This window comes from Equus asinus, chromosome 1 (assembly GCF_041296235.1).
Source record: "Equus asinus isolate D_3611 breed Donkey chromosome 1, EquAss-T2T_v2, whole genome shotgun sequence".
Lineage (NCBI taxonomy): Eukaryota > Metazoa > Chordata > Mammalia > Perissodactyla > Equidae > Equus > Equus asinus.
This window is the reverse complement of record NC_091790.1, coordinates 156,429,764-156,573,942: the sequence shown is the minus strand read 5'-3', so window position 1 is coordinate 156,573,942 and position 144,179 is coordinate 156,429,764. Positions and strand designations below refer to the sequence as shown.

The 144,179-nt window shown below is 42.8% G+C and overlaps 1 long non-coding RNA gene across 4 annotated transcripts; it reads left to right on the top strand.

Moving 5' to 3' along the window:
• The first annotated feature begins 25,407 nt into the window (after positions 1 to 25,407).
• On the top strand, positions 25,408 to 91,299 carry LOC106829739 (uncharacterized). Of its 4 annotated transcripts, XR_011503535.1 has the most exons (7): positions 25,408 to 25,658; positions 40,365 to 40,413; positions 41,188 to 41,292; positions 41,630 to 41,742; positions 64,133 to 64,355; positions 64,969 to 65,088; positions 83,707 to 91,299. It is a non-coding gene; the product is annotated as an uncharacterized lncRNA (long non-coding RNA). The 4 variants fall into 4 exon arrangements; XR_011503536.1 differs by lacking the exon at positions 64,133 to 64,355; XR_006523855.2 differs by lacking the exon at positions 83,707 to 91,299 and having other exon boundaries at positions 64,969 to 69,766.
• The last annotated feature ends 52,880 nt before the right edge of the window (positions 91,300 to 144,179 follow it).

Here is a 144,179-nt window from a genome sequence, read left to right as displayed (position 1 = left end):
AGGTCATGTGCTCAAACTACTAACTCTGTATCATTTGGCCATGCCAGAAAGACGCAAGAAAGGGTCATGAGTACACAACATGACCTCAGAATCAGTTGCTTCCCAGGGGAAGTATTTTGTTTTGTTCTGTCTCTCTTTTTCTCTCATAACTGGCCCCAGTTTTATAGCATGGTATTTTGGAAATATTGCAAATAGGGAGCTAGTTATTACTAAAAAGCAGTACATGCTTCTGGCCGCTTCTACTGAACCTCTAAATGCCATGGAAATGCCTGTTCTGGGTAAAGCCTCATATTGAGCACAGAGCATTAACATCACATCTGGGCTGGGACAGGTTTTCCTGAGGCCCCAGGGACACCTTTGCCCATGGGAACTGGAATATGATAGGGGAGGTGCTTGGTTAGTTACTCGGTCCATTGCAACATCTCCTCAAAGATAGCAAACTCTGCTAAATAACAAAAAGCAAACAGCCTCTGAATTAATAATGAGAAACTCATGATACCACATGGTTATAAGAACAGTGGAAGATTCATAATTAATCCTTCTTCGAGTGCAAAATTGGAAATTCAAATAGAAATGATGACTGTGCCAACATTGATGGAGTGCCCATTCTGAGTCAGATACTGTTCTAAACCCTGTAGGGCAGAGCCAGCTCATTGCATTCTTACAGCAACTCTGTAAAGTGGATGCTATTGTACAATTTATTTGTGCTCATATCTTATTGGCTGGAATGTGTCACATGGCACAACTAGCTGTAAGAGAGGCCCAAGCTGAGTGCCCAGTGCCCAGATGAAACTCTGGGCATTATGTTGTCAAAATAAATAGAAAGGAAGATTTACCCTGAGCTAATGTCTGTTGCCAATCTTCCTCTTTTTGTATGTGAGTCGCCACCACAGCGTGGCCACTGACAGATGAGTGGTGTAAGTCCAGGTCCACATCCGGGAATTAAATGCAGGCCACTGAAGTGGAGTGCACTGAACTTAACCACTAGGCCACTGGGGCTGGCCCAAAAAACCCTTTCTTATCCTCTCCTCCAACTAGATTTCTAGACAATGAATATAGAGTAACCTGATTTTCCAGAGGTTCTTAATGTCACTGAGGTGCTGGCGTTCTGCATGCCTAAAAGATAGGAAAGGGTGAGTGAGGGAAACGAACAAGCTTCAGAATTGCTTCTTCTGTAAACCTTCCTTTGGGCAAAACCAGTATTTTTGTCCATGAAGCTCTCACAGCTCTTTACCTGATTCTAGAAGCTATAGAATTTGTTCACTTGTTTATTTACCAAGCATTTATTGATAGCACATGATGAACCAGTCCCTGGGTCTGCCACGACACACTAGACAAACAAGGTGCTTGCTGTCATGGAATTCATATTCTGTTTGGAGGAGACAGTGGTAAACAAGTGAACCAGGGAATTTTAGACGTTGATGATACTATGAAGAAAGAATAGAAATGAAACTATGCAAACCTCAGTTGCTTCTAATAACAAGCATTTGTTTTTCTTGATTACCAGCTATATAATTTGGAGGCCCAGTACAAAATGAAAATGTGGGGGCCTTTGTTAAAAAATATATTAAGAATTTCAAAATAATAACAGAAGAGTCATTAAACCCAGCATGGGGCCTTTCTAAGCAAGGAGCCCTGCATGACTGCAAAGGTCGAGCGCTCACAGAGCTGGCTCTGTTTGCAGGAGTGTGGGTTGGTGGGGTTTTGCTCCAGGCTTCAGGTGGGTTTCAGATCTACTCCACATGTCTCCACACACATTTTCCTTGGATCAGGAAATCCTGAGGCATGGTATCTTATGGTGGGTCATAGGAAGATAGGGACATGCCAAACCGTGCAAGCACATTTCCAGACTCTGCTTGCAAAATGGCTGCTAACATCCCATTGGCCAAAGGAGTTATATGGTCAATTTCAAGATCAAGGGGTGGGGGAGTACACTCTTCTCAGCAAGAAGACATGGCAAGTGTATGGAAGTACAATTCTATTAAGGGAAGGGGTGATGTACTGAGAGCAATGATCATGGTAGGTATGGTAAGAGTGTGATGGGAGTAACTGATTTTAAGAATGCAAGTACTATGTTCTTGTTTAAATTGCTAAAAGATCATTCAGGCTGTAATGGGAAGAATGAATTATAAAGGACAAGAGTGGAAGCAGGGAGACCAATGAGGCAAAGAGAAAGATGCTGGCTTGGATTATAGTGGTAAAAATGGAGATGGATGTGAAGATGAAGGCCGAAAGATAAAGGATATTGTGATTTAGAGGTAGATTCAATGGGACCTTCTGCTGGGTTGGATGAGGTGGGTGAGTGAAAGAGATAAATGAATAAAGAATCCTATTTTTTCATTTGAGCAACACGGTGAATGGTGATGCCATTTATTGAGGAGGGGATTAATTAGTGGGTCTATGTTCTCAGCCAGACTATAAGCTTCATAAAGAAGAGACTAAGTCTTATTCATCACTAAATTCCTAGAGACTTGTACAGTGATTGGCACATAGTTGGTACTTGATAGATGAACCAAAGAAGGAAGAAAGCAGACATTTAGTATAGTGAGTGACATCCACATTGATTCATTCATTCAATTAACTCATCAACTATATATTGTTTATAGTCCTAATACTTATTCATCCCATTAACATTTATTGATCATCTACTATGTGCAAACCAGTGTGCTAGGTGCTGGTAAATAGAAATGATTACAGCACCTGACCTCTGGGAGCTGACAGTCTCATGGAAGAATCTGATAAGAATACTCAAGATTATAACACAGAATGAGAAGGGTGTGCACAAGGGGCTGTGGAAGCAGAGAGGAAAACCCCAAACTCAGCCTGCTGGCAAGAGTTCCAGGAAGTCTTTCCTGGAGGAAGTGATGCTTGAACTAAGTCTTCAAGGAAAGTCGGAGTCAGCCCATAGAAGACAATGGGAATAGTGTTGTAGGTAAAGGAACAGCATGTGAGAAGTCTCAGAGGCTTGACTGAGCACGGCATGTTTAGGGAAGCGCAAGAAGCTGAAGCCTGGGAAGTGCTGGGTGAGTTTGGGGAAGCAGGCCAAGGCTAGATCACAAAGGGCTTTTCGTTTCATACTCTTTGCTCTAGGCAAAGGTTGCTGGTAGGATTTTAAGTAGGTGAGGGACATGATTCATGCTTTGAGAAGATATTTCTTGGAGCAAGGTGGTGGGTGGATTGGTGTTGAAAGGGACTGGAGGTAGAGAGACTGTTAGGAGCTTTCAGAGTAACTTGGATGGAAGACCATGGAAGCCCAGCCTAAGGCAATGGCAGTGGGAATGGAGACAGGTGTATGAGTGACATCCAGAACAGTGAATGGACAGGGCAGACTGCATATAGGGATCAAGGGAGAGCAAGGCACTGAGGATGATTCCCAGGTTTCTGGCTTGGGGGACTGCATGGAGGGGGATGCGGCCTCTCACAGCAATGCAGACTATGGCAGCGAGAGAGTTTGACCTGCAGAAGCCTTTTGAGGCAGAACCCACATCCTGTAAGTCTATGAATATCATCAGGGAGAATTCAGCAAAGCAGCTCTTCCAGGCACATGGTGTGGTGTCAATATTGCTTTCACGGGCTCCTCTGAGTCCAGCATTTGTAAAGCCTGAAGTTAATCCGGTGAATCTAGTTATTATCTCCTCCTTTTCTCTGAGCAACATGTGGAAAGTCTGCTCGGAGGTATTTCTGCTCTAAGGGTGATTACACAGCAGTCTGGGATGTGATGCCCTGTGGCAATATCTAGACTTGCAGTAGTCAACCTTGGCACTATGGACGTTTGGGGCTGCATAGTTTTTTGTTTTGGGGGCTGAACTGTACATTGTAGGAGGTTTAGCAGCATCCCTGGCCTTTACTCACTGGATACCAGTAGTAACCCCCCAACTATGACAACTGAAAATGACTCTAGACATTGCCAATATCCCCTGGAGGGCTGGAATCTGAGAACGACTCTTTTTTTTTTTTTTTTTCATTAATGTTATGGTAGATTACAACCTTGTGAGATTTCAGTTGTACATTATTGTTAGTCATGTTGTGGGTACACCACTTCCCCCTTTGTGCCCTCCCCCCACCCCCCCTTTTCCCTGGTAACCACCGATGAGATCTCCTTGTCAATATGTTAACTTCCACCTGTGAGTGGAGTCATATAGAGTTCATCTTTCTCTGACTGGCTTATTTCGCTTAACATAATACCCTCGAGGTCCATCCACGTTGCTGCGAATGGGCCAATTTTGTCTTTTTTTATGGCTGAGTAGTATTCCATTGTGTATATATACCATATCTTCTTTATCCAATCATCAGTTTCTGGGCATGTAGGTTGGTTCCACGTCTTGGCTATTGTAAATAATGCTGCGATGAACATAGGGGTGCAAGGGACTCTTGGGATTTCTGATTTCAGGTCCTTAGGATAGATACCCAGTAATGGGATGGCTGGGTCATAGGGTATTTCTATTTTTAACTTTTTGAGAAATCTCCATACTGTTTTCCATAGTGGCTGTACCAGTTTGCATTCCCACCAACAGTGTATGAGGGTTCCTTTTTCTCCACAACCTCTCCAACATTTGTCGCTCTTGGTTTTGGATGTTTTTGCCAATCTAACGGGTGTAAGGTGATATCTTAGTGTAGTTTTGATTTGCATTTCCCTGATTATTAGCGATGATGAACATCTTTTCATGTGTCTATTGGCCATATTTATATCTTCTTTTGAGAAATGTCTGTTCATGTCCTCTGCCCATTTTTTGATCGGGTTGTTTGTTTTTTTGTTGTTAAGCCATGTGAGTTCTTTGTATATTATGGAGATTAACCGTTTGTCAGATAAGTGGCTTGTAATTATTTTTTCCCAATTAGTGAGCTGTTTTTTTGTTTCAATCCTGTTTTCCCTTGCCTTGAAGAAGCTCTTTAGTCTGATGAAGTCCCATTTGTTTATTCTTTCTATTGTTTCCCTCAACTGAGGAGTTATAGTGTCCGAAAAGATTCTTTTGAAACTGATGTCAAAGAGTGTACTGCCTATATTCTCTTCTAGAAGACTTATTGTTTCAGGCCTAATCTTTAGGTCTTTGATCCATTTTGAGTTTATTTTGGTGTGTGGTGAAAAAGAATGGTCAATTTTCAATCTTTTGCATGTGGCTGTCCAGTTTTCCCAGCACCATTTGTTGAAGAGACTTTCTTTTCTCCATTGTAGGCCCTCTGCTCCTTTGTCAAAGATTAGCTGTCCATAGATGTGTGGTTTTATCTCTGGGCTTTCAATTCTGTTCCATTGATCTGTGGACCTGTTTTTGTACCAGTACCATGCTGTTTTGATCACTGTAGCTTTGCAGTATGTTTTGAAAGCGGGGATTGTGATTCCTCCAGCTTTGTTTTTCTTGCTCAGGATTGCTTTAGCAATTCGCTGTCTTTTGTTGCCCCATATGTGAGAACGACTCTTATCCTTCCTTGGCTCATCTCAGCTGCAGTAATAACAATATTTAATAAGTATAGCTAAACATAAATTGAAATTTTTTTCCAGGAATTCTGCTGAGGACATTATTTGGGTTATTTTGTTTAATTAAAAAAAATCCTATGTGTATTCTATTTGTTTCACACTTTACAGTAGAAGAAACCAAGGCATACAGCTGTCTCTCTCTAGTGTTGAGGGTGTCAAGTGTATTTTTTTATTTTGCCACTATATTCTAGGTGAATTTCAACCCCACCATCTAGAAAGTTCAGAGCATCTGCCCAATAATTACCCCTATATCCTATGGAAAAATTGATATTGGGCCCCTGATATTTATTATATTTTAGAAACACTTACTGTATGCCAGGTGCTGATACAAGCGCTTTGCAGATGTTAACTCATTTGATTCTCATAACAACCCAATGGGGTATGTCCTATTATTACCTCCATTCTACAGATGAGGAAACAGAAGCCCAGAGAGCTTGAGTAACTTGCTTGAGGCCACACAGCTAATCAGCAGCAGAGCCAGTGTTCAAACCCATGCAGGCCAGCTCCAGAATCCAGCTCATTTCTAGTACACCATACTAGTGGTGTAGTGTCTGGTAGTGGCAGAGGCCAGTTGTGCTGTTGGGTTTGGGGGAATATCTAATAGCCATGAGCAAGCCAGGAAGGGGGGTGGTAGCTGGGTCTTTGGACATCAAGATGCACTATAGTGTATGGACAAAAGACTCCTCACAGGTGTATTAGAGTTCATCATGCGGGCATTTGAATCCCTTCCCAGCTGCTCTCCCCACTCTCCAGGCCCCCGTGGGGCCTATGGCTCCCAATGATGTTGGAGAGTTGAATCATGTTTATGGGGAGCTCCTGTAGCCAGAGTGGGCTGTGGTTCTAATTCCAGCCCTCTGCGCTTTCATCCAGATGGAGACAAGGCTGCCCCATTGCCAGGCAGCTCTTCATGACTAGAGAGGCAACACTTTTTCCATTATCACCTCTATTGAAGGGAAACAAAGAACAGCTCAGAAAAGCCCTGCTGGGCATTGTTCTCAGAACCACAGAGCAGCTAAACCTGCTGTGAGCACAGAGATGAACCAGGAAGCAGGCAGGGGGACACATGGGTACTGGGTTGGGCAGACTGAACAGAAAGACAGATATGGCAGGCAGGAGGCCATAACGGGCCAGTGACTGGGGGCTTAACTAACGTCAGGAGAAGCAAAACATTCATAGCACAGCCTCTGAAGGGGCAGGACAGGGTGATGACAAGGAGACTAGCAATGGCTGTTTCAAAGTAGACCCAAAGGGCCGCCTTCCCAGCTGGAGGTGACCCAGGAGGGGGAACTTCAACACTGACCTGAACTTTGACCCAAACCTAAGCCAAACTTTCAGCAGGCCTGAAAAGAAGACATTTTCAGATCATCATGGCCATTCTGCCCAGATTTCTACACCCTGCCCAGTCCTGTAAGAGTTCAGTTGTCTTAGAGTAAAACTCAGAAGTGTCATCTGTGAGCCTGCTGGAGCGGGCCCCAGAAGAAGCAGGGAATATAAACAACCCACGCGGTATCTTCTCTCCAGAGGTTCTCATTGTGGTTTCTCAACTGGAAAGGTTTGGAAAGGCAAAGAGCCGGGCATCGAGGGCTTGCTCACTGTGTCCCCTGGGCCTCCCAGGGCTGGGGTCAGGGGACGGTTATACACACAATACTGAGCCTGGCTCGCCAGGAGGCCCAAACAATTTTTTTAAAAAATAAAAAGAGAAATCATTCATCCAACAAATGTGTATCAAGAAAGGCTCTGTTTAAGACAGGAAGCTTGGGGTGGAGGGAAGGCTGGTAGATAAGGAATACAAGGATGACGAAGATATCGGCCCCTGCCCAGGGGTCTGAGGGTCTGACCACCAACCCCTTATGTGAGAAGAGGTTCTACTCTGATGTCAGCTATGCACAGAAATCCAGCTGCCCATGGCATGGAACTTCTCTGAAATTAGAATTATTCACTCCCATAATTGCCCCACGTGACAGCTGTTGCCCTTAACGGGTGCCCCAACTTAGTGGATGTTCCAGCGGGCCTTTCCTTGAGTCCAGAAAGAAGATGAAGGCACAGAGGCAGCGTGCCCCTGCTTAGAAGACCGGCCGTTGTCTCTGTGGTGCTTCACAGCCTGAGTCGGACTTTCATGTGTGTAGGCGATCTCACTGGATCATTATAACACCCTTCTGCTGAGATAGAGCAGAGTCTGCAACATTACCCATATGAGGAAGACGGTGACAATAATACAACCTACTGTCTATTGAATACTTGCAGTGTGTAGGGCACTGGGCCAAGTAGTCTACACATGTTCGCTGCTTACTCCTCATAGCGACCCTATGAAAAAGTTACCTTTTCCACCACTTTGTTGGTTAGGAAAATGAAGCTCAGGGAGGTCAAGTGATTTACTCAAGGTCACACAACTAGTTAGTGCCAGAGCTGGGATCTGAACCCAGGTCTGGCTGACTCTAAGCCCTTGTTCATAGGCACTGAAATCTGTCTGCAAGGCATTTGTGATTGCTGAAGGTACACAGGTATGGAGCAGCACCCTGAGCTCCTGCATCCTGCTCCAGGATACTTCCCCCTGCCTCTAGTCGACTCTGTTGAGTCCCTCAGAGTGGGTGGCTTCCAGCTTTTCTTGTCCTACCCACCCGCTCTTCTAGTCTGCTCTGCCTAGACAGAGGCAGCTTCCTTTGTACACTAACGAGCTCTCTAAGCCCAGGCTGGGGCCTGGGGTGCCAGATCCTGGCCGAGGTGGGGGTTAGCCGGGACCATCGGCATCTTCTGCTTGTTTTGGGAAGTCACCAGCTGTGGACCACCCAAACTGCTCCTGTGTCAGGACTCCACTTGGGAACTCTGACACAGAGCTGGCAGCTTTCCTGCTTCTTCCCTACCTCCTGATAACTCCCCTGGGCCATAAGCCTCTCAAAGCTCCAAGACTAGCCCACGGCTGGGGCTGACGACACAACCGTCAGCTGCGGATGTGCAGTTTCCCCTCATTCAGTCAGGAGACCCACCCTCGCTCTGGCAGTCTGATTTGGAGCAGTGGGGCCAGCTCCTTCCGGCCTGGTCCACCTGGCCTCGGTCCCAGCCTGAGCAGGTTTTCCTGCGTCCACAGTGAGGCCAGCAGTGAGCTTCTATCCAGGAGCATCTCCACTCATTGTCATTGTTGGTGTTACTGTTGTGTGCAGAGAGGATGGAGAAGGTGAGGTTCATTGTGTGATTTTAGAATCAGATAGCTCTGGCTCTGCATCCCACCTCTGCCACTTAGGAGCTGCGAGACCTTAGGAAAAGCCACATTCCTCTCCACGTTGGAGTATCTTTATCTGTACAATGGGGCCAATACCACCTACCTCTCAGGGTCGTCATGTGGATTAAAGATGATGCGGTGTGCAAGGTGCCTCCATGCCCTCCATGGATGAGAATCCCTGCCCTCCACTGCTGCACACTCACACTCACACCTCTTCCTGCTGCTTCTGGCCCCTCCCCTGCCAGAGGAGAGCCTCAGCGGGGGTGTGCAGGCCCATTCCCCAGCCCTGGCCACGCCGTGTCCACATGAGGAGGGAAGAAAGGGAACATTTACATCCATGGCTCCTGGTGGCTTGGGAGACAGAGGACAACAGGGCAACTTCTCTACCCAGAAAGAGCAAGTACCAATCCCTCTGCTTAGCCCTGGCCACTTCCCTACGAGACCTCTAACCACATTTTCAGGCTCCTTGTGGATTTCTCCCATTCACGGCCCCCACTAAATGCTGCCTGCTTTCCCACCTCCCTGCCTTGGCATTCTGTTCTCTTTAGTCTGTTTATCTGGAACATCCTCCCTTCCCATCTTTATCTAAAACTCAGCCCATTAAAATGCCTTCTCAGTGAAGAGCTTTCTTAGCCTCTCTGTTTGGAAGTTAGTGTTGTAAATAAGCAACAATAAAATGGCTCCTCCTTTGAACCCCAGCAACTAGAAGGAGTTCACCATTCTTCCTTGAGAGCACTGACTATGAGAAGTGCCAGGAGATAGGGCCAGGGTGCCTTGTAGGATAGCCGTTTGTCTTCTTGTCCTATTCTCTTTGGAAGACTATAAACACTATGAAGGCAGGGACTATATTTTATCTACCTACTAACTCTATCCTAAGAGGATATAGTCTAGGGCAGGGTTTCTCAGTCTTGGCACTGTTGACATTTGGGGCTGGGTAATTCTTTGTTGTGGGGGGCTGTCCTATTCATTGTAGGATGTTTAGCAGCATCTCTGGCCTCTACCCACTAGATGTCAACACCACTCCACCCTCCAACTGAGACAACCGAAAATGTCTCCAGACTTTACCAAAAGAATCCAGGAGGAGTGGAAGAGCAAAATCACTCTTGGGGGGAACCACTGCTCTACACTCTTAATCAATATATTTAAAAATATTTTATTATAAAAAATTGTAAGCATACGTTAAAGTAGAAAGAAAGAAGGGGTAATAAACCATATGTAGCCACCACTCCATTCAGTAACTATTAGTATTTTGACAAATCTTGCTTCATCTATCACTACCTGCTATTTTTCTGGGGTTTTTCAAAGCAAATCTCAGGCAACATGTCGTTTCACTCATAAATGCTTAAGTATGTGTCTCTAAAAGAGAAAAACTTTATCACAATGCCATCACTAACAAGATTAGTGATTGTTCCCTAATATTATCTAAAACTCAGCCATGTTCAGATTTCCATGATTGCTTCAAATCATGGACTTTTTTACAACTGGTTTGTTCAAATCAGTATTAAATAAGGCCATGAAATGCATTTAAATTTCTTTTTATCTACCTTTTTCATGTCATTTATTTTTATGAATAATTAATGTATTTTTAATTACTGAAAGTGAAAAGTGCTGAACCAAATTTTGAGGCAAAGGAAGAAGGTTTTTAGAAGTTCGTATGAAATTTTCTTCCCCGAAGGCAGTAAAGGTAAACACTCTTGTGGCCACTGGTGTTGGTTCAGTTCTGCTTGGAGTCACCATCGACACATTTGTTACCAAAAATACCATTTACTTCATGCATTTTAAAATAAATATCTTCATTTTATTTATTTATTTATTTTTGAGGAAAATTAGCCCTGAGCTAGCATCTGCCGCCAATCCTCCTCTTTTTGCTGAGGAAGACCTTCCCTGAGCTAGCATCCATGCCCATCTTTCTCCACTTTATATGTGGGATGCCTACCACAGCATGGCTTGCCAAGCAGTGCCGTGTCCGCACCCGGGATCGAACCGGGGGAACCTAGGGCCGCCGAAGCGGAACGTGCGAACTTAGCCACTGCACCACCGGGCCGGCCACTCTTCATTTTATTTTTAAGTGTATTTGTGGTACTCAAAAATCAAATTCAATGCACTCCCTTATTGAAAATGGTGCTATGTATAACTCAGAGAAGAAACACGGTCTTGCACTGTTGCTTTCTCTCTTCGGTCTTCTAGTCCAAAGTCACGTGGAAGGGGAAAGCCTTCTCCTACTGATATTGCTTGCTTCTCTAATGACCAGGAAGTTCAGATATTTAAGGCAATTGCTTGGTCAATAGAACCTTTGATTAGTGGTGGATTCGTGTTTAAGCAAATGATTGCAGACTTCAGATAATGACTTTCTCTTTGTGTTTACAATGCTATTTTTCCAGCAAAATAAGAATACGATTTATTTTTCTATGCAAAAGTAACCTCAGGGTGATAGGAAAAATTATATATCTATCATGCTGCATTGTTGTTTGCTTGTAGAAGCTGCAATTTGTTTTCCTCTCTTGAAATGTTTGCTTTCCTTCTGACACAGAGAATATTTGGAGATGTATTATGTATGCATTGCTCTATGTGTATATTCTTGCCCTTGGGCAGAAATCTAGTGTCCATGGAAAAATGTGGCATTTGATTGAAAGCCAGCCAGCCTGGTAGTTTTCCAACAGTTACAGTTCACGGTTCTGCTTGAAGCAAATACCTCCAACTGTGGATAATGGACCTTCCTTGAGAACCTGAGACAAGTTGCTGGTTAATGTCTCTGAAACAGCCTGTTAAGACTGTTACTACAAATTAGAGTCTGGATCATTCCGAAACCCAAATAGACTTCTTTCATCTTCCAGATGGCCGTCTGATTGGGAGCTGGGCAGGATCACGTTTCAGGTTGTGACTTAATGATTCAGGACAATATTTATGGTTATTACTTGACAGAGGGCAGTGAGGAAAATTAAAGCACAGCCCCATGCTTCATTTATGCCAAAAAACAAATTCATGGCAGGGTTGTAGATTAGAGATGGCATCTCCCAGCTCCAGGCAGAGCTCAGGCACAGTTCTGAGATGACCCGCTTGACCAGGTACAGCTTGGCTAGGCTGGCAAGTCCCAACTTCAGAACTTCAGTCAGCACATTATCTCTAGAAATAATCAAGTAAATCTCTAAATAGAAATCTTGGGCAAGGTATAGCTGTGAGTGAGAGATTTCAGAGGAGACAAATAATGTAATTATGTTCTTTGGTATGGTATGACGACTACATGCAGCTGAAATATTATGTTTTGAGGCACATTTTTAACTTTATTATAGTTGGTAATATGAATAGGAGAAAAAATAATTGTGCCTGCCAGTTATGGGCATTCTGTTTATGTAGTGTGTAATTTGTGCATTAATTTTTCCTTCTAAGACATGCTCTACGTGATATATTTATCTCTTACATGACAGAATTTTAGGAATTCTGTAATTGGGTGCTATGGGGAAGAGAAAGACAAGATGGGGACGATGAGACATAGAAAGGGGATAAATAAAGCTTGAGTCAGTTAATGAAAGTGTAGATTGTCTAGAATAAAAGCCAGGAGAAAGTTTATCTTGCTCCATTAATCCTCTACTCACTCTGTGAAATGAGAATGCACATATTGTTCTGGGGGAAAAAGAGAGAGAAAACTAAACCATATGCCATTAATACATTTGACCAACTGTGACATTTTTTAAATAAGGTTTTAACTGGTTTTATTACACCAACTGTGTAATTTCAAAATGACTCCATCATCTATTATATCTATTATAAACAAGTACTTTGTTTAACCAAGCCAATAATAACCTTCACGGACAGAAAAGGTTGGGATCTGAGAGAACCAAATCCTCTGATTGTTTAGATAAAGGGAAAGAGATTCTTTGGCTAGAAATAGAAAAAGGAACGTTATCTTGAAGACGAAATTTTAAATTTATCACGCTACTCCGAATAATTTGATATTTCCTTTTGTGATGTGCGGTGCCTGCAGCCCACCCCCAAGTGCGTGCCATCTCGGAGCCACACTCACAGTCTAGCTTCCAAAGGGACAGCAAAGCAGGGCCGTGTGAATTCCACCGGGGGTGTCCTGCTGAGGGGAGAGTTTGCGAGAACCTGTGGTCAGCCTGACTGACAGGCGTCTACCTCCTCCCTAGGCCTCCGCCTGCCCAAACTGCGAATGGCTCCTAATGCCAGATGAACTGGAGGACAGAACAGGGAGAAGTCTCCTTGCCTCTTTACTTTCTGTAAGGTGCACTCAACACTCTTCTGGGTTCAAAGAAATGGCTTCAGCACCCCAAATATTTTTTAGCTTGTGGTTTTTCTTCCTTTGGAAGGAATAGTCTTTAAACTCCCTGCTATGCGCATCATTTTTATTTCTTTCCAAGCATTTGGCTTGGTTCCTGCCTCTGGAGAAGCTCGGGTTCTCATTTGCAGGAAGATAGATTGGATGCTCCTTCTGGGAGCTGTGCGTACCTTTTGTTTTCCTCAGTGGGTGGTCTTCAGGGCGAGTGAGGCCACAATGGCCTCCTTTACTGTAGGAGTCAAACGCTGGTGTAACGGTGCTCACTCTTTGGTGAACACTGGGGGCCTGCACCAGGGCTCAGGTGGAAGAGCGTGGGCTTTAGGACGGACAAAGCTAGGTTTCCATCCTGCTTCTGTCCTCTATATGACCAGAGGAAATGAACCCTCTGAGCCTCCAACTGCGTCTGTAAAATGGGAACAATAATTCTAGTTTCACAGGGTTTTGGTAAAGGTGACATGAAATCACATGCTCAAGATGTAGAAAAAACACTCCCTAAATTGAAAGGTTGACTCTTGATTGCTGCAAAAGAAAAACCATCCCACCGGGAATATTGCACCTTCTGACTTCATACCACACAGCTGCAGCAGGAACCATAAACTCAAGGCCATAGGACCAGTGTTTCAGGGTCATTTATGCTCTGTACTATAGCCTCCGTCCCAGCACCAGCACCCCGCAACATCCCCCTCCTCTGAATCGACCTTGCATTTGCAACTTCGTCACTTTCAGTTTTAAGACACCCCTTGCGTTATTGTTTTTATATTGTTGGAGTCATAAAATGTTATCAAGCTGAAATTTACCTAATGTACCTTCTGGGCCAACGCTTCCACTTTACTGGGGAAGTCCTCGAGGCCCAGGACGTTGTGTGATTTAGTAAGGACCCCAGAGCTATCTCATGGCAGACCAAGGTCTCCAGGTACACAGGCCAGCAGAGTTTTTACCCCCCAAGTCTTATATTGCTATTTAACTTTTGTGTGTTCATGTATGATTCAGACCCATGCCTCCACCCCTAACACGTCCACACCCACATCCACCCCTCAGATTTAAAGTTCCTTGCAGGCATGTCTGCTTGCATGTTGTCCTGCATTTGAGGCGGGTAATCGATGAATACTTGCTGAACTGAGCCCGTTGAGGGAAGGAGGAATTTCTGGGCATGTCAGCAAACAAACATTCTATCAATCAGCCTTCCCTTCAATTTTACAGACATATTGATCTGAAAAGCAATATGAATAAAATTTTCATGTAGGAAGAGGAGTTTTATCCCGAACCATGGTCACCACTTTCCTTCCCCTGGGAGCTCATTTGTCCTTGTGAAGGTGGGAACGGGGATGTCTGAGTGGCTACACACTGTGAGAGGCTCCTCAGGGTAGAAAGGACAGGTGATAGTCAGTGTCTTTTCTGTACCTTGTGATGAATGGGACATGTCTTCAAACTCAACCGAGCAGCAGCTCCTAACTTGGTTAACTTTCAGACATGTTTGTCTGAAAGGTACAGAACCAAATGGAAGGCATCGCATAAATTTGGTGAGAGAGGTGGATGCAGGCAGTGTGGAGGCCAATCTGCCAATTAGAGAAGAAGCAAAACAGATGACACCTGACATCGGACGGAGAAGGCAGGAGGGTTTCAAATACGTATTGGATTCCATTTTCACCAAGAGGTCAGCTTTAATCAGGTTCCTAATGTAAATATTACCAATATAAACCAAATAATGGAGGTTAAATGGCTGCTCTTGAGGTCAGTGACTCTTGGTCAAGCTGGAAGATTTCACATCAAATGGTCTGGTTGGAATTTACCTGGAGGGCCTCAGCGCCCCGCCGTGAAACCTGAGCTTGCACCGACTCTTCTAGCTGTTGGACAGAGTGCAGAGCGATGAGAGCAGGGCAGGGGTGTCTCTGCTTTCAGCTCAGTCGTTGAAAACCAGATGCCCTAGGGCCCCGGGGTCCGGGGTTTTCATAAACACAGAGGGCTGCAGTTTCTCTGTGACTGAGAATCAAAGAGAATGTCTGATGCACAAGCTGATGCATCTTGCTTACTGACGTCACCAGGGAAGGACACCTGGTGGTCCTGGGAGGGGACGCTTCTCCTTCTTGGTTCTGGAGGCTGTGGGCCCTGATGACGTGCTCCAAGATCTTAGGCAACCCCCTTACAAGATCTTGCTATAGAGATAGGACCACTATACCAAACTAGAGGCAAGCCTGGCCTCTAAGTCAGATGGACATAATCCTGACCATCTGGGCATTTTGAGTATGTTCTCCCCTCCTACTGTCCTTTTGCTTTTGTCTGGCCATGTGGGGTCACACATGCAGCATCATTTGTCTCTGTCTCTTGTGGTGCCTGCTGCCCAGTTCCCCAAATCACTGTCCTCATCCGTCTATCTACAAGTTTCCCTGCCTTCGTGGCATTTACAGTCTTCCAAAGAGAACAGTATAAGAAGGCAAATGGCTACCGTACAAGGCACCCTGTCCTCTTCTCCTGGCACTTCCTACAGTCAGTGTGCTCCAGGAGGAAAGGAAGAAAGATGAACTCCTTCTAGTTGCTGGGGTTCAAAGAGGTACTTTTTATTGTTACTTATTTATAACACTAACCTCCAAACAAAGAGGCTAAAAAAGGGCCTTAACTGAAGAGATATTTTAATGGGCTGAGTTTTAGACAAAGATGGGAAGAGTGGGTGTTCCAGATAAAGAGACTAAAGAGAACAGAATGCCAAGGCATGGAGGTGGGAAAACAGGCAGCATTTAGTGGGGGCCATGAACGGGAGAAATCCACGAGGAGCCTGAAAATGTGGTTAGAGGTCTCGTAGGGAAGTCTCTAGGGCTAAGCAGAGGGGTTGGTACTTGCTCTTTCTGTGTAGAGAAGTTGCTCTGTTGTCCTCTGTCTCCCAAGCCACCAGGAGCCATGGATGTAAATGTTCCCTTTGTTCCCTCCTCACGTGGACATGGCGTGGCCGGGGCTGGGGCTGAGGAATGGGCCTGCACACCCCCGCTGAGGTCTCCATGCTGGGGAGAGAAGACACAGCCTGAAATTCTCTGCTGCCTGAGCCTTCTGCTCTATTTTTTAAAACAAAATATATCAGATATCTTTCTTTCACTGTACTGTATGAAAAATGAAATCATTGCTAAAGTTTCTTTGGGTCTTTCAACGTGTCAATCATTATGCTAAGGGACCTACATGCCTCATTGCATTTAATCCTCATAGTCATCCCATGAGGCAGATCCTGTAACCATTCCCAGTTTACAGATGTGGAAACTGAGGCAGACAGAGGTTAAGTAACTTGCCCAAGGTCATACAGAGGTAGAGACAGGGCTTGAACTCAAATCTATCCAACGTCAGTCTGTGCTCTTAACCGTAACTCATATTGCCTCCTTAAATGAAATCATCTAGCTGGTATCTTCTTGGTATTTGTAGTTTTGAGTTCTCATTCATTTCTAACCAGTTTCTGAGAAAATACACAGTTTGCCATCTGTATGTCTTAGCCCTTCCTCCAAAAGTGGGCTTCTAATTAGGGATGTGGAAAGATTCCCATGTATTTTACCCTCAGAGATAAATCTAAGAGCATAACACAGTGTGAAGAAGTGTGTGTGTGTTAGGCTAACTTCTACGGATGCTGAAGCGTATTCAGTGGATATTTCCCCATCAGATGCTCAGCAGGATCCGGGAGCTGTGTGACTATCCAGGTTGGTGCCTCGCTCATCACAGGACTGTACATCCAGGAGGAAAACATGTGACCCATCCCAGTGAGTGAGCTTTGTGCTTTGTCTAGTTCAACACAAAACAGCAAAGGGAGCGGAAGGCTGCTGCCTGTGAAATGCACCTCTTGTCATCTTTATGGGCATGCCAGATCATAAAACCTGAGAAATATGACTGGAATAACCACATTATCTCTTTCAAGGTAAAAGGAAAGGAGGGTGAATATGAGATTGATGTACAAAAGCACTAGTCTAAATAAACAATCTACATAAATTTGCATTTGCATGGGAGCATTGTTATATAATGTGGGCTTCATTAAAGGGAGAGGCTGGGGATGTACCTTAGGAGGGCCTGACACACAGGATTTCTGATCATCTGGCTCCCTTGTCTCTTTGAAGTCAAATCCGGTAGATGGAATATTTGCCTTGTCTAAATGATGTAACAAAATCACCTGAAATGAAAGTGGCTGATATCTATTATAGGTGAAACTATACATATTGTAACATTAACAGGGATTATAGATGTATATTCACATGCGATTTCCAGGGGGCTTAGAACAAATGTGTCCTGGTGAGATGTTTTGGAAAAACAATTTCAAGGGGATATCCTGGTTAAAAACTAATTGTAACTCACTGATCCCAAAGGAAAATGGAACAAAGAATAATCAAGAGAGACCTAAAAGAACTTCCTTGATAGAAAGAAGAGAGGGAACAGTTGTTCTTTCTCTCTTGGCCCATGACTGAATAAATAGAAAAAGAAAATGGCTTTAAACAACGGCAGGAGAGATTTAGTTTAAGAAAATGACAAGCCTTGCTTTCAGAGTATTCTTTTGTACAGGCTGTCATTTGTGCTGGTGTAAATGGAGGGAAAAAAGAGTAGGACGGTTTGGCACTCTTTCAGTAGAAGAAATAAGAAGAAGAACGCCCAGCCATGCTAATGATATTTGAAAAGAGAACCATATCGTAGAATGGTCAGTGGAGTTAAAATTAACAAACTGGCATTCCACACTCCTGTTTTCAATTACTAATTGCGTGACTTTGGGAAGTTACTGCTCAGGACTTTATTTTCCTCATCTGTAAACCTGAAGCATTGAACTAGAAAATATCAAAGGTTATTTCCAGTTCTGATAATTTTTTGGTTTGAGTTCTATGGCAAGGGGTCAAAATGTTTGCCTGGGCTGGTCCTGATTTATGCTGATTGTCCTGGCATAAGTATTAATAGTGCACATTTTCACTCTCCAAGTGTCCTGGTTTGGACCATAAATTATGTGATCACTCTAGCTATAGCAGCTAATATAATAATTTTCACTTGATATCAGCTTAGATTGTTTTCTATAATACTGACATTAACCAAAAATGAAACAGAAATATTTGGCTGAACAACTAGCTCTTTTTCGTCCCAGAAATGAATAATAGTAATAACCATAGCTCTCATTTATTAAGTTGACCACTTGCCTGGCCTTCTTGCCCAGGGCTTTCCAAGCATTAGTTAATGTAATTCTCATTACAACTCTAGAAGTTGGATGCTACTCATTTCTCTTTTACATTTGGGAGCATTGAGGCACGAGAGGTTAAGATCCCAAGCCAGGATTTGAACTTAAGTCTCTCTGACTCGCAGGAACCAGCTTTTAAGCTTTCTGCCATGCTGCTTGCAGTGCAATGCATTTTGCTAATATCCTCAGTACTCTTGCTCCCCAGCTGCCTTGACTAGTTTTAGCTGCCAATCTTCTTGGCTGTGAAAGCAAAGCCTTTGCAGGCTCCAAACCATCCCAGATGACATTTAGACTTACAGATGAAAATCTTCCAAAATCATTCTGATTTCATATGAGCAACATTTTTTGCTTTCCAACAAAGACACTCAGAGCCCTGGGTCATTGTGAAAGAGTCTCTGGAGCTCTACACTTTTTGCTATTTACTAAACAAGGTGTGCCCAGAGATTATTGGGGAATTGTGATGTTGATTAAACCATGATGTTCCGTTACCCAGCAAAGCAAACGGTTGAGTGATAAAAGCAGTCCGGTGTTCTAAAATCATTTTCAAAGTAAAAAAGGGTTTGAACAAAATAAATGATTTGAATGCAAGACATAAACAACCAACAGGCCTGCACACGAGACCAGTAATGAGGCATCTGGGACCCCAGTTCTGCTCCTGATGACTTTCAGGGCGAATCTTGATGCCTTTCAGATTTTCAAAGAAAAATAAACTGGTGACAAAAGAACAGCAGCTGTGGGCACAATAAGGAAATTAGTTGGAGCAGATTTGTAATTAAGCGTTGAAAGCGGATCAGTACGATCCCTCTCTGTGCCCAAGCACCTTTCGCTTTTGCCTCTTTTCAAAATCCCCTTTGTTTTGAAATAAACACACACTTCAGCTTCAGTCATGCATGTCCCAACCTGGCATATTAGCTAAAGATATTACTTTTTCTGAGAGAAACAAGAAATTAGCTCACAAGAAGCACAGAACCCCATGAAGTAAAATAACATTGACTTTGGGTTCCCATTTCATTTTTATTTTTGTTGTTTTATAACTTTGGAAAGATAGAAGAGTTGTCTCAGCTCAAGAGATGGTATATTTATGTATAACGAAGGAAGGGTGGAGGATCCTGGGGCGTTGTGAGGACAATTAATGTTCGTTTCCCAATACAAGATGGAGATGAAAATTTTAGTCTTCACGATTGTCTTCACATCATTTAACAGTGGCATCACAGATAAATAAAGCTTAGGTTGTAAAGATATTGTTATACACTGAAGGTTTTTAAAAAAAATAGCAGTATCTTTGCATGAGATGAACTTTAGTGTTAAACATATTGGTTATGCCTTCTAGGCCAGAGATGGCCCTCCCCATCCCATGCCCATGGCTTAGCTCCCCCCACCTCCATGTCCCTGAGTCAGATTGACCCTGGAGGTGTCATGGCTGAGATTCCCGGGCATGCTATTACAGGGGGACAGACATAGACCCTTCTTGAACTGGAAATTAGTGCATTTCTCAAAGGAGCCAATTCCGACTTCCTGGTCCACCCTGGAGAGGAGACCTTCCTCCCGCCTCCTGGATCCTTTCCCCTCTTCCTGTAAATCACTTTGAGCCCAGAGAAAGCAGGCGGAGTGGGTCAGACCCAGGTGTCCTGAATCATTAAGCACACTGGCTCCTCTGGGGGGCCGACCAGACTCTCTGAGCTTTGACAGCAGTGAAATGTGACAAGAAAGTAAATATCCTAGTGCCCCACTTATCCAGAGGTCAGGCGTCCCTCAACCTCCGCCTTCTGGAACTCAGTTGAGAAACAGGAAGGAAGCAAAACAGGCTCGAAGCAGCGGAAACACCAGTCACAAAGCAATGCACTTTAACTATGTCTAATTGACTCTTAATTAGCACACGCTCCTAACAAGCCCATTTATGTAGTCTCCCAGCCCACAACAAATTAAAAGCAGAAAATTAGAGGGGACGAGGAAGGAGGGAAGAGCGATTAGTAGTGATCACACTGAAGGCAGGAAGAAATGATGGCAAACAGCCTCACATGAAAGAAAGAGAGAAAAACAAGCCCCTGAAAAGCAGGCCCAGAATTAGCAAAATCAGCAATCCACAGCCAACTGGGTCAAACAGCGCGGCACGTATGTTACTGAACACCGTAGTTCCTGCTCTACAAGCCGAGACAACCTGCCTGAAGGGGAGAGCCTAGCACTGGGAACACAGAGACCTTGGCCAAGTCTCCATCTCCCAACTCGTGTGGTTCTCCACCCGCAGAGTGCTTGGAGCCTCCTGGGGAGCTTGTTGTAAATACGGAGCCTAGAGCCGGGGCTGGGGCCCTGGAGATCCTGATCAAAAATGTCCACATCCTCAGCCCAGGATTCTCCATTTTCACGAGGCCCCTCCCACTGTAATGGTGACTCAGAATCACACTTTCAAAAACATGGCTAACTCCTTCACCAAATTGGGAAATGGCTTAGGCAAGTCACTTATTGCTCTGGGTCTTGCTATTTTTGTGAAAGAAAAGGTCTAGTATATCATTTCTAAACTCCCTTACAGCCACCCGCTAAGAGCATATACTAATTTTACGATTAACTCTCAGGCAGCTGGTGAATAGCCAGGGAAGTGTTCATGAGGACAACAGACTGACTCCTTTTCAAAAAAGGAGGCCTAGTGAAGTGTGTTTCTAACCTCTTTTAGTTGCACACCTCATCAGTTAACAATTTGGGGGGTACTCACTTTCAACAGATGTGTGTTTTTATTTATTTATAATTTATGCACGTGCTGCTGAACTAATTTATTGTTTACATCATAAAACATACACAAGATAAAAATTAAATTAGAAGTTCTAATATTTTCCCTGCACACACCGCTTTTAAGACCATTGGGATAAACTTTAGGACAAATTCTAGGCAACATCCAGTAGAAGGTGAGCTATTTTGAGGGCACATTTTGCTGTATTTGTCCTTGTGTTCTCAAAGCCCGGCACAATCCCTGGCTCGTGGTACAAGAATATTTTTGAGTGAATGAATGAATGAAAGTATGACTTGGGATTTGAAGTGGCTAAGCTTCAGTTCTCAGGAGTATCCATCTTTATGGAATATCTTTTTCTTCCGTGGTAGTCAACAATGTGACTGAATGTAGAAAATAAAGAGCGAAGTTGAGAAGCATCATTCATATTTGAGGACACTGTCTGTTAGAATTTGGGGAGTATGATCAATATTTATGAAGCTCAGAAAGTACTCTCTGGGGCAAGAGAATGACTCACAGTTCATGCAAAGGTAAAAGCATTGGTTGTTCCATAACAGGTATGCATTAAATACCATATGTATTCACGAAAGGTTTCGTGTGTGTGTGTTGAAGACATTCTTTAGGAAGTAGTAGAGATTTCCTTTTCCAGAGATATGCTCTGTCAGATGCAATTTATTTAACTGATTTTTTTTGGTTTGGAGAAACCAGGTACTATTTTTAAAACGTACTTTAAAAATTCATATCTACTGGACCCTTCCTTATGCAAAGACATTTAAAACCCTCTTGTTCATACAAAAGGTAGTTTGTGGCTTATGTCATCTGAAGAGTCACTTCTCAAAGTGCTACAAGTGTATATCTTTAGTATTCTGTTTGCCAAAATGAGGAAGGCTGAATTATAGCTATCTGCCCATTTGTCATTGGCATGGTAACCTCCTTAGTGAGTTATAAGGACACTGGTAACTGCTGGGACCATGACGAAGAATTCTCTTGGGAAGGAAAAGGTGATGAATACCTACTTCACTTAGTCCAGCTCTCCTCAAACTTTCTGGTCTTAGGACCCCTTTACATTCTTAAAAATTATTGATGGGGCCAACCTGGAGGAATAGTGGTTAAGTTCAGGGTGCCCCGCTTTGGTGACTGGGGTTCATATGTTTGGATCCCGGGCATGGACCTATGCCACTCGTCAGGATGTGCTATGGCAGCAATCCACATACAAAGTGGAGGAAAATTGGCACAGATGTTGGCTCAGGGCCGATCTTCCTCAAGCAAAAGGAGGATTGGTAACAGATGTTAGCTCAGGGCCAATCTTTCTCACCAAAACAACAAACAAACAACCACAGCAAAATCATTGATGCCCCAAGAGAGCTTATGTTTATCTGGGTTATACCTATAAATAATAACCATATTGGAAATTAAAATGGAGAAATCTTTAAAACACAAGAATATTCATCCGATTCATTAGCCACCAGAGCAATGAGCCCATCACATCAGATAGCCTCTAGAAAACTACACTGTAAACTCAAGAGAGAATGAAAGTGAAAAAGGCAAATAACATTTCAGCATTATTACAAAAATAATTTTAACTGGATGAACCCACTGGAAGGGTCTCAGGAACCCCCAGGGCCCCTGGACTACACTTTATGAACCATTGACTTCGTTGACTCCAGAGGCAAAAACCTGACCCGTGTCCATTTCTGGAAGAAGCTGTCAACCAAGATGTAGGAGTGACATCTGGATGGTGAAGACTGAGGAATTTCATTTGGTTGGAAGCTCCACTGGTGACAGCTGGTGGCCCACCAAATTATGACAAAGCACGTACCATGGTGTGCTGAATGTGGAGGATACGGTATTTATAAGAATGACCTTTTCACCTCTGAAATATTTGGAACTGGTGACCTTCTCTTCTTGACATGATCCTTGACACAGTGACCCATGTTCCTGTGAATTCTTTACTGTGGCCATCTCTGGAAATCATTAGCTTCTGGGTGTGGGTGAAGAATTCTGAAGGGTGGTTGATCCAGAGCTCAGCCCTCGAGTTTCAATAGCAGTATTCTTTTGAACTGAGATCTTTCCATTTCAGCAAGAATTTTTGGCTGTGTCAGAAACAGTGAAAGAGTTATCTACTCTCTTGGGCAAATATTTCACATTTTATTATTTAAATTTTAACTATATAAATATGCAAATGTTTGTTGAATGAATGAAATGTGAAGCACGAAATCAACTGAATGCTTTAACCACGGTCGTGGAAGGACAGATCTTTCGTTAGGGCAAAACAGAGGAAGAATCTTCTCTCTTCCTTCCACTGAAAGAAGGAAGTGGGGTGGTCTCACTCTTGATAGAGATGGGTTGGTCATTTGGAGATGGGTCAGGGGACCAGGGCAGAGATGGTTACAGTGTGAAATAACCATGCAAAGCCCCTTGTTCAAAAATCAAGAAAAAAGGGCATTAAAGGTATTAAAATACAAAACATTTTCCTTTCTTCCACAGTCTCTCTCTCAACTTCTCGCGGTGTTTCCTATTTGTTATCTAATGTCATTTTAAGTCAATAAAAATTACAATTTTAAATTACTAACATGAATTATACCATTCATCCTTATATTGTGGAATGCCAGTTTTGAAAGGAAATATAAAGCATTTAACTTGTATGCAGAATCACTGAAATTATGCAATTTGTTTTTCGTAGCACACACATGCATGTGAATTTAATTCTTTCCAGAACAGTGGAAACACTTCACAAAACTAACTCAGTGGTTTTCATTTCACTTCTTGAAACGTGCACATTCTACCACACTCTGGAAGCAGATGGCTTTCATAACACGCTTACTTTGTACTCACTTTGAGTCTCACTAAACTCCCACACAAGGTGGGGCCACCAGAATGCTGTGCTCGTGAAGCACTGCCAAAGCTATACATGAGTGGTGCAGCGAGGAATAGGGGACACGCATATTGTGCACATCTCCTCTGCTCTCACAAGTGCTCCATTGTCCCATTGGACCTCACAAGTTCAAGGATAAGGTTTTCAAGAATGTTAAGATGGGGATGGCTGCAATTTGACCAAGCATGGGTCCTGTTCAACTGCTCAGGTCACACACTCATGAAGCTCACCTTGACACAGAGTGATGCTACTGTGCTGAGAATGGAGGCTCATTCTGACCAGTGGACCTGACCTTGGTTTGTAGTGTGTGCATCTCACAAAGGTGGGATGTCCAGGATCCCATAGGAAAATACTCTTCCCACAGGACCAGGGAGTTGGATAGCCCAAGATGATCTGTTGGGATGCATGAAGAAAATGATGGAATTCCTTTTTCCACTTACTTTATCTCATTCTTTTAAAATTTCTGTGTAGTGTGTGTGCATTTTCAGAATACACAATTCATATAAGCAGAGCACAATATGATTTATAAATATATAAACATTTACTGGTGTCTGCACTCAGAAATGTTTTACTGAAAGGAGTGCCTGAAAGACAAATTGGAGGGCACCACTCCAGAAGATAGCGTAAGAAATGAGTCAAGGAAGAGCATCTAGGCACTGAGGATAGGTCTATTTTGTTGACTTAGCAATGGCTTCCTGAGAGAGGAAGCAGAGTAGAAAGTGGAAACAGAATACAGCACCCTGACTGGGGTCAGTCCATACCCCGACCCCACCTTCCTCTGGTGTGCGATGATCAAGCCCATGTGAGCTTCAGCCAGACAGGTAGGACTTGAGTTGGTGGGAGCCCCTTGACCTACAAGGGAGAGAAGTTAAGTTGTGTCCATGGAAGAGAGCTAAGGATAAAGCCAGGGACATCACTGGCTCCTGTCAGATTCCCATGAACACAAGAGAGACTAAAAGTGTGAGGCAATGCAAGATGAGCCAAGTCAGTAATAATAGCTTATTGAGTTGTGTGCCATTGAACTCACTAAGAGGTAGGTCTTATTCTTCCCATTTTATAGATGAGGAAATGGAGAGCCAAAGAGTTAAGTGACTTGCTAAGGATCACAGAGCTAATTGTGGCCAAGTGTGTCCATTACCTTACTCACTGGAGGTTGCAGGAGGCTGAGCAGAAATATCTCCTTGAGGCAAGAACTAATATTGTTATCATCACCACTTTACAGATGGAAAATCTGAGGTTCAGAAGAAGGCTGTGGTGACCAGAGCTTGTCCTGGGCAGAATTTGGGCCTGTGGTCCATGAGTGGGTCGCGCAAGTCAAAGTCTGAAGGCCAATTGCCGAGGCTGAGATGATGGCAAGCATCCTGCTCAGAGCAAGCCCAATTTTCCAAAGGGTTGGAGGGATCTAAGAGATTAGATGGTAATCCTTGGTTTTAGAAATGGGTGGACAAAATCCTTAGCTGCTGGACTGGAAATTATAAATGCAATTTATTTCGTCTTTCAAAACAAGCTCAAGGGCATTAAGAATCACTTTATGATGATCTCTTTGGTATTTACAATATCCCTAAAAGGTAACAAAGCTGCTTCATCTCATATTTATATCTACGCAGAGCTGAGGAGCTGGGACAAGGCCTTCTCGCTGGTGATTGAGGGAGATGCTGTCCAATTCCAAAAGCCTGCACTGGCTCGGACACAGCACTGCTAATAAAGCCGCTTCTTACTGTTCGCCCATTCCTTACTTTACCTCATTTGGTTAAACCACAAGCTCAGTGCTTGGAACTTCCGTTTTCTTATCTTGAACATCGCGTGCTGTTCCAGCTCACAGCCAGCCACCCAGGAAGGAAGCGTTTTGTTCCTTTTAGACAGAGGCCCTGGCCGGCCACATGGCCACGCTGTTGAAAAGCTCTGTAAGTAATGTTATCTCTATTGCGGTAAAAGGATCTGTCAGAACTGGAAAGTGCACAGCATGAGAGTTTAATAGCTATCTCTGGTCTGCTTACCTCACAATCGAGTACGAGATGAGAAACTGCAGAGGCAAGAGAGGGCGGGTAAGGATGAGAAAGAGAGACAGAGAGACAGACAGACAGAGACAGAGGAAAGAAAGAAACAATGAAGAATGAGCCTCTTTTCATATCCATTTTGAGTTTTCCTAAATCCAATTTTAACTTAACAAATCAATATATCAGACCTCAATCTATTTGATACTTGTTGGGAATCTAAATTAAGGTTAATCCTTTCTTGTAGTCAACTCCTTATTCAAACTGGTATTATATGCTTGTTGTTTTTAATATGACTTGAAATATGTTTTTATTCTTCTTTCTCTTTTCTTTTTTAACTTGGTTAAGTATTTCATAAAATATGTGGTTGTGGCAGTAAATGCATCCTTTGGGCTGGAAAAAAAAGGAAATTTGCACAGCAAGTTCTCAATCTTGAGTTTTTATTTTCCGGAGGCTTCTGGTTTCTCGGAACCTATGCTTTACATAAGCTATTTACTGTTGATTTACACTGCAGAGAATTTTGAGAAGTCCTAAATTAAATGGGTAAAAAATGTTTCAAGTGGCACAAAAATGTAAAGAAATGTGACACGGAAAGATGTCTGAATCTATTCTACCTGAAAAGTTATGTCAGGAATTAAATCATAAATTAGGCAACACGAAAACCTCCATGCCCATTTCTTTCTATTGTAGGAAATTTAAAAATACGCATTCAATTCCAGACTATTAGGAGTCATGGAAAGCTCATGGATGATCTAAAAAAGCCTTCGTGCCTCCTCCTCTTTGGCATGTATATCTGATGAGAAAATATAGAATGTTTCAAATAATCGTTTTACTCTGAAAACTTGATTCTGTGCTACTGGAAAGCTGTCTCGTTTAACTCTTCCTCAGCTTGTTCAGCTCTGATCCTCTCCCCCACCTGGAGACGGGTTTATTCTTGTATTGACATACAGCACAGGCCTGGTTGGGACTCCTCTATCTTCCTCTCCTTTGTCATCTCTCTTGTTCTGCTGTGTTTGTACGTTCTTGGTCTTCCCAGGACAGTCTCTGGGAGTGGAGGGAAGTGTTCCAGCAATAATAACAGCTGGGGCTTCCTGAGGGCTTACCATTTACCCTGATCTTTCTATGCACTATGGCATGTAATCTTCACCATGACCTCGTGAGGTAGGTTCTATTAATATCCCCATTTTAATGTTGAGAAAACTGAGGCACAGAGAAGTTACGAGGATGTACAGTTTGTAAAAGGTATAGCAGGATTTCAACCCAGGCAGTCTGCTTCCAAAGCTAACGTGCTCATAACCGAAGATTCCACCCCCAGCACCGCAAGAAAAGGGGAAAGAAGTATAAAGGTTGGGGGCATGGGAGAGTAATGACTTGAAGGAGGGCACAAGGGAGGCTTGTGGGCTGGAAATGATCTGTTTCTTGATCCAGATGCTGGTTCCACGCACCCTGTGAAAACTCGTGGAGCTGAATGTTTATGCACTTTTATGTGTGTATATTACATTTCAATTGTATTAAAACAGAGAAAAGGAAATGAACAAAAATAAAGAATTAAGGTATATGTATTTAACCTATGGTAAATTGAATAATAATTTGCCTTAAGTAATCATCTTGTGCAAACGTCTCTGACAGGGAATTTGTCTCACATGTGGGTGGCCCGGTGGGTGGTCTGGATTTGAGTGTAGGTCTTGCCACTAGGCGACTTTGGGATAATGACTTGATCTCTGTCCATGTCTCAGTTTACTCATCTGCAAAAGTGGGGAGAGATTATTCTTACTTTACAGTGTAAGATTAAGTGGTCTGCTGTACATAAAGACGTGGAAGTAAGGTGAAGATGGTCTCTTCTCTGATCCCATAGCAGTTAGGGTATTCCAGCTGGTGCAGGGAAGGGAGCACCCAGCTTCACAGATGGTAACCACGATCCTTCTTCCTAAATGAGATGTAGGTGTTTAAAGGCATTTTGTTGGCTGGATCAAGGTGTGTTCCTTCTCCAGGTAAAAAGCTCTTCTTTTCATAACAAATTGTATGACCAGATCCAAGGTTAGCCAACCTGACAATAATAAATCCACTAGCTTCCCCTTGTTCAGAAGGTCCAGACATTGGAAAGAGCACATTTTCCCGTCTGTGGTGTAAATCTCGTGTTCCAGAAGTAAAATGCTGAAGTGAAAATGAATAGGTCTATGTTATTTCCTATCGTTTCTGACAAAGGCCAAATTCCAGGGAGAAGCAAATGAGGAAAGGAAGAAGTTAAATTTCTTGGACAATATGACTGTTACTGTGTCTGCCCATTGGCTTGATGTATTTTAAACCTGTAACGTCTGAAATCTTTGTTCCCTTCTTCTGTATCCTCCATCACACGGAGCTAGCCCACGAACATTTATCAGATGCCTACTGCAGGTACCCCTTCACTGTGCCCTTCCAGGCCTGATATCTTGCCCTTCTTCACAAAGGCCCATTCTAATTTCACCGACAGTCAGCTCCGCTTGCCACAATTCTGTCAAAGCAGACAAATTAAACATGTCAGGTGACATATGGAAGAAAAAGCCGTCTGATTTATTATGGAACTTTTTATGGATAAGAGTTATTTCCCTTGGCCTGGTACCTGCTCTTGAGGCTTGATCGCATTTCAAGGCACTGCAGCCATTTACTCAAATATTCTAGATCCTCAGTTTGTGTGCACATGTCTGTCTGTGTGTGTCCACGTCTGAATATGGTCGAAAGCTAAAGCAGGGCTGTTGATAGCAAAGTGAAAATGAAGGGGAAAATTTAAATCTTCCTCCAATCCTCACTTATGATGATTTTAAACTTCGCTACAGCTATCCCAGTTCAGAAATGGACTTAGGGTTACATGGCAATGAAAAAAAATCTTTCGTGTAGACAAATTTGAAAACATTGCACTATTTATTTGGAGAAGTATACAGATAGCTCTATTTTTCCTCCTATTTTTGTCTGCAGATAGAATGCTATTGTGTCTATTTCTTGTGGTATAGTTCCTTGTAAAAAAAAGACCTCGTGGTATGGGAAGGTCAGATTTGGGGGTGATCATTCTCCCTCTAGCTTTTCACTTGTCACAACCAGATGAAGGATAATTTAAGAAGCACAGGGCTGGGTGATGGGTCTGGCAGAGCTGCCTGTCTGTGGGACCTGGAGGAAAGCTTAGTCCCAGCAAGGTAATTTACGGCGGAAGACGAGCTCAGCTCCCTGCAGGCAGCACAACCTAAGTTCTCCGAAGAAGTCCTGCTTTATTGGCGAGAGCTGGAAGGCCGGGGACAGGATAAGTTATGGCTTTCCAGTGGCTTTCCCTTTCTCCTCTTCCTTGTTGTGATGGTTATTTATTATTTGTGGGTAGGAATGAGAGGGTTCACTTTGCCAACTTTTGAACCCTCTCTAAATTCATGGCTCTGAGTTTTGAACCGTCCCTGAACCCTCCTGCATTTGTGTTTCTGTTCTCTTAGCATTCTGCAGCTTCCTGTTGTGAATGGAGAAAGACTCTAAAAGGTTTATTTTAAAAGGTAGGAATAATTCCTTAAACTTCAAATAGCTCTTCTAAGAAAAAAAAAAAAAAGCAACCTATTTTGATGAGTCAAATGTAAATGAATTGAAAACATATGCTCCAAACCTCTCCCAGTTTACGCAACAAGTTCATGGCTGAATTACTATAGGGCTTTACTGGATTCAAACTTGATAGGAAATAATGGGGCGAGGGATGAGCCCAGACACATTAGTGCTTTTGCTTTCTACTGCTTTGTTCCTTTTTCAATATGAAATGGGCTTTGGTTGAGCTCTGAAAGCTGGAGAGAAGAGGAAAGAGCCGGAGACATTTATAAGCAGCATTTTGCCAAGTAAGAACTCTGTATTAGGAAATAGAGCATTTTGGCTAAAGGTTTAAATTCTTGATTTAATGGCTGTAACATTAGGAGGTAGAAATCACTTTGAAATCTGGGCTGCCTAGCTCTCCACCATGGCGGAGCTCTTCTCATCACCTGCATGCCCGGCAGCTCATTTGGCGCTTCCTTCCCAAGCTTCAAGTCCTGTCCTTAAGAACCCTAGGACGTTATTTGGGTCTAGTACTTTCTATGGCCAAGTGCCTTAAAATATGTCCTCTTGAAAGTGAGCCATGTGGGTACACAGACAGCTCAGCAAAAGCAGCCTGGGATGAAATAGAGGAAATCCTAAGAAATTCTGCTCTTCCTCGTGATCCCTGTGTTCAGGGGTGTCCAGTGCTGCTTCAACCTCAGGAGACCTACGTGGGAGCATAGCTGGCTTTTGGGAGTCAGGGTGCATGGTATGTGGCAGCCGTTCAAGAAATGTCTGCCGAATGCATGTCTTGGCAGCTTGACAACAAATGCACATCTGATGCCTACAGGATGGCACTCTGTCACGTGTGTTTGGGAAAGAGTAGCCATGAGGCCACAAACCAGAGTCAGGCAAAGAATATTCGCTTTTGCTGCTGACATTCTCCATACACCCTTGAGAAAACCACTTGCCATGTTAGATGGGTCTGCCCTGTTTCCCCACCTGACAAAGATGGGCTCACCGTTTGCCACCCACCTTGTGGGGTGGATGAGGGGTGAACGTGAGAAATCCCACAGAGAGCCTAGGGATGCCTGGTCTAAAGTCAAGTACCCACATAAAGAGCAAGCACCAGTGAAACGGGTTTTTAGCCTTAAAGCCAGACACTCAGGGGGAGAAGGAGGGACGTTTTGCATGTAGTTAGCAACCAGCTCAAAACACACTTTCTACTCTTTTGTGGGGAGGAAAACACAGTTGTTAAAAGTTACTTTGTGATGACAGAATGTGCTGAAAAGAAAGTGCCAAGAAAACCCCTCGGCCCAGCCCTGGCCCTGGAGTCCCGTTGCCAGCTGGGATTACTAAAGTGGGCGTCCTTAGAGAAGGCAGGAATGCTCCTCCACCACAGACTGTTGAAAACCTCCCCATTCAACTGTTTTAAAAGCTGCAGAAAATTAAAAATAGAAGCTTTTTGGAGGGAGGAGAGGGTCCTTTGGGGGCACGTTGTTTGCTTTGGTTTCTATCTCCCTTTCTGGAATGCAGTAAAAACCTGGAGAAGTCAGCTCTCCAAGAGGAGGCCTTGCAGAGAGACGAAACCCCCTCACGCCAAAGGGTGAGGAGCTCTTTCTGGTTCTGGTTTTACAATCATTTCTGTTTATAGTAGGGAAGAAAGAGCCCCCTTCTTGAATTCAGCACATGTAGCCTTTTCTTAACTGCTCCTGCCTTATGCAAACATTATAGGTCCTAGTCCTTCAATAGGTTACTATTGAGCAGCTAATGTTAAATGCAGACGAAGTCTGCCAGTTGAAGGGGATGACTGTCACCCAGGTGGTCAAAGTGCTATTCATGCATAGGAAGTGACGAGCTGCAAATGGCAGAGTCAAAATAGTTGATTGGATGGGTGGGGAGCAGAATGAATTGCATGCTCCTTTGAAAGTTCAAGAGAGGGCATAAGGGGAGTGGGAGGGATTGTAAGGCAATCCATAGGCCACTGGTCTCTGGGGCACTGAGTTTAGTCCCTGTGGTCCTAAGAAAATGAGGAGTGAGGGAAAGGTCTTGGGTCTCTGTGCAGCCTTTGGCTGTTCTCTCTCTCTTACACAGATACATAGACACACACACAGACGCGCACACACACACATACACAGCCCTATGGCTTATTCTCCCAACGCAGATTATATAAAACACCAGAACTGTACTAGGAAAGGAAGAATTCCAAGTGTTCCTCCAGAACCACCTGAAATAAAGTTTTTTTATCAGGAATCCCAGTGGGTTGTCAGACTCTGGGACTTTCATCTGGTTCTCAGAAATCCCTGTGGGGAGAAGGGCCAGTAAAGAGCAGTACATAAATACCAAGATTATGAACTTGCTAGTTCAAAGGAGGAGGTTCCCGGCACCATCCTTGCTCTGACTCAGCTTCTAGTCTCTCTTCCTCATCATCCACCTGGCACTGATGATGTTGTGCTGCAACCTAGCAGGATGCTATGGCGGCCATGCTGTGGAGAGGGGCCTTTCTCCCTTCTAGAAGCAGAACTCTGAATTGGATCCATTTGGGCCTAGACAATATACAAAACGCTGAGGTGGATATATACCTTAGTTACTCCCTTGCTTGGAAGAAAAATGTCTCTTGTCTTTCCGCAGTGAATGAGGGATTATGAGAAATCTCCCTCCTCTCTTTACATCACAAGGGGGACATGAAAATGAAAAAGTTAATGTTTTTGACGGGTGCTGTCACACTCAGGTGACAGGCAAAGCAATATTATGTTTATTATTATGGTTATTGCCATGTCCCTGTGCTCTCATCGCTCGCTCTCTCACCTCACAGGGGTAAGTCTGGTCTCCCTGGGAAAAGACAGCAGTACAGACTGCTAATGAGAAAATTCACAGGGCCACACTACACAACTGTTCCAAATGATAGTTTCCTTGGGCATTGATCATGCCTCATTACAAAACGAAGAAGTCTGGGAACCTGGCTGGCTACCTTGAAAACAATGGTATGGGCACAGAGACAGACCTAAATGTTTTAATTAATACTCCAAAAAATGCAAAGCTTAGCGGGCTCATGAATGTTTGATTTATATAGACCTGTGCTGTCTCGTAGCCACTGGCCACATGTGGCTAGTAAAGCATTTGAAATGTGGCTAGTCCAAATTAGTTTGTGCTGTAAGTGTCAAACATATGCTAGCTTTTGAAGACTTAGGACAAAAAAAGAATGTAAAATAGCTTATTATTAATTCTTTCATATGTTACATGTTGAAATGATATTTTGCATATATTTATTTAAATATTTTACTAAAATTAATTGTAATGGTTTCATTTTATTTTTTTAAATGTGGTATAGGGTGGCCCTCTCCTGCAGTGGCTACCAGCAAATTTAAAATGACATATGTGGCTGCATTTGTGGCTTGCATTATATTTCTGTCGGACAGCCCTGGTATAGACTTGATTAATAGAGTGGGAGTATTGCTATCTGGAATTCGGTATTTTCTCCCCAATTCACAATATCAGGGATATGATTGACTTGAAAGGACTCTGTTGTTATACATATTGTCAGGAAAAATTGTGAAACACTTTGAAATGATGAAATTGAAGTTGCTGAGTATCCTGTCTGATGCATCCTTGTGGTTCTTTCTACCTTTCATTGTTTTCAAGCTTTTTATAATTCTGCAAGTTGTAGAAAACTGAAAATAATGAAAATGACTCATTTATAGAAATGCAAATTCATTGTGTCCGGTGGAATGTAACTGATCCTTGCCCTATGGATAGATCCCTTTGCATGTCTGTGTAAATTCATCTCAGCATTCCTTATTGCCCGTAAGTGTGTGGTTTATTGAATTCTTTGATGCTATGGTAACACCTTACTTGTTCCTCCGTTAATTAATGAGTTAAAAAAAGTCTTTAACACGAGTTCATTTTATAGTTGTGCGAGTCATGATTTTATCTTTTTTAACAATACTGGAGAATTTAGGAGTTCATGGTCCTCAAGATTAACCACCCTGTCCTTCCACGTCCCTTCAATCCCCAGCCACTCCGATGGCCCCAGTGGTGGAAGTACTTCTGAAACCCTGAAATGGGATATAGAACGCATTTTTCTATAGAAAGTGTTTTACCTGATTGCTGCTTAAACACTGCTCATATAGAGAGCGAGCTAAATTGTGGGTTATTTTGAATTTTGTGAGCTAGCCAGGGAATCCTCCCACCCAGTGGAATATTTGATTCTAAGAGAAGATGAGCTGAGTTCCGAATAACAAAAGAGAAACTCAGCGTATAACTCATTCTTAAAGTGTACGCCGTGGATACCGATCAAACACCCAGTTGCATAAAGCCCCTAAGTTTAGTGGCAAAATATTGAAAAGAAAGTGAATTGTTATGGGTTTTGTTTCTTCTCCTCGTTTTTTTTTTATTAACTTTATAAACATTAGCAAACCAGCCTCATTCTTATTTTACATTATTGTCATTTTCCAACAAGAACTGGCTTCCTTTAAAGCAAGGTACAAGAAGATGGGCCGGGCACACAGCATTATTTCACATTTCCAGTTATTCCTGTGAATAGAATTGATTTTAACAAACATGAGCAAATTAAAAATATAAAATAAATGATTTCACACACTCTCCTTTAAAAAAATTTGGAACTGCTACACTTAAGATGTGTATATTCTTTTCTTTTCCTTATTTTTTTTTAAAAACAAGTTGGCTTTTATTAGGAGAAAGATCATTAAATTTTGTGAGTATTGGCCTCCAGCATTTCAGTCTTTACAGAACGCGTGAAAGTTTACTGGTCTTTCAGCAGCAGGGATGTATAATTTTTATACATCTGTAATTCTGACAACGAAACATTCACTCTACAAGTGCAGAACAGTCCACTTAGAGATTTTATGTTTGGTGGGCTATTTTCTTATGTAAAGCAGGCGCCTTAGAGGCCCCACTTAAAGCACAATTAAACAATATTCTCACCTCTATAACCTGCCCATATAGAATTATTTTCCTTTTTTAGTTCTTTGGGAAATAACATGAGGAGGATTTGTGTCATGAGTAAATCCTTTGACCTAGGTGTTTTTAATACTGTAACTTACTTAGTGATAAAATCAAGAAAACCAAAACATGCTTGTCTATAATTTTCAGTTGTTTGAAATTAATTTTTTAGAGTTTAACTTGGCTATAAGATGCTTTTGATTTTTTACATTGAGAATTACTTTTAAAAATTGCTGACAGAGTATGAATTTACACAATGATTTATTTCAGAATAAAAACATTATCTTTTAAAGTTGATTTAATTAAATGAAAACTTCTGATAAAATTTGAAAGGTCTTTATGTGCTTTTAAAGTATATTATAAAAGAGTTTTAGTGTGTCTTAATTCCCAATAAAATGGGGAAGAAACACTGGCATATAAAATCTTCCATCATTATTCAAAAGTAACAGACTACTGTACCTTAAAAATAAAACCAAGGTTTCATTTGCATGGAAAATTCTTTTCTTATGGAAGAACTTTAGTCCTGACCCATTTCCCACAAAAAGGAGTTACTATATTCTTTAGTTTTTTCTTTATCTAGAATTTCTCTAATTGGGATTGCTCTCCCAAGTTGATTTTACTTGTTCCTTCTCTTAGAAACAGTTTGTTGCAGTGACGATTGACAGACAAACAGAAAGACAGATGCAAAGAAATAGATTCTTTCTGGAAAGCAAAGAATTGAGGAATCTTTTCCAGACAATAGTTTTATTTTTAATTAACCCAACAATATTTAAAAGATAAAAGGATGATGTCTTTGTCATCCACTGTCTACTCAGGACTAAAAATGTTTAGAAACAAAAAGTTATTATCACATATGACTATACTATTTATCAATACTATTGATCACATATCACATACTATTTATGACATATGGCTTCCTATGTCAGGAAATTCTCCATGGTTAGCAAGTCCATTATTCATGTGAAAAATAGCTAAATAAGAGGCAAATTCAGGAGGTACAGAAGTACTTCAGATATTTGTAATATGGCGTCCAACCAGCCCATGAAATGACTGTAATTGTCGAGCAAAGCTTTGTCTTTGTTTTTGTCTTGGAAGAAGGATCTTCATCAGAATTTTGGAAGCATCCCTCACCCTCTCCCTTCAGAAAAGTTTCAGAATGCTTAACTAGCAGGATTGCTAAAGCTAGTTGCTTGTCTGTATAATATCTGGATGAAAATGAAGATTTTTAAGAACATGTAATTGTTATGTCCATATGATGCCCAACTCAATCCAAAGACTATATTTTCATACAGATTTTTGGCAGTATATAACTTTAAGGAGACAGAGTTCTTTAAATAACATGTCATCTCAGGTCCCTTTTCTCCAAATCCAGGGTCCCCTTTCTGTTGAGCATCAGACTTTCTTGTCTTCTGTCCCCGAGTCTTTCCCACCTTCTCCCTGTGAATTAGCCAAAGAAAACCTCATGGCCCTCCTGCCTTACGGAGGAGGGAGAATTCTGATTCTACGGCTAGAAATCCAGTACTGTGATCCATTTAAGAATGTGATCAATACAGGTTCATACAAGGGGTCTGTGTCAGGAATAAGTTATTAAGGGAATATTGTGCTGTCGGTAAGGGAGTTTATTAATTTAGAAACTCAGGACTCCAGTATTTTTAACAACAATGTAAGTGAGAAAGTTATGAATCACTTACAATCAACCGTGATGGAGATGATATTGTCAAAGCTTATATCTGCTGGTACCATTCCAGAAGTTTATCTACAGTTGACTCCAGTTTCTCATCCTTCAAAGTTTTCCCTGTATCCTGAAATAAAGGCATAGTTTAACCTGGAGGCGAGCTGAAGTCGAAGGAAATTGCAAAGTAATGTCTGAATAATGAGCATCTTGCCAGGAGAAAGTGTCTGATCTCCTAGGGAAGAGTGTTCAAGAGATATGAGACGGCAGGGGGATTTTCTCTGACACAGTTTTGAGTTCTTTGACAGCGGTATCTCCCAGTTTGAGAAGCATATAGAAATACACTCAAAAAGCAAAGAAGTTTTGGAGACATAATCGGAAAAAGAGAAATGCAGACAAGGAAGTTGTTCAAACCAGCTCACTCCTCATCTTGATATTTTCAGAATTTTCCTCTGCATCCCACACTAATGACAACCCTGTACAAAAGATAAATCTTTTCCAGATGCTTTGGTGAATTTGCTGGGAGTTTTTTTCCCCCATAGATAATAATAACTAACTTTGAATTAGGGCTTCACAATTGAAAAAGCATGTAACATTTTATTTTCACAATAATCCTTGAAAGTTGCTATTATAGTAATAATTGTTGTTGTTATGCTGATTTTTATAAATAAGAATACTGAAACTCAGACTTTTTAATCATGCAAGTAATAAGTGGTGAGGCAGGAATTTTGAAATAGAAACCATCAAATCGCAAATTACCTGCTTTTCTCCCTCCTTTTGGAATGACAGTAAGATAGAATAAGAGATATGTCTTTTAATAAATTATGTTTGCTTTTTTGAGTAAGAGCTTGGAGAAATGTAATATGCAATTTTGAGTATTCTTAAAAATACTTTCTTTGAAGAATTTTAAGTAATTTTATGTTTTTAGACTTGTACAGTATTCACACTGTTTTGAAATATTCAAGAGAGGAAGAAATATGATTCTTCACTGTGAAAATAAACTGACATCATCAGGCAAGGAGATGGTACCAACCAAAGTATCCTGATCGCTCCCTACGTTGTTGGGAGCATTTACGAAAGTTGGCAATTGGAAGAAGTGGAACCTGCATCACGTAGATTGAGCTGCGAACCTGAGCCATCCCTCCAGGGTACACCAGGAGGTCTTTTCTCCTCCTATCACTTCCTTCCACTCCTCACTCAGTGCCTTCAGGGGTGGACAAGAATTCAGCCCGGGCTGTTAATATTTGGTTTGTAATGTGAAAACTGACTATTTCTATATTACAAATGGAAGAGGTAAAACAAAGAGAGGTTGTCAGACATCTACAGCAAATCAGAAGAGAATGTTACTATCTTCTCATGATGCTGTGGCACTTGCTTCAGATGGCTTTACCTACTAGACTATCTTTCAGCTAAATTCAAAGATGAAAATCAAAAAAAGAAACTTTTCAACCATTTTTATCTCAAGGACTAGACTGCCTTTCCAACACAGAATGTCTCCTCACTAACACAAGGTTATTTTTCAACAGCAGATGGGTCTATAAGTGCAAAGAGACCTCCTCATTTGTCTGGTGGCATGTGGATTTCTTCAGATTTACATGTGGTTCTGATTGTCATAAAGGGACCACATGACATTAATGCAATTTCCTCTTTAATATGCCACCTCTCTATCAGCCCTGATGTTCAGGCCTCGACGATTAAGATGCAGACCTCCATCAGACCAGCGTGAGTGCCGTATAGCTTTGTGAAGATTTGCCAAAATAACGGGCCAGCTTTTGGGAGAGGGTAGTGATGATGTGATTTCAATTTCCTACCATCTGTCCCCAGATTCTTTCCCTACCAGGCTGGTCACTGGCTTTGGAAAACAGTCAAAATGTCAGGGCTCTGGAATGCTCTGCATGGAGTTGAAGGAATCAGACATCCCTGTGAACTCCACGGCTGCTTCTTGTCGAGGGGGCATGGGCCGAGACTGCTGTCTTCCATTAAGAGATGTACTTGAAACTCCTAATGAAAGTCGTGTTAAGCCTCCAGGAGCTGATTTTGTGTCTGAGAGGCTAGGCAAGTATGTTACATTGCTTCACGGGCAAAAGAGAGAGCGTAGGCAACCACGAGAAGGGAATCAAAGATACGCTGGCATTCTTCTCAGCAGGGAACATTCTCTATTCTTGGGAGAATAAAGCCTTCCCACCTATTGTCCCACCCTCCAACCTCTTTCACCAGCAAAGTCTCACCATTCCAATAAGAACCTAAACCACAAAGCAAAAACAGGAAAAAATGCTCTTTTTTGGCCAGTGAGTCAGAGATTTTTTAATGGTGGATTATTTTACATGAGCTCCTGAATGATTCTTTTCTTGCTCCCAGGCAATCTGGATTAATTGATATAATAAAGGTCTGGAAGCCCTAAAATGTTGGTTCAATTCCCAACTCTGATGCAAAGAAGCTAAACGACTTGCAAGAGAATATGTTGAAAAATCAACAACGATTTTCCTGTCTGCAAAACAGGGTTGGGGTGCCGCTGGGAGGCTGTGTGTCATTTAAAAAAATTATGTTCCAAATGCTAATTATCCACCAGTTGACGTTGCAGATCGAGTCTCTTAACATCAGTAAGTTGATTGCGAACAGGATGAGGACACTGGTTTAACTTTTAAATGTGGGTTTCAAAAGCATAAGTTTTCAAAGTTGTCAGAGAAACAAAATGCTGGCTGTAGAAAAAACCTTAGGCAGGAATCATGGTGTCACCTCCCTTCATTTCACAACAAGGAAACCAAGGCCCAGAGAGGTTAGTGACCTGCTCAAGGCCACAGAGAGGGTTAGTGACAAGCCAAGACAAGAATGTGGGGCTTTACCTCTGACCAGTGTCACTTTCGGTAAACCATGTTGCTGTTTATATGCCTGCTTTCTTTGATGATTCCTGGGGAAACGATTTCTCATGACATGGGCTTTTCCGGCTCTGGACGGGTGATTTGCGGGCAGTGTGCAAGGGCGGTTTTTGATATAGCTGCTTCCGCATCACGTGCAGCACTCGTTCCTCCATGACAGAATTGCCGGCATCTCCTATCAGCCGCTGAAGTCCTAGAAGGCATGAAAATAAACAAAGCCTGACAACTCTGTTCCCATGTTATGACCTGTTCACCTCTCTGCCACTTCCAACTTTACTTCTCCCAGAGTAGCCTCCACGTTATTTAAGTCAGCAGGACGCTCAGAAATCAGCGTGTGCCGAGGCTGCCGTAAGCAACGGCTGTGCAGCCGGCGCGCGTGGGTCTGAATTCTTGGAACTCCAGGTTGTGATCACTTTCCATCTCGAAATTTCCAAGTGTTCCCTTCGTTACTCTTAACCACTTCATGTCCTGGAATCATTAAGGTTCTCACACTTTAATAAATATTATTTCTTGAAGCACTCAGGGACCTACTTTATTCTAGAATGTTCCAAACGACAGCTTTAACAAGAGCATGAGTAACCCCTTAGAAAAATAAAAAGTAAATCCGACTCACAGTTTACTGTGAATGACACTGACAATCCTACATCAAATTCCTTTAAAAATACCCATTTGTACACGAATGTTCACAGCTGCATTTTTTATAATGATCTCAAAGTAGAAGCAACCCGAGTAAATGTCTGTCAACTGATGACCGAGCGAACAAAATGTGGTATATCTATACAGAGGAATATTATTCAGCAACAAAAACAAAGTACTGATACATGCTAAATATGGATGAACCTCAAAAAGTCAGGCCAAGTGAGAGATGCCAGACAAAACAAGACCACATTTTGTGTGATTCCATTTATGTGAAATGTCTAGAAAAGGCAAATCTATAGAAACAGAAAGTAGATTAGCGATTGCTAAGGGCTAGAAGAGAGAATGGGGAGTGCCTGCAAATTGGCGTGAGGTTTCTCGTGGAGAGATGGAATTATTTTAAAATTAGATTGTGGTGATGGTTGCGCAACTCTGTAAATTTACTGAAATCATTGAATTGTATACTTCGAACGAGGGAATTTTACTATATGGAAATTATACACCAATATAGCTCTTACCCACTCAACGGATGTCCCGGCTCTTAGCATGGAGGACATCTTTGGAGTAGGGTGGTGTCTGGTGTGGTTGAGCCTTACAGTCTCCCTCAGCCCAACCACTCCTCAGGGAAAGCCAGCGACCTTCAAGTCAGAGCTGGAGCCCTTGACATGATGCAACAATTTACAAAATCAACTGGCTGCCCTTGCGAGGTGAAGTCTGACAAAAGCCTCAGTTCAGGGACAAATGCATTCAAAAGGAAAAACCCATGGCAGTGGCAACAATTTAGATCTGCAATTAGGACACTTAAAATGTTTAGGACTGACAAGGAGTTAAAGTAAATGTTGATTCAGTTGTAACGTTTTCAGAGCCATAGACTTGCAGAAGGGTCTTGCACAGCTACAGGGTTTTATTTATTTTTGCATTGCTATTGTCTTTAAAATATTCTCTCTTTTTTTCCAGAAATTTTCCGACGAGCTCTGGGACCCTTAGCAGGGGAAACTGGAAACAGGTCTGAATAATGCATTTGAGATAATTTCAAAAAATCACCCTTTAACGAGTACCATATTCCCTCCAATTTTCCCTTATATATGATTCACCATTTTGCAAATATTGATGCATAAAGAATGCATTGAATGTGGCAAAAGTTGAAGATAGCCCCTGTGGATAAGGCCTAATGGACACCATCCTGAAATAATACATACAGCTCAGCCTCCAGACATGTGTCTTCAATTTAAAATAATTCAGCAATCATGTTCAACCAGAGCCTGATTACATAAAATGGGACTTTTTAACTCCCAGACTTGGATCAAATTTTGAGGCCAAAAAAAAGAGGGGGGAGAGATAATATGTGCCATGTTTATATATTCCAGATACTGTGATCAAATGATCCACACACAGATTTAACTGTTTCTTTGAGCTTATCAACACACCTATTGCCATTTTCCACCTATAAATACTTGCCTCGCCTTTGTGAGAACTTGTGTGAAAGTCCTGGGCTGAGGCGCAAAAAGAAGGAAGCTGAAAGTTAGTTGGGTTCCTCTGTCAAACTGTTATGGCTTCCAAAGCACTGAACTGGGTCTCGTTCTCCACTTTCCCGGAGGCCCGGGAGGGAGGAGACAGGACTGAGCAGAGTGGGCTCTCTCCGGGGTGGGCACAGGGTGGCACCAGTTAGCCAGGCACATCGTGTCTGGGTGGTCCTCAGAAACGCTCTGTTCCCTTTGATCCCTTTGTTGCCCACTGCCTCCTTCTTCTTTATCACTGTGGTTGATCTCCTTTCTTACAGACAAGCTGGACCTCTGCCTCTATGGCGATTTCTGAGATGCTAAGAAGTCCTCAGTTTCTTCTCCTTTGATAGACTACCCAATATTTGAGCTGCTACCGTTATGAGGTACTTATTACTTCAAATCTCTTTGCTCAGAAGAAGTAGTGTATATAAATGTCTTTGGTGAATCCCAAGCAATGCTCTCTAGTGATAAGATTGCCAGCTAAAATACAAACACCTAGTTCAATTCGAATTTCAGATAAACAACAAATAATTTCTAGGATGTGTATGTCCCAAATATTACATATGACAATGGTCTAAAAATTAGACAGCATAAACCTGGAAACACTAGAAGTAAAGGTGTTTGTTTGTGTGTTTTGTTTTTCAATAAGATGAACATACTTAGAATGAGTGATTTTCTTTTAAAATTGGTCATGTTTCTACTTTTCCTTCTGTTTATAAGTTTCACGTGTATTTTATGAGTTAAAAGAAGAAAGCAGGACCATTTTGGGTACCGGCCGAGGCAAGAGTTCCTGTTGCTTTGGATTCTGACTTCTGGGTCTGAATTGAGGGCAGGTAAGCTCTGGTGGAGGAGGCACTGGGTAGGGGGATGCTGGGGGAGCACAAACTGGTTTGTCTCAAGAAATCTGTTGCTAAAAGTGAAATAGAAAAATTTGCAAGTGATCTGCCTCCCCCCACCCCCCAAAATTAGAGTGGATTCAATACTATCTCTTTAATAACTTCACTTTTAATCACCTGCATACTAGGTAGGAGAGAAAGGTGGCTTGAAAGTCAGTACTCTGGGAAATCTAGATAAATTGACCAGGCCCCCTACCATCTGTCCTTCATGAGAATCTCAACTGTCACATGTGCTGGGACAAAAGATTAGGTCGAGATTCGCTGGAGGGGAAACTCAAGTTGGACTTCCTCGGCACTCCAAGGTACCATTTCCTGCTCTGCAATAGACCCCAAATTTCCTTCAGTTTATTAGTCTCATATAGTCAAGAAGAAAAGCCATCTTCCCTTCTTTCTCTCCCTTTCTTTCTTCCTCAAGGCAGTAAAATTTATTTTTAGGGTCTACTCTGTCACACAGGCATGGTTCCTGCCTTTGAAGAGCTTGTAGTTCAAAAAGAGAGAAGGGATTATTTTATGAAGAGATTGGAGGTGAAGGATGGTGAAGGCAATTGAAGGGGTTGAGAGGGCTCACGGAGAAGCTGGGCGGCGAAGACAAAGGACAAAGCAGCGTGCAATGAGAGTAGGGAGCGAACGGATTATTGATAGGACCTGTTAGTGGGTAGAAACCCACCATAGCAGTTACAGGAGGCATGGAAAACTCAGCTGACTGAAGTTTCTGTAGCCCTGCCATCCCCCAGTGGGTGGGAGTTGTCTCTTTACATCAACCACAGAAGGGCTGTTTGGGGACATTATTCTGAGCTCTGCCTGGGGTCTTTTTCTCTGTTGCAGCCACATCTCAGAGGAAAGGAGAGGACAGCCTTTGTTTTGTTATATTTAAAGGTCAGTGTGATGCTGTGATATGATACGGATCTCTAGATATCCCTGGTCATGGTTAGAGGACTCATTTCTTTCTTCCTGATCTGAGCATTCATGGTTTATAGGTTTTCTTCCCCTTTAAAGTGTAAGTCCCTTGAAAGCAAAAATGATATCCCATTTGTCTGTCTCCTGATAGTGCTTTGCAGCATCTGATCCATCATAGGGACTCAATAAACATTTGGATGAATACAGGGAGCAGAAAAACTTTCTTTTGCTTGATTTAAAGTATTTCTAACTAGTCTCTACTGACATGTTATAGATAAATGCTAAGAAAAAGTCTCCTCAAACTATGGCTTCAACAACAGGCCAAAAATCAATTTCCAATGAGTTTTTGGTAGAAAGCTCTATACACACACACACACACACTCTCACACTCACTCTACAGCAATAAAAAAGTCATTTAGGAATTTAAGAACTATAGAATAACAATAGATAATCCACACTCAATTATGACACGTTTCTAAGGCCAGGGAGAGCATGAATAAATGAAACACACAGATCATCTTCAAACCACACCAGCTTCGAGATTTTTCTTTTGCTCCAAAAACTGATGATAAGTGAAAAGCTTGCTGGTTTGTGAGTTTTGCCTCTTCTTATTTTGCATATTCCCTCTTTTAGTGAAAGCAGAGAAGTCATGAGCGATAGAGTATTCCATCAAATCTAAGAGGCCATTGGTTGTAAGACACGGAATTGTTTTTTGGTGCCACTAAGAAAGAAAAAAAAACATTGCCATGGAAACATTCCAAATTCAACGACATTAAAATATTGAAAAATGCGTATCTCAGAACCTATGAAATACAGATAATTCTGTCTAATGCTTGGCTCAGGGCTTTGCATACCTAAGGTGGTCAATAAATATTTGTTGAATGAGTGAGTATATAAAGATGACAAGCAGAAATCTCTGGATTTTATATTGCCTAGGGTCAGTCTCTGAGAGCAGTGGACCAGATCTCTTCTTGACTTTGTAAGTAATCACTGAGAAATGGCAGGAGACTGCTCTCCAATTGTTAAAAACAAAACACAAACACACAAAAAACTAGATTGCAGACTGCATCCTGCCAGTCTACCCCAAGAGGATTTGTGTGTGCAGGAAGGAATAGTGAGTTTTTCATCCCCACTGTCCCCATCAAACAGAGATTTTTCTCTGAATAATTAAAGAAGGGATCATTTTGTGCAAGAATCACACTAAAGGGTATAAGAATGTGTGAAAGAGTGTATTTAGGTTAAGGAAGGAAGGTGGATATAAACACTTAACAGAGAGTAAAAAATTCCTTTAAAAGAAAAGCTTGCTAGGTTTAACATATACATCAGAGAACAGCACACGCTCATGACTGAACGCATGGATCTCAGAATTGCAGCTTGCAACACTGCGCCTCCCCTCTGTGATAAATATGGGTAATATTAATGTCATCTTCTATGCCCCCAAAAATATAGCTGACTCTGTTCAACAGAGCCAGTCGGACTGCGCAGGTAATTCATCTCCAGATCAGAACTCCACGCACACATAATCTTCAGAGCATTTGCGAAGTCTAGGGGCACAGAGTGACAGACCCAGAATATTGATATCACTTCATAGCCTATCCTACTTGAGTTTCATTTTTTTCCATCAGTAGTCAGGATATATTCTCTGATATGGACCCCCTTATGAACTAGCTTCTAGTTCATCTTTTCAGGGTCCTACGAGAGTACCAAGGAGCCATTTCAATTAAGAGTAGAATTCAAGCCTTGGAACAATAAGCCTGCCCTCTGAAATACTCTTGTTTATTCTTATATGTTTGTGCTAGACCTTCCTAAGGTCGTTTTAGTTTTCAGGAGGATATTGCATGAGTCTCGTAATTTTCATCCAGCATAGTCTCAACCAAGATCAGAGCTTAAGAATTTGATCATTGTTAGGCTCTGTGACAAAAGGATTTAATTAGAGGATTTAATCACTGTATGTGATTCCAGTGGGTGATTTCTAGGGCTTGGCACAGGTTTTTAAACTTAGTATCCATTCAACTAGTATTCATTAAGTTAATAGGTGAATGAACGAATGACATGGAGAAGCACACACCTTCTGGTACAACCGTGCAGGAATTAGGACTTTCAAGTATATCTAAAATTTTTTTTCCCTGAAATGCATTCAGAAGACTGTGGATAAGTATTATGCAAGAAAATAAATGTGTTCAAGAAACATTGAGGAGTGGTTGATTTGACGGGGGCTTTTAAACTCTTTTGCTTGTTTCCACTGAAAGAATTTTGAAACTGTGTACCTCTGTTGCACTTTTGGTTAGCATCTACATTTTTTTGTCACAAGTTGTAGCAGTTACAAAAAACGTAACTTCTGGCATGTTTTAAATATTGACATTAAAAAATAAAACTATTGGGGCAGGCCTGGTTGCATAGTGATTAGGTTTGCATGCACCACTTCGGTAGCCTGGGGTTTGCCGGTTTGGATCCAGGGAGTAGATCTACACACTGATCATCAACCATGCTGTGGCGGCATCCCATATACAAAACAGAGGAAAATTGGCACAGATGTTAGCTCAGCGACAATCTTACTCAAGCAAAAAGAGGAAGGTTGGCAACAGATGTTAGCTCAGGGCCAATCTTCCTCACCAAATAAAATAAAATAAAATAAACAGTTAATTTATTCTTTTAAATGTATCCACGGAATCCAAGTACCACGGCAATGTGATATCCATCTTTCCATTTTTTTTATTTGTGGTCATAATAGTTTATAACATTGTGAAATTTCAGTTGTACATTATTATTTGTCAGTTACCATAAAAGTGTGCCCCTTCAGCCCTTGTGCCCACCCCCTGCCCCCGTTCCCCCTGATAATCACTAAACTGTTCTCTTTGTCAGTGTTCATGTTTACCTTCCACAAATGAGTGAAATCATATGTTTGTCTTTCTCTGTCTGGCTTATTTTGCTTAACATAATACCCTCAAGGTCCATTGATGTGGTTGCAAATGGGATGATTTTGTCTTTTTTCTGGCTGAATAGTATTTCATTGTATATACGTACCACATCTTCTTTATCCATTCATCAGTCAGTGGGCACTTGGGTTGCTTCCACATCTTGGCTATTGTGCATAATGCTGCAGTGAACATAAGGATGCATAAGTCTCTTTGAATTGTTGATTTCAAGTTCTTTGGATAAATATCCAGTAGTGGGATAGCTGGGTCATAAGGTATTTCTATTTTTAATTTTTTGAGAAATATCCATACTGTTTTCCATGGTGGCTGCACCAGTTTGCATTCCCACCAGCAGTGTGTGAGGGTCCCCTTTCCTCTACAACCTCTCCAATATTTGTTATTTTCTGCCTTGGTGATTTTAACCATTCTAACAGGTGTAAGCTGCTATCTAAGTGTAGTTTTGATTTGCATTTCCCTGATGATTAGTGATGTTGAGCATCTTTTCATGTGCCTACTGGCCATCTGTATATCTTCTTTGGAAAAATGTCTATTCATATCCTCTGCCCACTTTTTGATTGTGGTTCGTTTTTTTGTTGTTCAATTGTGTGAGTTCTTTATATATAATGGAGATTATCCCCTTGTCAGATATATGATTTGCAAATATTTTCTCCCACTTGGTGGGTTGTTTTTTTGTTTTGATCCTGGTTTCCTTTGCCTTCCAGAAGCTCTTTAGTCTGATGAATTCCCACTTGTTTATTTTTTCCTTTGTTTCCCTTGTCCAAGTAGACATGGTATTCGAAAAGATCCTTTTGAGGCTTATATCAAAGAGTGTACTGCCTATATTTTCTTCTGGAAGTTTTATGGTTTCAGGTCTTACCTTCAAGTCTTTGGTCCAATTTGAGTCTATTTTTGTGTATGGAAAAAGATAATGGTCTACTTTCATTCTTTTGCATGAGGCTGTCCAGTTTTCCCAGCACCATTTATTAAAGAGACTTTCCTTTCTCCATTGTATGTTCTTGGCTCCTTTGTTGAAGATTAGCTGTCTGCTCATCTTTCCATTTTTAAAAAAATATGGAAAGAAACTCTTGAAATTTTATATCATATCTTTATTCCCATAGATGCATTATTTTCTACCCTCCCTCCATAATTTCATCCTAATGGAATGTATTTTTACACTTAAAAGTCTTTTTATCAAACTCTTTATTTTACTTGTCTGCAAGAAAAATATGTGTATGATTTGAAATTAATATTTTCATTCATTATGCCTATAATGCTCGATATTAAAAAATTCTACCATAGATAGTTAACAAATAACAATCTATTATAGTCTTTTATTTAAATTATTAAACATGAAAAGTAAAAGTTACTTACTGTTCACCTCTTAATGAGACAGAAGAGGCCTTTTTTACAAATCAAAATTCAAAGAAGGTCTGTACACGCGAATTGGTTGGTATGTCTCAAGTCTCTTTCAGTCTTTATATCTCAAACTCGCTCTCTCTCCCTCCCTCCCTCCAATTTATTAAAGATATCAGGTACCTTTCCCCTGTATTTCCTATAAATTATTAGTTAAATCTAGAAGCTTGATCAGATTCAAGTTCAACTTTTTGGCAATATTTTATTTTTGGCAAGAATACTTCATTTGTGTACCCTTTTTAAACATTTAAATTTAAGTCTGAATCTGCCTTTTAATTCAAACTACATAGACGGAAAAGTCATCATCTTCGTATCAAAGGGATGGGAGATAATGGGGTGAAATAGGATTCAATTAAACGATGGGGCAAGGAGGATGGTGATTGGAACTCAAGGGATTCCCTGGGCACGTTTTAATGCTTCCTTGCCCAATAGTCCCTGGCAATGGAAAACTGAGAGAACCAATAAAGGCAAGGCCGTCAAGCACTCAGACCATCTGGACTGAAGGTCTGATCATCCGTCAGATAAAGAACCTATCCAACTGAGTCGCTGGCAGAGTGCAGGGAACATGGAAAGGGTGGTGGAAGAAGGCAGCTGTGATTACCAAGTTGGGTTTCCTGACCAAGTACAGAAGTGGGGGTTGAGGTAGGATCCTTTACCCTTACTTCTCTCTGTATATTTCCCCAAATATGAGACATAAAGAAGCAAAACAGGGCCCTCAGTACTATAATGAATGGTGGCCACTGCCATCCCAAGTCCCATAGAAGAGTAGTACTGTGGGGTGGAGTGGCATATCAAACATGCCTACGATGGGCATGGGCTTGAGTCCCCTGGACAGCTTGAGTTTCAGACACGTCTGTTGTCCTAAATGCACGCATCTCCCTAGACAAGAATTAATTCTCTCAGATGGTATAACTGAACCCTTTAAGAAGAGCAGAAATGTTTCCTGGACCATAATTTGACAGATACTCTAGCTCTGTGGGTTCCATAAGTCATGTTATTGGGTTCTTTCCTTCATATCCCTTCCTCCACACATTCTTCCTCCTCTTTGGTCCTTTGGTGGCCATTCCCTAAGTTTTCAAGAGAACAGTTTGAAGATGGCTATTTTAATGCGGCTTGGTTATATTCTTAGTCAGGAGTTCTTGATCTCCTCTAGTTCTTCCTGATAAAAGTTTAAAAATCCATTCCCCAGATTGCACAAGCGATTGTAGAACCTACTGAGAATCTCAATGTGTGGATACACGAGCTAAGTATGTTTTTCAACTATTTGGATAAAATGTTTTGTAGCAAGAGGAAGATAAAGAATAAAGAGTGGAAAGGGAGATGCGGTTATAAAGGGAGTGAGAGAAATGAAGGGAGACAGAAGAAATCCGTGGTTATAACCAGTAGATCATCATTGTTCCTCAGATCCTTTTCCTCCACAGACATTTAAATGATTTCTATTTCTGACTTCATGGGAAGGGCTAAGTTTTGGGGTGTTATCAGACTACTGCTCTGGTGTTTCCAGCAGCCTACTTAGGTCAAGGATGACACTCAGGAGGGCCACCCAAAAGTGCTAATTTAAAGTGCTCGAGACTAGCTCTCAGTGCTGTCTGGAATCCATCATACTTGGCCTCACTGCCTGTAATTCCATGCCAATTACCCTTTGGAGTAATAAACACCCTGTTTCATGATCCAGCACCCCTGAGAAACGTACTGCAGTGGAGTCTCATAGCTGTCCATGCCTGCCCGCCTACTAGGAGGAGAGACCAGGTGACAGAGGCATGGAAAAGTAGAGGTAATTTGGGGTACAGATGACTGCATTCAAGGCCAGTCAGGACCGGGCTTATCATAGGCCCAGGCAGAAAATCCTAAGATTTTCCCAATATGACAAACATCGTTATTTCATAAAAGAAAGGACATTTATTGCCCTTTCCTCTGGCCCTAGATAATATTAAAAGAGCAAGAGCCTATAATCTGTGCATAAATGACGTCTCTCCCTAAGAAAAGACATTCCAAAAATTTATAATCACGCACACACTCTATGTAGATTATATTATTGTTCTTATTTTTCTGGGTCCATAAAATGTTGGTTATAAACTGGTATTTGGATACAACTAACTTAGAGAATACAGTTATCCCTTATAGTTTCTGTGTATATCCCATAATATGATGTATAAGTGTGTCAGAATTATGCATATTAAATATATATCATATATAGTACTTAAGTACTATCTCTTAGGAGTTTTGTTAGTAAAATTATTATTGCCTCTTAATATGGTGATACCATAATATGTATTATTATAAGTTACAAGAGAAAAACATGATTTATTTCTCAATAATAAACTCATAATAGTCATAATATGTGACTCATAATGTTCTCCTGTGGCAGTCTTATGAAGCCCTTGCTTCAATATTGTAGGAAAGTCCAGTTAAGGTCAAGTTGAGTAAGGGAACACAAGTAGCTGCAAACTATTGCACTTGAGCTCATTGTGAAGCCAAAGTAGTTCCTGCGTAATGCGATTGCTGTGTGGATTGAATGGATGCATCTCCCCCTTCTTGTTATTTTCCAGTGAGGTCCCTACGTAGGAGCCAGTACCCTTAGCTTGAGTACCACCTAACCCAGGGAGTGCTCGCTGGTCCTTTCTTTGTGTCCCTTCCTCCTGCCTTCATCCACACAGGAAGTAAATGCATATCTGGGCCACTAGGGAGTTAGATACTCTGTTGTCCCTCACTTGAGCCCTATGTGGTGATGATGACATCAGAAAATGAGATAGGACAGAGCTCAACTAGGGAGGTAAGAAAGCTAGGGTTGGTATAATGAAGAATATTCTGTTGACATAATCAATCCATCCGTTCTACCAACCATTATTTAGGGTCCCTATTTAGGAACACCCTACCCCACAACGCACTGCAGTAGAGGGAATTCTCTCTTTCTCCTGTGGGGTTTGAAATACAGAAAGCTGGGGCAGGCCTGGGGGCCATCGACACACATCCTTAGGCAGAACCAAGGTGCACACAATGAGTCTGAAACAGGGAGAGATATTCCCACACGAAGCAATAAGCCCAGGGCAGGCTGTGTGGGCTCCCGTCTCTTGGTAAGGAAGTGTTTCAGGCCGAAGGCCCTTTCTTCTGTGGCCAAGTAGGGTTCAAAAGACTGCGTGCAAGACATTGCTTTTCCCAACACTGGGCTACGTTTCTTCAACAGAACGAAGTTGAGAAACTCAGAAGACGGCCTTATGCTGCAAAGTAAGGAGTTTGGGCATTCTTCTGTAAGCAATGGAGCAGCTCAAAGAGGCCTTCGAAAAGAGGAGTTAGATCAGGGACTAACCACTGAAGACAGCCTACCTTGGTTTGAATCCTAGCTGTGCTGCTTAGTACTGTATCACCTTAGACAAGTTACTTAAACTCTCTGTGCCTCAGTTTCATCATGAAGGAAATGAGGATGATAACAACAAGTCCTAGTGTATGGGCCTTTTATGAGGATTAAATGAGATAATAGGTATGGTGTTTAGAAAGATGCCTGCCCCTTGTAACCATGCATTTTTCCAGAAGGAATTTAAGGACCGGATAACATGATATGCCATATGACTAGTTGCTTGGTGAACCATTTCATGTTTCTGAGCCTCAGTTTCTTCCTCTATAAAATGAAGAGATTGTCAGGTGCTCTAAGATCTCCTCACTCTGGTAGTCTCTGGCTGCAGTTGCAATGCAGTGACAGGCTTGCATTCGAACTGTACAATGGACCTCATCCCTTGCCCCACCCACATGAAGGCAGGAGACTGACAGCCCAAATGGAACCAAAGCTCCTTAAGTGAAAGAGCTCACCCGACTGTCAAGTGGAATCCAAAGAACTCTCAGGAGAGGCCATCCTCCAACTCTCAGGAAGAAAAAAAGCAAAGCTGTCTGATAGCTTTTGAATTTACACAAACCAGGGCTCCTCCCGCCCCTCTTTTTGAGCATCTCGAGCCAAATGAATTCTCAATGTCAGCAGAATTTTACATACGTTATGCAAAAGCACGTCACTAGACCACAGAGAAAGACATAAATAATGCAAATTGAGCATCCCTCTTAGCCCTGGCCAGAAGAAGTGGGGGAGAGGGACACCACTAGCTAGTGGGGGCCCCACAATGGGCACTGTGGCAACAGAATCTATGGGAAGTGTCCAGTCAGAGCAGGATGTTGCAAGGTAGAAATATAGTGCTTGGTAAAAGGGAGGGACAAGGAAAAATTGTGAGGAGTTGTGAAACAAGATAGGGAGGGAAATAAAGAGAGACCTAAAGAGTGGGACAGAGAGAAGACGGGCTTACAGAAGGGCCAGCATTGGTTTGGGGCAAGGACAGAAAATGGAAGAGCCACCCTTTGAATCCCGGCCATGGCATCTTCATCACGCTGTTGATTCTGTTTGAGCCTAAATTACAAAGGACTGTGAATTATACATGGGAAACTGTCTGGGCCCATCCCTCAGCAGATGGGAAAACCGTGGTGGCAAATGAAATCGGCAGGCTGCCTTGTGGAAAGAGCTCCAAGCCTTTCGTCCTCGATGCTTCCAGAGTCTGCGTGGGGTATAAACGCCAGGACCATCAGCGGGAGGTTGTTCCATCACGAACAAAACAACAGTTAAAAAAAACCAAACCTTCTCCATTTTGCAGATTTAAGAGACAAATTCTCTTTTCCAAGAAATTGCCAACTGGTTTTAATTCTTAGAGCTTGGATTGGAGTAGGTGTGAGATGAAGCTGAGAGATTTCTCCTTCCCTCACTCACAGCCCCCTGGGCACGCTGAACTACATTATCTCCCCCAAGAGTTCAGCACGGGGCACCGATGGAACAGCAGAAAATAGCAGAAAATCAGCCATCCTGGGAGTGAAGGCTGCTCCCTTCCTCCAGGAGGCACGCTGGCCAAAACTAGCAGTTTCTGTTGAAATAGCAGCTAACCATGGTTCCTTGGAGGGTTCTAGTTGAGAGATGGAGCTTAGGGAGCTCGGAGGAGCCAGCACAGCAAAAACCGAGAGAGAACAGCAATCACCAAACAGACATGGGAAGGCAGATGGGGCGCTCTTTGGAACCACCCTCCCCTGATTAACAGGCATCTGGGGAGACAGCGAGGTTTCCATATAGTCCAGGCTTTTTGAAACCATTTCACTGGACGCATATCCTAGGGGGAGTCATAACCCAGCAGACAGATAGACAATCAAAATCATAATAATCATTATAGAAACTACAATAATGATGATAATACCAGCTACAATCATAAATACAAGCATAATAAAAGCTAATGCTTATTTAATGTTTACTATGTGCCCACCACTGTGCTAAGCACTTTCCATGCATTTTCTCATTTAATCTTCACACAAGACTTTGAGGTAGATACTATTATTAGCTTCATTTTAGAGGTGACGAAATTGTGTTGCAGAGAAGAGAAATGACTTTCAAAGGTCACAGTGGTAGATTGATTGCCGAAGTGGTCACAAATCTTCACTCTTTCCTGTATCTGCACTCTGCAACGTGACTTTGCAGCTTTGGGCTGGCCTCATGGCTTGCTTTTGGACAATAGAATGAGGCTTTGCTGACAGCGTCCCAGTTCTGAGCCTAGACCTCTGACACTTCTGCTCTTTGTCTTGGAATTCTGCTAGGCTCAGGTGAATAAGCCTGGACTAGCCTGCTGGAGGTGAGGGACCACGTGGAGCAGAGGTAAGCTGTCCCAACTGATACCATCCTAGACCAGCCAGCCTCCTGCAGACCCTTGAAAGAGTCCAGACGAGTTCAGTGAGCCTGGCCCGTTTTGGCAGAGCCACCGAGCTGATCTGCTGACCAGTGAGCGATAATAAATGGTGGTTGTTTTAAGTCACCAACTTTGGAGTGGTTGTCACACAGCAATAAATAACTGAAACAATGACCCAGGAAATACCAGCCTTCCAAACCCAGTTTCCTTACTCCAAAGCCCTTTGCCTTCTAATGTCTAATCTCTAGTGACACCCTCCTATGTTCCCATCTCATTCACCCAACACCATCTTCTCCCATTCTGCCTTTCCTTTTCCAATAGGTTCCAGTAGCAGGCATTGCTGGTTGCCCACTGATATTGATTAGCTGGCAACTATCCCAACTCCAGGGGCAAATCTTCATTGAAAAAGGCAGCAACGGTGGCTGCAATCCCTTCATTGGCTATTGCACAGGAGTAAACATGTGACCCACTTTTGACTATGAAATAAAAGGGCTTTGCCAACTAGGCGACTTTGGGGATAGATTTTCTCTTTTTCTGAGGACAGAAATGCCAGAACACACTGTCTTTTTCTGCTTTTGCGTGCTGCTCGCCATCTTGCAACAACGAAGAGGGTCTCCCTGAGGCTGAAGCTAACACGAAGGGTGGCGGAAGATAAGACATGGAAGAAACATAGGACTTTGATGGCTCCATAGACAGAACCGTGCTTGGGATCCACACTGTTCTTCCTTTGAGTTTTCCCTTTTGTTTAAGCCAGTTTGATCTTTTGGGTTTTTTTTTTTTTACTAGTAGCCGAAAGCATCCTAACAGGTAAGAGTTCCAACCATCGGTTAAAAGGATCCAGCCATCTGGCTATTGAATCCTTTATTCCTACAAAAACCAAAGTAAAAGCTCTTTATTCCTACAATAAATTCCAGGCTAAAAGTTCAGAGGACACTGATGCTAAGTCCCAGGAGGCAGGCCCAACTTCTTGGAGCCCCGTGTTTATGAGCTATGTCTGCTTCTTTGGGCTGCCTTCAGCAGTAAGTAGCTGCCTTGGGACTCAGAGCAGGAGGACTGCAGAATGGGGGTGAAAGGAGAAGACTTTTGGGGAGTTCTGGGGAGCATGGCTGAATGTGGCCAGAGGTCCAAGGAGACAACAGATATTCAACCAATGTACATTCCTGGGGGTATTCTCCCTTCACTGGTCCCAACTCCTCCCCTGCATTCCCTTACTCCTAGGAAGCACATATTATGGTATGTGCCTTTGTTCAGAGATGACACTCAATATGTTTAACAACGGGTATGTTCAGAGGCCGACCAATCGAAAGAGAGGGCTCCTGCAGTTCTGGGGCAAGGTCTTGGAGGCCCCTGTTTTTGGATCATGGGGAAGCTGGGGGATGTTGGGGGCAGAGGAGTTTCTTGAGAAGGGATCAGTGCAGAAAGGGTGGAAGATGGATATTTGTGGGGCAGGTGGATGGGCAATCAGGACAGCGAGAGTTTACCAGTTTGGACTAATTTTTCAAAATTTAGCACAAATTTTAACAACATGTTTAGCCATACTGAGGCACACTAAACTATTCTCTTACAATACATACTACATTCTATGTGCATCTGTCTGCTCTGCCAGCCTGTGTCCCCAAGAGGCCAGAGGCTCTGAGATGCTTGCTCATTTGCACATCCCCAGCACAGTCCCCAGCACACAGGCCTCTCAACACAGTTGGATGATTGAACAGAATCAACAATACAAATCCCCGAGACCCATTCTCTTCATCTGGACCAGATTCTGAATAAAGAGGAATTTGACTGGTCACAGCCATTTTCCTCTGAAACAATTCTCTCTTTGGAACCGAGTTATGGAGAGTTAAGGTGACCTCTGACGTTCCGACCCCCTTTGCTCTGAGATAGCTCAAGATTAAACTGTCTCATTGAGGAGAGCAGATGGCAGAGGGAGCTGGAGGGAGAGAGCAGCGCCCCATGTCTTGCAGGCCTCGAGCATGCTGCGCCAAAGGCGGCCAGGCCTCTATCATCATCAGTGATTCAACAGTTCTCATTTGACAGAGAAAGGGCGCAAAACCCTGCCCCACACAACCTTGCCCTGGGGAACTCCTAAAATAAGCCTGGAATCTCAGGACTTGGACACTGTCTGGTTCTTGAAGGCACTGCTGTGTCCTACTCATCTTTCTTTCCCAGACACCATGCATGGCAGGGGCGCAGGGGCCATTTGCTGAGGGCCCGAGTGAGGGAATGAATGAATGAGTGAACGAATGAATGAGTGAGGGCATCCTCCTTTGCAGGTAGTTTTGGTCTAGAAAACACGAAATGAACTTTGGAGTCGTATTAATTTGAGTTCACATCCGGGTTTTGTCACTTAATGGCTATTGAGTTCATGCAAACTCCTTAACTTCTGTAAGTTTCTGTTTCTCATGTACAAATAGGCATAATAAAACCAACGTCAAGGGCTCACAACTCATGTAAAGGACCTAGTGTAACACCCAGAAGTGATCAATAAATTGTAACTACTTCTCCTCTTCTATCTTCATTTTCTTCTTTTTCTTCATTGTTTTAATATCTTCATGATCATTCCTCTTCTTCAACTTACTACTCAAAGATACTCTGTGTGTTTTAGAAATGCCTGGTTTGAGTTTCTTTACCTAAACAATGTCTGGATAAATCAGCACATAAATGGTCTCTCTGAACAGTCTTCGTCATCGTTTATGGCCATTTCACTTCCAAACACCAAGGAGGAAGATTCTTTTGAAGCCAGCCCATGAAAGAAGGTACCATGCACATGCTGGGGGGATCTACTTTAGCTTACCTTTACTGAGCACTCCCAGCGTGCCAGGCACAGTGCAGAGCTCCTTCGTATCCTTGCCTGACTCCTAATCTCTACCACAGCCAGGGAGGGGGAGGGGGAGGTCATCTTTATTTTATAGATGAGAAAACCGAGACTCGTAGAGGTTCATTGATGAGCTCAAGGGAATGCAAGTAGCAGAACCAGTATGATGAACATGAAGGGTGTCTCCCAGCAATCATCCCTTCCTCCCCTTGGGTGTAGCATACTTTTGGTTTTGGCACCATCAGCTTCAGCTCTGTCTCCAGCTCCAATAAGTGCCTCTAATTGGTTTAAACCAACCAGGTAATCCTATCGCTTTTGCACAGTGATTGGCTCAGATAAACCAGACTGTAGCCAATCAGTGTAGGGCATTCTGTTAGCCAATCCCACTGAAGTGACTGACTTTCCTTCACTGGGTAGGGGGGACCAGTTCTCCGTCTTCTTCCCCTGCTGGCCCCTAATGAGGAAGACCTGATTCCAGCCTGCAGCCGTCTTGCAGGTTTGAGGGTTAGGGAATCAGTCTGAGGAAGAAGCTGAAACAGTAGAGTGGAGAGAAGAGCCACTGATGTCCTTAAGCCCCCGGAACAACAAATTCAGAAGACTGGTCTGCTTCTGCTCCAACATGAGCCACTAAATTTCCTTTGCTGTCAAACCAGTTTGACTTGGTTTTTCTGTTACTTGCAGTCAAAAGCATTCTTAAACGATACAGCGAGATTCAAACTCAGGTCTGTCTGACCCATGCGTGATGCGTACCCCCTCCCTTACACTGCTTTCTGCTTCTCTAGCTGACCAACTGGACACTCACAGCATTATCAGCAGCCAGTAGCATCGCTGAGTCTCTGCCAGGCTGCAGCATTTCTGGGCACTTAGTTCTCTGGCTGAAAGGGAGAAGGCCCAGGAAGTAGCCAGTGGGCACATAAGGCCCCTCTGTCAGATTAATGACTAGAGGCCATTAGAACAAAGCTGATGGCTATTTCTAGATACAGGGGAATGAAAATCTCTTCTTGGGGTGACTCCAGCCAAGGAAGGTCTTAGAAAAGGGCAGACTTCAGTGGGGACTGGAAAAGCAAAGCGACGGCTGCGGTGGCTGCTCCTCAGGCCTTGACGTGTTGAACGTGGAAAAATGCTAACCTCCTCCTCCTGCAATCTAATCTGTACAAGTGCTTAGAAAGGACACTGCGTTTATCAGAGCTGGAAGTGCAAAATATTAAAAAATAAATCACTGCTAGTAAAATCGTAGAGCTAACAGGAGATCCATTTGAAAAGACCGTTAGCAAAGTCAATTGGAGGCACGTTCAATCAAGCTTTGAAATCATGAAGGCAGCTTCAGTCACATGGGCTTCCTTCTAGTCAGCCAAGAGGATTCTAGAATTTAAGGCTGAGAACAGCTGAATCCTGACAGCTAGGAATTAGGTCACTAGAAATTTTAATAAAAATGTTTAAAAGAGATAAAAGAAAATGCCAGCCCAAGTAGCTGAGATCAAGAGCATGGTTTTTGCTTTCCTTTTTCCTGGGCTAGGCCTGCCTGGGTGAACCCACGATGAGGATTGCTCTTGGCCTCCACCTGCAGACCTAGTCATGCCCAAGCTCCTAAGCCCAGGTAGAAAATCAGTTTCTCAGACCTGGGGTTCAGATGACTCTGACAATTAAGAACCTTCTATCTTGGGTCTCAAGTCTCCCCGACTGCCTGCCATTGAAGTACCCATGCTAACCTCAATGGGGAGCATCCAACCATCCTGCTTGCCCAATTTGAGCCTTTCACAGGACTGAGCATCCTAAATCCTCACTGGTCAGTTTCTTTGTCCAAGCCTCCAGCCTCAAAAAAAGCCAGATGTCTTTGCTCCTTGGGCTGACCCACCCTGCCAGTGTATAGTGCACATCCAGGGCCAGTCTCTACAGCCCTGTTTCCCCTGGGCCTCCAGGGTAGAGGGTGCCAGGCCAAGACCCGGCCCCTTCCTCTTCCCACTTGTCCCATACTATACGAGGGAGATTGATCCTGACTCATTTGTGTATTAACCATTATTTTTTTAATGAGGCAGTATAGCATGATGGTTTAGAGAGCAGGGTTTCTCTAACTATCTGTGGTGAATGACCAGTGTTTCATACTTTCAATCTATCACAGAATAAAGTGTGGGCTCCCTCTGCATATCTGCTTGCAGCTCATACCCAATGTGATTCACAATGCAAATTTGACAGCTCCGAGCTCATCTACACCCTACTCAATGAGATATGCCCACATATGCCCACTGACCATGCACTTGGATATCATGGAAATGTCAAATTATAAAAGATTCCCAAAGCTTATTTCCATTTAGTTTCTACACTTATCTTGTCACAGACAGGTAATGAGTAGTTCGCACCTGCAGTTGGCATTTTGAGTAACATTGATTTACAACAATGGTTCTCAAAATGTGGTCCCTGGACCAGCAGCAACAGCATCACCTGGGAACCTGCTAAAATACAAATTCTTAGGCTCCCTCCTAGACCTAAGAAGTCATAAACTCTGGAGATGGAGCCCAGAAATCTGGACTTTTATCAGCCCGCCAGTCACTGTGTGGGTGCATGCCAAGTTGGAGAGCCACCACTTGTGCAGCTGGACAGGAGAAAGAGCTAACAACAGGTCTCTCGGGAGATTTCTTCTGTTAGAGCCATAAGTAGCATTCAAAGGAAATGGTTATATCTGTCTTAGTGACTAGTGAGCTCAATTTTTTAAGCTTTGAATTGTATTTGCCCTGAAGTCAATGAGTAGTGCATTTCACAGAAATATCCTTATATACTCATCTTAACCGAGCCCACAATTTGGGTTTCCAAAGTTAATCTTTAACACATTGAAGAGTGAGTGGGCATTTTAAAGCTTCTCCTCACCCCATCCTCTCTTTTGCACCATTGTTCAGCATCTCTTCAGTAGCACACACACAGATGCTCAGAAGGAAGGAACACCAAGGGAGGGAAGTAGAGGCTCCCTGACAGCAAGGATCCTGGAGCCCTCTCTGTGTGTTTCCAGCACCTGGTCATCATAAATGCTCAGTCCACCTTACTGCAACGGATGAGTGCATGAATGAACAAATGGAAGAATGAAATCTGATGAGCCAGAACACTTTGTGAAAGGATGTTCTGATGAATTGAACTTTCTGGTTAACTGGCATGCCCTTTTTGCTCTAGTTCTTATTTTTAAAACACTTTCTTGAAAAAGTACATTTTGTTTTTCATCTAGTTTGAGAGAATTTCTAGTAATTGCAACACAAATGCCACCTGACCAAAAGACAGGGCTGTTTAAGTCTGGTGCATCCAAATTGCATGTGTCCTAAAGGGAGAAATTGACCAAGTTTCTCAGGTCACATAAAATAGAAAAATTGAGAATTTCGTTTTGAGAATTTTATTATGAAGAATGGCTTCTATTGCAAATCACATGCAGAGAAAAGCAAATAGAATTATAGCCCAAGAAGCATGGCAAACATATGCCATTATTTTGGAGGAAATGTTTATTTTTATTATTAATGCTTAAATTAAGCACACCCACATTTGCCATTACTATGAGCATAATTGATAAAATGGTTCTATAACAAGCTCAGGGTTGTTCAAGCAAGATTTATCAAACAGAAATAGGAAAATTAAGCAAGGAAAATCATATAATGTAAAGAAAAATTTTGAAAGAAAAGTGAAAAATATCCACCAACTGGTTGGCATACACGGGGCCAAGCAGCTGGAATGATGGATTCACAGAAATTGACTGATTTTTTGGCTAAAATTTTATTGGCACAATGCTAAGATAGCCCATCAATTTGAACTGTTCCATCCTCAATTGACTGAATTGACCAGTCAGCTGGAGTGTCTTGAGAATCTGTGTGTAACATGTCTATCTTGAGTACGATACCTTGACTCCTTAGGAATATCCTCAGACACGTACCACTCCTACTTAATGGAGAACGAAAGTTCTATGGCAATATAAACGCAAGGATACGTAGGAGTACCAACAAGAAAGTTCCAATATCTGGCTCAGAATCCCCATTATGATCCAGGCCAGCTCATACAGGAGAAATTGACGGTCTTTTCTAAAACAAAATTTTATTTTATTTTTTGAGGAAGACTGTCGCTGAGCCATCTGTGCCAATCTTCCTCTACTTCTGTATGGGACCCTGTCACAGCATGGTTTAATGAGCGGTGTCTACATCTGCGCCCAGGATCCGAACGGGTGAACCCCAGGCTGCCAAAGTGGAGCACGTGAACTTAACCACTGTGCCACCAGATCAGCCCCTCTAAAACAAAATTTTGAAGTGTGCCCTTTAAATTTTAAAGGGTGATGTGAGTTCAAATCTTAACTCTCCCTCTTTAGCCTTAGAGTTGCGCTCTGTAAAATGGGAATAATAATGCAATCTGCCTCATTGACTTTTTTTTTAAAGGATTAAATAAGATAGTGCACATCAAGCACTTACTGTCATGCCTGGCACTTAATTAATATTAGTCATTATTATTAGTTACTCTTCCTCAAGCATCGAGCCAAGAGCTTTTGTTGTTTTTCCCAGCAACATCTCTTTGGTACGAGATATTTGAGCTAACATCCAAAGTCAGAGATTAGATCCCTAATGGCAAACTCTTCACACCAGTGCTGAGTTAACACCATACTTTCTGAGCTGGTTGTGAAGGAAATGATGCTTTTCCCGCCCAAAACATATCATCCGTGGAAATATTCCCATTGATGGCCATGAAGTCAAAAAACAATAGTAATAGAAATAGTGTCAGGCTCTGAAAAGAGGACAAACTAAAGAGAATTCCAAATTCAAGCCTGCCAAGTTTTCCCTTATTTGGAAGTAGCCTATATGAAATTCTAGAACTCTCTACAGGTCACTCACAGTCTGTCCATTAGCTTTCCTGTTTGCTGTCTTCTTGTCTACTTACATCAACTCTTCTTAATATTTAAGAACTTCGCAGGAAATTCAGTTTTAAAAAGACAGCAAAGAAGCTTTGAATTGGCAAAAGCTTCACATTTCAGAGGTGATACTAATCTAAAGAAACACACTATTATCTTAGTAATTTCCAATTGTTCCTGGAAGCATTTTACTGCGGAGACCACTGCCAGCTATTAAGTAGAGGAGACTCGTTTTGGTTGCCAGAATTAGCTGAAATTAAGATCCTTTGACATCTTCTAACAGAAAAAAGTCAGTTTCAGTACAAACAATTCGGAATTTAATAGATTGTGACAGGTTATAAAATTCTATGCATTTGAAAGAAAAGCTTTGCTGGTAGAATAATGTGTTTCTAATTTACACATAATAGGCCCATGAAGCTATGACTAGGAGGACATTAAAGTAATGAGGAAATTCCAGCTATAGACACTTTCTGTAGAGATCTTAAAGATTATGATTAGGGCAGTCATTTTCCCAAGTGCCTTGTAGAGCTAAAGCCAAAGTGAAGGTGGCCAGCACAAAGAAAGGAGAAGGGAAAGGCAAGGGCCTCAGTTTGGAGGGCAGAAAGTGCATTTCTGGAATAGCTGCTCAGCCCAGGGTACAGGATTTTATTAAACTTAATAAATGCTGTATCTATTGAATGCCCACCAAGGCCCTGGCACTGGGTGCTCGCCCATGAACGAGGCAGAATCACCAGTGACATGAGCAGTAAGAAAGGCAAAGTGAGTTTTGTGGATAAAACTCTTCCCCAATGAAAAGAAGAATTCTACTTCTCCTTGATTCTTTGTCCTCACAGTTGTCCAGTCAAGCCACTCTTGTCCATCCTACTCATGATTAACACAATACAAAATGGATCCATCGAACACTTTCCTTATTTAAAAGTCTCAATGCTATTATATTATTTTAAATGTGTACTAAATGGCAAAGAAAATTTGGAGTGTGTCATTTGATATGACTTCGGGTAGCCGTTCTCATATCACAAATCGATACAGAGATAGGGAAAGTGGCTCATATAAAACAGCAGAGAACATGCTGGTAATGAAAGGCACATACTTCACTTGGTTGCCAGTTAGTATCTTCCTGCCCTTTTTTGAGATCAATTTCTGAGGTATAAGTGGATATAACCTCAAAACTTGCTTTCTGCCTAGAAAATGGTTGGAATCTTGTTCTGTTATTGCTTCTTCTATTGTTTATGTTTTGGGTACTGCATCTAACATATTACAGGTGGTCAATAAATACTGACAACCCAGGCGTTAGGAGATCTGGCAATTTTGTTCTTTCTTAAAAACTTTCTGCAATAAGAGTTTCATGGCTCAGCTTTTTCATCTCTCTGTCTTTCAAAAAAAATTTTGAGCACCCTCTCTATGCCGGGCCTGTTCTAGGCACCGGAGAACAAGATCCCTGGGTTCATAGAACTTCCACTCTAGGAGGAGAGGTGGGGAAGTGGGAGATAGTCAACTCAGAAAATAAGATAATTCTCCATTGTGTCTCACTTTCCTCATGCGTCATGTTTCAGCTTGTTGAGCTCTCCCCTCTCACCAGTGAGGCCTTTCTTAGCCTTAGCTTTATCTGAGTATGCAAAGAAAAAAAAAACAGAGAGAGAGAGATTGCAAAGAAGCTGGTGGATGTCGCCTCTCCCCTACAGCTCTGCCATTGGGCCAGTCTGAGAAGATGATGGATTTACAGTTTAAAGATCACCATAGAACCACAGAAGAGTAGAAAAGGTCCAAATAAAACACAGAAATGCTGATGCCAGCAGCTTTGCTCCCCCAAAGCCCTTCTCGTCCTGACCCATTCAAGAGGCATGATGTTTAGTTACAAGATACTGTTTCCTTCTTTATCCTCCATAATGAGGAGTATGTTTGTGACAGTAAATAGCTGGGCACTCAGGTCAATCCAGCTAGAGAAAACAAACCCAGCAACATTGTTTAGTATCAAACAGAAAGATAATTTTTTTTTTTAATCTTTCAGCCGGTTTGTTATCTTGGAGTATTCTGGAATCCATTTGGCTAAAACTCAAATTTCCTTCAACAAAGAATATGAAAAGATTTTTTCTCATCCCTCTCTGGTCATTGTGCCTCAACCATTAATAAAATTTCCAGAACTAAGATCAAGAGTCATAGTGGCGGGGCTGGCCCAATGGCGCAGTGGTTAAGTTCGCAAATTCTGCTTCATCGGCCTGGGGTTCACCGGTTCAGATCCCAGGTGCCTAAATGGCACCGTTTGGCAAGCCATGCTGTGGTAGGTGTCCCACATACAAAGTAGAGGAAGATGGGCACGGATGTTAGCTCAGGGCCTGTCTTCCTCAGCAAAAAGAGGAGGATTGGCAGCAAATGTTAGCTCAGGGCTAATCATCCTAAAAAAAAAGAGTCACGGTGGCCCCATTTATTTAGAATGTACCACATTTTTCACTGTATTCACTGGAAGTTCTTATTACAATAACATAAGAATTTCCTCATTACAGGAGGACTAGAATCTGGGTTTTTTGCTGTTCTCAGGATCCTGAGGACTTGAAAACTTCCACTCCACTCACAGTGAAATCACATTCTTCTGAAAGAATTTTGGACACAAACTTGGGTTGTTGGGTAATGAAGGGTTGAAGTTACTAGTTCTTCACTGTGAAGAAATAGCCCTGGTTTGTGGTTGGAAGAAGAATAAGCTATTGTCACTGTTTGGGCTTCTGGAAAAGTAAACTCCCCGTAGACTGAAATTTGGCTTCCAGTCTGTTCTGTGATTTCTTTCAGAGGAGGCCCATGCCCCAGATAATCATATCCACTTCCCTGCAGAACCTCTCACATGGAATTTTAGATTTGGAAAGAATCTTAAAGGTCATTTGGTTGTATCTTCATCCCTCCCAAATCTAACAGTTGTGTTTCTTAAAGGACCAAATGTAGTTACAAATACATCACCAGTTTGTGATACATGAACAATGCATAGCACAGATGTATGCAGTGAGATTCATTCATAGAATCAGCAGAGGAACATAAAGATACAAACAAAATTGCAAGTGACCGACTGTGTTTCAGCAACCCATGGTGTGGGAGGTATTTGCCCAAACTGGCTGACTCTATCCGTGGCTTCACTATGACAATTAGAAGAATAAAACCACCTTCTTTTTAACAGAAGTTCCCAGCCAAGCGTATTGATGTCCCTTGCCGGCATTTCTCTATAATCCTTATTTCTTGAAAGCGCCAATGCAGTTTCTGAAATCTATCAATCAAAGTCATTATTTTGAAAGTAACAATATTTCCTTTTGCATATGTACTTTAAGCATGAGTAAATTTGTTTAATATTAAACACATACCTATTATCTACAAGGTACTTAAAAGCAATTGAAATGAAATGCCTCAAATGGCTTCCCATCTAGTAAGGATTACAAGAAGTCTGAAGGGAATTTTGCCAATAGTTTCCAAAGTTGTAAAAACATACATGCCCTTTGACCCTGCAATTATACTTGTAGGAGTTTATCCTAAAAATATGGATTATAACCAAAAAAATGGGAAGTAATCCAAAGGCCCAATACCAGGTGTTAAAGGAATTAACACCAGCTTACTGTAACAAATAACACCAAATCTCAGTGGCATAACACAATAAACAGCTTATTTTTTGCTCATGACACAGCTGCAGGTGATTGTTGGCGGCCTTCCATGTCCTGATTTAGGGATCCTGGCTCTTTCTGTCTTTTAGTTCTACTGTCTTTTAGAACCTCAGAGCCCTCATCCAGATCCAACAGATGAATGAAGAGGGAGAGAGCAAAGAGGAATGCCTGGATTTGTTGTGGGCTGGATATGGCTTCTATCATTCTGACCACATTCTATTGGCCAGAAGTTGGTCATGTGGCCACAACTAACTGCAAGGGATGCTGGGAAATGTAGTCCTCCACTATGCCCAAGAAGAGGAAACAGGATTGGTGAGCATCTAGCCAATCTTGGCACATTCACAGATTGACTAAATGAAGTATGGTCTATCCATAGACAGGACACTCATGCAGCCACTAAAAATGAAACAGTAGAAGAATATTTAATGAAGTAGAAAAAACTTATGCTGTATTATATGAAAAGGGCAGGCAACAAAACATTTAGGTTATAACTGTGACTTTGTCAAAAAATGTATTGTGTTAAAAAATATATATTGATAAATAACAATCCTAGAAGATAGACATTAGTGTTTCTTCCTAAGTGGTGGCATAAAAAGGATTTTCCTTTTCTACCCTGTGCTTTTCTATATCTCCCCAACTTTATACCATGAACATGAAATACATTTACAATTAGAACTATTATTAAAAATAACTTTACCTTAGACGAGCTCTCCCCAATAGAAATATAATGCAAACCATACATGCAATTTTAATTAAAAATAAAAAGAATCACATGAAATTAATTTCAATAATATATTTTATTTAACTTAATATGTCCAAACATCATTTCAAAATGTAATCAATTTAATTAAAATTTTTAAAAATATTTAAAGATAAAAATTAAAATATTGAGGAACCTTTCTAATGCTTCTTTTTATTTATACAGAATCTTTGGAATATGGACGTCTCTTACGACTACAGCAGATCTCAATTTCAACGAGCCATGTCTCAAGCGCTCGATAGCCCCACGTGGCTGGCGCTACTGTATTGGAGAGCATAGCCAAGGGTGAGAGAGCTGGTAGATTGGGCAACAATCTGAGGTAGCTCAGAGAAGGATGATGTTGGGAAAAGTGGGGGTTGGGAAAAGCTTTGTGAAAGAGGTGGCTTGGGAGCTGAGCCTTTTGGGATAGTATTACCAATACCGTTGATGACCACAATATTGATAACACCTAACGTTTGTGACGGAGTTGCCATACGCCCGGTCACAGTGGTAACCACTAGGAGTGGGTAGAGAAGAAGAGATGGACTTTGAATATGGAAAACACAGGTAGCCTTAAAAGCAGACACCTGGAGGAAGGTCAAGACACTTGCTGGTATTGGGGTGAAATTAGAACAATTCAGTGTTGGACTCTTGGGAAAATAGCAGAAGAAAAGACAGGAAGGCAGCCTGGAGGCGAGTTTAGAAGCACCTTGAATGTTAAGGGAGATACTTTATATGTAGTTCAGTGAAAAAATGTGGTAATAATAACAGAAAACTCTCCCTAAGCACCTTGTGGTAGGTGCCGTTCCAGTGCTTACCATGCATTAACTCACCACGAGATAAGTACTCCTATTATCCCCTTTTTACAGATGAGGAAATTGAGGCAGAGAGAGGTTAGGAAATTTCCCAAGTTTACACAGTGTGTAACAAGGTTTGGCAGAGCCGGGATTCCAACCCAAGTATTTCTGGTCCCAAAGTCTACTCCCTAACCACTCACAAAGGCCACAAGCTTTGGAAGCAGAGACCCAGATTCGTGTCCAAGGCTCTCCACTCCCTCACTGGGACTTGAAGCGGTTCCCCGGACCTCCAGGAGCTTCAGCTTCTTCCTCCACGAAAGTGGGCGTGTCCTGCCCATCTGAAGTGTCATGGCTCAGATGTAGTGACACTGGGCACGGACAGCAGCAATTATACTGTCTGGCAGAGAGTAGATGCCGGTAAATGTCGACTGCCCTGCAAAATGCCGTGGGGAGCCATGTCAGGCCTTCAGGCAGGAGAGGGGGATGATGGGGCTCACACTTTGGGAAGATTTATGCTGGAAATACCCGTCTTCCCTGATTACTCTGCCAGATGGATTGGAGCTGGGAGAGACGTGTTAGGAAGATATTGCAATAGTCCAGATCAGAGGTACTGAGGGTCCCTGCTGGGGCAGTGGAAGGGAGAGTGCAATTGTATTATCCAACCATAGGGTATTAGAACCATAACAGGCCCTATGGATCATAGTCCAAACTATCCTCACTTTATAGAATAAAAGAGCCAATATCCAGACTTAAATGACTCATCCAAGGAGAAGTCATGCAACTAGTAAACTTCTTCTATTTTCCTCTTTCACTGTTCTTTCTTCAGCCCAAAGCCAATGCTGATGTTAGATATCAGCACCAAAATTTTCAACTCTTAGTAAAATCTAAGTATCTCAGTTTTGTCTAAATCACGTACTTTCTACTCTTCAATAGCATCCATGGACATTAATCCCATTTAATCCTGTCAATGGCAATGCTCCCCAACACCCAAGGAAGATGGGTAGACTGGAGCTAGAATAATTTCACGCTATAGATGGGTAAACAGAGGCACAGGGGAAGATGACTCATTTCTGGCTCAAATCCTCTCACATTTACTTCTAAATTAGTTTTTACAAAATTAAAGTTTATTTTGGCTTTGAAATGTTACCAAAATGTTCATACAGGGATGGTATTCACAAAATTTCATGTTGAGTAGAATTTCCTGGGGACAAAAAGTCTTAGATCTTTTAAGATTATTCAGATTTTAAAGCTTGGTGATTATGGTTTATTTGAAATTATGTCCAAAAGAAGACTACATTGTGTGATAAACACGAAATGAGATCTTTGTAGTTCTATTTTAAATACAGTGAATGAAAGTATATCTTGCCTAGAAAATATGCTGAGATGCGATCTCTTTGTCTCTCATCAAAGTGGAGAAAGGAAACCAAACAGGATGCTTATGGAAATTAGCTTTTCTGAAGAATGTTAAATTCTACCACAGGAGGGCGCAGAAAATGTCAGATGCTTTTTCAGATAATAGACACTAGGTGGCGCCGCTCTGCTAGTTTTCTTCATGTCTGCTTTTAATTTCTTATTTTTTTATTCCTTTGTTAATAGGTTAGCTTTAGTCATGTAAAAAAAGCACTTTTATTTTTCTATCCTTTTCTTAATATGTCCAAATCTGTCATTATGCCTTTATAGAAGTATGTTAAGACAAGTAGAGCTAGTTATTATTCATCTTAATATATTTTCCTTGCAGTATATAGAGTAATTAGTTATATTTTGCTTTTGAAGCAATTTTATGGGCATTTAGGTATGAGTCCAGATTGAGTTTTCCTTTTTGCTATGTCACTGCCTCAGATTCTTTGGAGTTTTGTTGGAGATTTCATTTTAATTTGATTTTTAAAAAGACATAATTTTGAATCGTATCAGAGCTACGAAAGTGTAATGTAACTCAAACACTGAAAAGAAAAATAGGTACCAACAGAACTGAAAATGGATTCTCCTATTTGGGTTTGTGTAGAGGAATTCTCCAGCCTTATGTCGTTAATTAGTTGTGTGCCTGAGTTACACTCGTCTTTGGAGTTCAGATTCCTAATGATAAAAATAAGGAAAATTCTTTAAAACGTCCCCAAAGATCTCTTTCATTTGAACAGCTATGATCTTATGAGTATACAGACATAGCTGTGCCTCCACCTGACCCAAACACAATTCTCTCTCTTTTTTATTTTTTAGTGAGGAAGATTGGCCCTTAGCTAACATCTGTTGCCAATCTTCGTCTTGCTTGAGGAATACTGTCACTGAGCTAATGTCTGTGCCCATCTTCCTCTGTTTTTATGTGGGATGCTGCCACAGCATGGCTTGACAATCAGTGCTAGGTCTGCGCCCAGGATCCGAACCTGTGAACCCCAGGCTGCTGAAGCCAAGCCCGCGAAATTAACCACTCTGCCAATGGGCCAGCCCCCCAAACACAATTCTTGAACATATATGCATAAACTACAACTTTAAAAAAAATTGGGTAATTCTCAATGGCACGACATACACAGTTATGAGCCCCAGCTAGCCTTTCAATCCATGTTAGTCCACTGGAGTTCCTGTGAGACTGAAGCCTGAACAGGGGGAATAAGCTGACTGCTCTGGCAGAACCACACCCGTGGACAGAACTTACTCAGCATGCTGGATCTGCCTCTCAAGAGACTGAATCTAACTCTGGCTCCATCCCTTCCTGGCTGAGAGATGCTAATCCAGTAATGAGTCAGTAGGCATTGAGCTCAGTGCTAGACCAGGATGGATACATGGAAAAGCAGAAGGCCAGGCACTGGGCAGCTCACAGTCTACGAGGGACCCAAGTTGTCTGTTATATAATAATATATATTATTATATATAATAATAATACATATAATACTGGGAATAAGTGCTAAATGAGATCAGACCTGCGCTCTTGGCCTAAACTCTGCCCAAACTTTTGCCCATAGATGTCATCCTCAGAAGTGACATTCAGTCACCACTGGGACTGGCTGGGTGTAGGGAACTCATTGAAGTTGGGGTAGGGAAGAGATGGGGAGGTTGAGGGAGAGGTACTAATGAACTTGCTTAACATCCTCTGCTAACTGGTACAAATGTTAGACATCATGATCAAACGACTTATATTTTCCATGAAACAAAAGAAAGTGGCACAGACGAAAATATATTAGCTTCCCCCAGACCTTCGCCAGCCTGGAAGCTAGCGATATCTGGACGTCCGCATGGTAGTGGGTGGAAATGAATAAAAATCCTTACCACACCATCTTTGAAGATGTCCACCGGAGTTGGTAAAATCTCCAGCATGAGCTCATCAAACTAAACAGTGCATATGGAACCCCTTCAAATGCCAATGGTGGCAATATGGGGCTCTTTTCTCAGCCCCTGTAAATGTAAACAGTTGTGCATCTTTATGCATGCTGTGCCAACTGCTCACCAAGGCAGAGTGGCTAAACGACTTGCTGAAAGCCGTGAAACATATTAATGTTACAAAAAATAGTGCGAACTTGGCGTCATTTTGTACGTTATGTCATACAGGCTTTGGCGTACAGTGTGTAACACATTTTCTCACTAGCGCATGGCTACTTAATGGAGGAAAGGGCTGAACTTAGCAGAGTAGAGTAGGCATGGGCCTCTCTGGGCCTTACTGCACTTCTGAGTGATGGGCCTCACGAGGTGGCAAGTTCTCCTGGGGCAGGGCTGTGGGGGGAGCTGTGGGGAAGCAGGAAATTGGAAGTGAGTGAGATAGCATTTGAGTTTGGAAGCTGAGGCCGTGAAACAAGGAAAGGGAGAGAGATGAAGCAGCAGCCACTCAGGGGCAGAAGTTGATGAGCCAAACCTTTGTAAATTCAGGAATGACTCATTTAGGTCCAAGATGGCGGCAACAGCAGCAGTCAACAAAGGTGTGGGGCTTCTAGGCATGAGCTGGCCTCCCTTCTTCCAGATCTGTCTTAAAGCAGGGATTGCCAAAAGGTGTTCCTCAGCACACCAACACTCAGTGTTGTTAATGGATGGAGAGAACAAAGGTTTCTGCAGCAAATTAGTTTGGAAAATGCTGGATTAAGCAAAATCAACCAAATTTCTTTCCCGCCTGGAAGGCTTTAATGTGCTACCATATAATATAACTCCTTAAAAGGAGGATTTATCCTGTAGAGTTTCCCAAACTTTTTGAGTTCAGAATCTTTTTTTTTAAATCATAGACTGTCTCAAAACAAATGTTCTGAAAAACGCCTCTTAGAAAACAATATGCTAATACATCCTAATTTATTTCAGATTAAATTCTACTTTAGGAATTTTCAGTGTGAAATTTTCAAGAGAAAAGAATTAACAAAAAAGTGAAAGATTCCTTGAACCAACTTTTGCTTGGTGACACACAAGCAAAACCAGAGGGTTCTTTTGAGTCATTTATTTGAATCATTTGTGTGTGTAGACACACTCTTAAAAGGAAAAGTGGCCCCATTTTTAGATTATTTTCCTCTCGCTCAGCTACACGAAATCAGCCATGCACCCCACAACCGGGCCTCGCCTAGACAGTGCCACTGCCTCGGGACCTGGGTGTCCTGGTGGCTCTCAATCTAAGCAGGTTGTCTGCTATGAGAATAAGAAGAATAAATACAGTTTCCGATTTCCAAGTCAAAGACAGTGCGAATTGATATTACACAGTAAAATGCAATGAGATTAAATCAATAACATCTGCAATAAGGCATAATGAAGGCAAAATTATATCTCTGGCTTCCTGAACAGCTGTGAATCTATTTTTAATGATCCTCATTTTTGGCAGTCAGCTAACAACTTCTAAAACGTCCTAGAAATTGGATTGTTAAGCAGATGAGCACGGCAGTGGCCCGGAATGTCATTAATTTCAGCTGCCTTATCCATCTGCAGGGGCGAGACGGAGGCATCACGAACTCACACCCCCCCCACACACTCCACTCACCCCACTGAGCACCCCTCTCACCAGGCCTGAGGTGGCCCTGGCAAATGCTGGAGACAGCAAGGCAGGAGAGCTGGGGGGAGAGGGGCTCTCAGGAGGGTGGAGGATCATGGGCTGCTGAATTATGGAGAGAGAGGAAAAGTCCTCGCTTTTGTAATGCCAACTGCAGCACCTAATTGGCTTTCTTGTCTATATCGCGCTATTGAAACCTCATCTCCACCGCAGAGAACAAGACATTCTGACGATCCCGTTTACCAGTGGGGCCCTACGGTTCCACAAGATTTCTGTACCCAGGACTTGGTCAAGGTCACGCCACCAGCAAATGCAGGAGCCAGGACTCGACCCAGGTCTTGTCATTCTAAAGCCAGAGCTATTTCCATGGCCCAGCAGGTCCTCTGCCTGTTTGAATAGCAGCCGTGGGAAAGGCATCGTGAAAAATTTGATACCCAGGAAATGTGAACATTTAGGATTATCCAGGTTTTTCTTAGCTGCCTGGTACCTTTGCGTTTTGCTGCAGCTTTTACTAAAAGCCGTGTCTTGGAAACAGGCAGTTGATCCTTTTGTCTGATGGCTTTGAGTTCGCTTCGTTTCCCTGGGCTGGTAGGAGCGGGGAGTGGTGGCTGGCACCCCATGCTTTGACCACCACTGTGCTTCCTGCACCTCACGGGCAGATTCTCAGACTCCCAAATAAAGCTTACTGGGTAGGAGGCTCAGGAGGCCCCAGACTAGACGGCATTCTAGAAGATTGCAGCTGAAGGTAGAAATTCACCGTTCGGATTCCCTCATTGCCTGGGTGAGAGCTGAGGAGAAGAATGGTGTCCTTATTCTCTGCCCAGCCCTGGGGAGGCTGCGACACTGAGAGAGAAGGCACTCCTGCAGATGTAGCTGCAGCTAAGAGAAGCTGGTAGCTTATGGGGCTGACCCCCCGTCTGGCTCACTCTCAGAAGAGGGGCTGAGCCTCTGCTGCCTGGAACATCTGACAGTCAGGAAGTTTATGCTGCAGGGTAGGGGGTTGTGCTGGGGCGTGTTTTTGGACTGGAGAGAAGAGTCTGGTTCTGGGACGGTCATCTACAACAAAGGGTCCTGAGTCGTTGAGTAGAAAAGGTATCAATGGATACCTCTGCTAGGCAGGGGGCTGATCTCTATGAAGTGAGGCAGCGCCTTCCAATGGCTGCCCTGATGGGCGGGAAGGCTGTGAAGAGAGGTGGACACAGAGCAGAGGGAAGGGGGGCTTGTGGTAAAGAAACAACAGCATAAAATGCTAATGATTAAAACATTAGAAGTTAAACCATTTCTGACATGCTAGAAAATGATAGTTTGCACTGAAGATGGTGGGGAAACAGAAGGGATTCATGTTCACGTGAAGGTGGACAAATGATGCTGGGAAAGAGAAGGCGGGGAGGTCCAGGGAAAAATGGAAGAGCTGGCACTCCTAGGCCGATGGGGTTGAGAGGGGCAAACCCCAGGGGCCAGGAGGCAGTGCACTGAACGAGAGGACACAGGGGCTCTCTGGTGCCAGGACTGGCTGGACATGCAGGAGAACGGTGTACCTCCCAACGCACAGGAGACAGGCTCCTCTTCCCCCAACAGCCCCTCCCACTAGTCCCTCCACGTAGGTTAATGGACAGTGTGGACCTTTTGTTGTGGTTTATGAGAAACTCTTAAACAGGAGCATCTGACTTGCTTGCTTACAAATACACGTTGACCTTAAAGCCTTAGCTGGGGGGACACAGCTTTCCCTGCACCATGAGCCAGTTGTCAGGGATGCAGACCTCACTCCTTCACTGTTCATTGACAAGGTTTTAATGCAAGCTTGGCAAGTAGGTTTCCTCTTATGTGTTGACTTCAATCTTGTGGCTCACCGTGTTTGGAAGGATTGTGAGGCTAGATCCATGTTCACGGGAAAGACTGTTGCATCCAGTTAGTGAGGTCTGCCCTGGATGAGAGAGCGAGGGGGAAGTTCAGCTCCCCTGCGTCTCCACTGGCCTACTGCATCCAGTGAGGTGTGTGCACCCTAAGTGGAGCTAGCGAAGTGTCAAAGATTAAAGGAACCTCGGACTTACAAGTGAGGGAGATGAAATGGACGGAGGAGAGCTTCCTGCCAATCTGAAAACACATGGCCACTCACAGCTTTGGAAGCATCAAGAGTCAAATTCAGTGCCAGTAAGGCTATGGGAGGAATGCGGGCTCTGAAGAATGGTTAAGGAGAAGCCAGAAGACCAAACTAAGTCCTCCAGTTAGCCTGATTAAAGTTAAGTCTCAGGGAATTGGGATGACTTCCCACCAGATATGAGCTGGCCAAATGCTCTTGTCCTTCCGGTCTTGCAGTGAAGGGAAAGCAATTCCAAAGGTAGAAGGAAAATGGAGATATTTATGTACACACCTAGACACAAACACACATACACACAGGATATATATACATACAGATCACATATATCACATTTGAGTATATACACTTCACATTTGCATCATCTGTATTGTATATGGAGGAGAACAACTTAGAGAATGAAGCGCCAGAAGCCATATTCCCACCCTGGTCTTGGTTAGGTAGTTCTCTTCACTAAGCAATTAAAGACAAATGACGAAAGGCAGCGGACCAACACCCAAGATTAGAGGGCAGCCACCTGTTGGTCAGATAGCTAAGAACTGACTGCATGGTCTAAGCTGTGACACCCTGGCACCTCGGAGTGAAAGCCACAGAGTGGAGGAAGCAATTTGCGTCATGACTCTGAGCAGATCCGACCCTGGATGTGGGTGGTACCTGGAAGCTTCACCATGAGTTTTAATTAGTTCTGTGAGGACCTGCAGGGCTTAAGAAAATTAAAATGCAGGGCTTAACAGTATTTTTAAGAAAGAAGATATCTCGTTTCTGAGGTAATTCTACATGTTAACATCTTTCTCCAAATGATAGCATCTTAAACTGCACTTCACTGGTGGCATATTGCGATGCTAATAAACAATGGGATTTGTTTTTAAAAGGAAAAGGCACGCTGAATGTCTGCATTGGGTAATTTACCTTATGTGTTAACATCACACCTTTGGAGTAGAATTTACTCACCAGGCCTGAATTGCTGCACCAAGGTGGCCACAAACGGCATTAAGTGATGGGCTGCAGATCTAGGAAGAAGCCCTTAGCGCTTAGGGCTGAGAGGTAACGGGTCAGGTGGTCACACTCCTTCCATTCCGAGCTCAGGAGCAAACGTCCATGATCACACTAATCTATCGCAGAAGTCACTGACACCCCAGCAGGAAACACCTCAGAATTGTTCTCAGACAGCAACTAGCATTCCCTACACTGTAGTTGACGGGAACACAATGAAACCTATTTGCATTTAGGGGCCTTATCTGCCTACTAAATCGGGCAGTTCATTGTGCGCTCTTCAGAGAATGACAAGAAGTCTACTTAGACGCTACTTCTGCTGTTCACTAGCTGTTAAGATTGGAAGCCATCCTCCCTAAGTAATTAAATGATAATGGCTTATTAAACATTTCGAATCTTCTGCACTTTTTCCTGGATGCCCTCCAAAGTGATGCAAGGCGGGAATTCTTAACTTGGGGTCTACGAACACCCAAGTGGCCCATGCACAGAACTGGAGAGTCTATCATCTTGGATATGACAAAAAATTATATTTCTGTTTTCACTACCTTCTAACTGAAATTTAGCATTTCCTTCAATTATGAATGTCAGCGACAAACCAGTATTAGTATCCACGATTTTTGTCCTTGATAGAAATCATGGACTCATATCACATTACAGTTGTTGCAGACACCTAGTAAAATCATATGTGCTCATCACAACTTTGAAATGACAGTGCTTCTCTGCTAGTTCTTGTTATTTAATGTGCTGTTATAGAAGCACATGTATGACTACAAATTTGGTTTTTAAAGAATATGTTGATAACTGCATTTTAATATAATCGGTTTTCTCTGTCATTCCACGTATGTTATTTTGAACATTAAAAACATGATTCTGAGAAGAAGATCTCTGACTAGAAAGGGCATTTCCTTCAGATGAAGGGGCCGAACAACTTTGTCAAGTTTCCTCGCCTCCTTTTTGCTTATTACCATTTTTTTCATTTTAAAAAATTGAGATAAAATTTATTGTATTAAAGTGTACAATTCAGCGGATTGTAGCATATTAACAGGGTTGTGCAACCATCATCACTATCTAATTCCAGAACATTTTCATCACCCCAAAAAGAAACCCCATACTTGTTAGTAGTCACTGCCACCCTCCCTCCCCCAGCTCCTGGCAATCACTGGTCTGCTTTCTGTCTCTATGGATTTGCCTATTCTGGACATTTCTTATAAATGGAGCCATAAAATATGTGGCCTTTTGTGTCTGGCTTCTTTCACTTAGCATGTTTTCAAGGTTCACCCACCTTATGGCATGTACCAGTCCTTCCTTCCTCTTTCTGTTGAATAATATTCCATTGTGTGGATGTCCCACATATTGTTTATCCATTTGGCCGAGTCCTTTTTCAGTCTTTGATTCTATGCTTTCAAAATGAAGAGATAATGGCAGATGGTGGCTAAGGATTCTTCCAGCTTTCAAGCCCTGTTTTTGTGCCTTTTTTCAGTGGCTGCTGTGCGGTTTTGTATAAAGCTCTGCTTAGACTCACTTCCAGGTCTGTTGTCCTCAGATTTGGCCAAACTCCCGAGAACACATTTTTCAATTCTATCTGTTTATATCTACCAAAAAAATTTTTTTGTAATTTATCTGGAGATCTTACCTAATTTAAGCCTTGTGGGTAGAGGATAGAAAACGGAACACTACTCTCTCTTCTCCAGTTATGTTTACAACAGTACAGCAGCCAACCAGACTATAATGGACCGGGCCCATGCATAGGGGACTGAAGTTTCTGAAGTGCAATCAACAGAAAACACCTCTTTAAAAATCCCTGGCATTTTGTATTCTCTAGGGAACAATTCAACGTCTTAGTCCAAGCTTCTCACTCTGCCACTCTTAATGCTTAATTCTGAAAAAAATTTTTCACCTGTCACTTTAAAATTTCAGCAGATCACAAGAGCTTATTTCCACAAGCCCATAAAGGATTGGAAAGATAAAGGAGGAAAGGGCTCATGGAGATAAGGGGCTAGCAATAAATCCTCAAATTGTGGCAGTGTAGAGTACTGTGGACAGAGTTCATTTGAGGATCTGAGACTTCCTTAACTCATTGACTTTCAGTCTTGTCTTTATTAGATTATAAAATAGCACGTACTAACTACAGTCAGAAATAGCACAGAGGTTCCTTATGCAGCACAACAAATACATATTTAATGTGAGAAAAGAAATAGTAAATGACATATTATATTATTCAATTTAATGCTATCTCCCATCCCTCAGAGGCATAAATAAAAAAGGAATCACCTCATTTTACCCCCCACCTTTCCAGACCTCAGCCCAGCCCCATTTTGCTTTCGGCCTGTTCCTTTGTTACATAACCACCCTCTCAATGTGTTCTTTCATTTCCTTCCAAACGCTTTCCATCACGGCAGCCGGGCCGTGGTGTCTGAGCCTCATTACACCTACTGGTGTGTGGTGCCGAAGCATTTACTGTTCTCAGCCCTGCACATTCTTTGCTTGCAAATGCTTTGGATTCTTTTCCTTGGGAGATAAACCAAGAAATCTGCAAATTCATACCTAATCTGTTGTAGCCTTGTCATTCAGGTCAATCCCCTCCAAACAAAATCCTTTTGGTGAGAGGAAGACAATACCCCCGTTTCATAAATAATTTTTTCCACCAACCTTAATCTGCTGTCTATGAATATTAATGAGTCTCATCGATTCACGTCTCCACTTTATGTCCAATATTAGACACCTTCCCAGAAAGCTAGCTGTCAAGGTTCAAGGAACCTATTTCACTTTCACATTAAATTAGCGAAATAAAAAAGAGTGACTTCTTTGGCTTGTAGATTTCAAAAGATAGCCTTTTTGCCCTACCCTGATTTCTTCTGCATTGTCCCCAAATTACAGGTCAAGCCTTGCAGGAAGGAGAGAGAGGTCACCTCTTTTTTGTCTGTTCCAGGCAAGGGTTGACTGGTAATTAGTGACCTGATTCACAAAAATTTTGAGAGAGCCATTAAATGTGTTTCTTTTACAAATCGCGATTCCTTTGCTTGCTTTTTTGGGGTGCCCTCCTTCTTAGGTCTAGATCTGAATTCCTATGAGACTCTGCTTCCTTCGGCTCTTCTTGCTTTAAAGTTTTCTCCATACAGACCACAGATGAGATGGGATTGGTTCCAGGGCTGCCACTGGCCTATAAGAAAGCTCTGGGAAAATGAGGAGAGCGCTTTTCTGACAGACTCATTAGGAAGCAGCATCCCCTCCAATGGACACGTTAGAGAAAGGAGCCCCTCTGGGTGAGCACACCTATGTCTGGGAAGGGGAGAGCCGCCTGTATTTCGGCACCCACTCCCTCCCACAGGGCACATTGTTTAGTTTCTCTACTAAATCTTTCACATCTCCCTTTGCTGGTTTCCTGGACCCAAAGGGCTTTGCAGACACCCGAGATTCACCTTGTATGCCTAGATCCTTCTCTGCAATTCACTTTTTCTTTCTTTCCTCTCTTTCCCAGCATTAATGTTAAAAACCTTGTTCATCTGCTAGGTTTTACTGAAGCACCCTCAATTCCTCTTTCCATCTTTGAACAATTTGAACAGGAATTCAAATGACATCCTTGGGGTTTTTTTGTTTATTGGGTTGGTTGACTTTCTAATATATGATTTCACATGTTCAAAGACTTCTTTGCCGACAGCATTATTTGTTGCTTAAATGACAAACATCTGGCCAGCTGCCAGAGGAGGCTGTGTTATCTGAGGGAGCCCAGGAAGGCTGTTCTAATTCTAAATATACCCCTCCTTGCTTGCAACTCATGCCTGAAATTCCACCTGAAAGCCATATTCTTTTGGATTAAGTAAATGCAGCCCTGTTGCAATGTAATACATTTGGAAAGAGCTAAAAACTGTATCAGTCATTGACACTTTAGCAATAATTAGTTTATCACATCCTATTCCAGGGGCAGCTATGTGAGAGAAGAAAGATGGTTTTGGGTATGTGATGTACTAACTCCCCTGTGGGCAGTCTGGTTAGGATGGTAAAATACACTTTGGGTACATTGATCCTTTTGAGGGATCCTGCAGAGAACAAGGGACATGGAAGGCATATGTCTCTTTGCTCTGTTTTTGTCTAGAGTAATCCCAGGGTAGCACTAAAAGATCTAACTTGGTATCAAATGTTCAACAGTATCGGTGTTTCCTAATGTGACTAAGGGTAGGATTCTTTTGTTAACATGTTGGAGCAGCTGAGAATTCCCCTTCCTGTCTTGGGCCTAGGCCAAGCACTCCTTGTTTTAACCTGTCCGGTATAGAGACTGAACTTCTTTGAAGGCTGAGGGTTGGTGATGTTAGCAGGGCAGGACACACACATCCAAAGAATTCATGACTCCAAGGAATTCATTTCTCACTTGCACATGGCTATCTGGAAAGATCTAAGGGAGACAGATCACACGTGGAAAGAATGTTGGAGAAATTAGGGTCTTTAAGGATCACCATGAGTCCAGTCCTGGGGCTCTCAGAGTGGGCTATACACATCTGAGAGCATACAGCACACACACAAGTTACGTACAAATTAAACATGGTACCTCTTCCTGGGGGGTCAATTTTTCTAGATAATAACAAATTTAAAATGTTAGTTTTAAATCAGAACAAGCACGACTGTGTTAGGGAAGGGACTACAGCAGCCACAGGAACTTTAACCAGCACTAGGGAGAGTGAATGCGCGATCACGGAAAACACAGCTTCGAGCTGAGAGATCGTCTAGGCCTGTATGTGCAGAATGGACTGTGCATCGGAATCACCTGCGGAACCTCGGACAGAACTCCAAAGCAACACTGACGCCAGGCCCTTTCCCAAACGATTCCAGTACACTGACGTGTCCCCAAAGTTCCACAGGTGATTCGAAGTGCAGCCACGGTTGAGAACCACCAAATTCAAACCCAGCTGAGGCTCAGAGGGGTGAAGTGACTGACCCAAGATCACACAGCTAATTTATACTGGGCGTTTTTGCCATTGTTCTATCTGTAATATGCTTGTCAACAGGATTGGCTTGATAATTTGTGGGGCCTAGTGCAAAATGGGAATGCAGAGCCCTTGTGACAAATGATTCAGAATTTTGAGATGGCGACAGCAGAGCATTAAAGCAAGCACAGAGCCCTTCTAGGTGCTGGGCTAAGGGTGCACACCCATGAGGTGGGCCCTGCCCCTCACAAAGCCTGAAGGCGGGATTCAGCGCTGCAGCTGCCTTGAGAGCAGTGGCTGGAGCAGGTCTCCAGGACAGGGAGCAAGCAGGCTTCCTCCACATTTCCTAGTTTGCGGGGCCAGTTAACACACACGCGTGCACACACTCACACACACACACACACACACACTCCTGCCTGGATGGAGAGTTCGGGGACACTGTCTGGCAGGACTGTATAGCAGAGATGAAATGAGACTTTTCTACTGTGCACGTGCGTCGGCTTCTTTACCTAAGTTGAGAATGAAGCTGTCGCCTTTTGACTGTAACCTCCGTTGGATGGATTTAAAATTGTAGTTTACACTTTCTCCCCAAACCACAACTCCCCTCCCCATCCCTACACAATTCCTCGCACTTGTGAATCTTCACCCGGAACTGTAGACTCATTACTGAAAAGCACTGTCTCCTGTTTTGACCACAACAGAATTAGGTCCCGCTCTGAAACGAGCAAACATGTCTGCTGTGTTGGGGTGGGGGGTGAGAACGAGGGGCCGCACACACACACATGCACACACGCACCCCCAATATCAGAGCAGGGAAACCTGGTAGGGCTTCTCAGGATTCCAGGACCTGGGGGTACCCCTCACACTTAGGGGCGTCCTCTCCTGGGGAGGGAGGACGCGCACTCTGTGCCGGGATAGAGACCTCTGTGAGGAGCAGGAGCAGATGCCCCTGGGGGACAAGCAGGGAGGAGAGGACGCTGCGATCTGCCGGAGGGGCAGGGAACACATTCCTTCTCTTGAGATTCAGCAGCCGGGCAAGGTACCTACCGAGGGCTAATGAACCAGGAAAGGATGGGGGACATCAGGGAATTCAGTCAGTGAATGAAGTTCTCGTTACCACGCCATTGGAATTAATACGCAAGCTCACCTCTCCCAGGGCTTCTTTTTGGCACTGGGTGCTATGAAATATTTGGGACCAAAGATGGAACAAAGCCCCACAGGGAAGAAGGTGATTCACGTTTCTTGGAATTTGTGTCCAACCTGGTAGACACAGCAGACAGAAGCCAGCGCCTGCAGGACTGCAGACGCTTTCTTGAAACTCTGGAAGTCAAGGGCAGTCTACTCAGATGGGTCTGGGGAGAGACCCAGTGCGGCCCGTTCTATGAGGACCACTGCTTACCTCGTCAGCCTGCCTGATGCCAGACCCCTGTCTGTAGCTGTTTCCCCCAGGTCCATCCCTTAACGATGTCTGCAGACAGTCTTTCAACCCAGAGCTTTATAAAAATGACAAAGGATTCACTGAGTCTTAGAAAAGCCATATGACGGAATACACTATAAACACTTTGCTGAACATCTATCTGTGGCCACGCACACGTCTGCGTGGTGATTACGTGAAAGAGCCACGCCTCCTGCAGCGGGGTTCTTGTTGCAGTGGTCGGGACGGACTCTCAGGTCAGGTAAACGTGAGTTCGGCTCCCACTTCTGTGTAATCAGAGACCAAGGACTGAGCCTCTCTTGGCTTATTTTCTCCAACTGAAAAGAAGTCGTGTTGAATACCTGTTTTCTAAACTTGTCTTGAGGATTAAATGAGATGGTATGGATAAAAGGTCTCAGCATAGAACATAGTAGGGATTCAGTCCACATACATGCATAGTAGGGATTCAGCATACATACATACATAGCAGGGATTCAGTAATAATTATTATTAGCCATCCATCCTTTCCTTCCCTCTGCCCTCACTCTGGGGATTAATGAAAACCCTAACCAAGAATGACTTAAACGGGAGACCTTTCTGGCCAGGTTCCATTCCAGCATTTTAACACTTTCCTGTCCTAATTTTGTGTACTTGCCTGGTCTTCTATGCCCTACAGGCATAGACCTTAGAATTGTGTCTCTCTGAGCTATCTTCTAGCCACCAGAGAGAGGACACACACAGGTCAGAACTTCTCAGGGGGTCCATGCCCTTCAAAAGCGCATCTTTGAGCATTCTGTTGCAAAACGAGAAAAGTGAAGACAATGAAGTGAGGTTTTTTTCTACAAGCTTTTAACTGAAAGGACTACCCTCTATGCTGGGATTATGGTTTGCTTATGGTGTTGGGATCAAGATGTGTTTTTCTGGGGTGTGAAACAACAGAGAGAGTAGATGGGAGTAGTTATTTTTTATGCCCTGACTTGGCAAAATAAAAAGTAGGCAAACCCATATTTCCCCCTAATTACCACCCAATTTTTTTAAAGATTTTACTTTTACTGGTTTACAAAACTAAAAAAGCTAGAAACCACTGATATGGACCACCCTGGCTGTTTGGGGAAAGAAAATAACTTCCAGATTAGCAGTTACCTGGAACATTTTCCCCCAGACTGTAGACCCCTGGGCTTTCGCTGCATAAATGATTTCATGTCTCTTACAGATGGCAAATATGGCAAATGAGGGTGAAGGGAGCTTTATGAGAGTTCACAGGTTCCCCAGTAAACCAACCATGTACGAGTAAAGAGGGATGCGAGGCTGGCCGTGCTGCCCTGTTCCCACCAAGGATACAACCCTTCCTTTGTGTAAATGGGTCTGAGAGCATTTGCTGTTGATGCTGATACAGTACTTCCAAAATATTAAGTTAATATTTAAAACTTTTTAAATAAAGTTTCTTCTGTTAGAGCTTCAACTCAACCTGGTTTTGCCTGGATTTGAAAAGACTATGTCTTTTGGTGGGCATCCAATATTGTAAAAGTACTCCTTTCATTATTATAACCAATAGGTCCCCATCGTCACTAGCCATGAGGTCACATTTCCAAGAATACATCCCGAATCGTGTGATGTTTTGCCCTTTTCTCTTGTGTGGCCAATGCCACCTCAGCAAGAGTTTCTAGAATTCTTCCGAGAAGGGCTTTTACGGTTCTCCAAAGCTTTCGGGGGGGTTACCCGATGCTGCAGCCAGCCTTTGGGCTGCAGACTGCTGGCCTTGTCACCATCTCATGGCCCCAGGTCATCCCACTGTTCCAGGCCTTTCCTGCCAGCCTTGGTCTCCCTCAACCTCTCGTCCCCGACCAGGCCTTTGAGGTTAATTTCTGCAGCCCGCTCCTGGAATGACAACTTGTTCAAGTCCTTGCCCTCCTTCAAAGTTCAGTTCTAATCGCATTTCCTCCAGGAATTCTAAGATCCCTAGTGGATAAATGGCCTCTTCTCTACTCCTGTTGCGCTTTGTACCCTAACTTTCCAAGGCATATGTGATGAATGCTGAAATAGCTATTTATATGTCTATCTTCCTACCACTTCCAGCCACCATGTGAGCTCCGGGATGCAATGACTAGATCATATTCATTTTTTTTTTAAACTCACCAAAGCACTGGCACAATATATTAAACATAGGAAGTCTTGTAAGTACTGAATAAAACAGATTGCCTTAAATTCTCACTAAGGTGTGAAGGACTGATTGTCATACCTCTCCAGAACGTATAAGAAAAACCTTTATTCCCCCAAGAGGAATTTTTATTCTAACGGGTCTATGGAAGGAAAAGACAATTCTTGAACCTTCTAGGAAATCATACAGGATGGGTAGCTTGAACAACACTCAAGTAAGTAAAGTGCCAAAGAAGCATACGGATTTGACAAGGATCTCTGCCGTGGCCCCCGCCGATCACTCTGAACAACACAGCAGATTTTGCACAATATTAGCCTCATTTAACCAGTCATCATTTCCTCTTAAAAGAAAAATAAGAAGAAGAGTTAAGGGCAAGTAGAAAAAAATGCCTTTGAATTAAAATCTTGGCTTTTCTTTGAACATCCAGATGATTAAATGAGATCCAGACGAAAGCAGGCAATTTCCAAAAAATAAAACCCAGCCGGGGGTATCTGCGTTCCCTCATGTTTCTACTGGTAACCCTGTGGTAAAGTAAAGTAATGATTGATTCCGAGAGAATTATGGCTATTATAAACTGTAATCAGTGGTGGATGAGAATAATTACGCAGGGAAAGGGGGAAAAGCTGAAACATGGCTGGGCAGTGTTCTGATGGATGGGGAAGTCATTTCCTGGCCGTTAATGACTGATTTTTCAACAGTCAGCACACAAGCTTTAATCCCAGAGGGGAGAAGGAGAAAGAAATGGCTGCATTATTAAGGATGCTACTGACTTAACCTTACCAATGTTAATCTGAATGAAGCTGGGGCCTGTCCCCCTGTCTGTCCTTGCTTTTGTTCCTGCCTTTGCACACAAACCCTTCGGGGGTGAGGTTAGGGCTGGCCTTTACCTGAGAGACACCAGAAAGAATACTGGTGGTAGGGAACTCCCCTATATCATGGTGGTGGCATATAGCATCAGGATGTCACAGCATTGTAGACTCCTGGAACTGGAAGGGCCACAGAAATCACCTAAGCCGATCTGCTCCTTTTATAGATGAGCCCAGAGCAGTCAGGTGACTTGTCTAAGTCACACGGCTGGTGGGCTTTAGGCTTAAGGGGAAATTGTCTGCATAGGACCAGAAGGGCGACTGGCCTTGTCAAAGAGGCATGATGGGCTCTCCGAGGGAGAGACCTCTGCTAAACCCCTTTCAAAATTGGCATCAGCTTAGTCTCTTGCCCTCTGAGACGGGCTTTGCAGTTCAATATTCTGCCTACACAAATTGTTACTGGGTGAGGTTACAAGAGGGGGCCTGGGCTTGTGGAACGATCTGTTGTGGTTTACAGACCTGCAGTGGGTCCTCTAACCTGTGCCGTGGACAGAGAGAGAGAGAAGGAGAGAGGACCCAATTTATCTTATCATTTGCAGCCATAAAACAGGATAACTGATGGAAATAGATTAAAAGTCATAAAACTGTGTAAAGCAGGACAGCCAAGCGTCAGCTGGTGACTGACACCCCCCTTCAGAGCCTGTGACTTTGAACAGCATTGTGAACACTTTTGTGAAGTCCTGAGTTTCTCTCCCTCTCTCTCTCTGTCTCTCTCTGTCTCTCTCTCCTACCTCCAGGGCAGAGCCACCAGAGGCTGGGAGATGTGTAATGGTGTCGGGCGGTGTGACAAATTCCAGCAAGCTTCCCTCCTCCCCCACTTAAGGACAAAGCCCATCAGAAGAAAAAGAAGGATCATCTTCTAAGAAAAGGCGACTGCCTCTGAGGCTAAATTATGTCAAGATATAAGATCAGGAATGTCCAGATGCTGTTCATCCCATCTTAATTTAATTTGGACTTCTTTGGGGGAAAACATACCTCAGTTCCAGGAAAAGTTGTTTTGACTTTGAGGCTGCTTGGCCTCTGTTTTATGAAAACAAACATTTTAATCAAGATGCCATCATTCCTGGATTTTCACTGTGAAGGTATTTTCTGGAGCAAACCCTTGAGCCAATGTATGCCATTGATAATATTCTATTCAGCAACTTTGAATAGAATGTTTCTACTTATCATTGTTAAATAGAAAAACCATTTGTCTTTTCTCTGTTCCCACTTTTAGTTTCTTGAACTTCTTTCCAATAGGACCAGTTCCTTTTCAGGTACATTTTAAGTGATGCTTTGAGAAAGTATTTGTCCATCTGGTGTTCCTTTCCCCTTCTTCAGGTAAACACACCTTACTTTTCCTTTAGGTAACCATGCTTCCCCCATTCCACGGGACCCTGATACATCTGCAAAGCCCAGAGCGGCATCTGCCCCCACAGCACCCCACCAGCTTTCCACATGACCCCAAATACAGAAGGGGCCATGAGACCCTGGGGGGCTAGTCCAAGTTGTCTATTTCCAAGCCAGGGCGATTGGCTTTGAAACAGCCACGACTTACGTGTGTATGTGTATTATCTTTCTTGAGATTTGCCATATGGATGCTGAGAGAGAGTATGTGCACCTCATCAGTTTGGAACAGTAGCTGTGTGGATATGGTATTTTAGCGGCCTGCACCATCTTTCCAGCTGTAGATAAGGAGCCAGAGAGAGAGAGAGAGAGAAATTGACTTATGTCATCCAAGCCCCTGGATCCAGCAAAGCCTGACTTTTAAACCCTACAGCCCTGGACTCCCCAGTTCTGGGACCAATGGACTCCCTCTTTAGCTGTAAACTCAATGGACTAGGGAGACCACCTCTTACCACCCAGAGTCCTGACACAGACTAAGCCTTTTCATAGGGCTTGCTCTGATTTAAATTTTGGCCAGAGAGTCTAGTATTTTTGAAATTGAAATATTCATAATGAATTTTTGTGCTAGTAACAAAGGGTTATAGTACTTTATATAGCAGAAAGTAATATATCTTTTGACTATAACTTGGATTTCCAAGTCCATTATGCATCTAGTGCAACCAAACTTTGAATCATGTTCTGAATGAATGAAAGAATGAATGACTGATTGAACAGACAGAGGGACTAAAAGTCTTCCAGATATCACCCTGTGCCAACTGGAAGGCTCCACTCTGCCAATGAGTTGTTGGAGTGAACAACTCTTGTTCTTAATCATGCATGCACACATGTACACACGCACCCACCCCCCCCCCCACCCCCATGTTGCCCTTCAAGGATTAACTAGAGAAAAAGCAAAAGCTCTCCAAAGAAAATATCTGGAAGATTGTTTAACACGTGACTTGAGGAAGAGTGCCATTCCCCACAGGCAGTAGCGAAGGTGGGGTCAGATTTTAAGAACTCCACAGGGATGCAGAAACCCGGAGGGGAAACTCAGATGTCTGGCCCACCATGCCGTTTCCTCACCTTCTGGGGCCCAACCTTCCGTGCCTTTGAGGATTAGGTCATGCCTAACAAAGCCCTCCATTCCTTGCAGGCTCTGCCCTGCTCTCCAGAAAGCACCCCCAAGAGGAGGGCAGGACGTGCAGTGAGGGGCCTGTCCTGAGAACCCTTAGGCGTGGAGGATGAGTGCTGGAGGGTGCAGGCCGGGCATTTCAAGGCTCTTCCCTACAAGAGGAGCCTCAGGGGCCACAGAGCACAATGGCACCTGTTAGAGGGGCACTGGCTGGTGACTGGCAGAGCAGGCGGGAGGGGCAGCCATAGGATTCCATAGCTGGCACTGGCTTGCATGGCCCCAAGAGAAAACAGCCTGGCCCGCCTGGTTCCATCCGTGTGAAGGGCACTTTCTCACTTGGGAGGAGGAAAAAGAGAGAGAAGCTGCCGCTGGGCACAAATATCAATTAAGATCACTGTCACCATGGCAGCACGCGCTTCTGCTCCAGGCAGGGCCTTCCCCATTTTATTCTGTCAAAGCAGCCATCTTCACGAAGAGCAAATGGATTATTTTGCAACAGTCACTTAACCCCAGAAAATGAAGACAAACCCTATCACAGCTAGTAGGTGTCTCTTTGTCTTATTTGTTGATGACCTCCTAGTTGTGACATATTCCTGTGGGTTTACCCATAGGAATTGGTGGATCTTTGAAGTTGATCATGATATGATACATATCTATTATATATAATACATGTATACATTCATGGACACACGGCATAAACTTTTATTCACATTTATTTATATATGTTCATGGTGTATCTATATAAGCATGCACACACACAGGAACACACAAATACGCACGCAAACACACATACATACCTGTCCTATCTATAATTGTCACCCTGCAAAGAGGGGTTTAGCAGATTTTTTAACAAATGGCTTAGTGACCTTTTCTGTTGATAAAAGTGAGAATGCTCATAGTAGAAAAATTAGAAGCAGAACTTTGTGAAGAGAAAAATAAATATCACTGATAATCCCACTAAACAGAGAAAAATAATTGTACTTTATCCATTCCTGTCTTTTTCATGCATATTGTAGGGGTGTCCTTTTTACATAGTCAGAATCACGATATGTGCAATATGTGCAATTCTGCAAACTGCTGTTTTCCCCTCAGCCCTGTGGGAGGCGTTCTCCCTACGTTTGACCAAATACTTTTAAGCCTACTTTATGCGTTTCTTTGCAGGGGTCTTCAGTAAATCTGAGTAGGTGATGTCTGCGTGGGACCGGGGAGCGGGCTGTGCCCCACCTCCTCTCTCGTAGGTTGTTGCCAGGTCTACCTGAAGGAGCAGGAGAGTAGAGAAGGCATTGCTCACGGCACGTTCCCTCCCTCAAAGCCGCCCACTCGCCCTGGCCCCAGCACCAGGGTTGGACCCACCACTTCCCATGCTCCAGAGAAGGCCTCTTGCTTAGCACTGGCAAAGTGCACGTCCCCTTCCCTGGGACGCAAGCGGGCAGCCCTTGCCCCCATTGTGACCAGCACTTTGCCCTGCAGAGAAAGCACCTGTGAGGCCAGTTGAAGAGGTGCCTACAGCCCTTGAGCAGGCACTTTCCCTCTGGCCTCTCGAGGGCGTCTGCCTTCTTAGTAGCCGAACACTGGTCTGAAGGCGCTCATGGCTATTTGTGTAAGTGATGGCTCCGCGCCTCGTGTGTGTATTACTCAGAGAGAGGCAGGGGGATGAGCTGCCTAGGGGAAAAGCCTTGCCGCGTGGCTAAGTGAGTAATAGACCTTAGCAGGGGCAGCAGCTCTGGCTTAGCCACCCTCAGGCCTGGCTGCTCCCACTCCATTGGCACTCCAGCCTTGACCAGCTCTGCTTCCATTTACTTGGGCCCAGAAGCACTGAATTCAGAAAAAGAAAGAAAGAGAGAATAGAGAACAAACATTGTAGAGAAACCTGTTAAGGAAAGATTTAGGCACAAAGACATTTTTATATTTTTTTAAAGCACCAATAAATTCGTTCTCATAAAAATGACAGGAAACCAATTTGGAATGAAAGAGAGAAGCTAACAGAATCACTAAAGATGCTCAAAAGCAAATGAATACAAGAGAAAAGAGCTTCAGACCGGTGGCGGTGATGGAGGGGAGAGGCCGGGTTGGCCTTTGCTGGCTCAGCTTGAACTCAGCGCCGCCCTGGAGCAGCTCGCCTCCAGGCCACCAGAGGGCGCCCTCCTGGAGGCTGTGCGGGTTGAGGCTGGAAATTGTCAGGTGCGCTGGGGTCTCCTTACCGACATAGGTCTCTACCCAGGATCTGCCCATGAGGTGTCCGCTGAGACCTGGCCTTCCCCTTCCTGGGTCCAAGCAGATGCCCACTGCCAACTAGAGGGGCTTTGGGGAGCAGCAGGGCCCGGGTGGAATTACACGCCTCTGGGTCCTCTGAGTCCTCTGTTTTGGGATTGTCTGGAGCACTGCATTCATTAACTAAACCCTTCTGTCTTTCCGTTAGCTCACAAACAGCACATTTCTCATCCTAAAACTGTGAAACACTGACTTTTAAAAAAAAAACTTCTACTTTCATTTTCTGTTAGATCTTAGCTAAATCTTAAATTTGGCAAAATTGTTTTAAGATAAATGTTACCTGTTTTTTCACTACAGAAGTAACACATTTTTATTTTATACATTTAAGAAAATTGAGAAAAGTACAAAGTCTTCACCCGTGCTGTTATTTGGAGATTGTGTGTTCTTTTCTCTTCTTTCCGTCTCTTCCTTCTTCCCAGTTGACCTGGGAGGGTAAATGCTAGGCCCTTGGAACTTTCCTTGAATTGGGGCATTTTTGAAAAGTGCCAGGCAGTGATCTGAAAAACACAGAGAACTTCTGCAGGAAATATTACTGTCGGACTTGGTTTACAAAGTCTCATGATCTTATTTGATCCTGGAACATTTTATTTTATATAACACACATTGCCATCCTGCAGAACTGTTCTGACTACACAGTTTTGAGACTGCTGTTAACTCATGAGAAATTTGAGCAGTCCCTGCCTTTTCTTGTGATGCTGGCTTGCATGCTATACAGAGCAGCTGGTTGGCATCCCCAAGCCCTTCTAAGATGATGCTGATTTAGGGGCTGAAATACCATTGACTGTGATTCTGGTTTGATATATTGGATAGTTTGATTATTGGGCCTCCTCTTACTGTTCTGTTAAAAACACTTCAGAGTCTTGTTTCCTAATGATTATCATCATTATTATCACTAATGACATTTACTGAACATTTACTGCTTCCAGGCACTGTGCTCAGCCCTTTACGTGAGTTATCCTGTTTAACCTCACACCAGCTTTAACAGGGAGACGATATTATTTTTCTCATTTACTAGGTGAGGAAACTACAGCTCAGATGGGTTAAATGATATGCTTGGGGTCAGTCAGCTTCTAAGTGGTTCAATTGGGATTCAAATCCATGTGATCTGTCTGTTCTTAACCATCAAATGCTGTTCACTTCAAATTATCCCAACTCCAAGGTTTGCAAATATCCACTAGAGAGTTAGTGTGCACATCTTAAGATCTTATGTACTTCTCCTTCAACATATTTATAGCCCAGTCCATCTAATTACCCAGCTGACTTCCCTCTCTCCTCTGCCCCTTTCCATTGCAAATATTTATTAAATGTCTACTAGATGGTAAACACTGAGTTAAATGTTAAAAAGAAAATTCAGTCTAAAACATGGAGCCTTCCCTTAGGAGGCTAAGGCGGTCCAATGTAAGATTCAAACATAAGATTCCAATGTAAGACTCCAATGTAAAACACAGCACACATTCCTCTGAGAACGGAGAGGAATAGCATCTAGATCAATAGGAGCAAAGAGTACCTTCCAGAGAATGTGGCAAGAGAAGTGAGTTTTAAAGGATAGGTGCCTGGTAACTAGGCTAAAGATTGGCATTCCAAGAAGACAGATGGATATGCTTGAGGTGTGGAGGCAGGAGATGGCCAAGGAGTTTGGGGAGTCATGAGTGCTTGAGTTGGGTTGGCTGGAAAGAAGGGCAATGGGCCCTCACAGGAGGAAGACTAGAGGGATAGGCAGGGTCAGGTCTGGAAAGAGCCCTGCGTGCTAACCTGAAGGATTTTAGATCTATGGAGAATGAGATGATGAGGTTTATGATTTAGAAAAAACCCAGCAGCAGTGGGGAGGGTGCCTAAGGAGAAGGGATTAGATATAGAGAGTTGAATTAGGAAGTAGGAATTTAGGGGGAAAAATAATCCAGAACCTCCTTTAGGCAGTGACAGTGTGGGTGGACAAGAAGAGATAGATTGGAGAAAGAGGTAGGAAGAAAATTGAGAGGATTTGATTCACTTTTAGATGTGAGGGAGGAATAAAAATGGCCCCTAGGTGTCTGTGGATGGCAATGGGAATAGAAATGGCGATGGGCATGGAAAAGACGAAGTGATAGCTTTGGAGGATGGGCAGCACGGGCAATTACGGGAACCCTGGGGGAGACAGAGTTGGTGGCAAGGAGCCTATGTGTCTGGCTTGGACAGCTCCGTGGATGATGGTGCCATTGAGACAACTTGGGCCTTCGTCTCAAGAACCCTACCTACTGTTTGACTTGTCCATCCTCTAAAACTGAAAAACATTGATTTTTTTTTTTAAAAAAACATTTTCATTGTTTATTTTCAAATCTTAGTGAAATCTTAAGTTTGACAAAATTTTTTAGGGTAAAGGTCAACTATTTTTTTATTATAGGGGTAACACATCTTTATTTTATACATTTAAGAAAACTGAGAGAAGCACAGAATGTTCACCCATACTAATAACTTACAGGGAAGTATTTGGAGGTTGTGTATTATTTCTTTCTCTCTTCATTCTCCTCCACCTTCTCTCCCCTTCTTTCTTATGTATTCATTTTATTTAGCTGATTACCCATTCATTCATCTATTAATTCAACTGATACTTATTGAACATCAACTATATACCAGGCACTGTTGCAGGCATTGGGGATATAGCAATAAAGAAAACAGTACCTCAGGGAGCATAAATTCTAATGGGAGAGAGTCTGACAATAAATAAGCAAATAAATGTACATTGGGTGTTAGTACATGACATGGAGAAGAATAAAATAAAATAAAACTGGGCAAGAGAGCTATAGAGTACTGGATGGAGATTTGCAATTTTATGTAGAGTGGTCTGGAAAGACCTCTCTGATAACTTGAGGCATTCAATAGAGCCATGAAAGAATAGGGGAGCAAGCCATGAAGCAAATCTGGGGAAAGAATGTTCTGGGCAAAGGGAACATCAAGTGACAAGGCCCTGAAGTTAGAAAATGCTTAGCATGTTAGAAGAACAGCTCATGGCTGGAACAGAAGGAGTGAAGGGGAGAAGAGTAGATGAAGTCATGGAGGTAGCAGGGAGCCAGATCAGAGGTAGCAAAGAACATTCTTGGAAAGAAACGTAGGGACAAGTTCATGAGGCTTTTATGTGTTCCACAGAAGAGATGATAGTGGCTTGGACCGGAGGGGTAGTGGTGAAGTGTTGACAAGCAATTGGATCTGGATCCATTTTGAAAGCATATTGGAGGGATGTGTAAGGCAAAGTCAAAGATAACGCCAAGGGATTTGACCTAAACCGGAAGAATGGAGCTTTTGTTCACTGAAATATATTGTATTTGTTTATTTATGTACCTGCATATGTTTCTACAGAGTTGAAACATAATTTTGTATCCTATTTTGCCCCTCTCCACTCTCATTATTTCCCCTAAAAGCAGAAAATTAAAGAAAGCTAAACAGGAGACGTACTTCCTGTTCATCTTCTAACTTTTTCTGTCCTTATCCCCTCCTTTTCTCATTTTTCTTGTCAGAAAAACAAGCTATACATGAATTAAGCTGTGCATTCTGAATTTTGCTTGTGAGGGGACTTGGCTAGAAGCTGCACTTTATTTGAACTGTGTGGCCTGTGGCCAAGAGAAATAAAGTTTAATTAATGCTAATTTTTCTAACCCCTTTCTTTGCCATTTCAGCAAAATAAAACTACATTTGGGAAAACTGGCAAAAAAAGTTAAAACAGACTCCGCACTATTAAATCTAGCCATTGATAGAGCAAAAATATTTTTCTACATGGTTGTGTTTGGTCAAAAATGATAAAATATTTTATCTTGCTCCTTCCCCTACGTACCTCTATTTTTTTTTCAATCTGAACAAGTCAGTCAATTTTCATTCGTCTCTATTTGTTTAGAGGATTTAGACAGCCTGTGAGCTTGTTTGCGTTGGGCTGTGATCTGAGTGCTGGGCTTGGTCCGCCATTGTGACAGCCCGCGGCTAAATTGCAGGGTGCAGAAAGAGCTGGCAGCCTGGGCCACCCGCTTTACTCAATTAGGATTCAGTTTGTTGGCCTTTTCCAGTCTGTGAGATTGATGTTAGACCAGCTACTTGGAGAGCGGTTATTAAGAAGTAATCTTTGCCTGTTTCCATAGGTAGCAGGTTTTGTTAATAAAGATTAGACCCAAAGCATGTCCTCACTGGTCTACTGCTGAAGGCCCTCAGCTGGTGAAGGGGCTGCTTTCTTGCCTTTTGTCTATTTGCTGAACACTTTTCAGGTTATATTTACAAGATAGTTGAAGTGTAGATTCTGCAGTTGTCTCTGGGAGCTGCAGCATTCCCGTGAGAAAACGCTGCAATGTAAAGCCTTAGAATCTGATGGCTGGATAATCATTTGAGAGAATCTAACCTGATCCTGTCCTCTCCCCCATTTCTTCACTCCCATATCAAAAAACAAAGCAAACAAAACAAACAAATAAAAAGAAACCAAACTCTCCACCCATCCCCCACCACTATCACCTCCATCATATTTTAAAAATGAGGAGGCCGAGGCCAAGAGTGTGAGCGGGCTTGCCCAGGTTACCCAGCAAGGGAACAGTGGAGCTTGGGGCCTGGCATAGGAGGTTGGTACAAAGGACTCGGTGGCCGTTGTGAAGACTCAAACATATTGCTGTTTGGTTACTCTTTGGCCATGGCCTTGGATGAGGTCATGAATGAGGGCAGTGACATAGCTCACCTGGACCACTGCAGTAGCCTCCCAAGTAAGATCCCTTTACAGTCCTTTTCGCCCTCCAGTTCCCACTGGGAAGATCTGCCCATCGAGAGCTGTGGGAGGTTGGGGCAAAAAAGTGGAAGCTCGGGGCATCACGGAGATGAGACCAAGAGTTGTGATGTTGTGAGGGCTTCAATGGAGAACCGTACTTGCTTATGAGGCCCCATTTCTGCTGATGGTGGAAAACATTTGATGTCGTAATTCAAGCTACATCAGTCTCTTCTGATAATAATAATGGCCTCTTTGGGAGAATTACTTTCCCTCCTCTCCAGGGCTTTCCCGACCTCCTTTTGCAAAGGAGTCATCTTGATTGGTTGCAGGGGAAACCCATGTATCCTCCTGGTGTTGGGATATTCTCTTGGACATCACTGAGTCTGTCACTGAGTGGCTGAGGCTGGTGTATCTCCCTGTGACCAGGTGCTCATCACAGCTTGATGGTTCCCTCATCCCTCACCTCTCCTGATTCCAAGGCCTGCCCGTGGCTCCCACAGAGAATCCACCTGGAGGGGTCTGTTCTGGAGGCTATTCCACAGGGCCTCCCTGCTGTGGGTATCCACCTCTCCCCCAGGACAGTTTGAGATCCAGCACCATCAACTATCTTCTTCGCTCCCCACTGGGGCACCTGGGCATTTCTCTGTCCCCTGAATGCCATACCAGGGATGTGGTAAACTTTGACCCAGTCTCAGGCTCCTCCTTCAAGAATGTCTAAGTTTCCATTCAGGCTCCATGCTGCAGGCTACACCCCATCAGCCCCAGGGCTTCTCTGAGAGGTAGGGGTTATTCTCAAGATGAGCCCAGGAGAAGTGAGAACAGAGCTTCCTACCTGGAAGCACCTTAAGCCTACCTTAGAGTCCTCTGTGAAGTTCCGGTCCTCCAGGGACACGAAAAGAGGAGGGACGACACCAGTCTGACCTCCTGGCCACCTTCTTTGCTCAGGGGCTGCCCCTCTCCAACTCAGCCAACAATATGAGCCTTTCCTTTTCTCCTTACCTGACAGGTATAATCCTCCTTCCATATCCCATGACTTCGACGGGCAAACCTAACCATCCGATGCCACCAGACTTGGCCCCTGTACATAGAAGCCCAGCTTTGGGAGTTAGAAGAAAATGCTTTGCTCTTTTTCACAGCAAAGTCTGGCTCCTGCAAAAATAAAAGAAGCACCTATGGACTTTTTCTTTTTTTTAATCTTGCTGCTCAATGTCAGAATCTCCTTCGCTCTTCTTGACTGGGCAGTCGGTGTGACCAGGCGTGAGGTTCTGCCATGGTGTTTGGTGAAAGCCTAGAGATGAGATACCTGATTTGCTCTCGCAGACCCCCAGTCCCAGGTCAGGGGAGGATGCAAAGCTCCTGGCTAACTCTGATTCTTGCGTCATTTCTGAGTCTGTGTCTTCAGTCAGTCTCTGGATGTTATGAGCTCCCAGATATCCCTCCTATAAACTTATTTTCTGCTTAGTTAGACTCAGTTTCTGTTGTCTGCAACACCAAGTCACTTCAGCACATGCCTTCAGATTATTATATGACTACAAAGTTCAAAACATTTTTTTTGAAAATATGAACTGAGCCATGACTTGCCTGTTTTTTAGTGACTCTACTTTTTCCATGAAGTGATCAATTCTTCTGTTTTAATTAGGGCAGAAGGGGATGGTGGGACAACTAGGAATTAGGAATTATCAGGAGCTAAATACGTTGGTTTAATATGTCAGAAGTATTATTCTCACCACACATTTTGGGAAGTTGTTGTGTAGGCTGAATTAACATTATTCATTCAGGAACGTAGGAACATACGGGACTATAGCTTGAGCTGTAGGAATAATCGTCACTCATGATACCAACTAGTTTCCCTTCTGAAAACTGTTGGCTATTTCAATTTCTCTATTCATCATAGGTGTTATTTGCTGTAGAATGTAAGAAAAGTAAAGCAGCTATATTACTCACCTATTGCTGTGTAACAAATTACACCTAAACTTAGCGGCTTTCACGCACAATAACCATTTATTGCACATATAGTTTCTCTGGGTCAGGAATTTTGTAGCCGCATAGCTGGGAAGGTTTGGCTTGGAGTCTCTCATGAGACTCCAGTGAAGATGTGAAGATGTTAAGGGACTGCAGTCATCTGAAGGCTTGACTGGGGCTGGAGGATCTGCTTCTGTTGTGGCTCATTCACATTACTGGCAAATTGATGCTGGCTGTCACAGAAGATCTCAGTTCCTCCCCACATAGATCTCCCCACAGAACTGCTTAAGTGTCTTTGTGACATGGGAGGCGGCTTCCTTCAGTGTGAGGCATCCAAAAGACCAAGGCAAAAACTGCAGTGCCTTTATGAAGTAGCCTTGGAAGTCAAATACCCTCACTTCTGCTCTATTCTATTGTTTGCACAATCAAACCTTGGTGCATTGTGGCAGGGGCCTGTATAAAGGTGTGAATATGATGAAGCAAGGATCATTGGGGGTCATCTTGGAGGCTGGCACCCGTAGCAACTAAGGTGTGTGTGCTCTAAGATGGTAGGAACAGATGACCCAGTAGACAATCCACAGGAACCCACATACCGTCACCAAATTCACTACTCTGCCAGTGAAAGTGGCAATAGTATATACGCTGTGGAGATGACAAGATTGAGAGGAACTCAAATGTTCCTCATGTGGAAATACCTTATTCGTAGCCTTTCTCAACTTTCCTTAGTCTTGGAATTACAAATAACCCCCAGCCCATCTTTTTGCTATATCAGATGTAAATATTCAGAAATCCATTCTTGATAAGCATCTGAGAGGGTAATGTGACTTCACTGTCACATCTCAGCCAAGGCATCCTTAGATATCACCTTGTTATTTCTCTTTCGTTAGTAGATGGTTTGTGGCTGTGACTTACCAGGAGAAGAAAAGGAAGATCCAGGAGAAGCCACAAGGCCCTTCCAAAGCTTTTCTTTTTTTATTTTTTTAAAGATTGGCACCTGAGCTAACATCTGTTGCCAATCTTCCTTTTTTTTTTTTTCTTTCTTCTCCCCAAAGCTGCCAGTACATAATTGTAGATTCTAGTTGTGAGCGCCTCTGGTTGTGCTATGTGGGACACCGTCTCAGCAAGGCCCCATGAACGGTGCCATGTCTGCACCCAGGATCCGAACCAGCGAAACATGGGGCCACCAAAGTGGAGTACATGAACTCACCCACTCGGCCCCGGGGCAGCCCCAAAGCTTTTATTTTGGATAAAGGCAGTCCTTCTCATTTTTATTAACAAAAATCACGCAGTGGGGTGCACGTTCGTGGAATCTTACCGTGTCAGAACTGGGAGAGATCTCGGCGATGGTGCATTCCTGCTCCATTCTTTCACGGAGGAGGAAGCCGGTGCCTAATCAGCAGGGAGATGCGTCTGCTATGGAGAGTTTGTTAGAAGTGAGTCAGGAACTAGAATCCAAACTCTTGCTTCCCGGTCCGTTGTGTTTCCTACTACTCTAAGCTGTTTCTAAATCTGCACTTCAGAAATTTTCTGATGTAAAATAATCTGCCTCTATCACCAATTTCCTGACGTAGATCATTCTCTTTTTTTAGGAGGTCGTTAATTCTTTCGGAATCAGAGTCTGTTTTGAGAATGCAATGACAGTTATTGCTCACTTCCGGAAATAGGTACACTCTCATATACACTCAACATTGTTGTGCAAATTCGAGTGTGGACTACCTGAATGCCAGCCTAGCGGAGTGTGCAAGTCAGGTCAAAAAACTGTTTAAAAGTTTATTTATAAATGTTGCTTTAAATATTAATGCCTTCTGCACTTCCAAAATTATACTGTAAAAATATTCTTGATGGGCTTTGTTCCCCTGGCATTTAAACAACGTTCTGATTTAGATTATGTTTCTTCCTTTGGAAACTGCATTATCTTTCGGCTTCTCAACTTGCAATGATTTTTCTTTGAGCTTTGAAATGTTTTTTAATGCATCTTCCAAAGGGTTCTATTTCAGATCTGTCCTTGTCTTGGGGAGCTGTCCTTATTTTATTTAATTGAGCATATTTTTGTTTTATAGACTAATATTTGAAAGACTGTGAGGTTAAATCCACCACCCATAGACCTTCCCCACTGTGCAGCAGGCATTATTTCATCACCACTTGACAATTCCAATCAGAATTCAAAGCCTGCACTGACAGCCTGAGTCTGTGGGATCATTTTCAAGTTTACCACTTCACAAACCAGAAAGAGGCTTCTTTGGGTTGTTCATCGAGGTCATTCATGCTGCCATTCAACTAGATGACTATTTCACGTCTTTTCCTCCCTCCTCAAATTCCAATGCTCCTTCCCCCATCATCTTCTCAGTTGAATACCTGATTTTCTATTTCACTAAGAAATTGAAGCAATCTGAAGGGAACCTGCACCAGCTCCTGTCACCACATCCTCCCGTCTCCCTGTACCTGTACTGTGGGTAGCACGTGACCTCTGGTTAGGAGGAGTGATCTGTTCAAGGTCAATCGCTCCCCTTGTGCGCTAGGTCTTCCTCCTTCTGTCCTACTCAAGGATACAGCTCCAGCAGTCTCCTCTTTTTACCCCAGTGTCAGCTTTTCTCTCTATACTGGACAGTTTCCATCAGCATACAACTCTACCATAATCTCTCCCACTGTAAAACAAAGCAAAGATCACCCTCTTGATCTCACGACACCCTCTACGTACGGTCAGATCTCTCTCCTCCCAGTTACAGCGAAACTCCTTAAAAGAAATGTCTCACTCTCAGCGTCCATTTCAACTCCTCCCATTCCTGTTTGAATCCACTCCTACCAAAATTTCTCCACCACCACTCTGTGGAAAGCACTCTGGTCAAGATCACCAGTGAACACCATGTTGGTTATGACAATGATGTGCCCAGCCTCAGGTGTGCCATCTATTGTTCCTCTGAGGCCTGTCCCTCAACTTCATATTTGTAAAACACCCAGGCTATCACAAAGAGAAAGAAAGAGATTCTACCCAAGTGCTCCCCAAATTTGGTAATGCTGCATGTCTAGCCCCTGTTTTGAACAATGCAATTTTATGAGATAATTGAGCCCATCCAATTGAAAATATAGACATTTCTAGATCTGCACATACAAAACAGGGGAATTATCCAGTAACTTTGGACCACTTAGGCAGGGAGCTAGAACAACTGAGACACTCTGCTCCTTACCCTGACTCCTCCCCACCCTTTTGGCCTGAGTTGGAGCTATTTGGCCTTGAAGGATGTGAGTGACTGTCTCAGTGTTTGCTTTCCCTTTTCCTGGGGAGAAGGGCCCAAGGTCTAGAATGTCACATACTTTACTTCAAAGGAAATGTGTAGCATGAGAATGGAGTCTGAGGAGCTGAGCAAGCTGCACCCTGTCTTAACAGACAGCAACCAAAACGGTCTCTCCATGGACCCTAGGGGAGACAACAGCACGCACGTCAGACTCCCAGGGGAGGCTCAGAATGAACAAGATGGTGGTGGTGGGCTCTGGGGGTGGGGGCAGGCATTCCTAATAGATGGGCATTTGAAGGAACTGCTGTAAGTGACGTACGATTTATTGCGGTGGGATATGTATGTCTTCCTCACCAAGCAGGAGGAGAGAAAAGGGGCTCAATCCATCTTTTAAGAGCTCAGACTATTTCTTCTTTGTCTTCTCATGGGGCATTCTCCATTCTATCTCCTTCCAGAATGAAAGGTTCATTTATTTCCCTAGATAAGGTCTGAATAAGGGCAAGATATAATTTAAATGCAGTCAGGCTTAAGATAAATCAGTCATAAAGAGGCAATTATTTTATATTAAATCTGTGTCCTTTCTAAAAAGGAATTTGTATTTATCAATTAACTCATTTTCACCATTTAATTTTTCTAAAGGAGATCATGAACTTAAAAAAATTCATTGTTTTTTTTTATTTGTAGAAAGATTTAGATAGCTTGGGAATTCATATATTATAGTCATCTTTTTTATCAACATTTTCTAAATACTGGGAAATACTGTAGATTTAGTTTTTTCTTTAAACATTCAAAAGCTCATGCTACATTTTTGTCATACATTCCAGATGATTAGATTAGTAATGGAAATGTATAGCAGGCAACTGAGCACAACAAAGAATCAAATGTCATTTACAATCAGACCTGAGTTTGAATTTCAGGCCCACCAGTGCATGATCTGGGACTCGCTGCTTACCCTTGAAAAGTCTCAACACTCTCAACCAGAAACTGGGAATACAGATGGCGTATAGTCGTAGCCAATATCTATTGCTTTTGTCTATCATGCATTTCTTCTTCTTACTAGACCAGGTCATTTCTTTTCTCAGGAGCTGTTCTTCCCCTGTTCTTGGCCCATAAAGTCCTGGTGAAACTCACATCCCTCTAGGCTTGGGGTTGAGCACATGACTCAGAACTGCCAATGAGGACACCATCTTTCCTTGGCCACAGTGATAGATGACGTGTAGGTGTCCTAAGCTGGACCACTGACTTCTCCTAATGCTACTGGAAAATCAGTACATGCTCTCCACCAGGATTGCTAAACTGATAGAATATAAGCCTAGGGCTGTAGGTGTCTATTATGGCCACCCTATAAGGGATCTTTCTTGATAATGACACCAACATAGAGAAAAGCAAAGACAAAGAAAAGAAAATGGAGACAGTAGCCTAGAGATGTCATTTGATCTGCTGGCTCTGGCTATGCCCAAAGCTAAATGAAGCTCTGGATTTCTTAATAGTGTAAACAAAAATCCATACTTTCAAAAGCCAATTTGAAGTGGTTTTCTGTCACTTGCAACCAAAGTAATCCTGAATACTGCAGCTATTGACACCTAGAGGTGGGGAACTGGAAGGGATGAACCCAAAATGTGAAATGGGTTAAGTCGGGATGGGGATGGAGTGAGTGCTGAAGCTTCTCATCCTCTCGGCTAGCAAGTCGATAATCCTGTGACATGCTAACAAAGCTTACTTTTGTAGGCGTTGCCCAACTCTTGCAGTTCTGTGCCTTCCACACATATGTTAGAATTGAATTTTATGGCCCCTGTGATTGGGTGGGGTCACGTGACCTGCCTGTTCTGGACAATAAATTTTGAGTAAAACTGAGTGCCTAACTGCTGGTGCAAGATTTTCCAGAGCACTCCTTGCTCTCAACAGGGCGATCAACACTGTTCAAGATGCTGGTTGTTCCGTTGGCCTGGAGTCCTCAGTGTGGATGATGAGTGGAGCCCCCCTGCTGACCAGCAAAGGGCATGAAGCATGAGGAAGAAAGAAACCTTCGTAGTTGGTAGCCCCTGAGATTTTGGAGGTGTTGGTTAACGTAGTATAATTTAGTCTTTCGTGGCTCATGTGCCTACTGTATTTTGGGATTGAAACCAAATTTCTATCAAAGCTCAGGCCTTAAGAGACTTGGTAAGGAATGTCAGGACTATATCTTGAAGGCTTCAGTCTGGCCCTACAAGAAAGAAAAATGCTTTCCTACAAGCTGACCCATCTGAGAGCGTGATGGGGGAAAACACAGCTTTCTTGGGAGAGGCCCTGTTAGCCCGTGGTCAGCAGTGCTAGAGGTCTGAAGTCAGATATTCATGAGCTTTGACAGCCTGGCAAAATCAAGCCTTCTTCCCCAGGCAGAGCTGCTGCAAGCAAAGGCAGGGAGAAAAGCTGGGAACTCAGAGGGATATACGATTAGGATTCGGGAAAGCCCTATCCCTGGTTGGTTGAGGGCTCCCAGCTGACAAAGGGGGTGAGTGTTAAGTTTCATCCACTGGACCAACTTCCGGAAACAAGGGGTGTGCCTGTACCTCCCCACCTAGACTACTGTTTAGCTTTGCCCAGGGGCAGAGGCCAAAATGAGAACGCAAAGGCATGTGGCAAAGGGGCAGAAGCTGTGAGGCCTGGGTCTGTATTCAAGGTACCATAACTCAACCCAGTTTTGGTTAAGCAGCGTGACATAGGTGTTAAAATGCTTGGGCTCTGGAGTCAGTTTGTCTGAGTTCAATCTCAAGTCAGCTGTGTGACTTTGGGCAAGTTATTTAACTTCTCTCTACAAAAAAGAGATAAAAATGGTATTTACTTCATGTGGCTCTTTTGAAGATTTAGTCAAGAAACTCTGTATATATAACGAGCTTAGAAGAGTGCCTGAACACAGAAAACACACAATAAATCTGTTAGATGCCATGATTAGTAGCCAAGATAATGGAGAGATGGTTTGAAGCAACTTGACTTGCCAGAGAAACCCAGCTTGGCATTCAAATGGCTGGAATTGCTCAGCCGCTAAGATGAGCAGGCCCCAAACCTGCACTCTCAGAGCTGCTACAGGAATGCGGCTTCTGGAAGGGAACCTCTTCCTGGAGATCCTCTCACATGGGACCAAGGGGGACAGTGCACAGGAGAGAAGCTTCTAGGGAGCAGAACTGGGGGCAGCCAGGTCGATTGATCATATAGCTCCCTCGACTGCCAGGGCAGCCTGCCCAGATACCTTGCCCAGTGTGAGATAGCACCAGTTTTCAATTGTGGTCACTGTATGTTGGTTTATTTTTTCCTTTCCTATATGAAATATTTTTATTGCAATTACTTTATTTTCCTCTCTTCATTGAATGTTGAGTGTGATATGGATTTGCCAAGGTGGGGAGCAGAGCTGAGTTTGGTGATAAGGGTCAGAGAGAATGGAACTGCTTTGATTAACAGAGAGAGAGAGAAATAGGTAAGCTTCCTGGGCGTGGAGAGGCACTGAGAAGCTTGGAGGATAATGTGAGGTGGCGGGCGGTATATGGAATAGAAAAATCTTTAAAAACTTGCCTGGGCTAGAATCACCAAGACAAAAAATAACAAATTTTAGAGAGGTTGTGGAGACAAGGGAGCCCTCATCACTGCTGGTGGGAATGCAAGCTGTGCAGCCACTATGGAAAACAGTATGGAGATTCCTCAAAAAACTAAAAATAGTAATACCATATGATCCACCTATCCCACTACTGGGTACTTATCCAAAGAACTTGAAATCAACAATTCAAAGAGACTCATGCACCCCTGTGTTCATTGCAGCATTACGCACAATAGCCAAGATGTGGAAACAACCCAAGTGCCCATCAACTGATGATTGGATAAGGAAGATGTGGTATATATATACAATGGAATACTACTCAGTCATAGGAAAATAGTGAAATAGTCCCATTCGCAACAACATGGACCGACCTTGAGGATATAATGTTAGGTGAAATAAGCCAGACAGAGAACGACAAACACCACACGATCTTGTTCGTCTGTGGAAGATAAACAAACACACCAACAAAGAGGACAGATTAGTGGTTACCAGGGTGAAGGGGACCAGGGGATAGGCACAGCGGGTGAAAGAGAGCACTTATATGGTGACAGATAATGTACAACTGAAATTTCACAATATTACAAACTATTATGACCACAATAAAAAACAATGCCTGGCGGTGGGTGGAGGCAAGGGTCAAGGGGCAGAGGACAAAAATGATAAGTACAAGGTTGCCTAATAATTAATTGAAACCAGTTCAGCTGCTGCAATGAAACCGCACTTCCAGTTCCTCACGACTGTTAATGAGTCTGCTGCACACAAACGCCCTTGTGAGCAGATTTGCGTGGAGATTAAGGAAAGGCTCAGTCCTCCATCTGGGTCAGTATGGTCACACACATGTGCACATGTAGCTGAACAATTAGGTGGAGAAGCCCTCGAATCCAAAATAATTATCCCTTGCCTCTTTAGAACTCAAAGAAATGTAAAAGGAGGCCTTGGCTGGCCACAGAGCGTAAGATGGAGCTTCCAGCCCATCTTATCTGGATATGAAGGGGCAGGGAGACCTCAGCTGACAGTGGGTTTCGTGTTTTGTCAGGTGTCAAAAGGCTTCCTAAGATGGGAGTGCACATTTCTAGGACATATGTCTTCAGAGTGCCAAAGAATGAAATCGGGAGCGAGAGTCCTTAGGTTGGTACAGTGCCCCAAGTGGAGAAAGCTTCTTCAAGGCTCTGCTGACTCCCTGGAAGGCAGAAGACTCATGTCTGATTTGGGGGGACAATTGCAATCTGGGATCATTTCCTTCTCTTTTCTCCTTTCTAGTATTTCCATTTGTCTTCGGGTTTCATCTCAGACCCTAGAGGAGTCTTTCCTGCTTCCTATACAAACAGCAAACGATCATTCCACCAGGGTTGATGAGTTCCCAGGTTTAAAGGTGGATGGTCTGTGAGTTGCCCTGGCTGAGCTGACGGTCTTCTCAGCATGTGACATGCCATCATCTCATCTGACTTTGCTGAACCGCCCTGTGCAAGGGGAGAGGCAAGATGTGTCACTGAAGATCAAAAGCTGGCAGCTCTCTGTCTCCAGCGACCTCCTCGTTGTCTCCACAGACTGGCCGAGAGCACACTGCTTCTGTTTGGATTGGCTTCCACTACCCTGAGGGGGCATAGGAAATCCATCTCATCATCTCCCCAGTTATCAGGGATCGCTGGGGGATCTGGCACGGGGATTAAGAACAATTACCAGAGAGCCTCATTCAAGAGGAAACCCAAGCCTGCCTTCAGCCCTCACGTTTGCAGAGCTCCTGACACGTTTATAGAACATTTCCATGTTCACTAGAAACTCCCTTAACCAACCTCCACTCAATCTGCTTGCCAGGCTGACTGACCCTCTCCATAACCCCCGTGCTGGCTGAGGACCACACCAAACCCAACCCCCCTGAGCAGGGAAGACAGCTGTTTGTTGTTAGTGTCATGGAGTCAATTCCGACCCTTAGCAACTCTGTGTACAGCAAAGCAGAACCCTGTGCCATCCTCTCGCTTTCCAGCGCTGTATCAGACAATGCTCCACTGCTATTCATAGGGTTTTCGTCGCCAATTTTTTTCAGAAGTGGGTAGCCAGGTCCTTCTTCCTAGTCTGTCTTAGTCTGGAAGCTCCACTGAGACCTGTCCACCATGGGTGACCCTGCTGATATTTGAAATACCCATGGCATAGCTGTCAGCATTACAGCAACACACAGCCGTCACAGTATGACAACCGACAGATGGGTGCTGTGGTTCCCTGACCAGGAAGGGAACCCGGGCTATGACAGTGAGAGCACTGAATCTTAACCACTGGACCATCAGGACTGGTTAGGGAAGACAGACTTTAAATAAATAATCGCACAAGTAAGTAATTGCGACTGTGATACAGCTGTGATGGGAAGGTCAGGGCTCGGGGAGCATGTAGGAAACTGCAGGCTTAGAAGTCACTATCCCGAGACTGTCTGTAGTTTCTTTCCTCTTCCATACAATAGAGACGGACATAACTGCCCTTTCTATTGTCCCTTAAGGGGTCTCATGAAGATCAAATAAGAAATTGAATATGAAAGAAAGTGCCCTACGCAAGTAGGAATATTATTAGAAATGGTCTCTGGCACTGTCTCTGGTCCAACGGTGCTTAATAAATGGAAGAGGACAGAAAGACTGGATAGAGTGATAAATAACATATTTACAGGAGATTAAACCAATTATTTGGAGGAAAATGTGTTGTATACATGCATAGCTAGAAGGTTTAGAGACTTACTTTTCCTGTTTTTGCTTCTGACTGGAGCTAACGTCTGTGGAGATCTTTCCCAAATCTGCTAAGGACTTTTCTTCCCCCTCCTTCCCCAACACCTGAGTCCTGAGCAGAGAAAGTCTGCTGGCTTCTACACCCAGCCAGGGCCGAGTTTTATTCTTAATGTCTTGCACTAGCCAGGATATCTGCAGACATTGTACTGAGAGCCCGCTCCTCGTCCAGCCCTTTCCTGCGAGCCCTGGGGGATGTGACAGAAGCCATCTCAGCATTTTCCCATTTCCCTCCAGCCCTGGTCCTACCTGTCCTCCCTCACTCTTGACAGGTGACCTCCCCCCACCTACATCCTTATTTTTTCTGAAAAGAATGAGGCTGCATGGACTGCAGGATTTCCTTCCTCCTCAAAACAACAGCTCCTGTGTTCTCCTCTGTGGAACCTGTCTCAGAAGTGTCTTTTTTCCCTTCTGAAGCTAATCCCAAGGCTCACTAGTGCCCTTTCCTTCTTCCAGCATTCATCCTTCGTTTATCCCCTCCAGCTCTTCCTTTTGTCCATGCACAACAGGTCTTCTCTGTTGTGGAAAAGGAAGATCTCTTGACCCCACTGCATCTTCAGACCACTGCGCAACTTCTCTCCCTCCCGTCTCTGCCACTCTTGGTGAGTCCTCCACGCCTCCCACCTCCTCACCACCTGCTCCTTCCAAGTCTGGTTTCTGCCTCTCCTGCTCTTGCAGTTGCTCTCTGGAAAGGCCCCATGACTTTCTAACCACAAACCCAATGAATGGTGTTTTCTTAGTCCCCTCATCCAAGACAAGGGCAAGATTATGTGAAGAGGAACCAAGTCTCAGGCAATGCAAAGTGTCGGAAGGGCATGGAAGAGGACTGGATCAAGAGTACGGGTTTGTTCACAGCCCTCTGCTCCTTTCTCTTTCTCTCTTCCTTGGAGCCATCATCAATGGTTACCTCCATGCATGACCCCAGGCTCTCCATCTTCAGCCCTGACCTTTCTCTAACCACCAGAAACCACTAGAGCTCTGGTGTTACAATTAAGAATATATTTCTGAAGAACCTGAACAACTGGCACGGTTTTCAAGTGTTCTATCTATTACGTCATCAAAACTTTGAGACTTAGTTAAGTCATACCACCCAAGGCATGTGAGGCTCTTTGCCCCATTAAATCCTATCAAATGCCTGCCTCCAAAAGGTAAGGGTTTTACTGAGGAACACATGGAAAGAAATCGAGCCTGTCTGAACGGAGTAAGTGCCCAAAACACAGGAGCTGTTATGAGCATTAATAAGCACACAGGTTGGTGGAGAAACTTCTCCCTCATGGCTTTGTTAACCAATCTGCCTGTTTTCTCCATTTTCTAGTAAGCAGGAAAAAAGTTGGTTTGCAGTAATGATTGTCAGGAGAATACAATAAAAGAACAGATCACCCTCTCTTCTCATCTGCCAGAAATGAGAAACACCTTGTCCTTGCCTGGCCTCCATGGGGCCATTATGTGGTCGATTTCTTTTTCTCAACCATCATAATGACCGTGTGAGAGGACTGACCATGCCGCTGCTACCCCCACCCTTGGATCAACCTGAACCACTGAATCTGCCATTTCTTGGATCAACCATTTTATCATTGTGGACATGATCCAAGCCTCCAAGTGTGGTCTTTGTAAATTGTGGGGACTGAAGTGTCTGTATATAAAGAAACACAGGAATATTTTAATATTCAGTTTCAGTGTTTTCACCATGGGCAAACCATTCAAATTTTGTACATCTCAAGGTGGTTATAAAATACCTCTGTCTAGTTACAAAATGCCTTAATTTTCCTTTTGATCAATTCAGGATTCCAATTCACCTCCTCAGTCAGCTAGAGAATTCCTCAATGTCTAGAGGAATAGGTGTGCTTCTAAACAACATCTTTCTTTTTATCTTTTGATGCTATGAAGCATGGAGCTGTCCATATTTCCCTCTTTGCAATGGCCACAAGGAAGCTCAAGCTCAAATTTGCAGCCTGATGCTTGTAGCAAAGCGTATGACCTATATATACTAGCAAAATGTAAGGTCTACTTTTTATATCTAACTTCACCCTTGGTGTTGTTTTATTCTTTTACCTTTATCCCAGTATCCCATACCTGCTCTTTTTCTCACCAGCAGAACCACTTACTCAAGTCTCAGTCTTGGGAGAGAGAATTAATGGTTGGTGATTAAACTGCCATGTTTTAGATTTGTTACTCAGAATAGCTAGCTAATATACTTACCAATATTATTTTCCTTATTGTGCCTGCTTCCCCCAAAAGGGTTAAGGAGTCATGATCCTTGTGAATAAATTAGGGAGAACGCTTGAGTTGCTGTCTGGGGGCCTCTTCTCTCTTCTTTCATCTTAGGATGTAAAATTCCTATTTATGTGAGTACTAACTGACCAAAAGAGATGCGATTTGTGCTGCGAGACATGTTTTCTATTGTGATAAACCTTTTCTCCCTTTACCCTCAACCTGACTCCTCTGTGTTCCCCAGGCTGAAGGTCAGTGCTGGGTGACATGGCTGCTCACATCTTCTCTGGGCATCACCTCACAGAACATCCTTGCAAAGCAGAGGACCTGGGGGCAAGAGCAGAATTCTGATCACTGGCGGAAGATAATCTCGCTGGCTTGCCATGGGCCTTGTTTGCTAAAGTAATAGTGATAAGTCAAAGGCTGGAAACTCAACAACCAAAGTGGCTCCAGAGCCAATGCGTGGTTGAATTGTCTTGATGAGACAGCAGGGAGATGCAAGGCCGGCTCGCCCTTTAATGGGCACTTTGTGCTTGTCTGGCCCCTCTTCCAGAGATTGGGAAAAATCTGTTAGTGAGATCCATGCCATTCACTTCTCATGCCAGAGCCATCTGGGAGAAGTCTTATCCATTTCTTTTCTGATCTCCTAATTGGAACTGCTGACTGATTCGTACGTACCTGAGTGGCTTAAGATGGGGATGCTGAGAGCTCCGGTCCAAAACATTTTAAAGGGCAGCGGGAAATGTCATTCACGTTTTCTGCAGATCCGTTTGGATGGATGTGGATGGATGCCAGCAGCGGCCAGCCTGGAAGGTCTCTGCAAAGACTGCTGATTTGCAGTGACCTTCGACTGCACTTCAGCAGCTGAATTCTGCCGACCCCGGCGAGCGGAGATTGAGTGTGTTTGAAGTCAGATGGTGAAGAGTCAGGGCTCATTTTCGGAGCCTTTCTTCAGCATCTTGGGGAAACACAGACAGGATGTCTTCTGAAAGAGGCCTTCTGGCTATAGTTTTCAACGGCAGGAGGTAGGAGCTACCTCCAAATTTGACATGAAAAAGAATTCAGACATGGTCGGTTGCTTCCAATTCATCACCCTCCTGGGTCTGTGGATGACTAAAGGGGTTATGGACCATCATTTTGGTTAATGGTTTGAGCTTTCACAACTTGCTCTTTTTGTTAGTCATTCCTGGGAAGGCCAAGCCTGCTGCCGTTTGCAGGTGACCAGGCTGCTGTGTCTCCTGGGGACCTGCTGAGTGTGAGTGGAGATGGGAAGGGGCTTGAGTGGAGATGGGAAGAAACCAGAATTTCCCCCCACACTGCATTCCCTTGCATTTGGCAGAGTAGGCCCCTTCTAAAGAAGGCATTCAAGTCATTCGTCAAACTTTTGTTGGGCACCTACTATGTGCCAGAGACTCTCGTACATGGGAATGCAAGAACAAACACAGTGTGGCTCCTGCTCGTGTGCTGCGTGAGAGGCACCAGGCTCTTCTCCGGAACTCCCTCTCCTCTGATTCTCCGGGCACCGAGCACAGCAGCCCTTCTGCCTGCACCCCCGACTCTAACGCGGCTGGCAGTGCCTGAGAAGTTGGGATGGAGGCTTCTCTTTTCCCCACAAACATGATGGGAGACTCTTCTTCCTTATATGTCTATGAAAACGAAGCTTTTGTATTTTGTTACTTTTTATCCCATCGCATTCCAAAATGGATATAAAAATTATAGGTCACAAGATGAAAACGGAAAAGATATGAGAAAATACAAATAGGAAGAAACATACAAAATACGTGCCATGAAGTCCTGTAATTTTGATTGGAATAGGGATGGGGAGCATAAATTCGGCTCTGAGCACCTTGGATTCCTAGTGGAAAGGGGAAGACCTGGCTGGAATGTGTGGGCAGAAGAGTCAGCAGACGAGAGGTCCCTTATTCTCTTAGCGTCCCGCAGAGTGGTGGGCTGGGTGCATTAGAGGGCTGTGCTCCAGGAGAGGGACCACCCCCTTGTTGTTTTTCCCTTTTACTAGGGTGAATGGGATGGAGTGCTTGCAGGAAATTTTAGACTCGGTGCCAGTCGTACCTAGGCTAGATTTCAGAGGAGTGCTGGGCAGTACCTGCAGCCCAGCACTTGGAGATCTTGGGCCCTCTCGTTCTTTGCAAGTTAAGTTGGGGAGCAGCCTCTCCAGCTGGAGGGAAGAAGACTCACTGTCTCAGCTGGCTTGTTGCCGTGCAACCCTGAGAATGTGCTAGGGTCATTCTTTGAACCGTCTTCTTATTTCCCCAGCTCTGTATTTGCACTTTAGAGCTTCCTGAAATTAAAGCCTTCATCTTTGGGTGAACCCAAAATAATGGGACATCAAGCAACAGGGTATGTCATACTGGCAAACATGGGACCAAAGGATCTTGAGCTGACCCTCATATCACGCTGTAGAAATGGCTGCCCACAAAATAGCACGTGGGGGCTGCCTGAGGGCATCTCCTCTCCGCCCACCAGGAGGAAGCATTCCCATAATATCTGTTAGTAGAAGATTCCTTGTTCCTAGAGGCTCCTCAGCACTGTGCCCTGAGGGCTCTTCCTGCCTTCGGTCCTCCTCCCTGCCTATAGATAATCTTTATCCCTTCTTGTCTCCCCAGATAAAGGAAGACTATAACTGAATATATTCCCACTGGATTTATCGCATAGCTGGCTAATGTATTGGGTCAGTCACACATTCTTTCAGTCCAATCTACTATTGAGTGCTGGGAAAATCAATTTCTTAGGTAATAAAATTAATTTCTTAGCAATCAGATGAGTCTGCATTACCTATAACACGACTGTGCCAAGGTATTTCAAAAAATCTACAAAGTGATGATAAAGTATCTGCTCATTATAGGTTAATAAACTGATAGTATGGGACATTTATTCATTTTCATATAAATGTAGTGGCTGCCCATTATCATGATTTATTCCCCAAATTTAGACTTGTGTGCTTAAATTGAGAAGTTACAACGTAAAGGGTTTATCTTTATAGCTGCCATTGGTGTCATATTTATATACATGCTATGTTCACCAACACTTTAACAACTGAGTAGCAATATAAATCGAATAACTTTAAAGACTATATATGTTTCCTTTCAGTACAAGTGTACATTCATTTATATTATAACCTCTCTTCTGTAAAGTACTAGCTGCAGAGAATGGAATCCAAATGGATTCAACCATTGCCCCCTTTTTCTACTTCAAGCACACAAAATATCACTTTAGTTTCCTATTACTATAAAAGTAACTTTAATATTAAATGGAAAAGAACGACTGACGAAAGTGTGTGCATAATGAATTGTTAGTGAAGCACAGTACCTAGGAGTTACTGTAAACATTCAGTAAGATTACCTTTTGACCTTGTTATGAAAAGAAGTTAATCTTGTCAATTTGCTGTTTTCCTGTTTAACCTGAGGAGTAACTCAAGGGTCATGAAGATTTATGAGCTTGTTTTACAGAATAAAGAGAAAGCCTTCAAGGATCACCAGATAACCAGCCCCCAGCTGCCACTGAGGTCCAGAAGTCAGATTGCCCAGGGCCTTATCAGGACTGAAAGAAACAAGATTACCCCTTTGTTTCTCCAAAACTCCTCCTGCCACACCACTTAGCTCTATAAAACCCTCTGCTTTCTTCTCTTGTTAAGGTGGGTTTGAGAGAACTCCTGCTCCTGCCTTCTCATCTTGGTCAGTTTCAATAAACCTTTCTCCGTCTCCAAGCACTGATGTCTCAGTGTTTGCGTTACTGTGCAGTGGGCACACAAACTTGAGATTGAGAGGTTCAGTATCAATAGTGTGAGAGTTAACTTTTAACTTTCATTTGCTAGATTACTGTCCACATTTTAATATTGCTCTACATTTTTTGAAGAGTAAGACCATACAGCCTACAATATAATCATTGTTAGTGAATGCTCCAAAGTCAGATGGGCTTAGATATGAAAGAGCTATGTGGTGTGCTGAAAGCCACTTAATCTTCTTTCTTCATCTAATAATGGAGATTATATATATATATAATATATTATATATTACATATATGTATACTATATAATAAAGGAGATAGTTTTATTTCCCTCCTGCATATGCTGTAAGGATAAATGAAACAGTGTATGCAAAGCATTAGCATTTAGAGTACCAGTTTCTTTTTTAAAAAGGAACTTTCAGTAAGTGCAACTGTTAGTTTTAATCTTTTTCTAACACTCAGATCAACAAAAAGAAAGAATTGGAGTCCCTAGAAGTTGCTTGCATCTGATAATTTCAGTCCACATGCAGATATGAACATTAAAGAAATTAGGGGTGACCAGGTCTTTATTAGCATTTTTGGTCACTGTGTTTTACAGGTGAGAAAATGGAGGCAAAGGAAGTTTAAACTCCTTGTCCAAGATCACGGAGTGAGAGGCAGAGCAGAGGCTGGGGTGGAGGTCCTTTGGCTCCCAACTCAATTTCTTTCAGTAGCAATTTTCAAATGGCCATGGAATTACGTTCATTTCATATGAAGCTCACTTAATATAAATGTGGGGTCCTAATATTAGGACCTATTATTAGTATCTTAATAATAGGATTTGTGTTCATGGATAGAGAAAAACTCCCTGGAAACTGTAGACATAGTCCTGCTACGTTATATATGTTAATATATGTTATGTGTCATCGACATCCAAGAGCAGCATTTCTATTCCGTGTGACATTATATCCTCTTTGAACTTCTAGTAAAAATTGAATGTCCTCTTTTCTGATAATGCTAAGCCCCTCCTATTCTTTATTCCCATCAAAAGGAGGAAAAGAGAGAGAGAGAGACAAAACAGAGGGCTACATTTTGGCTCTTAATTTTCATCCAGTGAATGCAGATAAAAGTAGTTGCTAATTTTCAATAAATTAAACATTTTGTACTTTTATTTTTCAAGTACTTTTTTAACCCCTCCAGTCGACATTGAGTTTCTTTTGCAATCTTATTTATTGGCATCCATGTAGCTAGGCTGCTTAGGAGAACAAAATGGAAAACTCCGTGAAGTGAGCTTGGAGAGCCAAGTGACGTATGACCTGTGCCTACAGAGTGGAGGGGGTGTTCACGATGTGTGAGTGGTGCTCAGCATCATACATCCCCTCTGTTCTTTGCAGCTGATGTAACTTTAGATGTTATTTACATTCAACTGGTTTTTCTATCTCATAGAGTGATGGGCTCTTCTTAGAAAAGTCTGGGAAATAAGAAAGGATTCTGAGGAAGAAAGATCTCCTGAAACCTAAGAGTACCTGCCACCTACTTTCAGATCCAGAATTGAGCCTACAACTTGGGCAGCAAGTCTCAAGCAGCAGACACAGATCCTAAAAGCTTCAGAGAGACTTGGGCAAACTGTGTCACCTCCTTTGTCTTTTAGTTTCTGCAATTAGAAAATGCAACCATAGGGCCGGCCCAGTGGCCCAGCGGTTAAGTGCATATGTTCTGCTTCGGCAGCCCAGGGTTTGCCGGTTTGGATCCTGGGTGTAGACATGGCACTGCTTGGCAAGCCATGCTGTGGTAGGCATCCCACATATAAAGTAGAGGAAGATGGGCACGGACGTTAGCTCAGGGCCAGTCTTTCTCAGCAATAACGGGAGAATTGGCAGCAGATGTTAGCTCAGGGCTAATCTTCCTCAAAAAAAAAAAAAAAAAGAAAGAAAATGCAACCAGTGAAATCTACCCTACCTCTCCAGATTGAAATGTGATTGTACGTGCAACATACCCGGTACACAGAAGGAAGCTATTGTCGTTCCCAGTGTTAGTCCCAGTTGTATAGCAATAAGTAACAGATTGAAAATCAGTCTGTGAGGGAATGTTGCCAACACAGCAGAAGAAATGGGATTCTCCGAGACCCTCAAAGGTAGAGGGTGGTCTATGCTCAAAATATTGGGAAGAGGGGAAAGGGAAGAGTGATGAGAGCAGAGGGCTGTTGGCACCGTCTTTGTCAGCCCGAAGACATTGTCGTCAGGAAACATTGGAAAGCTCTTGTTGAGAGAAACCACTGCCTTATGTCTATAAGATTAGGCTATAACAGGAGCAGGCCACATATTCTTCCAACAAGAATGGGCACTTCACATGCATCATCAGGTCTCCCTTTGCATTCATTCAATAGTATGGCGAATGAATGATTTTGCCCAACGTCTGCCTGTGCCTTGAGGCCTTTAGGGTCTCCATTTAGCATGCATTATCTCAGTGTAACTCCAGGGAGACCATCTTAAAGAGGCAGGGTTCCCCTCTCCAAGGATATTTGGAGTCCAAATACATAAACGTGGACCAGAGAAGAAAGTTGGGCAAATCCAAAGGAGGGGAGGAGACACTTTTTCCAAATTATCTAGAGGCGCACACTATTTTTTAAAGTAACTTTTCTTAGACTTCTGTCATCACAATACCTATGCTACAGGCAAAGATGTCATATCAACAAATCCTTACACATAGGAAGAGAACCTGAAGTTGGGTTAGCGTTTTTAGCCCCCAAGCAAAAACTTTTAAAAAGCACCATCCCTGTGCGTACGCATTTATTCAACATTTTACAAAATTATGCTTATGATGTGCCAGGCGTTACACACCCAGCACCTCCTCTCTCCTGGACCTCAGGTCTACCAGGGCTGCTTCACGGATAGTTTTATCAACAAGATAGGAGAGAAGAGAGGAAAAGGTGGCAAAGAGGTGCCCACCTGTCATAGACCAGGAAGCTTGAGCAAGTAGAATTAAGACACTTGCAAAGAGACATGACGTTTCCTGGTGTATCTGATCTTGTTGATGCGGATCTACACAGAGTTGAAAGTTTAAAATATGAGCCCACTCCCTCATCTCTCAGCATGTCCTGCACCAGTTTGGCACAAAATCAGCTGAAGCCCAACCATCAGTGAATGCATTGGAACTTGGGTGGTGAGCCGCAGGGCCCCTCAGAGTTTCCCAAACAGCTTTGCGGTTTGGCAAAGCTAAAACATCTCACTTTACCTGAAGATACTTCTCTTTTTATTTTTTAAAATTGTGGCAAAATATAACATAACACACAATTTACCATTTTAAGTGTATAATTCAGTGGCATTAGGTACGTTCACATTGTTGTGCAAACTGCCACTATCAGTCTCTAGAATGGTTTCATCAACTCAAATTGAAACTCTGTGTCCGTTAGACAAAAACTCCTCATTTCTCTTCATTTTAAGATCCACTCATATTGTAAATGAAATTTAATATTAGTTATGGTTTTGATTCCCAATTGCTCCCTTGTAAATGTATTATCCCCCCCACAAATTATTTTTGAGGCTTTCGTGTGCTGCTACACAAGATGTTAAAGAAGGCCTCTGGAAATTTTAATTTTCATCATGGAACTGAGTTTTCACTAAATACATTAAAACACTGGAGTGGGTGACAGTACTTGAATCTTGTGTTCTGTCTTGCCTAAGTGGTTTCTAAAAGGGACAGAGTGAGACCAATCATTGTTAGTGACCACTCCAGGATATGTCGTGACGTAGATTTTCCTGGTCAGCAGTGGGGTGGAGATCTCAAGCCCTGAGTGAAAAAAAAGGGTGAAAAAAAGGGTGCCAATGGCTCACATCACTCCTGCTCTGGTTAGCCTTATTTCTCCAGGCTTTATTCTTCCAAACTCCAACACTCCAGACAACGTCCAGGTTCCCGAGGACCAGTCCCTCACAACCCATTCCTTATTAGAATATTTTCAGTTGTAACGGAGTTGTTTTCATAGAGTCCAATATTCAAAGAGATGGTCTTCTACGTACTCACTGTGCATTGAATTAGTTATGCCTTGATTCCCTTAAGAAGCTTTAAAAAATATTGTAACAGATTAGATGTATAACTTTAGGAACTGTCTCTTGGTTAAAATGAGGTTTTCCATTTTAGTTCACATTTAGCTAATCATATCTTCATTTGTTCCCTCCTTAATTGCAACAAGGATTTATTAAGCACCATCTATGTGCTTGTTGCTGTGCTGGGCACAGGAGATCTGGAGGTGCTTGATCCAGTCCAGTGGAAAGACAGACAGAAACATCTAGTCAGAGCACAGCGTAGCCCCATAGAGACCAGCTTTGGGGAAAACAAAATGCAGTGGAGCCAGGAGAAGGCGCGACATACCATCCTGACTTCACAGAGGAGGTGACCCTGAACTGATCCCTGAACAAGAGGAGAGAGGTGCTTGAGAGAGAACGGAGGGGAGGTGCTCCGTGCAGAAGAGCAGCGTGTCTACGGGCCTGGAGTCTTCCTGGTGCTCACGTAGTGCCTGACACACGCAGAGGAGATGCTAAACTCAGGAGACGCTGTCAGGCAGAATCCTCAGCGTTTGGTGACTGGTTGATTAGATGTGGGGCTGGGGGTGGAGGAGAGGAAGTTAGAGCAAATGAACCTGCTGCTTGGAAAGACTGAGAAGATGGCGACCATGTTCATTATTATTTTACCACAAATAACATTCTCAGTTTTAATACTGGTTTAGTCTATCATCCTGAAAAAGAAAAAATGGGATGCTGGAGTTTTCAAGTAGACCTAATTTTCTGTCATTTTTAACAAATCTCAATGAAATATCGCGTTGAGAGCAGGTTAGAGATACACGACTGTAACAACAGATATCGTCACTGCACAGAACCAGTAATTTGACTTTTTCTCCAACTTTTTATTTTGAAAAAATCTAAAAGCTATAGAAACTTTTGAAAGAATAGTACATTGAACACCTGTATACCCTTTGTCTAGATCCAACAACTGTCAACGTTTTGCCACATTCTCTCTCTCTCCTCTCTTTCTCTCTCTCTCTCATTACTGAGCCATTTGAAAGTGAGTTGTGCTTGTTATGATACTTCAACTCGAAATGCATCTTCTTAGAACAGGACTTTTTTCTACGTAACCATAGGATCATTGTTGCTAGATTTTGTTTTCGTTTCCTCATGATTATGTTCAAGTTAAACATTTTTGGTAAGAATACTAAATAAGTGATGTGATGTACTTCCTATCATATCAGGGGGCACATAACGACAGTTTGCCCTATTATTGATGACGTGTTTGGATCACTTGATTAGGTGATATCCTTCTATTCTCTCCATTGTAATTAATAAGTAGCCTGTATGATGACAATTTGAGACCATGCAACATATTATCCAGTGGTTTAAGCATCTGTTGATGACTCCTGCTTGAATCAATTATTACGTTGGTAGGCCTTATTTTTAAATTAACCGCTGCTGAATTAATTTCATGTTCCTGTTTCTCCATTCCAGCATTTAAGGTCAGATATAATTTTTTGCTGTTATTGTTTGTTGTCTAAAAATTTGAGACCAAAGGACATCATCCAGTTCTATGAAAACATTCCTCATGAAATAGAACACATGTTGGGAAAACGGCCAAAAAAACATTGTGCAGCTATATTTTAGAAATCAGCATGTATTTTTTAAAAATGATAACTCTTGCACAAGATTTAATATTGTCCGTGATGTTCAGCTTTTGTAGTTTGTGGAAGAAACACTGTAATATGTCATTTAACATCATAAAGGAATCTCATGTCTGTCCACTGATAGCTCATTGGCAATACACCACAGCTGTTCAGAGGCAGCCCAGGAAAGAGAAAAAAAAAAGCCCAAAAGCCAACCATCTGACTTTAATTAGGAAAGAGAATAGGCCCCAAACGTACAAGGATGAGGTCTTTTGCAGGTCGAAGTATTATAGTGCAACTTGAAACGAGGTAAAATAATGACCTTATATGTGAAGGTTAGCTCGCGCTTTTACAGGATTTATAACACAGAGATGTAGTGCCCACCCTTTCCTGACAACACGTCAACCTTTCCTATAGCTACAGTAAACACTCATCTAGGCAAAAAACTCCATGCTTTCTAATTACTGAAGGCCCATCAGACTTCAGAGGAGAGACATCTTTAACCAAGATGGGGAAGGCTACTGGTAGAGCAGGTTCTGTGGGGGAAGAAGATCAGGATTTCAGTTGGGGGCATGATGCATTTGAGACATCCATTAGATATCCAAATAGAGATATATAGATTTGACAGATATATGAGCTAATGCTTAAGGGAGCTATGATGGCTGGAGGCATACATTTGAGAATTATTTGCAGACAGATGCTACTTAAAACTATGGAATTGGAAGAGAATCGGCAAGGGAGAGAGCACAGAGAGAGGACAGGAGATTAAGAGAGGCATGGACTAAGTCCGGGACACTTTAGTGCTATGAGGGTAAGGGGAAAAGGAGGAACTAGCAAAGGAAACTAAGAAGGAGCAGCCAGTGGGGTTGAAGGAAAATGAAGTGTGTAGCATCTTAGAGAACAAGTAAAGAAATCACCTTCATGAGGAGGAAGCAATTAAATGTGACAAGTGTTATTGATAGGTCTAGTTTGATGGGGACCAAGATTTGGATTTGACAACATGGAGGTAATTGATGATATTGACAAGCACCAGTTTGGTGAAGCCTGCGGTGTTTAAATCCTGACAGGAGTAGATTCAAGTGAGAAGAGAAGAGGAAATGGAAGCTAGTGAGTTTGGACTGTCTTTCAAGGAGTTTTGCTGTAAGGTGGCGGCAGGGGCACAAAGAAAAGGGGTCATGCCTGGGGGGAGAAGTAAACTCAAGATAATTTTGTTTGCTATTTTTTTTTTTTTGGTGGGGAACATTGACCGTGAGCTAACATCTGTTGCCAATCCTCCTCTTTTTGCTTGAGGAAGATTGTTGCTGAGCTAACATCTGTGCCTATCTTCGTCTATTTTGTATGTGGAACTTTGCCACAGCGTGGCTTGATGAGCACTGTGCAAGTCCACATCCAGGATCTGAAACCATGAACCCTGGGCTGCAGGAGCAGAGTGCATGAACTTAACCACTTCACCACCAGGCCGGCCCCTTGTTTGTGTTTTGTTTTTAAAATGAGGGAGATAACAATATGGTTATGTGCTGGTGGAAATGAGTTAGGAGAAAGGGGACGCTGTTGATGTAGAAGAAAGTATGGAGAATTGCTGAAGCAAAGCCTTTGTGTTAGGAACAGAGGGGAGGGGAGAAGTGTCCATGGTCCAGATCCCGGTAGGTAGGAAGATGTTGTTGTGGGAGTTTGTGGAATTTTTTTTCTCAATGTTTCCATTGTGTGTGTGAAGTGGGAAGCAAGGTCATCAGCTAGGAGTGAAGATAGAGGAAAAAGTATTAAAGCTCTGAGGATCGACGAATTTCTGAAGTAGAAATCTATGAGAGAAGGAAACGTCAATCAATTCCAAAAATGAGAAATAGTACAAACCATAGTCTCTAGTCACAGTGCAATAAAACTGGAATTTAACAATGAAAATAAAAGTTCCTACTTTCTGGATGTTAATAACTCTCTCTTAAATAACTTGTGTAAAAAGGCAAAATGAACCTGAAACTGTTAAATATTCCAAAAACAAAAATAATGAAAAGACTATCTACAAAGTCTCTGCCACAATAACCAAGTGGGATTTACCCTAGGAATGCCAGAAAGTTTCAATTTTAGGATATCTATTGATTTGTTCACCATCTTAATAAATTCCAGGAGGAAAATCATATGCTCAATCCAATGGATGTTGAAAAAACATTTGATTTGATAAAATTAAACATCCATTCAAACTTAATTCTTAATAAACTCATTACAAGGATTTAAATTTTGCTCCTGTTACATAAGATTATTCTGAATATTGTTGCTGAGCTAGCATTTATACCAATCTTCCTCTGTTTTTGTATGTGGGACACCACCACAGCATGGCTTAATGAGCAGTATGTAGGTCTGCAGCTGGGATCCAAAACCACCAACTCCAGGCTGCTGAAGCAGAGCACGCGAACTTAACCACTACACCACTGTGCCATCCCCTTCTGCCCATTTTTTAATCAAGTTGTTTGGTTTTTCTGGTTTTAGTTGTATGAGGTTTTTTTTGTATTTTAGATATTAATCCCTTATCAGATATGGGATTTGCAAACAATTTCTCCCATTCTATAGGTTGCCTTTTCATTTTGTTGATGGTTTTCTTTGCTTACAGCTTCTATGTTGGACACAGAACAGGCCCTGGGTGTACTTGTCCTCTTTCCAATTTTGTTCTTGTCTTATTTTCTCTTGTCTCCCCTCTGGATTAAAGCTCTCTCTCCCCCCTTGGACTCAGATTGAGCACCCAGGACACATCAGGCGCTGTGCTTAGAATCTTTGTGAATGCTGGGAGAGAGGAACTGAAGGATGCTTTCCAGGAGGATTGTTCTGAGAGGGAGGGAATGTGGGCCTTGGGGCGCCAGGCCCTGGGTGCACCGCTGTCTCTTACTTATCCTGGCCTGGTGACTTCAGGTGCACTGGTCTCCTGTCTCTCACCTGCAAATGGGGGATAAGCCTAAAGAACAGGAAAACAAATTGTCATGTGAATGTCAGTTATTGCTGTTTGGTGTGAATCAAAAGTTGTGTTTTTCATCCCCTCTGTTTTTCTTTTTATTTTAGTTTCTATTTCTCTAACTTTGTCCCTTTGCCTTTTCAATCTAACTTTTTTATTACCTACTCAGACCTTTCTCGTCTCCTTTTCTTAAAGCTAGAGGAGAGCAGCTTGCCACTGTTCAATCGTGGGCAATATGGGTCCCAAAGGATTATTCCTTGCTAATTTGGCTACCTCTCCTATAACAGCTCTGGCCGGAGTTTTGAGCCTTTTAATGGGAAAGGAGTGTCATGCAAATCGTGTCTGGCCGCCTGGTTTGACTGGAGGCAGGAAATGCAGGTCTGTTGTTCACTGAAGGAAAAAGATCCATGTTATGGCAATCAAGGCCCCACGCACCATTCAGGATTTAAGGACTGAAGCCCAACTGGGCTTTGAATCAGGGGTGCCTCTCAGTCTTGGCAGATTTTTTAAAGTCATTAAGTTTTACTCTTAATAGAAATAAACTCCACAGCCATGTAACCCACAGGAACAATTGCAAGTCTTGGGAAAATTATTCTCTACTAGTTGATGGCTGATGTGGTAGGAGTGATAGTATACCTACCCACTAATTCTAATACTCAGATTGTAGGAGAGCAATCTATTTTATATTTATGCTTTCTTTTATGGTCCTGATTGAAATAAAATGCTGGCTGGAGGTACATTAGACTTCGCTGAAGAAAGTCTCGACAGAATTGGAAAGAAGATAAGCTGGTCGTTCTGAGCACAGACTCGAAGGAAAACCATTCGTTTGTTCTTCCAGAGATACTTTTCTGTGGTTTGTTTTTGGTTCTCTTCCAATCTGCATATTTACCAAAATCCCAAGGAAAGAAAAAAACCATTAAGATTTTTTTTCTATAATCCATTTAAGTCAAAAACAGAGAAGAGAGAGAAAAATTTGTAGCTTTCAAACACCATTAGTTTGCTAATGATAGCTTTCATCTTATGACAGTTCTCAGACTGATAAGATGCTCTAAACATCCACCACGAAGGAAGAGGGCCATTTACAGGCCCCCGCTCTGTCTCTGCAGCTTGCACATGTTTTCAAACATAATTTCATGCCTGCTTTCTGACAGCTCATTAAACAAAGGCCTCTTGGTGCCTATATTGCCCGTCTCCCCGCTGAGAGTGTAGCATATTTACGGCCTTTGCAGATTGCTGGCTGCTGGCACCTTCTCTTCCCCGTGGCCTGCCTGCCAACTGCTTATCAGTCTCCCCCAAAGGTGACATCCTCCTCATTTGTTTAGGTAGCGATGGTCCCGTGTTTGACCCTTGGAGGCCAGCAGCAGCATGATTAGGAGCCGCTCCTGCACCAGCTAGATAAAGGCAATCAGGCAAGCGAAGACAGCACGGGGCTGCTCAGGGGAGCTTCGCCAGGCTGAGCGCGCCTGTTCAGGAACACGCTGGCAGTTCGTTAGCTCGACAGCTGGCAACGTGCAGACCTTGTGGGATTTCTGCCGCAGAGAAAGCAAACAAGTTTTCGGCAGTGTTGAGGAGCTGTCTGGGGCTGTGTACAAGGGCGATCGGAGCAACTCACTCCTAATTACCTGCCTCTTGACTGCCATTAAGCCATCATTACACATCCAAACCCGTAAAAGCCCCTATGAATGCAGGGCCTTATATTTAATTTTTATCCTTTCTTCTGGCTTTTGCCAAAAGCATTTTGCTGGGGTCCTGGGAGGACGGATGAAGACATCTTGGATGCAGCAAGAGGCTGCAGGCTGCATCCATCTGTAGGTTCAGGATCTGACAAAACTTGTAACAGGTTTCTGCCACAGCAATGTCCTGGGGGTGATGCATCCTTTCCACTGAATGGGAATGGAGAGAGAACAGGGAGGGGAAGAGGGGAAGGAGGGAAGGAGAGAAGAAGAGAGAGCGAGACCTCTTTCTTTCCAGCCAGGCCTCAGTTAATTCAGCCCTTAGCTGCTGTGGGTTAATGGCCAGGCCCCAGGGGCAGGGTTTTTGTCAAAGCCTCAGATGACCTTGGCCCTGGAACCGCCTGTGCTGTGCCTCTGGGATCTGATTGGTGCTAAAGTGGAACCAACATTGCCGTGTGATTGCATGTGCCTTCTGGGTAGGTGATGACAATGGCCACCACTTTTCAAGCATCTCCTGTGAATGAGACAGTGCGTTAAGCATTTCTCACAAAACGTTATCTCATTTAATGCAACATCACTCTGAGGGAGGGAACCTCAGACCCATTGCACCAATGAAAAAACTGAGGCTCAGAGAGATTGGAAGGGCTCCATCAAACTCCCAACTAGTCAGCAATTGAATCCAGATCTGTTGGTTCCAGAGTCCCCAGTTTTAATGTCCCAGCTTCTGCTGAAAGGACAGCTACCCTGGAACAGCTCTGCAGAATTAGTTGTTGCTGAGTTTGATTCCCCTCCGGAAGTTCTCGAACTCCAGCATGCATGCCCAGCGCCCGGACAGGTGGTGAACAGTGGAGACCCCCAGACCTTCTGCGTTAGGAGGGGCCCCAGGCAGGGGATGAGCAATCTTCCTTGTTTCATTTTTCAGAAGCTCCCTGGGTCATTCTATATAGGGAGTCTTGAGGTCGGTCACATTTTGAGAAACCATGTCCTAACCTAGGAGCTCCTTGGGGGGTGAGCAGTCTCATGTACCCTTGTTCCTCTAGCTCCCCATAGAGTGCTCCTAGCACACAGCAGGTGCTCAATAAATACTAAACAGTCAGAGGAATGGCTCTGTTCGATTTTAGTCCTCTGTGTCTTAAGTTATATTGGAACATCCTATACCCTTTAATCCTCTTGGCAGGAAGCAGGGAATAAATCTTATACAAGTAAAATTTATCTTTCCAACATGCCCTGAGCACTGACGAGGTGGTGTCTTTCCTTGTCACATCGCCTCCTCCTTACGTGAGGACAGCTGAGCCTCTGGCCTCCAGCAGTCCAGCATGCAGACGGCTCCTCCAGACCATCTTGTTGTACTGAGTATTTACGGTAGAATTATTGTTGCTAGAAAGCATCCTCGTGTGCACATTTGTTAGTTGATGTACACAAGCTTTGTTATCTATTAGATATAAGATTTATTTGCTACACTGCTTATAAATAATTTGGACTCCAACTTGTTTCCTGGGTGTGGTGTATTGTTTTGTGTGCACTACAGTTTCCGTGAACAGATCTGTGTGCACTTTGCTTCTTTGTGTATGTTATTTTGGATGAATCCTGACTTAGAAAGTAGGTATCATTATATCCATTTTATAGATGAGGAAAGTGAAGCTCAGAGAAACTAAGTATCTTCCTAAGGTGGCACAGCTCGCAGATGGCAGAGACAAGATTTTAACCAGCTCTGTATGACTCCCAAATAAAACACTGTTTCTATTTCACTATGTTGCTGAAAGAACAAACTAATGATTTAGAAACTAAAGAGAAAAAATACTGGAAGGAAGTAACGGTAATTATTAATGATTTGGGAGATGATATTTTGGTTCTTTATACTTTCCCATATTTTCTAAATTGTGTACATATAACTTTTATAATTGTGGGAAAGCTTAAACACACACACACTAGCAGGGAGCACACTATCTGATTAAACTTAATTATGGTTAATTTATCAAGAGATTTCTGTTTTAGTAGTTCATTCAAATATATGTTTTTGATGAAAAACAACAGAGCAAATGTTCAGGCTCAGTAGGACTTTCTCCTAATTAAAAATATTCTCACCACAATGAAACTAGATTATTGTCAGTGGAAGAATTTTTGGTTTGGTTTTTAGCAACAGAAAACAGAACAGTATTTGCTATAACTAGAAAACCACCGTTTTCAGTGGTTATGAATTTGCTGTTTAAGGCTGAGCCAAGGGCGGGGTGAAAGGGTCTTACGTTTTTTCACCCCTCTGCAAGTTCGTGAGGGACTCTCTGTCTCTCGCCATTTCCTTTTGGTTTCAATACTCACCGATTCAATACACCCCATGCACCAGGCACTGTGCACAGTAATTTCCTGAACATTAACTACCAAGTTTGAACTTGATTCTCAGCAGCCATATTATAAGGAAGGTTGGGCGTGTTCTGCTAGCCCCTTTGCCGGTGAGGAAACTGAAGGGCAGAGATGAAGGGACCTGCTCCAGGGCTCCCAGTTGGCAGGCAATGGCGTGAGAACTCCAGTTTAAGCCCTTTCACTCTAAACCCAGCTTCTTCTAACTGCACGACCTCCTGGTGCTTCTTAGGGCCAGATCTGTTCTTAAGCAAGACTGTAATGAAGATTATGTTGGATCTTTTGGTATCTTTTCAAACTTTGTATTACAGAACCCATTATTCACTCTCCCACCCACCCAGGAGTCACTGCACCATCCAACCACCCTACGGATGATATCTCAGAATTCCGGACTTTTCCTGCCTCCTCTCTCACCCCTCCTCTGCCTCCTAGTCAAAACCTGGGGAACTGGTACTCCTTTTGCTCAGAAAACAAATGAGTTCATCTGTGATAATGCATGATGAAGACTCCTAGATAACATTCTTGCTTTTTGAAAGGGGAGATTTATGAATGCTGTGCGTCTGCCCAAAGGAGTGCCCTACTGAGGCGATAATTAGATGATATAGGAGGTCAATGGGGAGAAAAATGAAAGAGGAAAAATACCACCGAAATGCACTGCAGGAAAAACAAATGAAAGCATCATTTCATTTTAGAGAAATCCTTTGTTAGTGCATGCCCAGAGTTTACAATTCCTGGAAAGTCATTTGGAAAGGGATAACAAAAGTCATTTTAAAAAGTCCACAAGTTATAGCACAGTAAATCCAGTTCTGAGAATGCATCCTAAGGACTAATTCTAAATACAGAAAGAGCTTTGTGCATGAAGAAGTTCATCACTTATAATAATTACTTATGATATTGAAAAATGGCCAAAGGGGCATTGATTATGTAACTTACGATACAACGGAATACAGTCGTTGCAAATCATGTCTACAAAATGTTTTGAAGTAATATAAAAATTTTTCTACATTGTAAGGTAAAAACAAAGAGTAGAATATAATTTGAATAGGTATTATGAGAATCATGCCCAGAATATTTGGAAAACGATTACCTGGAAGTAATTATGTTTAGAAATTGCTACCACATTTTTCTTCTTTTTATGTTTTTTTATTTTCCAAGTTTTCTTAAATGAAAATGTCACTTTACTAATGGAAAAAATTAAACTTATTTGGAAAAATATTATTTTACTTAATACCAATTTTTGTGTAATTCAAGTAATATACAAGCGGCTATATCCAAGAGTGATTTAAAAGAAAAACATGCTATGTAGCTGTGCAGAAAATAGTGTAGACTGTACAGAAAATAGCATAGGAGGTCCAATCGCTATCCTTTTGAAAGGACTGCTCACATGACTGGCCTCTGGCTGGTGTCTGGGGACTTTGATTTCAGGAGTTTTCCCGTCCTAGTCTGTTGGGGCTGCTATAACAAAAGGCCAGAGACTGGGTGGCTTATAAAGAGCAAACATTTATTCCTCACAGTTCTGAAGGCTGGACGTCCAGGATCATGGAACCAGCAGATTTGGTGTCAGATGAGAACCTGGTTCCGAGATGGCTGTCTCTTCACTGTAACCTCACATAGCCAAAGGGGCAAAGAGCCTTCCTTGTGCCACTTTTATAAGAGCACTAATATCTTTCATGAGAGCTCCACCCTCATGGCCTAAGCACCTTCCAAAGGCCTCTCCTCCCAATACCATCACACTGGACATTATGTTTCAACATATGGATGGGAGTGGGGCACGACCTCTCAGTCCATAGCAGTTCCCCACCACCGTTAACTACGAGTAGCTCATTATGTTTAAACCGTTTGTACAAACCATATAGTTTATGCTGAATACATGCTTTCCCTCTGGGAGGCTGGAGTTTGGGTATGTGCCAGGCAGAGGCCGCCTATGTGACAATCGCCCAAGAAAAACCCTAGGCATTGAGTCTCCAACAAGCTTCACTGATGGACAATATTTTACACATGTTGTCACAACTTGTTGTGGGGGAATTAAGTGCATCCTGTGTGACTCTCTGGGGGGGAAACTTGGAAGCTAATGCCTGGTTTCTCTGGACTTTACCCGTGTGCTGTTTCCCTTTGAAAATTGTGTTTGGTTTCCTTTCGCTGTAATAAATCAGAGCCCTGAGTGTGACTACATACTGAGTCCTGCAAATCGTCTGAGGGAAGCTTCAAACCTGGGGGTGATCTTGGGACCTCTCAAAATAATCTTCACCATCTTGTAGCTCTAAAAAATCACTTTCTTCCCATTTTCATCCTTAAGAATTTAACTTTATATAAACCATAGACTAGTGATTTTCTAAACTATATTAAACCCACATGATTTTAGTGCCAGGAAAGAGAACTCTCCCATTCTTTTGCTTCACAGATGAGAAAACAAAGCTAAGAGCAAGTGAAGGGACGTGTCCAAATCAGCATCAGAACCCAGGATCCCTGAGTCTTCAGTTCTTCTAGAAGACTCCACTCCCTTCAGAAATCATTGTTCTGTGTACAGGAAACCATGAAACTTAATGGGCAAAGGATAAACAACAGTAACAATATAAAATGGACTAAGTGAAGAAGGATCGGAGATACTGGATGTAAAGCACTAGTGATGGTAAACGGGCTCTCCTTCATTATTTATAAGGGGTATATAAATAGATGGTGCTAGAACAGGAAGCACACACAGTGTGGTCTCAGGCTATAGATTCAGTCAATTTAAGTAAAGAAATACTTTAAAAAGGTAAGCCCTAGAATGAAAACTGGACCCACTTACTTTTTATTCTTTTGACTGGTGGTTAGTTCGAGCCATTGAAAATGAATTTTATAGGCATTTCCCCTTGGAAATACAGATGTCCAACCCAGGTTGACTACAATAAAATTGAATATTTGGATGCTTATTTCAAGCAGACCACATCTCCTGGCCTGCATTCTAAAGGGGAAATGGGAAGGCTTATAGAGAGAGAGAATCGTTACAAAACTGGGAAATTTCAGTCAAACAATCTATTTCTTATACTTCAAAGATTTTATTGATAAATTCAGAAATCTGCCAATTCATGCTCATCACTTAAAACCTAACAACAGGATGCTGTTTTTAAAGATCTGTGTTGCACTTACTATAATCCTATTCATTCAAAGGGTTAGACCATTGATCACCTACTTAACAACATTTGTTCTTTTATTGGAAGGCTGAAGAGGAATGTAACCAATGTAAGAAGGCATACACATTTTTGTTTCCAAAGGGAAACTAGTGCAGAATTCGTACGTAGTGAGTACTCAGTATATTTTCTTTAAATTTATGACTATGTGAATTCTGGCTAAAGGCAGCACATGAAATTGCCTCCCACAGTTTATCCCATCTCCCATCAAAAAAATCCTAATGACGTGGAAAAAGTAAAAAAGAAGAAAAAGAGGAAGGAAAAAAGAGAGAGAAAAGAAGGAAGAAAGAAAGAAAGATGACAGGCAGAAACTTAATATGGAAAAAGCATTCAAATAGCACAAGCCTTAAAAAGTGGCAGCAAACAAAAGGCAGTTTAGAGGTGACATTATCCCTATACTGATTCATCAAAGCCATTCTGGTGAGTTGACAAACTCCTGGAACTTCTAACCAATGTCCCCGTATTAGCCTTGGCCTGCCATAAAAAAAACACTAAATATTGGGTGGCTTACAAAGCAGAAATTTATTTTTTTCTCACTTCTGGAGGGAGAAAGTCCAAAATTAAGGTGCCAGCGGGGCTGGTTTCTGATGAGACCGCTCTCCTTGGCTTGCAGACAGCCCTTTCCCTTTGTCTTCACACGGCCTCTCTGTGGGCACAAAGAAAGAGCGGTCTCCAGTGTCTCTTCCTCTTCTTGAAAGAACATCAGTCCTATCTGATAGGGCCCTTATGACCTTATTTAACCTTAATCACCTCCATAAAGGCCTTACCTCCAAATGTAGTTGCATTGAGGGTTAAGGCTTTCACAGACGAATTTTGGGGGGACAAAATTCAGACCCCAACAGTCCCCAAACTGAAGGGATTTACTTATTTTCTCCCCATTCCTATATTCCTGAAGCACTTGGAATTCAAGCTGTTGTCAAATTAATATTGTGCCTTTGGCTCAATAACCCTAGGAGGAAAACAGTATCATTTGGATAAGCAGATTTCCTTGTGTCTTTTAAGGCCTTGATAGTTGCAAAGATACTTTGGGCAGAAGAGAGAAATTGTATCCAGCTGGAGACACCAATAGTGTGACTAACAGTTGTCTGATTTGCTGGTTTTGCCTAAGCAAATAATTTAAAATCACAAATCTTGGTCTAGGCCAAACCAGACTGGGATTTAGTTACCCCAATCTAAAATCCGGGCTTCTCTTCTTACAATAGCATACACAATTGTTCTAAAGAGGCTAAGATGTCATCTCAACTATATTCAGTTATCTTAGTTCAAATGTGGATGGACAAAATACATAGTATGGAAATCTCGCTTTTTGTAGGGAAAAAAAATCTTTATAATGGTCTTTCAGTTCAAAGGGAAAAAAGTTCCAAACTCTTTCTGCCTCTCCTAAGATCCATCTCCATTGATTCTAGATTTGATCTCTACCTTTAATATGTGACAGGTTCAATATACAACTCTAAAGCCTAATTGATTATTAGTAGTTTTACCGCAATCTTAATAATAATAATTGAGAGTTAAATAGATATACTATTTAAATTTTTAGCATGATACCTACATTCTTTTAAAAAAACATTGACTACAAGGAATTTCCTACATTGGCCATTTTTCTTTCATCTGCATCCCTGGGTCTCTTCAGTTGTGAATATTGGGAGCAGTGATGAAGAGATCATTCAACAACAGTTCTACAGAGAAAATAGACCTCCCCACACCATGCCCTAAGTCCCATGGACACATCTCTCCCAGTAAGAAGGCACTGGGGAAAAGAAAGAACAGATTTAGCATTTAGCTACACAGAGTCACAAAGCCTTACCACTTCTGTTTGTCCACTTTTCTGTTTTTTCCCTAGTCAGTTCAACAGCAGAAGATACTGGCTTTGCATCAACCTGAGTGATGGGAGAGAGTGCCACACTGACCTCAAAGAACATCTGATGAAAACATGATCCCTTTTGATCTATAGGGAGATTTTAAAACATTATAAATCAACATTTTATTAGTTCATTTGTATATTACATTTCTTTGGTGTTTGGCTTTTTTTTTTTTTTTTTTTTTTGTCAATGGCAACTAACACATGTTAAAAATGAGCTTCTAGAAAGCAATTCTGGCTTGTGTCCATAAGAGAAGGAAGCTCTGGGGTGGTTCCACAATTTTTACTTTTGTCCCAATTCTTAATTCTTAAGACAATCTAAGAATTCCTCTCACTGAAGAAAAAGTCATACCAAAATTCACTTTCTTTTTCTTTTTGCTGAGGAAGATTATCCCTGAGCTAACATCTGTGCCAATCCTCCTCTATTTTGTACATGGGTCACCGCCACAGCATGGCTGATGAGTAGTGTAGGTCCACGCCTGGGATCTGAACCCACAAACCCAGGCTGCTGAAGCAGAGTGCACCAAACTTAACCACTACACCATGGAGCTGGCCCCCCAAAATTCACTTTTTAAAAATAAATACAAAAAACAAGATGTCTGGTGTAAGGGGTATCTATCTTTGGGTGGAGTTAAAATGGTTGTATTTGTTTAAAGGGAAAGGTTTAGGGTGGTTTATGGTACTAGGTCGGGTTTCCTGGAGACATCCTCAGACTCAGAGACAGAGATTTGCATGCAGGGAGTTCACTGGGGAACGAACCTGAGAACAAGATTTATAAGCAAGATCGGGCAGCAGGATGGGGCAGAGGGAGAAGCTGAACTGCAATGAAGTTGCAGCAGAGGCCCTAGCTGATCCCACTGGGTGCTCTGGAGCTGAGTTGGCCCTTCAGAGTTGTCACAAATGGAGGCAGAGGGCCAGGTCTTTGTACCCCAGCATCAACTCAGGCTCCCTCTGGGGAGAGGGCAGGGCTGCTTCCTTGGGCAGAAGGCAATGCTCAAAAGGATTTTGTGAGGCTGCAGCAGCCAACCCTCCTGGCAGCTGAGGGGATGGGTGCTTCCGTCCAAAATGGCATCTGAGCAGGTACATCACTTTTGTGTTCTTTTATATCTTCATAAAACGTGTGCACATTCCAAAGAGGAAATCGTTAGATCATCCCTTTATTCAATATTGTTCTGGTTTTTGACTCTCAGTCCTCAAATTCAGGTGGGCAAGAAACATCATATTATCTATGATGTTACCTAATTCCAATTGCAAGTCTCCTCCTGCCAGGATATATTGGAAATGGAACTTCAGTCATTCTTGGGGCTTCCTTGCCAAGTCAGAGCTATTTGAGGTTGTAGGGGCTTAAACAGGGCCAAGGCTTGGAGGCCAGGGGATAAAGCAGGAGATGGTTATTTATAATATGCCCATTATGGTTGCCCCTAAAAAGACCACTGGCCCCTTTTGCATGGTCCATTCAAAGCCTCACTTGGGAAACACCCAGACCTATGGTCCTGTTTCCCTAGCCATTCCTTCTAGAGACTTGCCACCTCCCCAGAACACTGCCAGGGAAATGGGCACCTTCCTTACTGTTCTAGACCCACTGACCTCTTTCTTCCTGTGGCCCTAGGGAATAGCTTTCTGATTCAGGAGAAACCCCTGTGTACCTCCCACATATTTACAAGTCACTCTGCTTTTTCCTACAAACCCCAATTCCCTTGAATTTCCAGCAAACAAACATCAAATGCTTCTTTTCTAGAGGCAGGAGAGCATAATCTTCAAACCCTCCTGGAAGGAAGTATTTGCAGTCTACTTTTCTCAGGAATCAAAGAAAGGAAGAAAAGCAAAAGGGTTCAGTTCCCATATTAAAACAATCTGAAGATTAATTTTTGCCAAATCACTTAGAAAGCTCTCATTTGGTGCATATTCTGGCTACAAGAAAAAAGTAACGTATTTTTCAATAGTCATGACCAATTGGGTTTTATATACAAGATGCAATCAAGAAGAGTTGTCCAGAATGACTCTTAAGTTGGAAGATTACCTCTTTGAGGCTGAGTTTGAATATAAACACATTGAAACATTTTCTTTTAAATGTATCCAAATTTTGGGCCGGTGTTTCCCTCCAACCTAGCCTGTGCATTGTCATGATTTCTGTTAGCAAGCATTTTGAACTTAAAACCCTAGTTCTGACACACTGGCAATGCAATCAGCTACAGGCACTCCCCAATCTTTGAATGTGTTGCTTGCCAAAATATTGTTTGCACATCTGTTTTTATTAGACTATATGTTCTTAAGTGTCACAAAACAATAGCATAAACAGTGTGTGTGTGTGTGTGTGTGTATGTAAAGATTTTGAGTTCTTTATGGCATTCCCTATTCTGAAATGGAATAACAAGGATAAATGAAGAGAAAGAAGATGAAATGGAGGAGCAGAAAGAGAAAATTTTTTTTAATGATAACTATATGCCAGGCTTTTGGCTTAGCATTTAACTTGAATCGAATATTTTAATCCTTAGCACAAAGTCATGAGTTAAGTACTATTATCCTAATTTTTCAGGTGAGGAAACTGAGGCTCAGAGAGGTTAAGTGCTTTTTCCAAAGTCCAACAGCTAGTTTGCAAGGGGTAGAGCAGAAAAACATGCCCGCACTTGGGCTGTCCGTCCCTCCCCACCCTAGGATGTATGGTAGATAGAGTATATGCATCCTGTATTTGATGTGCTGTGTGTGTGCATGTGTTTATCTCCTGTGGTAGATTGCATTATTGTTCCCAATTATCTGCTGCCCTCCCTGCAAGAGGATCAGACATCCCAGTCTGTGGCCATAAAACTTGCAGCACTTCCCTGTGGGAGAACATTCATGCCCCTTTTCCACCAGGCTCTGCCACGTGATTTGCTTTAGCCAATGGGATGGGAACATAACCTTTAATGCCATCATGTGATTTTTCCTTTTCCTGTTTTCTTTCTCCTTTTCCCTCTGACATGTAAATGGCATGTTCCGGATAGAGGCAGCTTCCACCTGAGTTCTGGAATGAAGCAAACACACTAGCTGATTTGCAGGTGATATGAGCGTGAATGAGAATAAAGCTTCATTGTAAGCCACTGAGATCTGGGGGTGTTTGTTACAACAGCATAACATATTGAAAGCTGACTGATAACTCCTTTTTTAGACAGTAAGCATGTTGAGGGCAAGATGTCTGATTCATCTTTGTACCCTCCTATTCTATTCCTCATCTACCCATCCACACCCACTATAAACCATCATTTGGAAGGCTCTCAATAAATATTTGTTGAATAAATGAATGCAGTAAGTAAATGAAATGAAACAATATAGGGACAAGAATATAAAACCAAATGCCTTTCTTCCTTCTTTCTCTCTTTCCCAATAGTAGGCAACTTACAACTCATGCGACACTTAGTATTTAACAGATGGAGCTGCTCTCTAGAACTAGGTGTTATATTCAGGGAGGAAACACCTCAATTTTGACTCCAGATTTACATTACCTTCTAGGGCTCTACGAGACAGCAGCCTTGTCCAGAGCCCGGAAAGCCCCAACAGTGCCCAGACATGGACCATGAGGCCAAACACTCGGTGGTAGTTCTGGGATTTGGTTCTGGGTAGATTGATATCCAGAATTCCATGGATATCATGTCTTCTTTGTGTGAATTTTCAGTTTAATCAGCACTTCTTGAAACTTTGCCTCCATCAGTTATCCCATGATTCAGATAAATCTGAGGTTGTTCTCCAAGAGGAGCTATGGAAGTTTAGATATAATCCCAAACCCACATAAGTCTGTGGATTGCTTCTGAAATTGTTTGAGAAAAGCCAACCAAGAGCAGCAATAAAATAGCTCTCTAGTTATTTGACATTCCAAGCTGAGGAGGTAGGGCAATGAATTCAGGCTTTGGTTGTTAATTGCTCCATCCACTCATTCACTTGACTCGGCTGATATGTAAAAGGAAGAAAAGATACTATCCCATAAACTGGCCATGATTAAGGGTCAAACAGAAGAAGATTAGCAAGCTTGATCACATTCCCTGTCTTAACATAGAATTATTCTGGTTTGCAAAGTTCACAGCACAGACTTGAACTCCCCTTAATGAAGAGGGAGTCCTTGACCATTAAGTGTCTATTTTTTTTTTAATACATAAGTTTCTTTTAATGGTCTCTGTCTAATTTGCTTTTCCTGTTTTTCATGGTCCCTCTCTCTATTCAGGTTGAATCAGGTTTGTGTTTACAGTCAGCGAGTGGTGACATATTTTGCCACAACCATAGCTGTCCAGTTTCACCAGCACTCAGCCAGTGTCCCTGAAATGAACCTTATCAAGCACAGCATTTGTGGTCAGTAAAAATCTCTACTATGTGTCTGCTCTGGAAGTTTCTCCTTATGTATTTCGAGCAGAGCCAGAATTTGCATGATGGAAATACCAAAAGAAGATTTTTTTTTTTTTTTTACTGTCCCTTCCACTCAGAAATGCCAGGCCCACAAGGTAGGGACAGCCTTGATCTTTGCTACAATGACATGTGGATGCAGACCTACAATAGCAAGCTGGCACCACATCTGTCCACCAAGACTTTCGTTACAGAAAGAGGGCTTGGCTCCATGAAGATATTAACTGGGCACTTTTCATCTTCATTCAAATGTCTTTGGAGGGGAAGAAATCCTGAGCCAACCCTGAATAATAAAATGGTAATAAAAATGAGAATCATCATCATTGGAGGCTCTGGATTTGATTCTCAGCAAAAAAAAAAAAAAAATGTATAGGAAGTGCCTTTGAGGAAGAGCCAACATTCCAAGCTCCACCTTTGTCCTCCTCCAACCACCCCCTTGTCAATCCTTTGATGTTCATAGGGATAATCCTTTATAGGGGCCAGATCCTCTCCCATTGCATTCCCCCAAGCCCTTATAATAAGAGCAAGACCTTCCATTTGCCTGGTGCACTTGGCTTATAAACTGCTTCCACATCCTCAGCCCCACCTCTGCAGTCTGCTTGAGCTAAACAAGTTTCCATGTTCTTAGGATGCATATTCAGCTGGAGTCTCTGCCCCAGCCATCTTGCCTAAGGTCAAGCAAGTCCACCTTCCCAACAAACCTTGTGTAACTTGGAATTTCCTTAGCAGCCACTGGGGCAGTGACATATCTCTCATCCAGGTTTCCCTGACCTGACAGCTTGACTGACAAACAGTAAGAGTGGGGAGATTCCTGAGAGCTAAAGGAACGAACACATGTGCCGGGCAGAACCCTCTCTGCCATGGCTTCTGTGCTTTGCACACCTGCTGGCTCGTGTTTCCAAAGGCAGTTGACATCTGCTGACCCAAAGGCAACCTGAGCCTGGAAATAAAAGTGGGCTGCAGTCTTACAGTTTCTATTCATAGATTTCAACATCTGTAATCCATAAGCAATGAGGAGTAGCAGGATTTGGGCTCATCGTTCCAACAGTCCTTCCTGATTCCCTGGGATCTGGTATCTCATGCAAGTCTGTGTATGAATTCTCTTTTATTGGAAAACTGAATCTTACACATAGAAACAAGTTTTATAAGTACAAAGTTGTACAAAGTAAAAGATTACACCTCCCTTCCACCTCAATCCTCTCCACGCCTCTTGACAGAAGTTACAACTGTTAACGGTTTCTTGTGTATCCTTATAGGACTATTCTATACATATAGGAGAGAAGAAAATATATACATATAAACTAGAAGTTCTTCTTAACAGAATGAAGTAATCAACCTGCATCAATGTAAAATCAGAGACGAGATAGTGTGAGACTATTCAGCATCATTAGAGGACATCTATGGGCCGAATTCTTCATTAGCTATAGATACTCATGTTAAAGCTTTCAAATGATAAATTCAATATACATTACACACCTTTGTTTTGGTTTTGTTTTTTGCTAAGACTAACAACAAAGTGAATAATCGTTCCTTATCAACGTAATTCCCTCCCTCCAAAGGAGCTCTTATATAGTATCAATCAACTTTTAAAATTTTACAGATAATGTAATTTCTGACAACATACTGGCTCCTCATAAGTTTGTTGTTGAGCCTTTGCTTAGAAAGTGACTCTCTTTTGCACATGGAGAAGGAGTGCATTGGGAAGCCTCCCTCTGGCCTCATGCAGGCATTCTAGTTCACTTCTATCTTTCAGGTCCTCCTGGAACTCCAAGCCTCAGAAGTCGCAGGATTGGTGGGTGGACTTCTCTCCGCTGGAAAAGACTCTTGGGCCAGGCAAATGCTGGAAGACACCAAGACCTGATACTAACAGCTAATACTCACTTAGAACTTCCCTGGGCCAAGCACTATCCTGAAATTTCAAGTACATATGCATGTACCCTCCGACCCCATGTGGGAGGTATGCCTGTTAGCTGTGTTTTGCAGATAAAGAAAATAAGTCCTGGAGAGGTTAAGTAACTGGTCCAAGATCAAAGCTCAGCTCTAATAAGTGGCACGCAGGGCATGTTTTGATTCCATAACCCGGACTCTTAACCCCTTGGATCACTGTATCATACTACCTTTCAAGTGAATCTTGCTTCTCATTCACTGCATTCACCAACCTCGCCAGCAATCCCACGTGTTAGTCTGTGCACACTATCCACCTGCAACAATGGCTTTCCTTTCTCCTCCAGCAAGGCTGATCCAGCCTGGCTTCAGGACTCCAAGTTCCTCAGGCAATCCCTCACACCTGTTCACAGATCTTCACAGATATCTCTGGATATGACTTCGGCATCTTTGTGCTGTTATTACTTATCGTTGTAAGTTGTGATTTGTCTGACGTTAAAGACCTTTTGCCCTTGTGAACTGACTGGCCTGGATGCCAAGCCTGTCTCAGTGAATTGGTGCCAGCAGAGAGAGGTGAACCCTGCAATATGAAGGTCAGCCCAGTGATAGGGGGCGGGGGAACTCCATACCAAAGCTTTCTTGCCGCTATTGAGTGAACTTGCACTTTGGAAATCAAAATAAGACTCTTCGTTCTGGCTTTAGGAAGTGACACGTTCAGAGAAATGTCTTAATTCGGGAGTGTGGGCTGAACATGGGCAGCAGATTATGAACAAGCACTGCCTCTGGTCTAATTAGTATTCCCAGCATGAGCAGTGTTACCAAGAATCCAAAAATTATGTCCTTATCTGGGGTCCCCTGCTCCTGAACCTCAGGTAATCTTTGTCTTTGGAGGAAGTAGAGCTCCCATGGTCTCCAGGCATGCTCCAGTTTTGCTGTGGCTGCCGAGGTACGAGAGGAGAACACGTGTTTCCCTGGAGCCCCGCCATTTCTGTGGGCCATTGGGCAATCACTTTCGCCTCTCGCACTCTTTAATGTTTGCCGTGCTCTCACTGGAGAAAATGTGCAACACAGAATGTTTCTCCAAAGAACAGGCCAGACAAGCAAGAACTGCTGCATCCTAAAGCATTGTAAGAGTCACACGCGCCCGTTGACAAATGCAGGTCGCAGACAGCAATTTGGGGTCGCAACTGATTTCTCAGTGAATGGCTTTATCAAAGCAAAGGCACTAGCCTAATAAAAAACCAGGTTTGAACAATTGCATATGGCACAGGAAAGCAGGCAGAGGACCCAAAGGAGCAGGCCAGCGGGTTCTCCTCTTCCCTCGCCAGACATCACTAACTCCTTCCTTTCAGCTTTCCCTTGGGGGCCCTGGAAAGGTGAGCATTCCCTCCTGGGCTTGAAACAAGGATTAGAGAGAGTCTCTGTTGGAGACATACTATGAATCTGGCACAGCTTGGGAGAAACACCCACAGCAAAGTTATTTATTATCCTTTAAACCCTGGAAGTCCCAGTGCATTTGACACATAGAGCAAGAGCAGCAACAACAAATGGAGGGTCTGGGCTGTGTTTTCCCCAGTTGGTTGCTCATTCTCTCTCTCAAACTCTCCCCTGCAAAGTTGAATTTGTTTCTGATATGTTTCTTAGGTTAGTAGGTCCATCGTTCTCTTACTCTGAGAGAGACGCATGCAGATGTAGGTGTAAGTATGGGTGAAGGTGCGAGTAAAGGTAGAAATGTAGGAGAAAGAGGAGGTGTAAGTGTCCAACTTTCTCTCGATGCCGTTACAAGAGTAAATAAGGCCGGTCAGCTCTGGTCTGTTTAATGGACGACCGTGAGTCAGACGGTGGGGCTGTCACATGCAATGCCTTCTTTAGAACCAAGGAATCTCTATCTCTCTCTCGTCTGCTCATCTCGCGAATCCTTACTCTGCATAAAACCATTGAAGCCTAGATTTGAATGTTCCTGTTTTCTCCAGTTATGGATTCCTTACAGCCCTTTAACTTTTGGGCTGCTAATATTTCAAGAAAAAGGTCAGTTGCATTAATGGAATGTAGCATAAATGAAAATAATTTCAGTTGTGCAGTATATTTTCCTGCCTGCCAAGAAACAAAAGTGCCTGTGGTTTTCAAAAAACGGGATGCTGCATATTAGAAGCAAGAAAGAAGTGTCTGTTCTTTGTCCAAAAGAGGCTGCCTTGAAAACTCTTGCCCAGTCATTAAAGCAGAGAGGTCTGTTTTCTTACAGTGAGGTCTTTTGCTCTTTCAATTGCATTTTTCTGCCACACTCATGCTATTTTGTTTACGCTTGGGGGTCTCTTGTTAAGAAAAAGGAAAGTAGGTTAGTGGAAGCTTCTCAAATTCTTTTCTTGTGTGCCTAAAGTCCCTATGGGATAGATTTCATAGGTTCTACAATAAAAGCAGCACTGACTTTAGGTTTTCTGGCTCAGATAAATATCTTTAATCACTTTCAAGTTAAAGTAAAAGGAGCTTGGCAATGGGAAACCTTGGAACATTTTCATTCCTAAAAAGAGAATGTGGGGACGCATTGCAGATACGTGTATAAATCGTCTTGTGAGCATCAGAAGGATTCCTGATTCCTGTATTGCTTTCAGGGTCCCCTAATCAAAATAGCCCCTACTTGTTTCAGTTAGTATCCATGTCGCTCACGCACTCTGGGCGGGTACCAGAAGGCAGCTGCTCAACTTCAGTTTTTCCCTCCAGAGCCGAACCTTGTCTTTACGAGACACATTGTTGCTCCGGAGGTTGAAGACAGATTCTAAGTAGCAAGTGGGCTGGATCTTCACCAAGCAGTGGACAAGACCACCAGTTGACAAAGGCTTTGAGTCTGCCTGCAGTGTCCCCTTCGTCTTTCCCACATGGACGACAAGGGAGGCTAAGTTGAGGAATGTGCCCCAGGAGGACTCAACAGTGATGGTCAGAAAAATGCACACCCACCCAGATCTGCAGGTGATGTGGATTATGTCCCTTAAGAGAAGGCCAAGGAGCTGATTAATGTGGAAGGGTTTAGATATCTAGCTCCCTTTTGGTCCCTTGGCTCTGAAGTGAGCAAGAATGACATGTCATGCCAAGTTTAAATCCATCTTGCTTTGGGGACCAGAATTCCTGATGCGCTGGGGAATTTTTTATTTCCAGGGCAATTGCTTTTAAGATTCCACCTATTTTCCTTCTTATATTTCAAAATTCAGCTCTTATTAAGTACAGCTGCATCATGAAAAAGAATAGCCCCTCTTCCCCCTTGGCTGTTTCAACTCAACGATGAAGGAAATGAAGAGAAATCTGGGAAGAAATTTCTCCATTCTCTGCCTTCAGAACTCTTGTAGAGGCAGAGCATGAACAGTTGAACGTAAATATCCCCTTGATAGATGGGGCCAGCCCAGTTGCGCAGAGGTTCACTTCACAGCCCAGGGTTCAGCAGCCCTGATCCGGGTGTGGACCTACACACTGCCTGTCAAGCCATGCTGTGGCAGGCGTCCCACATACAAAGTAGAGGAAGATGGGCAAGGATATTAGCTCAGGGCCAATCTTACTCAGCAAAAAGAAGAGGATTGGTGGTGGATGTTAGCTCAGGTCTAATCTTCCCCCCAAAAAATATTCTCTTGCTGTATCCTTTTAAAGAAATGGCTATTATCCAGCACATAACAGAGAGGCAAAGTGTCAAGGAATTGTCACCAGTCATCTGCTCACTGCTTCCGATTTCTTGCTGAACCCCAAAACTACATCCACACAGAAACTTTCTCCCCAGTGACTTCCCTGTTTTCTGCATTGAGACTTTGTTCCACTTATTTTTCTCTTACAGGGAAATGATTGGTCTCAGTTTTGTCTTTATTGGTTTATTTTCAAACTTCTCCTAAAAGCAGTACTTATTGTATTAGGTTGATGGTGCTACCCATCATTCTCTGTTTCTAAGTAATAACCCAGTTCCCATGCTGAGGTAAATCTCTCTATCTCGGACCTCAGAGTTGATCTAGTTCAGTCCGAGATGATTTTCTCATAAGAGCATTAAACTTTTTCATGGAGGCAATTAAGGCTCCCTGTCATTTTAGAGGCTTGGGCAATCACTTTTATCAGAAATATTGAATCAATTCCCCTTGAAGATCTCACCTTTTCAAAACATCAACTATATCTGACATTGATTTCTAGAAAATTCCCATTGACTCATGAGCTGGACCTAGACATCGATTTCAGAAGATGGACCTACATTTTCTAAGTAACAGGGTTTTGCTTTCTTCTTGTGATGTAATACGGCCCTGATATTCCTAATACAAATTTATGAACTTTGCACTGCTAAATTGATGCTATAAAAACAAAATAATTTTCAGACCAAAGGCCATGTATGTATGATTTTGACAGCCCTGTGCATCATAACGCAAGCAGGAATTTTTCTTAATATCAGCCACTGAAACAAAGTTATGTGTGAGTGATGTTGCTATTATATGGAACCACTGATGGCCAAGCCAAATGCAGTGCGATTTCTCTTCTGGAAATTGTTCACTATTTCAGCCTTGTATGCATTCAGGTACTAACTTCAGCTTCAGGTTGCCCTTCCCCCGACTACATGTACCAAAACTTCCAAGGGAAACTAAACCATCCCAGAGCGAAGTCATATCTATTTTGGATCACCAGATCATATAAATGATCCACATGTTTATCTGACTCTTTATTTTCCTCCTCTTAATTAAAACTCTTGGAAGTTAGTTTACTGGCATTTTTAACCTACTGCACTTTTGCCTAAAGATGCACTTTATAAAATTCCTACCAGTAGTACCACACCAATAACCAGGTGGCTTTCAGGGATGCTTGTTTATTTTGAATGCAATGTCTTGGCCATTTTTTATTTTTAACTTCACAGGGAGAAATTCAGCATTTGTACTTTTTGTTTGGGGCTCTAATCACTGGAACAAACTCGAGAAAAGAAAACAGAGCCCAGAGGAATGAGGAATAATTTACAGTTAAGCCCATGAAGATGAAAGGGAGAGAGCAAAGAGGGAATTCAGGACTTCGCAAGAGTTCAGCCTGACCTGCTCCCCAGTCTTATTGACGTCCTGACGAAGCTGAATGTCGCTCTAACCCACTGCGGGCTCCGAGGGCGGGCCTCCATCTTTGCTTTCTGCTCCTCTAAGAAGTGCAGCAAGAGGACCTCTGGGAATTTGAAGTTATTTTTTCCTGCCTGGCTTTTTTCAAAACTGCTCCTTCCGGTCTCTTTTGTCTGTAATGATTTTTTAAAAAATTTTGCCAAGTTCTTATACATGATATTCAAAGGGCTCTGCTCACTTTTGACTTCATCGATTTGCACACTCATTTATTTCCTTCATTCTGTCAATGGACCGTTATTAAGCTCCAATCAGGACACGATGCTAGGGCTTTGGGGGAAGGGTAGGCACCCCAACAGGAGTTAGCAACATTCTTGCCTGCTGAGACATTAGAATTTAGAAGTGGAGGTGGGCTTTGGTCATGATTATCATATATACAACGTACAGTATGTTAGGTACAATGGAAGTTTATGAACAAAATTTTATGGAAATTCCAAGCTAAAAATCTCTCCTTGGTAAGAAGCTCTGAGAGGACTTACCCTTGGAATTTGTTTGGCCAGATGAACTCATTTTCGAGAAGCAGGAATTGGGCTCCTTGGGAGCAGGAAGTAGGCAGCAGGAAGAGGAGGGCACCGTTGTCAAGGAGAGGGGAACTTTCAGTCTTACAGGAAGCTTAGGGCTCAAGGAAGAGGGTTGGAGGAACAGGTGAGCACTGGTCACACAGCAAATGCTGCTCAGGAGTGGGACCTGTAATGGAGACTCTCTCTTATAAACACTTTAGGAATTTCATTTAGAATCATAAACTTTTACAGCTGGAAAGATGTTGGAAATGTGGGCCAGGCCATACACTTTGCAGATAAGGAACCTGAGGTCCAGACAGGTTACATTACCTGTCTGGGATCACACAGCCAGAGACAGAGCCTAGACCAGAACTCTCCAGAGTCAGCTTTCTTTCTTTTTTTGCAAGGAAAGATTCACCCTGAGCTAATATCTGTTGCCAATTTTCCTCTTTTTTATTTTTCCTCCTCTCCAAAGCCCTGATACATGGTTGTATATACTAGTTATAAGTCCTTCTGGTTCTTCTGTGTGACCCACTGCCACAGCATGGCTACTGACAGATGGGTGGTGTGGTTCTGCAACCAGGAGACAAACCCTGGCCACTGAAGTGGTGAGAGCACTGAACTTTAACCATTAGGCCATCAGGGCTGGCTCCAGAGTCGACTTTTTTATTGCTTGCAAGCAATAGAACTGGGTAAGAAGGAGATAACAGCATGAGAAGGCAAGATTAGAAGACAAATAAAGCCACACAGCAATTTTACTCCAGATTCAGGCTTGTTTTCTCAGGAAAGTAGAAGAGCTATCACTAGGATGTGCACTTTTGGAGTGAATTAGAGCTAAGGGTGGCCCACGGGGCCTCCAGACTGGAAGAGAGAGGCTCACGCACAGAGAACCTCTCTAACATCTTACCCTAAAGTGCTCTGTCATCCTACACAGAGCTCTTGGCAGCCTTCCTTTTGACTTATGCTTATCTAGGAATGGACAACCAAGAAGGGAAGTTATTGAGGAAAGTCCATAATACATCAGAGAACATACAAGATAAACCAAGAGGAAAATATGACCTCAGAGTACATGGGGAAAAGAGACACCACTGCTCTTAGGTCTGGAAGATGTGAGCAAACACTCAGCTTCCGGTAACTCACCACCATAGTCACCGCAACCCAGTAACACACATTCAAATATGGAGTCTGTTTTGGCACAACTGATAGAAACAATTTTGTTATCCGAAGATTAGATGGTGAAGGAAAAGAAATGCCATTTAAATTGGATCCACCTACAACGGGAACCAAAACTTCAAGGTTTGATGGTGACCCCATCTTCACAACCAAACTAAATATTACAAAAAGTAAGTTTATTTTATTTACCAAATTTTATCTTACAATAGCAATGTGTAATTTTTAGAACAAAGAACTAATCAATTGTGACCTTTTTTTTTTGAGGGAGATGTAAGATTTTTCCACATGGCACCTTGAGTTATATTCTATTTTTTCAGCATGACCGTTAAGAGGATCATTTTTGCAGAAACATTTGGGAGAGTCAGTTCTCTCAAAGGTCTCTCTTAATCCTTTGACATCCAGACAACTCTCTGTTGAAGCTACCATCCTGTTCTCTTCTACAATTATTAACTAAAAGGAAAAACTCTATAGATCCTCTTGTGTCAAAGCCCTCCCAAAGTTGCAGTTTTTGTCACCACTTTATAAAATCCTCTGTCTTTGCTTGAGTTATAGTTCTGTTTTGCAATTTATTTGCATTGTAGTTGCATCATTTGGACTTAGCTAGTTCAGGAGCAGTCCTCCACCCAATGTCACTTAGCAAGTTTATTTCAAGCATACAGAAGTTTCTTCTCCTCATCCTTATCCTTTTGGATTTTGGAACGGCTTAGGTCAATTTATGCTCTGAAACTAAAATGCTGGCTGAAAGTCTAATCATCCTCACAAAAAAATACCCATACACGTATACTCTCCACATTTTAAGGCTTTCATCTCTTTCATGTAATTGAATTTGGGAGGAAATGCATTGCCACTATGATCTCGCCAATTATGAAATCATGACTCCTATGACTTCCAAAATAACAATTTCAAGGTTAATTATAAAATCTATAATGTGATGCTATAATTTATATACTGACCCCTTTGGTAAAGACCATAATCAGTGTACCTGGAGGACGTGGGCACATAGATGGCTGAGAAGTGGCTGGTAGGACTCATGGGCTCCATAAATTATACCCCCTTTGCCACTACAACAAATCCAGAGTGATAAATTCTACAGAGAGTGAGACTTTAGGTCAATGACTACAGAGGGACATGATTGGATATCAGTGATGGTGGAAGATTCCGTGTCCAATTGTGACGGTCAATTTTGTGTGTCAACTTGACTGGGCCACAGGATGCCCATATATTTGGTCAAACATTATTCTGAATGTGTCTGTTACGATGCATCTGGATGAGACTAACATTTGAACTGGTAGACTGAGTAGAGTAGATTGCCCTCCCTAATGTGGGTGGGCCTCATCCAAACAATAGAAGGCCTGAATAGAACAAAAAGGCTAAATAGGAAGGAATGCCCTCCTTACTGACTGTCTTGCGCTGGGACTTTGGTTTTTTTCCTTCCTTGAGGCACAAACCAAAACATTGGCTCTTCCTGGGCCTCAAGCTTACCAGCCTTCAGACTGGAACTTACAGCATCAGCCCTCCTGGTTCTCATGCCTTCAGACCCAGATTAGAACTACACTGTCAGCTCTCCTGGGTCTCCGGCTTGCAGACTGAAGTTCTTGGGATTCGTCATCCTCCATATACACATGAGGCAGTAGCCTCCGCCTCAAATGTTCCTGGTTCAAATCTCAGCTCTGCCATTTACCAGCTATGACTCATTTCGCTTCCTTGTGTCTCACCTGTAAAATGAGGCTAATAATAAAACCTACCCCATAGGGTTTTTGTAAGGATTTAATAAATGGAAACATTTAAAACAGTACAGTACATGGTGTATACTAAGCAAATATTAGTTACACACTTTGATCTCAGGGATAGGTACAGATGACAAATCTTGCATTTATGCCCTTGGATTTGGTGTCTCCTGGAGCCCAGTCTGTTTCACTGATGGGGTGTTGAGATCTAGCCCATGCTCTCTTGACATCTCATCCCTGCCCTTTGTGACCTTTCCCTTATTTCTCCATCTCTTAATTACTGTGAATCACAATCATTCCTGTGAATATTTACATCCTGGGGTGACATTGTCACTCTGACAAACAGAATTCATCTCAGAGATCTCATAACTCAGAATCTCAGAAAACATTAGAACTAGAATGCAGCTTAGAGAGAATTTACTAAAAACAGATTTAGAAATTTTTCTCTTTTATAAAGATAATTAAAAGTTATACATGCTCTTGGCAATAAAATTTGGAAAGCAGAAAAAAGATCATCTTCCCTGAGTTTGCATGGTAGATAAAGTCACTTCATTCTTTGAACTCCCACAGTAATTTTTTATAACCCTTTTTTATAGCACTCGATGGTTTGTGTTTCTCACCCATCTTCCCCGAGACTGAGACATTGGAGGAGAAGGCCACCCTTCTATGCCCCAGAGTATGCCCTGTGTCTGTCACCTTCGTTCATGAATGGATGTATGACTAAATTACTGACTATATTATATGAAGCAATGAATGGGTGAGTGAATGAATGAAGGAAGGAAGGAATAAGACTAATAAGGATTTTTCACCACACTCTTATCCGATGGGTGCCAGATCACTTGAGACTGGAATGAAAGTCCTAATGATAACTCAGGCTGTATTACATGTGTACACATTTTTATGACCTACATTGAAAATTAAGCACTTGATAATGACCTATTTCATTTTTATGAATGTGTAAATTAGGATAATAAAATCTGAAATTGAATTCACAGACCAGCCTCAATTCAGCCATCTCCAGTTTTCCTTGCTATGCCCTTTCTAGGGCACTCTGCTCGGAATTTTAGTTCAGTATATTCTAAAATTTCCTGGGTTATCTCTTCCCCTGTATTAACCTTTTCACTGAATCCAGTTGTTCCTTTTAGACATGACTGAATGATCCAAGGTTAGATGTGGTAAATAAAGAAGTAGATTCAGAAAGGTATGCCTTGAGGAGCCTTTGGTATTAGCACTTACAATTGTCCTTTTCTGTGGCTTTCTCAGAAATTTAATCATAATTAGCTCAAATATAAAGAGCTAATAAAGGACATTAAAAAATTACATAGATCCTGGACCTGATCAAGCTTTTCGATTCATTAATAATTTGCAGGAAATACAGAGGACAGAGAAACATGGAAGGATAGCTAGCAAAACCACAACTGCAGGAAACTCTATGAGGCAAAGACTGGTCCTTCAAAAAATAAACTGAGAGAAAGCAAGGTGTGGAGAGAGAAGGGGGAGACGAGGGGGTAACCTATAGATTAAAAGAGACTTAAGAGACACATCAACCAAACCTAGGCTGTGGACTTTATTTGGATCTTGATTCAAGCACACAAATGATTAAAATAAAGTGACATTTATGAGATACCTGAACAATGTATGTTAAGAAATCATCGTCAATTTTAAAAGGTGAGATAATAGTATTGTGGTTGTATATTTTTAAAGTATTATTATCTTTGACAGGTATATTCTGAAGTATTTATGAGTAAAATGATTTAATTTTTCAGATTCAAAATAATGTAGGATGGACTTCCACTTCCAGCCAAGATGGAGTAACAGAGGCCAGATTTACCTCCCTGCCTGAAACCTCCTCTCCTCTGAAAAAGACA